Source organism: Microcebus murinus, chromosome 6, assembly GCF_040939455.1.
Source record: "Microcebus murinus isolate Inina chromosome 6, M.murinus_Inina_mat1.0, whole genome shotgun sequence".
In the NCBI taxonomy this organism is placed as follows: Eukaryota; Metazoa; Chordata; class Mammalia; order Primates; family Cheirogaleidae; genus Microcebus; species Microcebus murinus.
The window spans coordinates 62,030,052-62,174,230 of NC_134109.1; the positions used below are offsets into that span (position 1 = coordinate 62,030,052).

Here is a 144,179-nt window from a genome sequence, read left to right on the forward strand (position 1 = left end):
TGTTATTTCTTCCTTATTTAGCAAAATGCTACCTGCAAAACCACAATTACAAATTCAGTTTAATGAATATCAGATTATTTGTATTTTCTATTCTTTTCATGTAAATTTTGGTAGGTTGTACTTTTTGGGGAATTTTTGTTTCACTCAAATTTTCAAATAGATTTACCCTCATAATTACCATTTCTGTTGCTTTTCTTTCTTAACATTTCACCTGGGGATAGTTTTCTTCTAAAAAACCTTCATCATCCCTGACTCCTCCCTCAGCTTTATTGATATATAATTCAGCATTTCATGAATATTTTCAACTTTTCTTGAAAATGCCTTTTATTTTACCTTTATTATTAAAGGCTATTTTTATTAGTTAACTGTACAAAAAGATATTCTACTATTGTTTTTTGGCTTCTATGTTTTGAGTGAGAAAGTAGCCTTTAGTGTAAGTGGGTATACTTTTGAAGGCAATTTTTTCTCTGGTTCCTTTTAAGATTTTTGTCTAGTTTTCAGTTTTATCATTTGTTTAGGTATGGATTTTTTTTTTTTTTTTTTACTTGGGATTGATTCATAGGACTTTTTGAATCAGCTGCTTGACAGTTGTGGAAAGATCTCAGCAATTATCTATTAATATACTGCTTCTGCCCCTCTACTTTTTCTGGGGTGTTCAAATTTATGATAGACCTTTATCTTCCATATTTTCTATTTTTTCAGTTCTTATTCTGTTTTCTTCTGACTAGTCTTTCAGTTCATGAATTCTGTCTTCAGCTAAGTAATCTGCTATAAGCACCATCCATTGAGTTCTTAATTTCAGTTAATATATTTGGCTCTATTAACTCCCATTTGGTACTTTTCTACATTTCCCAGTTACCTGCTAAATTCTTCATAACTTTTATCTCCTTGGACTGAGTAAGCATATTTTAATGTCTGTTGTCTTGAGTTTTAACTGATGTTGTCTCCACACATGCTTTGTTATTTTGTGGTAGACATCAAATTTGCAAAACGGTAGAAATACTTTGAGGCCTTGGGAATCTTGAACTCCAGTTCCTGTTCACCAATACCTGTAGCAAGTTGGGCTTTTCTCCCCCACCTTCTAGCTGTAATTCTCCACCATCTTGTAAGCTAATGACCTTCAAATTCATTTTTTGAAACAATTTTGTCCATTTTTTCAGATGCCCTCAGTTGGTCCAAATCATTCCACATTACTATTAATATAAGTGGAAATCCCTTCTTGTTTTAAGTCATTTTTATTCTGCATATATGGGAACCTGGCTTTCTGTAAGATAAGGTAGTTTGAGAAAGGTCTAGTATCTTGTTACTGAAGTTAAAAAAAACAACAAAAACTTGTATAACCAAGTTTGGCTTCTTTTTATTTTAAATTTCACTTGAGTATTATTATTTTCACATAAAATGCTTGAGGTCACACAGACCAATCTTGGTACAATGAAGTAGGGGACTGACTATGCAAGGAAGCGAATAACAGGAGCTAGGACCACTGGGGTCTATCTCGGAGGCTTGCTCCATTCAGTAAGCAAGTTTGACTTATGACAATCTTTTCACACTCCGTATGTAATAGTACCTTTCTTCAGTATGAAATTCTGATGTACACTGAGTTGTGACTTCTGGGTGAAGGCTTTTCCATGGTCACTGCATTCATATGGCTTTCTGCCAGTGTAAATTCTCTGATGTACAATCAGACCAATTTATAGGTGAAGGCCTTTTCAAATTCAATACATTTATAGGTCTCTCCAGGGTTGAGCATTATGGCATACAGAGAAATATGATCTTTTGGTGACCCTCTGCCTCCACATTTAACATATACACAGATACTCAACTTACCATGGGGCCATGTCCTGATAAAACCACTGTTAAGCTGAAAATAGTGCAAGTCAAAACATTTTAGTTTGAATTACAATATTTTCAATTTAAAATGGGTTTATTCATAAATAACTCTGTTGTAAGTTGAGGGGCATGAATGCATATGATTTTTATACCACTGTAAAGTTGAAAAATCCTAAGTCATGCCATGTCAAGTTGGGGACCACCATACTGAAAGATTTCCCATCTGAATGTTTACAGATATTCACTGAGGTGTGACTTGGAAGAAGTTCCAACAACTACCACGTTTCTCTCCATTTAAAATTCTCTGACCTTCAAGCAAATTTATGCTCTAAATAAAGGCCTGTTCACAATCGGTACATATACAGTTTCCCTACTCCATGAATTCTCCAAAGGTAAGGCCTATGCCTTGAGAGGACATTCATTAATAACTGTCAAATACTTCCACATCCATTCTGGACATGATTTTGATATTTTAGGGTTTTTAAGTATTAATAACATTAATCTATGCACAATTTGAGATAATTACTATGTGGTCATGATTAATGTATAGAATGTGGAGAGCAATTACTGCCTTCAAAACTCTTTAAGTCATCCTTAAGAACAGAAATAAGGCTGTTGAAAATAATTCAGTTCTGATGTGTACAATTGTGTCTCTATTCCTACCTCCAGATGCAGTAGTAATAATACTACAGTAATAATGTAGTAAGATCTTTTAAAAGAACTGTTTCACATAGCTCTCCTTATTACTAAATAAACTGAAAAAGATAATACCTTTGGAAAAAGTTGTCATAGAAATAGAGGATAATTATCATCCTTTGTAAAATTTCACTCCAACCTATATTATTTTGAATTAAGATAGACAGCATAAATTGTTTCACATAGATGAAAATCGGAGGATTTAATTTTACTAACAATTAATGCCAAGGATCAACCAACTGTGGGCCGGCCAAATCTGGTCCACTGCTTGTTTTTTGTAAACCCAACTTTACTGGAACAGTCATGCTCCTTTATTCTATATTGTTTATGGCTACTTGTGCACTATAACAGCAGAGCTGAGAAGTACCACAGAGATCATATGGCCTGCAAAGCCTACAAAATTTACTATCTGTCTTTTCTCAGAAAAAATTTGCTAATTACACAAAAATAACATTAAATTTAAATAGATTCTAAGGTAACACAATAGACATTTATAATTAAGATATTAGATAAAACAGATTTTAGTTTGTATTTTAAAAGTGCATTTTGGTAATGGTTTCTCTCATTTCAAATCCTATAAACCAAAAAACATTCAGCAGCTGTAACTCTAATTGCCAACAAATAAAAAATCTAGAAATGAAATTTCCAAGTAAATCAGAGAATTATCTGAAGACTTGTTCTCTTAGCTAGGTATTTTTTTATCCTTTCTACCTACACATTTAAAAATAACCCACATCCTACAAAAATAATAAAGGTAGGATAGTGTGTATTGCTTCTGATTTTACTTATCTTTTTAGGGAATGGAATATAAGTCTGCTTTTTTGAACACCTAATAGACATTTATTTGAACAAAATTAAATACCAAGAATCTGGAGAGCCCCCAATTTAAAGCTGGTAAAATATTTCAATAACTCAAAGCAAGTACCTAGAAAACATTAAATGATTAGGACAAAACATTCACAGTTCAAGGTCACAAGAAAATGATCTGGTGAGCAAATACAGATACACAATTAAAACGAATCTGGATGAATTAGTGAAGCAAAGAATAAATAGGTCAATTGTTAAACTCAAACCACATATTCAAATAAAATTTAGTATGAAAATAAATCTGAAAAATGTTAAAACACTAAGAAAATCTTAACTAAATATTAGGCAAACTATTAGGATAGGAGGGCCATTACTAAATTGTTCACAATACCTAACCATTTGAAGCAAATAAAATTGGACAGAAAATCTGCACTATGGGAATAAACAAGTACTAAAAGTTGTTTCTCAACTACAAATTCTTGACAGCTACTCACAAAGTACATATACTGCAAGTCTTAGGACTCCTTAGGTAAACATGACTAAACCAGAACTACCAGCACCACATTAATTTCCAAGGTTTATAATTTTATATTTAGTAATAACTAAAATGTTAACTTTATCACTGATTAGCTTTTCAAAATTACTCTATCTGCAAAATTTCCATGAAAGACAAACATCATACAATTTAATTAAGATGTGAACAATATGAGATTCTGTGGAGTTCTCTATCCCTCTTCCCTTGACAAAGAAATAAAACTAGTGAAGGAAAAAAATGGAGTCATGTACATAGGAATGAGACTGAACTTAATAGTTAAAATTCCTGAAGTTCATTAATTAGAAGATTTTAACTGGTTTTAAAAGATCATGGTACTTGGATCACATCAAATGATTGGATGTTGGAACATAAGATATTAATACTTGTACAGTCTTTTTAAGTACACAAACATGCTACTGTAAGAAAACAATTTTCAAGAGTAGTCCCTTCCCTTAGTAAATCTTAGAAAATTTTATTTTCAGATATTTGATAACTTGAAAGGGGTAAGAACTTCAAGAGTTCAAATACAATAAAAAAAATTAAATATGTCCCATATATACTGAAACAAATCAGAAACTGTTTGGCCTAAGAATTAAGTTACTTAATTAAAAATTATTTAATTCGAGATAAACACAAAGATTCAAGTCAAACAAACCTCACCAGATCCATAGAATCTGACAACATACATCCATAAAGTTTGGCTTAATATTCACAAACCATGAAGAGAAAACAGAAATATATTCTTTGATGTTAGCAGCTCTAACTAGAATTGGCTTCAAAATAATGTCTAGCCACAGCTCAAAATTCAGATCCAGGTAACATCTGAGTCTCAGAAATCTGTGCGTTGTTTTTCCTGACCATTTAAAAAATCCAATTTTCATCTATATACACCCAGAATGAATTCTGGATCTTCTTTCATGGTGCAGTGAAAGTTCAATACATCTCCCTAAGAAAATTATCATACTGACATAATTTTTCACATTTTACTTGAAAAAAATTAGCTGATTTTTACCAAAAATATGGTAAAAATAGAGGCAACTATAACTTAAAATTACACAGCTTCTTAATGTTTTATTCATAGCAATTCTTTATACATCAGAAGCTTCACTGATATTTAATTTACTGCAGCATCCTGTGGGTGAAGCACAAAATTACATTAATTATAAACAAAGAAACAAAGCACTTTTGACTTTTCAAAATTATATATATATATTTATATCCAGTTGACAAATTGCATCACAATTATTACTGTATAAAAAACTAAAAATCACCATGGAAGCTAAGGCCTAAGTTCTTATTCCAATTGTTCCCTTTTGTTTATATCTAAAAGATATTAGAAATTAAGATTCCAGTACCTCAAAAAAAAAAAAAAACCCCAAAACAAGTCTATATTATTTACATATGGTATGGAAAATAAAAGCTGCTTTTTGGCTAACTTAAATTGCCGTTACCTACAGTATTTACATTGTAAATGCCAGGGGAAAAAGCACTACTAACAAATACCATTTTGAGCAGAAATATATTATGTCTGGAATTTTGTTCTTAAATTAGCTGTATACCCTAATAAATGTCTGTTGAATAGAATTTGACTTCTAATTAATCTACTTAAAGTTTGAAACAGAGTTATCAGTATGCTTCTTTATATTGCTAATCTAGATCCTGGTAAGTCCAATATTGTAATAACTATAAGCACTAAACCTGAAATGAAACAATGGCAACATGTATAGATGGAATTTTATTTAATATTATAAAATATAATGCCTTGATATTTACCCATAATTATGAGACTACCTGTTCTTTTAATCCTTTAAGAACTCTCATATATGATAGATCCCTAAACAGTGAAACCTTTCAGCAACTTACCAGAAAAAAGGTTAAATTATGTTATTTTGTTCTTAGAATTATTTTTCTAATTTAAAAACGTATTTAAACCCTTTGCAAAAACAAACACAATCAATTCAGTGTAACAGACTGAGCTTTAAACCGTACTTTAATTTTCAATAACTGCAACCTACTGGTCAATTGAACCAAATGTAGAATATTTAAATGGCTAACTATGAAGTGTGTCAAATCAATGATAGAATGCATAAAAAAGTGGAGCTAAATTTTGGGGAAGGTACAAGGTGGTTAATGTGAAAATGGTAAATGCTAATTTTAATAACAAAAATGGTACTAAATGCAGGTGAACATTAAATTAACACAGTATAAAAGAGAATAGCTTAAATAAACTGGGATTCACATATTACAATAGCAAAGTTATGACAGAATGAACTGAAGACACGAACAGTTCTGAAAATTCTCTTTTCAGCCTACTTCCAATAGAAATAGTCAGGCTTTTTTCCTGTACATAGTTTGATGCTTTGTCTATACCATATATAGTAGAAAAATAAATTCTTTAGCAACCTAGAAACAGTTTATAAAACTCTTAAAGTTTAATTTTCTTTGCCAGACATGCCAATGTTAAACTGACAGCTATAAATTAAAGCTATATAGACAATAGGTATAAGTAATATAGAACAAGTTAAGAATACTACATTTACCGGATTTTTTCTTTTAAAAACTACTGTACTTTCTTATTTCCTGTGTGCTTTGCAATAGGAATAATAGGGACTTTGTTTTTTTAGAAAAGATAACATGTAAGAGTATAACACAAATAAGATAATCTATAATATACATGTACTTCAACAGCAGCCTGGTTCATGTCAACATCTCGGTTTGGAAGTTTAAAATTGGAAGTACAATACCTAGAACAGAACAATTGGGAAAGACGATATTTATTTTGGAAAAAAAATGGAGCAAATCAAACTCTTAGGAGCCTTGAATCTCAAAATCATCTATTTACTATAATATACATAACCTTAAAATTGCAGTATGAAGATTACAACATTGACCAAAGAATTTTTTCTTTACTGCACAAAGTATGAGCTAGCAATGAAAAATAAACCATATTTTTCCTTTCCAGAAAAAAAGTGGCATGGTTTGATAATGAAAGAATTTTGAATAAAGCCTAACAAAATTTACCTGTGCCACCTATTCTGAAATTTTTATCCATACATAATTTAGTGTTCTGGTTATATCTTCACTAGTAAAATGTTTACCCCTAAAAGCAGCAGTCATTTATATATCAACTCTGGTACCAACATCAAAGGAAAATATTGGCTTAAAAATGGCGCAAAAGCCATTTTGGACTTTAGTACAACACATCACAGAAAAGAATATGAATACAAGTTTGTAATATACACACTCCAAAGAGTCTGTCAGTACCCAAAGTATTTTTATTGCTATATTAGCAATGGATTTTTGGGATATGTTTTTAAGGGCCACATAAAAATAGATTCAAGGAATAGAATAAATTGAAGTCCTAGATTAAAATGTTTGGTTTAAAGAATTTTCTACAACAAATTTCATGTTTATGTATGAAAAGTTATATAACATTATATGAAAATGTCATGAAGTATTTTCTACACTATACTAAATGTATTCCCCAAGAGGGAAAAAATTAAAATATCTAAAATATATTAGATCAAGATTACAAGACCATCAATGGTCTTGATCTTTTGAACATGCATCTGTTTACAGAATTAACAGTATACAAAATGTTTATTTCATTATGGACCATAAAAAATGAGTTGGTGACAACTATCCTTTGCACAACATTGTCAACTCACTTTAGCCACAAGCATGTCCTTGGTGTGTGTGTGTAAATGAAATAGGTTAATTTGCCCCTCATCAAATCATTCACAGGTTTTACTCAGAAATAAAGATGAAGGTACAAAAATGTGAGCTATGTTAAGTGTATTTTTTTCTTTCAAACAACATCCCAAGCATGGCATAAGTAGCCTAAAATTATAAAATGCTTAACTGGGCTTTTAGTTATCTACAGTGACTGCTAGAATGTAAATTAAGTGGACCAAATTAGCACAATCAAATAACAAAACCAGCCATAAAGCAGGCTGAAAAGCATTAAATGTTTCATATAGGTGAGTTTTTAAATCATTTAATTTCTATAGAAAAATTTTATTCACAATATAATGTGACAGAAAATGCCACAGGAATGATATACTGATTGCAATAAGGTTACATGCAGCAGCAGCTTTGTATTTTTATAGCTATTTTTGTTTATAAAAATTAAACCTCTCCAGTCATGCTTATCACATGGTCTTAGATTTATAATGTAAGTGAATAAGGAATACCATATAGTTCAAAGAGAAAAATGTCATTTTGAATGTGAATTATCTGTATGAAACATGAAGTATACTACTGAACCCTGAAACATGCATGTCTAGATTTGCTTTTTGTCCAATTCCAGGCTGTTTGCAATCACTTTCTACTCATATAATACCAAGAGGATCCGTCTGTAATTGTGGTTGTATCAGCTGAGGTTGCAATGGTGGTGGTAACTGAAGTGGTACCATTGATTCCAACTGTCCTGGGTTTGAAGGTGGAGGAGGAGCCACAATGTTTGTGGTTTCTACTATTTCTCCATTGTAAAAGAAAAACTGACACTGCTGAATGAATGTTTCAACAACAGATTGATGAATCTTAGTGGTAGACAGAAACTCTCGATTTTCGAAATCAGGTCTCATCAAGGTTGGCCAAAAACAGATGGATAAGTTGTCTGCTGTCATTAGGTTGATTTTATTTTGCTGACTAACCCTGAAATTATGAAAGGAAAAAACACTTAGAAATCAAAACTCATTACATCTTTTTTGTTCATTCTACATTTAACTAGACATCCCTTGGTATCTGTGGGGATTGGTTCCAGGATCCCCAAGGAGACCAAAATCCAAGGATGCTCAAAGGCCATATATAAAATGGTGTAGTATTTCCACATGACCAGTGCAATCCTCCTGTGTATTTTAAATCATCTCTGGCTTACTTATAATACCCAACACAAATGCTATGTAAAATACAGTATAACAACTGTCTTTTAAAAATTTTTATTATTTATTTTAATTTTCCCAAATAGCCTCAATCCATGGTTGATTGAATCAGTGGATGTGGAATCCATGGATACAGAGGGCCAACTGTATATTGTAAAACAGGACATAGCAGTAAAAATCCATTTCTTCTGAGAATGGAAGTTGCACCCTGGGGTTTAAAACTTTACATATGAAAGCATATGTAATGCGTATGAAAAAAACTTTCCCTCATGTGACAAATTTTCGTGAGTTTCTGGTGATAGAAACAGGAAATGATAATTACATATCTAACTTCTTCGACTACAGTGAGAGATGAAAAGATTATGGTATGCTATCTTTCTACCAAGCTTTGGAAAAATTACTTTATTGTAACATAAGTAGGAGAATTTTTAACCTTCAAAAAATCAGTTTCTATTATACCATAAACAATCTTTTTAATCTTTAAATATCCTGCTTAACTTCATTTAAAAGACAATACTCAGTTCATAACACATTCTATCTTAAAATTCTTATTTTTAACAATAATTTACAAATGGTCATACATTACTAACAGATTTGTATCCAGTCCTTTAAATATGTGAGAAATAACGTCTACCATCATCTTCCATAACAAATAAGAGGCAAATCTTGAAACAAGATATGAGAATTATTAAATGGGGAGTTTATCCAACCCTCTCATTTCACACATAAAGAAATAATCCAGAAGTATGCAAAGTAAACGGGAACATAAATTTACAGTTCAAAAAAATTTTAACTCCAAACCAAAGGAAAATCCCCAAACACAGAAGTTGCTCATCTGAGATAAAATATATGGCCTGAAAACATGTGTTCTGTGGTAAAAGTAATGACTATTTGTTAAAAAAGACTAAATTAGAATATTCAGAATAAAATAAACCTTTTGTTAAAAAATGTTAAGTAGTTACTAGGGCCAGTTTGGTGTTTCTATGCAGTAGACAAGAGCTTATCTCTGAAAATACCTATAAAAAAGGTGAAGGACATAAGAGCATGGGCATCAGGCCTAACTGAAGAGTCAAAAAACACAAAGGAAAGGTACTAAATCAGTTAGAGATGAGGATGGCCAAGGAACACTTCTTGGAAGAGGTAATGTTTAAGTCAAAGGTAATGGGCATGGGAAGAATGGTGGAATGCAAGGGGAATTCAGTTAAAATAGTGGTTCTATAGTGTGTATCTGAATCCCCTGAAGGGCCTGTAAAACACTGATTAGATTGCTGGGGAGTAACTTTTGGTTAACTGCTGTTAGTTTAATATAGTAGAGCTTACTTGGTGTGCAGGGAAAAAGGAAAGTAAATGTAGCTGAAGAAGTTAGAGCCAGACCACTTAGTGTTAAACAGTTTGGATTTGATCCTAAGGAAATAGGATGCTGTTTAATCAGCAGTAATCTTTACAGAGAGATCTTTTAAAATGATCGTTTTAGCATCAGGATCAAGGGAGGATCAGGAGAAGAGATGGCAGAGAAAGAGCTCAATTACAAAACTAGAGGTCCCTGAATCAGAAATGATAAAGTCTGAACTAAAGCAGTGGCACATGAAAGATAATTGGAAAAATAATTTGGGGAAAAAACTGATTTGACACTCTCTAGATATGGAGAGTAAAAAAATATATATATAACCAAAGAATAACTCCGTAGATTAATTTTTGGAACTGTTGCAATTTGTCAATCACCCATTATACGTTTGTTTTTCTCCTATACTAGAATGTAAGCTCCATGCAATGGGTGACTATTTGGTTCACTGCTGTGTCCCTAGCACTTAGAATACCTGGCATACAGAGAGAGGGCCTTATCCAATTACAGTTGAGTATTCCTTTTAAAATTTAAGTCTGATTATATTATTCCTGGGCTTACTCTCCAGTGGATTCCCATACCACTCAGAGTAAGAGAGTAAATCATGCAATGTTTCTTCCATTAAGTAAGCACCCCCTCCATCCTTCACAAAAAAGAATGTTGCTTGAACTGAACAGTTAGCTTAGCAATATATGATTTATATTCTGAAGCAATCTCCTTATCTTGTAAGTAAGACATTTTGAAGACTAAAGTTAGTCAATAGATCACTCTTAATAATACTGTCCTATGAGATATGGCACAGTCCCTCTTTCCTTTCTGATCTTTCCTTCTTTTTCCCTTTTCATTAGCTATTTATCAACAAGCAACTCTTTTTTACTCTATCTCTTATTATGCCCATCCTTTACTTTGTTCCAATCACATTGCTGTTCCTCAATGCATCAAATATGCTTTTGGCTGTGTTATTTGTTACAGAGCCAAATAGTTCTGGAATGCAGTAAGTATTTAAAATAATTTTGATGGTGGGCCAGCACTGATTCTTTGAACATGTTCAGCCCTCTTAACCCTTTTCTCTACTATCTTTAATGAAGTCCAATTCTGTTTCTTTCAGCCAGACAATAATATGTTCAGAAACTATCCCTATACTCCATATTGGATAAGGTTTCCTTATAGTACCTTGTGCACATCTGTTATCACACTACCAACTACTTGTATGGTATTGTACTTTTCAAAAAAGGAAGCTGCACTAACATACTACAATATTATGTATGCTGCTACTTTAGACTTGAGGGAAGGGTTGTTAAGAAATGTTAATTTTATACTGCATTCATAGCAACAATAACATTTTAAACACTGGTTAATATCTCTTTTAAGACATATAGACTGAAATATACTTGGTTTGGGCCTTGATTTTATTAGTTAAGAAACCAAACTATAGTTCATTAAAATGCCAGTGGAAAAGATTATAAAGAACAGACTTTTGAAAAAATTAATACAAATACTAATAATCCCATTTAGTCCTCAGAACAACTTTGTAAGGTATATTATTCTCATTTTTATAGTTGAGAATATCAAGATTTAACAAGGATGAGTAATTTGCCCCAAGGTCACAGAACTAGCAATATTTCAAACCAAAGCCTGTTTGATTCCATACTTGGAGCTTTTAAGCATTAATATTACTTTTCACTTAACAGATGGTGTTGAGAAGAGTATCTTTTTAGAAAAAAGCATAAACTTGAAGCTTTACTAAGGATTGGTGCCTGAATATGAGATAACAGGATGGATAGTAATACAACATTTTTGATAAAATTTCACTGTGTGGATATCCAAACAAAATAAGGAAGATATACACCATCACCAAAGTGGTAGAAAAAAACAAATTAAACCTCTTTAAGACTTGAAGTCATAAAATGTATCACTTATTAATAAGAAAATATATGTCAGAGAACCAAAACTGAACCATATGTTTGAGTCCCTTTTTTATCTTATAATTATTGAATTTATAAAGTTTACATGTTTAAAATGTATGTTTTCTTTGCAAAAAACCCAACAAAATAAAAATACCTGTTTAGATGTGTTATCACATATCTGAATACATCATAGTTTACAGGATGAAATTTCTTAACAATTTCTTTCAAGGCATGAAGACGTTCTGTTTTATCTGGGATTTCTGTAAAATTAAAATGGTGAAGAATCAGTGTGAAAGTCACACACTTAAAATTATCTGATAATGTTTCCTTCTATGTTTACTACAAGATATTTGAAAATGTATTTGAAGCTTATTAGGATAGGTAAACAAATTTTTAAAAAATGTTCTAAAGAATCTAAATTAAGAAATCACTTCAACTAATATTACGTATTTCTGTAACATCATTTATTAGTATAGACTTTTTACAAGTAAACCTAATTATTGAAGATCAAAGTGACTCAGCACTGATAAAATGGGAAATGGTATATCAGTAATTTACTTATGCAATTTATAATTTATAATTAGATATTCATTTAGAATTAACTACTTATAAATCTGTTAGGCTTTTAAAATTCATCCTAGGGAGAGTAAATATTTCAGGATTTGTGGGTACAACTACTCAACTCTGTTGTAGCACAAAAGCAGTAATAGTATGTAACAAATGAGTATGGCTGGCTATATTCCAATGAAACTTTTGAAATTTGTATTTCATATAATTTTAATGTGTCACGAAATCTTCTTTTCCTTTTTTTTTTTTTTTTTTTTTTGAGACAGAGTCTCGCTTTGTTGCCCAGGCTAGAGTGAGTGCCGTGGCGTCAGCCTAGCTCACAGCAACCTCAAACTCCTGGGCTCGAGTGATCCTTCTGCCTCAGCCTCCCAAGTAGCTGGGACTACAGGCATGCGCCACCATGCCCGGCTAATTTTTTATATATATATCAATTGGCCAATTAATTTCTTTCTATTTATAGTAGAGACGGGTCTCGCTCTTGCTCAGGCTGGTTTTGAACTCCTGACCTTGAGCAATCCGCCCGCCTCGGCCTCCCAAGAGCTAGGATTACAGGCGTGAGCCACAGCGCCCGGCCCTTTTTTCCTTTTGATGTAAACAGTATTCTCAGCTCAAAAACTGATGACAGGCTGAATATTGATGGCCCTTGGGCCATATGTTTATCCCCACTATAATTACTTGTAACGTACTTTATCAAAAATTCTTTACAGGCAGTGTAAGTATTTAACATAGTTACTCCCCAAATCTATGCAACTGTGAAACAGGATAACTGAAATGTGGCTCCTGTGATAAAATGGGATATAAGAGAGTACTTTCCTGCTCTTCCCCTCTCATTTCTAAGCCCAATGTGCATACCATATCATTATGGTAGTACCAACAAATGCTCATTTGTTACATATTACTTCTAAATCAGTCCTCAAAAATTTCCTAAGTAGGGATGTTCTGAGGCTACTTATTTAAGGTCAAGAAATCAGGAATTCTAAGCTATCAATTCAATCATTTCCCCAGTTTACATATGGGAGTATATATAAGGCAACAATACCTTGTGACAATATATTGAAATGTTTTTAATCTAAAAAACTGAGAACTTTAACATAATCGAAACTATAATGAAGCAGTCTCACTTTAAAAAAACCTGCAGACTTATGACCAAAAGGAAATATTAGAAATATTTAAAATACACATTAATCTTTGCCATTGAAAAAAAATGTGAATGAAGAACTAGGTTAACTGAGGGTCAAATAGACCTTAGGTCTCATTTTCCAGGTAAATGAGTATCTGTTTCCCGGAAACATGTGGATGAATGATTCTGAAGTACGAATAAATATTAAGTACCCATGTTCTTGCCTTACTTTTTCCAAATATGACTCACAACATGAGGTCTGCTATGGATTGAAAAGTGTCCCCCAAAGTTCAGGTGTTGAAAACTTAATCCCGAAGGCAACAATGTTTAGAGATGATGGATTAATGCTGTTATTGCAGGAGTGGGTTAGTTATTGCAGAAGTGGGTTCCTGATAAAGGTATGAATTTAGCCCACTTCCTGCCTCCTGCATGTTCTCTTGCCCTTCCACCTTCTGGCATGGGATGATTTAGCAAGAAGGCCCTTGCCAGACGCCGGGCCCTAGACCTTGGGCCTCCCAGCCTCAAGAACTATAAGAAACAAATCACTTTGTAATTTATTTAAAATTACCCAGCCTGTGGTTGTCTGCTATAGCAACACAAAACAGGTATAAAACAAGGCCAAAGTAAATTTCCTTGACTTTAAAAACTTTAAATGGACATGTGTGCACATCACCCATAAGTTAATATTTTACTGAAGTACATTATACATACTTCATTTGAAGGGTTTACTTAATTTTCTTAAAATACCTTTGAGTTTGAATTAAAAGCACAAACCTCGAACATCTAGTATAATGATCTTCAAAGTTTTAGGAGTATTTAAGTCACCTGGGGGCTAGGTAAAACTGAATATTCTCCAAAGCCATCTCCAAAGATTCTGACTTTATTTTAATTTAGAGGAAAATAGCTTTAAGAAAGAATTCCAGAAAGTTGAATTATTATTAGCTACTTATTCTAGTGAATGACAGATTTTAATACTCAACAATCAATATTCAAAAACTGCCATTATTATCCCTCTCATAAAAAAGAGGTTTATACTTACTTGCTGCTTCCAATAGCTCTGGATGAAGAGAATATGGAATTAAGGGATCTGGCAGATCTGCAAAGAAAGCTTTAAGAGCTCCAGCTACAGCATTTACTGTTACTTCCATTGACACTAGATTGATATTATGATCTACAAGACAAAAGTAAAATTTTAATTTATATAAGAAAACTTTAAACATAAATTCAAGTTTTCTCATTGGCTGCTTTTCCTTATACGTTGACAAACTACATAGATATGGGAAAATACAACCAAGCAAGAAGCATTTTATGTGACAAATATGCTGTTAGACTTATTAGTATATTTCAGAATTTTACTAATATCTATCTTTTAAATTTATTATGTTTGCATAAGCCATTTAAAAGGCCACAAGAGCCAGGCACGATGGTATGTGCCTATAGCCCCAGCTACTCAGGAGACTGAGGTGAAAGGATTACTCGAGTCCAAGAGTTTGAGTCCAGCCTGGGCAAAAGAGGGAGATTAGTCTCTAAAAAATTTATTTTAAATAAAAATAAAAGCCATAAGGAAATAGGAAGATAAAAGAAAGGAATTATGCATATAAGTTGAGTATCCCAAATCCCTAAATGTGAAATCTGAAATGCTTCAAAATCTTAAACTTTTTAGTGACAACATGATGCTCAAAGGACACACCCACTGAAGCGTTTCCTATCTGGGATGCTTAACTGATTAAGTATAATGCAAATATTCTAAAATAGGGGAAAAAACCCCCAAACCCCAAAATCCAACACACTCCTGGTCCCCAAGAATTTCAGATAAGGGATACTCCACCTGCATAAATTCTGATTTGAACTTTTTAACTTTACTATTAAAATTTTTATGTAAAATGGCTTAAGTAGTTATCAATGAAGTTCTGATTTAAAAAACAAGAATGAACACACTAAAGGGATAGATATCGTAAAGTTAATGTGATATTAACAAGTTACTTAAATATAAAAATATAGACCTGCAAAAAGAAAAAAAGTATCCCCATCACCTAGAGAGAATCACTGTTTACACTTCAGCATGTTTCCTTTCAGCCTTTGTCTACTCATTTAAAAAAAAAAAAAGCCAAATCATCTGTACATTTTATATTGGATTTCACTTTAAGGAATTATTCAAGGTTATTAAAATTTCACAATCAACTTTTAAGAACATTTTGTTTTTGGCCAGGTCACAATTATTTATAATGTAATTTCAAACTTGCAGAAAAGTTGCAAGAATGGTACTAAGAACTCACATATATCCTTAACCCAGAATCACCAACTGTTAAACATTTTGCCCTAGATAGACAATTTTAACAGCTATATAATATTCCCCTAAGACCAACAGTTTACATAATATTCTATTTCTCAACATTCAGGTTTATTTCATTTAAAAACATCATAAAAATATTACAAAGATGCTATGAGAAACACTTGTATGTATTAAAGCTTGTATGTATTAAAGCTTATTTCCTTGGGCCACATTCCTTGTAATAATAGCTTCCCAATGAACATTTAATATGGTGCCTGGTACAGAAAACTCTTCATATGCATTATCTCATTATTCTCATAGTCACTCCATTTTAGAAATGAAAAAATTGACAATTAGAAAGATCAACTTGCCTGGGGCACAAAGATAATAGCCGAACCAGAAAGCAAAACTAGGAAGTCAAATTCAAGAACCTTGGTATTAACTACAACCCTGCATTCATTCTGGAAGTGAAATTCTACCAGTTTAATATTGTAATGTCTAAACAGTTTCCTTAACATAGTATTTTTAAAAAATGGGATACAGACTACACAATACTCTTTGGCTACAAGGCATGAACATGCACCCCCCCACACTTGACAAGTGACATTCTGCTATTTTAACATAAATCTTCATTATTTTACATTGCTATCTAGTATTCATTTTACTTGTTAGACACATAGGTGGTTCCCCCAATCCTTCTAAAAAAATTACAAACAATATTCCAACATATGCCCGTGTAAGTCTATCTTGGTATGCTTATGCAAAGACTTCTAGCAAAGACACTTGCATTTTAACAGATATCATAAACTGCCCTTCAAAAAGCATGCGCAATCAATAGTGTACAAGATACCTGTTTACTATACCCTACCAACAACTTTTTCATTCTGATAATAAAATAAATATAACCCTTTTTATTTTTATTTCTTTATCGACAGTGGCTGAACATATTTTCATGTATTTATTGGTCGCTCTCTTCTGATATAAATTGCTTAATCTACCATGGTATTCTGTACCCTCCCCAAGATTATAGTTTGTCTCCTGATTTTGTTTATATTTTATCCACACTCTCATACAGAATTTTTACATTTTTAGGTAGTCCAGTCTATCATCTTGCTCATACTTCTAGGTTTCATATCAAGTTTTAGGCTTTTTCATACTCCATGACTATAAAAATATCAATTAATTTTTCTCCCTAGTACTTAGAGTTTTCATTTTTTACATTTAAATCTCTGATTACATATAGAATTTATTTTAATATAAACAGGAAATTCAGCTTTTAAACTCCCAATGGTTCGTTATCCCAACATCATGAAAAAACCTTTTAAATAAGTACTGTCTTTGATATACAAAGATGCTAATCTACTGTAAGCCAATTTATTGCTTTTCTAATTCTGATGATGATTTATATAGATTCAGTCACAATCACAATTATGAGATAGCTTACTGGATTAGGAATATGAAATATGAGAAGACACTGAGAATATATGGGCTATAAAATATCTAATCTCACCTCAAAAATATTTGTTTTATACTATTCCCTGCAGTCTCAGGTAAGAAATATTTTCTCATTATTTCAAAAACAAAATCCACTCTATTGCATTCCATTTCTTTTGGACGTAATAAGGACTTTGTTTCAATACTTAATGCTTGCTTTTTTAGTACCTTCTTTCTTATTCACTGGCGGCTCTTCTGCCTTCACACTTACATTAAAAACATATACAAGACTGTGTTTTCTTGACCCAACTGCCTCTTATTGTTCTTTTCAGTCTTTTTTTTAATTGAAAATGTATTTTAAATGTTTCATATTATCTACTTCCTTTTATAATTCCCTTGTACCTAGCTCCTCAAGTCTAAGGCTCAACATTATTCAATGTCCAGTGTAAAGACAACAGGAGTTTTCCTAACTCTCCTGTACCTTTACTGTGGTATCTATTCAATACTTCTAACCCTACTTCAAAACTCTCCCTTTAACATCCATATCCCTTTGGAAGTTTTCAAATGAAAATCAATCTTCCTACTATGAAATTCTAATAAAGAAAACAACAAAAACAATGATTTTATTTTACATAATTATCTTCTTACCTTGATCAAACTGTTTTTGAATATTGTCTTGATCCGTTTTGTTCCCACTAACACGGTAGAGTCCTTCAGTACATAACCCTAAAAAAGAAATACACATGTCTTTATAAACACATATATATCTATTACAAAGAATGCACAATCTCACACACAACTTACTTACAAAAATATGGTGGCAAAATATTTTTAAGAATAAAATATTTTTGAGCATTTAAAAAAAGTTAATGGATTATTATTTTAAACCATTTAGGACATTCAATTCCAGACAAGATGAGTAGACATATTTCTCCCTATTCTTCCCACTAGATAAAACTAAAAACACTGGACACAATATATAAAAATTAAACACAACAAGTCTTTGAATGATGGAGAGAAGACTGATTGGTAATGACCTTGAAACTTTAAGAACAACATGACAATAAGTTCCTTGGGTTATTTTTGGGTTTTTTTGTTTTTTTTTTTTTGGCTTCTTATATATCCTGACTGGGCAATGGAAGAGCCTGCAATCCAAAAACACCAATGAGCAAATGCAGAAACAAAAACAAAAACAACCCCCCCCACACTAATAAAACAAAAACCAACAAGAAAAGCCTGTTCTCTCTAGTAAAGGACTGGAAAACATGCAGCCTATTAAGATGAAACCTACTGATTTAATGTGAAACTGTATTCTGAGATCCAGTTTCAATGAACTCTTCTCACCTTTTCTTCTTTCACTTCTCTCATTTATATTACCTACATATGCTATTTACAACATGAACTAAATAAATTTGTCCTGATTTTGTGAATATACTCTTTTATAGAATGAATTATTCTTGTTACTCCATGTCTATATAGCCCAGTTAAAACATTTCTTCCTCATTGACACTTTCTCTGCTATCCCCAATTCGAAGCAATTTCTTCTTCCTTTGAACTCCCATAGCACTTTATCTATAGTTCTATTACCACTTAGTACTTTCTATGTTGTACTATAGTGAAATACTCAGCAGCAAACTTCCTAAAAGTCTTAGCAGAGCCTTTCCAACCTCAGGGGTCTTTACACAATACAGTGGTTCTCAGCTGGGGGCATACTGTATTTCAAGGAACACTTGGCAATCCCTGGAGATATCTTTGGTTGGCAAAATTGGAGGAGGGGGAGCTACTGCCATCTTACAGGTAAAGGCCAGGGATGCTGCTAAACCTCCTAGAATACACAGCCTCTAACAACAAAGAATTAAATAGCCCCACATGTCAATAATGCTAAGGTTGAGAAACTCTTATACAGTGAAAAATGTTTTATTTGTTAAATGAAGATTATAAAGTACTTAATTATCCATGCTAAAAATCTTGCCTTTTGCTTGCTAATAACTGAGTGATTTGAAAAAACAGAAACACCAATTATTTAGATGTAAATTACCCACATTTTACTTGGACTTAAATTACCCAAAGTATTTATCCCAGACCTCCAAACAATAAAGGGATTAAACATCTATCTCAATATTCCAAAACTAAACATAAATACATAGATATTTAAAATATTACCTTTTAACTGAGTATCATTTTTTCCTTTCATTAGAAAAGGTCATTAACCATTAAGGGTTAAGCACAGTATTACTGCTATCTGAAGTTTTAAAATGGTCTAAGTTCTATTTGAGTTGCTATAACAGATACAAAACTAGACTTTCACTGCCTGTTTCTTTATACCTTCAGGATGAAATAATTATTTAAGTCATAGAAACCAAAAGGGGTCAGAATCAACTTTTGTACAACTCTGGAATCTAGCTAAAAAACAACCAGAAGCAGTATTGGTGAAGAAAGCAACTTTAAATTACCTATCTACAATTACCTACACCCCAGATTGGTGACAATCATGAGGATAGCAGCCAACAATCTGGATGCAGGATACAAGTGCCAGAGGAAGCAACATGACCTTATTCTCAAAGAACTGTGGTTGTAAATTTCGACCTGTCTAGTGGCTCCCTGAAAGAAGACTTAGAAAGGTATTTTTTTTCCTTTGGTTTCAGGCATTTAGGGAAACTAATAAATCACTAGTTAACCACTGAGATGATGGAACACAGATTTCAGCAGCAACAAATAACAAAGAACACAGACTTTACAAAAATAGTTTGGAGAAGTCATTAAACAAGCAAACAACATAACCAACAAACAGCAAAAACAAACCCAGATGAGGGGAAAGAATCTGATTTCCAGGGTTGCCATATTATAATATTAAAAATGTCTTATTTTCAACAAAAAATTAAGAAGTGTGCAAAGAAACAAGTATGGTTCACTACAGAAAAAAAAATTAAATTAATAGAAACTATCCATGAGGATGCCAGGCTATTGCACTTACTAGACAAAAACTTTAAATCAACTGTTTTAAAAACTCACAAAGAGCTACAGGAAACAATGAACAAAGAACTAAAGAAAACCAGGAGAATGATGACTCAACAAATAGAGAATATCGATAAATATAGCAAAATTATAAAAAAGCCCTAAAGAGAAATTCTAGAACTGAAAAGCATAATAAATGAAATGAAAAATTCATTAGAGAGGTTCAACAGCTGATTTAAACAAGCAAAAGAATCGGTGAACTTAAAAGCTGTCCAGACTATCCAGACTGAAGAACAAAAAGAAGAAAGAATGAAGAAACAAGAAAAGCAACTGTCACATACAAGGAATCTTCAGAAACTATGGAGGTTAGAAGATAGTGGAATGATATATTTGAAGTGTTAAAAGAAAAAAAATCATAAGCCAAAAATTCTGTTATCTGGCAAAATTATTCTTCAAAAATGAAGGAGAAATGAAGACATTCTCAGATAAACGAAAGTTGAGAGAGTTCATCACCAGTAGAAATTCCCTATAAAAAATGATAAAAAGGGAGTTAAGGAAGTTCTCTAAGCTGAAATGAATCAAGGGCACTAGAAAATATCTTAAGCTGTACCAAAAAAAGTAACGAACAAAGGTAAAGGCTGCTAGACAGGTTAAGTATATAAGCCAATAATAGCACTGCATTTTTAATATATACCTCCTTTTTTGTGTTCTGATATGATTTTAAAAGTACATAAAACAATAATTATAAATCTTTGTTAATGGGCAATGTATAAATATAATTTGCGACAATAACATAAAGGGGTATGAGACTGATCCTATATAGGAGCACAGTTATTATATACTTTTGAACTGAAGTTGTTTTTAATTAAAATATGATTGTTATAAAGTTAAGATGTTAACTGTAATCTTCAGGGTAATGACTAAGAAAATAATTTAAGATCTCCTATTAAAAGACAAATTTGTAGAATGGATAAAAAAAGAAAAATATAATCCAACTATATGCAGTTTACAAGACATTCACTAGAGAACTGAAGACACAAATATGATGAATGTAAGAAAATGGAAAAATATATTTCATGCAAATAGTAATTAAAGGGCAGCTCAAATCTATCCTAATATCAGAAAAAAGAGACCTTACAACAAAAATAGACTTTAAGACAGAAGGACATTATACAATAATAACAGGGGAATCCATCAGGAAGATAAAGTAATTATAAACACATATGTACCTAACAAGAGTTAATATAAGGCAAAAACTGATAGAATTGAAAGGAGAAATATACAGTTCAACTGTAAAAGCTGGAGACTATAATAATTTACTACAATAATGAATAGAACTAGACAGAAGATTAAGGAAATGGAAGACTTGAACAACACTATAAACCAACTAGACCAAACAGACATATGGAACACTATGGCACAATATACAATCTCTTCAAATGCACAGGTAACATTCTGTGGGATAGACCATGTTAGGCCACAAAACAAGTGTAAATAAATGTTAAAGGCCTGAAACAATACACAGTATGTTTTCTGATCACAAAGCAATGAAACTGGAAAATAACAACAAAAGGAAAATTCACAAATATGTGAAAATTAAACAACACACTCTTAAACAGCCAATGGATGCAAGAAGAAATTACAAATAAAATTAGCAAATACTCTGAGGTGAATAAAAAGAAAAATACACCAAAACCTACAGGATGCAGCGAAAACAGTGCTCAGAGGGAAATCTGCAGTTATAAAAATCTACATTAAAAAAGATCCCAGGGCGGGCATGGTGGCTCCTGCCTGTAATCCTCGCACTCTGGGAAGCTGAGGAAGGAGGATTGCTTGAGCTCAGGAGTTTGAGACCAGCCTGAGCAAGAGCAAGACCCCATCTCTACTAAAAATAGAAAGAAATTAGCCAAACAACTAAAAATAGAAAAAATTAGCTGGGCATGATGGTGCGTACCTGTAGTCCCAGCTACCTGGGAGGCTGAGGCAGGAGGATCGCTTGAGCTCAGGAGTTTAAGGTTGCTGTGAGCTAGGCTGATGCCATAGCACTCTAGCCCAGGCAACAGAATGAGACTTTGTCTCAAAAAAAAAATATTTCAAAGTTAAGGTTAGGTTAAGAAACTAGAAATAAATAAAAGGCATCCGTATTGGAAAGGAATGAAGTAAAATTATCCCTATTCACAGATGACATGACTTACATATAAAAAATCCACAAAAACACTAGTAAAATACAAGAACTCGTAAAGCTGTAGTATACAAGATCAATACATGCAAGTCAGTTGTATTTTTATACCCTAGCAATGAGCAGTATGAAGATAAAATCAAGAAAACGATTCCATTTACAAACATTCAAAAGTATAAAATACTTAGGAATAAATCTGACCAAGAAGGTGTAAGATTTGTACACTGAAAACTACAAAATAGTGTTGAAAGAAACTAAGGAATATATAAATAAGTAAAAGATATCTTGTGTTTATCAAGTAGAAGACTAAATATTTTTAGTATGACAATACCACCCAAACTGATCTACAGATTAAGTGCAATCTCTATCAAAATCTAATTGACTATTTTTGCAGAAATGGAAAAGTGAATTCTCAAATTCATATTGAATGGGAACCCCACAGCCAAAGGAATCTTGAAAAAGCAGAACAAATTGAAGAACTCCATGTTTTCTGATTTCAAAACCGAATACAAAATTTAAGTACTTGAAACACTGTGGTAGCAGCAAAAGCATAACACATATATATCAATGGAACAGAATTGAGAGTTCAGATATAAACCCATATATCTATGGCCAATTGATTTTCAACAAAGGTGTCAAGACCATTCAATGAGGAAAGGATAGTATTTCAACAAATGGCATTGGGACACCTGAATATCCACATGCAGAAGAATGAATATGGATCCCTATCTTACACTATGTACAAAATTAACTCAAAATGTATTAAAGGCCTACATGTAAGAGCTAATAATATAAACCATAGGAGTAAAGGAGACATAGTGATAAATTTCATTACCTTGGATTTGGCAATGGATTCTTTTTTTTTTTTTTTTGAGACAGAGTCTTGCTTTGTTGCCCAGGCTAGAGTGAGTGCCATGGCGTCAGCCTAGCTCACAGCAACCTCAAACTCCTGGGCTCAAGCAATCCTGCTGCCTCAGCCTCCCAAGTAGCTGGGACTACAGGCATGCACCACCATGTCCGGCTAAGTTTTTCTATATATATGTTAGTTGGCCAATTAATTTCTTTCTATTTATAGTAGAGACAGGGTCTCGCTTGCTCAGGCTGGTTTTAAACTCCTGACCTCAAGCAATCCTCCCGCCTCGGCCTCCCAGAGTGCTAGGATTACAGGCGTGAGCCATCGCGCCCGGCCATGGCAATGGATTCTTATCTACAATAACAACATAAGGAACAACAAAAAAATTGGATTTCATTAAAATTTAAAACTTTTATGCAACAAAGGACATTATCAAGAGATAACCTATAGAATAATGGGATAAAATATTTGCAAATCACTTTGTTGATGAGGGTCTACTACCAACAATATATAAAAAGAATCTTACAACTCACTAAGGAAAAGCATTAAGATAAAGACAACCCAATTTAAAAAGGGCAAAAGACTTGGAAAATTCTCCAAAGATATAGAAATAGCCAATAAGTACACAAAAAGATGCTCCACATCGTTAGTTATCACAGAAATGGAAATGAAAACCACAGTAAGGTATCACTTCACATCCACTAAGGAAGACCATAATTAAAAAATGAAAAACAGCAAGTGTTGGTAAAAATGTGGAGAAATTGGAATCCTCCTACACTGCTGGTAGGAATGTAAAATGGTGCAGCTGCTGTAAAAAACAGTTTGGTGGTTCCTGAAAAGTTAAACATAGAATTATCTTATGATCCAGCAATTCTACTCCTAGACATATACTCTAAAAGAACTCAAAACAGGTACTTAAATAAATACTTCTACATTAATGTTCACACAGCCAAAAAATGGAAACAACCCACATACTCATCAATGGATAAACAAAAGTGGTACTGCCATACAATATAAGTCATGAAAATAATGTACATGCTATATGAGGACAAACCTAAAAACCACTATGCTTAATGAAAGAGCCAGACACAAAAGGTCACATTTTGTGATTTCAGAATATGAAATACCTAGGAAAGGCAAATCCATAGAGATAGAAAGACTGGCAGTTGCCAGGACTCAGAAGAGTGAATGAAGAGTGACTAACTAATGGGTACAGTGTTTTCTTCTGGAGTGATGAAATGTTTGGGAACTAAACAGAGGTGATGGTTGCACAACATTGTGAATGTACTAAATGCCACTGAACTGTATACTTTAAAATAATTCATTTCATGTATGAATTTTACCTCAAAGAGAAATTTAAAAGCCCACATGGGAGAAAAAACACCAAGAATTAGTAGTATATAAGTTTACTGAAGCTAGATCCCACTGAATTGAGTGGATTCTTATTGCTTGATGCGGACCACAGAGCGAGGTACATGAGTAAATGGGAGAAATCCTATTTCAAGAGAACTGCCTGATGCAATATTTACTTAAACATAGTAAAACATAGTCTACATTAATTAATTATCCAAAAATGAACTATTTGATTATTTATTTGGCAATGTAAAATTAAGAAGTAACTAGCACTATGTTGCCTTTGCTATATTCATCAGACTCTCTCTTTTGGAAATTTGGAATTGGGATTCAAAGGTATCTGGTTAGCTTAGTATATGGTTAAAACTTAGACCTAAAATTCTAGGATCCATGAACAGACAAGGTAATCTACAGAGAGAAAAGAATGACAAAGAAATTGATAGAATACTGCCTGGTTTCTAGCCTGCTAGATGAGTTGCTTTTGGCTTCTATAAGAAGGTTTTTTTAAAGGTTTTTAAAGGTTTCTTTTTTTTTTGCATTTTTGCTGCTTTGCAACAAAAATAATTTAGATAAAGAAAGCCTTAATTCCTGGGCTATGAAATTTAGATATTTTCTTTCTAGGTACTCAATATATTTAAATAGGAGAAACATTTGGGAGTGAGGGACAACTGGATTGAAATGAATATAAATGTGGTATTAATAGTATAGATCTTAATGTGGTAGTGACCCTGTAAAACATATATAAGAAAAATATTTCTAAGAATTAGCAATTAATGGAATGTAGGCACAATAGGTGAAAAAAAGTCACGTGAATGAGATACCTGATCCCAGGTAACTGTAAGAATGCAAATGGCATTATGAGAAAAAGGAAAATCAAGAGAAGACAGTGGTTTGGGGCAAGATGAATTGCATTTTAATCTCGTTAAGTCCAAGACATCACATCCAAGTAGAAATGTTCAGTATGCAGTTAGTAATATAAGAAAACCTTGGGGTGTGAGAAACAAAGATCTGGGAGTCATTCTTATAAATGAATGATGGCCCAGGCCCAAAAGCAAATATAAATCAGATATGCATAAATGACATCAACATTAAATAAGATGGCTATAAATTATTGAAACTACTTAAAGATGTATGTAGAGGCAAAAGAAATATGAACATGGGGAGACATATAATGATGTGTTTGGATTTGAAATAGGATTTAATATTCCTTAATTAAATGCCCACTATGTGCTATGTATTAGAACACACATGTAATTTAAGATATAAAACATACTGTCCCTGATACTACATAGTATATAGGTCAACAGGTCAGTTATTTTGAGTTTTGAAACAATGGCTGAAGTATTAATAAATATGCTTATGCTGTTTTTAATGATATATTACTAATGAAACTTCACTTGGGCTAAGTGAAATGACATTTTTCACATGCTAAAAAGCTGGTAGGGATGAAGTAACATCAATGAAATGAGCAGTTTTAGCAGTGGTACTTAACATTTCAGGCACAAAGCCATTACTAGAATAATAAGACTAAATGTAGTATTTTCTTTTCAATTTTTCAAAACCAAGTTTTTAAAAATTCCATAGTGGGGGGTGGATATATTTTATTACAACTTCAGTTTACTGAACTTAAAATGAATCACTACTTTCCTGCCACTAAACCATTAGTAGAGAAATATTAATAAGCAGATTTCCAGTATTTCATTGTTACTTTCATAACATATAATGATTAAAAGTTCACATAGTAAATATTACATGCATCATTTTCATTCCATCTTCAAAATAACAAACAAGAGGCCTTATTAAAGGTAAGGAACCAAGCTGAGAAAAGTGAAGTGACTTCCTCAAGGGCACATGGTGAGCAAGGTAGGGTCATTAGTTTGTTCCATTCAATATATAATAGACATACTTTTGAAATTCCTCCCATTTGTTTTATGTGGGTGGGTGGTTTCTTCTCTCTGCTGGACATAGCAATTTTATGTCTAGATATTTTTCCTAGAAAATAAAAATACAAGTACATAAAGGCATATATAAAGATAACTGCCAAGAATATTGAAATGTTTGGAGACTTATGTTCGGCTATAGGGATGACTGAACAAACTAGAATTTATCAACATGTTAGAATATAACAGGTCAGAACATGTTAAATAAGCCATAAAAAGTAACTCCGAAGATTAGTCTCTTATTACATGGAAAGTCACTCAGATATTAAAAATATTACAAAACAGTAAGTTTAATTTTCTCCTTTTCAAAAAATTAGGTATTTTCAAACATGAATTTTATATATTGTATAAATCTACAGAAAAACATCTCATGATTGTGAAATCACAGGTGACTTTTAGTTATATTACTTAGGGATTTATCTGTACTTTCTTTTCTGCTGTAATGAAATAGGCGGTTGCTTTCTTTAAAAAAAAAAACCTGTGATTGTCAAAAATCACCTGTAAGCAGTAATGGTAAATGGAGCCTGGGCTAGAATTCAATTTGTGTGACTTCATACATGTTAATTTTTCTGAGCCTCAGTTTTTCCTTTTGTAAAATGAAGATAGTAACTTCACATACATCTAAGTGTGAAAATTAAATGAATTAATAAACACTTATTTTATGGCACACTAAAGGTTACTATCAAATAGTAAGCATTCAGTAAAAGATTATTATATTATTAAGTAATTATTTCACTTGGGGGATAAAAAGGATAAGGGCTAATGTGTTTCCTCAGACTTGTACAGCATTCCTTTTCCTACAGGAAAAGGAATTTTAAAAAGTGTTATAGTTGTACATCATCTGGTTGTCAACCACAAAAATAGAAGTTTCATATGGTTCAATCTAACTTAAAAACAAAGCATTTGAGATAGCTTCTGCCTAAGAATGGCCTTTCTTTATTAGCAAACAGCATCTTGCACACTATGTATCACATTCATCACCCATGAATGTTGTTATTAAAATGCATAAAACCACTCAAAACCCATGTTTTTATAATAGAACTTAATGATTAGCACAATGCAAATTATTCAGTCGATATAAATTTAAATAATGGACAAAGCCTTTGTAGCACAAATGCCTCTGTTTTCTGGACTTTTTGCAATGATCATGCATGCTTTATATTTGTAGGAAAAAGCAATGCTAATTCTAATTTGGAAAATGAAGACTAAAAAGAAAAATGTGTGTGTAACTAATATTACAAGGACACTCAGGGCTATTAAAAATTTTGAATTCATTTTTTAAACATTAAGGATTTAATTATGTGCCAGACACCTTTTTAGAAGCCAAAAGTCCCTATTTTCATGAAGATTATAGTTTAATGGCTGTGACATAAAACAAAAAGCTTTTAGTTTGTTACCAGCTACTTCAACAAGACAACATTATCCTTCTAACAGATAAAAAATAGGCCTCAAAGTCAGGAACCACAAAAGGTTACATTAGTATACTACAAAACCTCAAGGAATTTCTGCTAGACACAGGCATACTAAAACAATCTAAAGAAATGCTTCAAGGGCTAATTTATAATGCCTCCACTATATCAAAAATAAATAAGTCACACATGAATCATTAAATTCAGGTGTCAATGATACCATTTTCTGCACTTAGTTGACACTGAGTTAAGGTCATTAGAAGCCTAAAATCACCAAATCAACAGATAATGTCTTTTGGTAACTGACATCATGTGCCTCCTCCTAATGTGATAGATTGAGAAGGATACTTAAGCCCCATGTAGAATTCCAGCCAAAAACGCTTCTCTTGAATTTGATCATGAAGTAGCCAAATAAAATTTAGGAACATTCTGCAAACAACTGACTTAGAATCTTGAAAAAAATATAACTGACATGAACACATACACACAAGGCTAGAAAACTGTTCTAAGGAAGCATTACAAGAAATATAATGCATGATCTTTGAATGGATCCTGAACTGACTGAACAAAAAGTTCTAAGAGAACACTGTTGGGACAATTAAGAGAATTTGAATATAGATAGTATATTTGACAATAGAATTGTACCAATATTAAATTGCCCGAACATGGTACTTACATTGTGGTTTTGTGACGAGAATGTCCTTGTTATTGGGGATATATGCTAAACGATTTAGGAGTGCAGAGTCATGATATTTGTACCTCAATCTCACATTGTTCAGCAACCCCTATCCCCTCAAAAGTTGGAAAAGAAATGTGGCAAAAAGTTAATAATTAGTGGATCTAGGTAAAGGTAAATAGATGCTCACTCATACTATTCTTGCAACATTTCTAAAGATTCAAAAACTTTCAAAAATGTAAGAAGTAAAGAAAATATGATTTTTAAAAAAGAAACAACTCTATGAGAGCAAGAGAACTGACTAGGTGAATGGGAAATATAGGATGATAATTTAAGATGTATGGTCATATATTTAAAATGAAATGCATGATTTATGTTTTTCTATAGCCATGATTCTCTCATTCTGGCTCCAACACAGAGTGTTTAACCAAAGTTGAGGTTTTGTCAAGTGGATAAAATGGTGAGAGTTTAGGAGGCACACAGGGAGTGAACATAAAAATAGATCAAGTAGTATCCAGATAAGGCAGAACAAAACAAACGATGTCTAGTGAAAAAGCATCACAATGATGAAAACAGTGGGAGTTCTTGAAAACAGCAAGTAGGAAAAAGCTGAAGTTTAGGAAAAAGGTCTTAAGAAAGTTATACTACATTAGCAATAAAACAAAGACTCATTCATCTACTCTACCTCAATTATTAATATTTCATCCATTATTAGTGTTTTGAAAGAACACACAATTTTTAAACCAATATATATAGAGAATGCCATTAACATTTGTCCTTTCAACTCACATTTACCAGAAATATAACTGCTATGCTTTAGAGAGTTTCTACTTCTTAATAATTCATTTGTAATTATAGGGCATTCCAGATTAAGTACATCCACATGCAAATAAAAATTTTGGCAAATAAAAGTAATACCTCACCTATCTGGAATTTGGTCATCTGATTATCTAATCTATCATAACTGATAAAAAGGGGACCAAAAAGGACTATGAAAGCCACTAAGATATCACACAGCCTTTCCACTATAATCTATTATTTTGTTTATAGAAGAAACACTTGAGGTTTTTCCAGATTCTACTTAACCTAACCAGAAGCACAATTTATAAACTCTGCCTTGTCTTTCCTGACCCACAGATTAGAAATTGCAAATCAGAACAGCAAAATGAGATTAGCAGCAGCAGGAGGTACACTGACAACAAAGCAGGAAGCTGAAAAACCATAAAACGCAGAAAAAAAAATTAGAAAACATAAATCTCTAACTCAAGAATGCCTCAAGAGAGTCTGAAGATAGTACACTTTTTTTTTAAACTTAATATATACATATTTAATTATGTGTACTTTTAATTCCACAATGATGTTTTACTCTAAATTAAATTTAAAATTCTTTTTTTTTTTTTTTTTTTTTGAGACAGAGTCTCTCTCTGTTGCCCTGGCTGGAATGCAATGGTGTCATCATGCTCACTGCAATCACAAATTCCTGAGCTCAAGCAATCCTCTTGCTCAGCATCCTGAGTAGCTGGGACTACAGGTATACACCATCACACCCAACTATTTTTTTTCTATTTTTTGTAGGGATAGGATCTCACTTTTTTTTTTTTTAATTATTTTTTTTATTTTGGTATATTATGGGGGTACAGATTTTAAGGTTTCAATAAATGCCCATTTCCCCCCCTCCCCCCAAAAGTCTGAGTCTCCATCATGACCATCCCCCAGATGGTGCACATCTACACTTTTAAAACCAGAGAACATTGTCATTAAAATACCACTCTAAAGGAGGAAACACTTCCTAACTCATTATATGAGGTTAATGATGCTAAAGTCAAAGACACCACAAGAAAACAAAACAGATCAATAATACTTGTGAATATAGACATAAAAGTTCTCAACAGGCTGGGCATGGTGGCTCATGCCTGTAATCCCAGCACTCTGGGAGGCTGAGGCAGGAGGATCACTTGATGTCAGGAGTTGGAGACCAGCCTGACCAAGAGCAAGACCCTGTCTCTACTAAAAATAGAAAAAATTAGTGGGGTATGGTGGCACACGCCTATAGTACCAGCTACTAGGGAGGCCGAGGAAGGAGGAATCCTTGAGCCTAGAAATTTGAGGTTGCTGTGAGCTGTAATGATGCCATGCACTCTAGCCTGGACGACAGAGGAAGACTCTGTCTCAAAAAAAAAACCCCACAAAAAGCAAAAAAAAAAAAAAAAGGTCCTCAACAAAATACTAGCAAACTGAATCCAACAGCAGATTAAAAGGATTTTGCTGATGATGAAGAACCCCCCCCTCCCCCAATAAAAGAAAGAAAAAGGATTATACACAGGATGACCAAGTGGGATTATCTCAATAATGCAAGTGTGGTTCAACATAAGAAAAATCAAGCAATGCACATCAATACAGTGGGGAAAAAAATCATACAATTATCTCAGCTGATACAGAAAAATCATTTAACAAAATCCAACATCCTAAAAAAAATTTAAAAAAAAATCCAACATCCTTTGATAATAATTTTTAAAAACCCCACAAACTAGGAATGAAAGGTATTATGGGTTGAACTGTGTCTCTCTCAAAAAGATATATTGAAGTCTTAACCCCAAATACCTCAGCAGATGACCTTATCTGGACTATGGTCTTTGCAGATATAATTAGAAATTGTGGTCATACTGGAGTATAGTAGAGTTCTTAAACCAATATGACTGATGTTTCCCTATGACACACACACACACACACACACACACACACACACACACACACACACACACACACACACACACACTGGGAGAATGGCCAAGGGAAGAGACTACAGTGATACAGCTGCAAGCCAAGGAACGCCAAGGTTTGTATAATTGTTAAAATAAACTGTGGTCATACTGGAGTATAGTGGAGTTCTTTTTTTTTTTTTTTTTTTGAGGATTATAAGGAATGCCATATAGTGGAGTTCTTAAACCAATATGACTGATGTCCCTATGGAAAGACCACACACACACACACACACATACACACACACTGGGAGAATGGCCAAGGAAGAGACTATAGTGATACAGCTGCTAGCCAAGGAACACCAAGGTTTGACAGCCACCACCAGAGGAAAGGAAGAATTCTACCTAGAGTCTCAGCGGAAACATGGCCCTGCTGATACCTTGCCTTCACATTTCTAGCTTTCAGAAATATAAGAGACTAAATTTCTGTTGTTTTAAGCTACCTGGTTTGTAGGACTTTGTATGGATGCCCCAAGAAACTAACACAGAAGGGAACATCCTCAACATGACAAAGAGCATTTATGAAAAACCCACAGCCCCATAGCTAATATCATGCTCAATGGTGAAAGAATAAAACCTTTCCCCCAAGATAAGGAACAAGACAAGGGTGCCTGCTTTCACAACTGCTATCCAACATCATCCTGGAAGTTCAAACCAGAGCAATCAGGCAAGACAAAGAAATAGAAGGCATCCAAATTTGAAAGTAAAGTTATCCCTATTCACAGAGGACAAAAAAATACATATAAAACCCCAAAGAATACACAGAAAAACAGAGCAAGTAAAATAGTTCAGCAAAGTTGCAGGATACAAGATCAACACACAAAAATCAGTTCTATACCCTAGCATAAACATTCCAAAAATAAAATTAGGAAAACTCCATTTACAACAGTGTCCAATAAAACAGGAATAAATTTAACCAAGACAAGACTTGTACACTGAAAACTATAAAACAATATTGAAAGACATTAATGACCTAAATAAATGGAAAGACATCCAGCAATCAAAATAGATTGGAAGACTTAATATTGCTAAAATGGCAATACTGTCAAAGTAATCTACAGATGAAATTCAATTCCTATCAGAAGGGATAAAATGAATAGAATTACACAAACAGAACACAATTGCTGGCAAGGATATGAAGAAATGCTAAACACTGCACATTGTTGTTGGGAATGTAAAATGGTGCATCCATTGTGGAAAACAATTTGACGGCTCCTCAAAAAGTTAAAACATAGAATTACCATATGGCCTAGCATTCCACTCCTAAGTATATACTCCAAAGAAATGAAACAGGTACTTGAGTACTTGTATATGAATGTTCATAGCAGGACTTTTCACAATAACCAAAAGGGGTAAACAACCAGAATCTCTATCAAACGATCAACGAATAAGCAAAATGTGATATCTCCATACAATGGTAACATATCACAATGTAGATGAAGCTCAAAAACAGTGCTAAGTGAAAAGAAGCAGAAAAGGTCATATACTGTATCATTCCATTTATATGAAATATTTAGAATAAGTAAATCCAGAGAGACAGTAAGCAGATTGCTGACTACCACCTGCCCAATACCCTATCACTGTAGTGCCTATGTGTCCACTTAGGTGCTGCTCAGTTAATACCAGTTTGCTGGTGAGTATATGTGGTGCTTGTTTTTCCATTCTTGAGATACTTCACTTAGTAGTATGGGTTCCAGCTCTAACCAGGAAAATATAAGATGTGCTATATCACCGTTGTTTCTTAGAGCTGAATAGTACTCCATGGTATACATATACCACATTATATTAATCCATTCTTGGATTGATGGGCACTTGGGCTGTTTCCACAGCCTTGCAATTAATTATGAACTGTGCTGCTATAAACATTCAAGTGCAGGTGTCTTTTTTGTAGAGTGTCATTGGATTTTTTGGGTAGATGCCCAGTAATGGGATTGCTGGATCAGATGGTAGATCCACTTGTAACCCTTTAAGGTATCTCCATATTGCTTTCCACAGAGGTTGAACTAGTTTGCAGTCCCACCAGCAGTGTAGGAGTGTTCCTCTCTCTCCACATCCACACCAGCATTTGTTGTTTGGGGACTTTTTGATAAAGGCCATTCTCACTGGAGTTAAGTGGTATCTCATTGTGAGGCCTCCTCTTTTGTATATACAACCTGTTTGTATTGTAAACTTTTCTTCACACTCTAGATGTTCACCCTAAATTCCATTAATATATATGACTTACATTAATATCTAGACACTGATAATTACCAAAACAGTATCTAAAGACCAAATCATTTTCCAGGGATCTATAGTCATATATGCAACTGAGTCTTGGGCTTTTATATGGATATGCCACAGGCACCTTGACATATCCAAAATATGATTTCCATTATGAAACTGTTAAATCTGCTTTCTATATTATAACTTCTATTTTCATTAATGGAATACCACCTAAGTCACCCTAATGGGGAAATCTGAGAGGCATTTTTGAGTCTTTTTCAACCCCATATCTATCAGGTTTATCATCATCATCCTAACTCACTAAACAACAAGGCCTACTGTTACTTTTCTTTTCACGCTCTCTCTTCCACACTACCCTTTTTAACCCACTTTCAACTTAAACAATATTTCAAGGGTCATTTCCCAACTGGAACTTATCAGTACAACTTTACTATTATAAAAATAGGGACATCTGCTACCACTAAGAAGGACTAACTGCTATAGAAATTGCTTTCCCACAGTAAACTAAAAACTAGAAAAATTATATGAAACACCAGTTTCACACACTGAATACTGATCATTCAACATTAATCACAAATCAAAACTATGATTCATAAGGGGAAAAGCAATAACTGGGGCAAGCTGTCTGAATGTTTCCAAGTTAGTGCGTGGAGGGATTTTAGATGGTAATAAAGGGAGGTGGAATCCAAACAGACCAAAATGGTCTACCAGAGTTGAGAAAACAGAAAAAGGAGTTCAGAAAGTCTGAGGGAGCTAGAATTTGAGGGATATAAACACCAAAAAGAGGGAGAGATACACAGAGAAAGAGGCTCCAACATGTACAGAGAAGTCCCTGGAGTCTTTGGTTGAATATTGCACATGTATGTGAGAAAACTTCCTGAGGACCAGGACTGAGAATAGTCCAGATTTTACTCTCAAAAGATCTTATAATACATGGGGCATTGGGTCAAATCCTCATGCTTTACTATAGGTCTAAGCAAGTACTACAATAAAAGCTGCTCTGGATCCACCATAACAAACTTATAATCAAGACTAGAGAGGACCAAGCTGACTTAACACCTGAAAAAACAAATTTAACATTCTTTAAAGGCACACTAGAAAATTCATCACCCAACAATGTAAAATTCAGAATGTCTGACACCAAATCAAAACTACCAAAGTAGGAAAATATCTCATACAAGGAGAAAAAAACAGAAAGACACCCAGAAATAATACATGACAGAAATCAGTAAACCAAAGATCTTAAAACAGCTATTATAAATCTTATATACTCAAAGATATACAGGAAAGCATATGATGGGCACAAAAATGAAACACATAAAAAAAGCCTTATATGGGATTTCTAGATTTGACCATACAAAAAAAATTTAGTGAACTTGAAGATATAGCAATAGTCTAATCAAGATGAAACACAAAAAGAAAAAAAAAGTTTTAAACAATTCCAAAAGATTTAACATATACGCAATTGGAGTCCCAAGTAAAAGAGAAAGGGGTGGGAAATGGGAGAACAGAAAAAATTACTTTAAGAAGTAATGGCCTCAAATTTTCCAAATTTGAAAATTATAAACCAAGAGATCCAAGAAGCACCAGAAACAAGCATAAAAGTTTAACACACTGACTGCCATACTAGAAAATTTTTTTTTCCTTGGAGCAACAGTATTTTATTATGAAAATAGAATAACAACTTCTAAAACAAAATGATCCTTTCTAATTTCATGAAAAATTTCTATTTTTTATTGTTTCTGTGCATGAGTTATACGCAACTTGAAAAATAGTTCCTGCTGCTCCCAAGGAAGAGATGTGTGATTTACATATGCTTCATGAGGCCCCAGGCTCAAAACCACCATGAGTTAAATACAACTCACATGGCAGTTAATGTGTTAAAACACATGCACATTTTCTAAGATAAAAATTATTTAATAGTAATTTTATTAAAAATAATAAAATTACTATTAAATAATTTTTAAATAATAATAAAATTAAGTAATTTTATTATTTTTAATAAAATTACTGTAAACCAGGGAAAATAAGCAGCTTTAGGTTGAGGGAGAGAGAACACACCAAATTCAGAAAAACACACATAAGAATGACAGCAGACTTCTCATGAGATATCATGATACATCATAACAACAAGCAGTCTTTTAAGAGATGAACAAAAAGAAAAAACAACAATAAGCCATCAGCCTAGAATTCTATACCCAGAAGAATAAAGTTGAAAAACTCATAATTCTTGATTTCAAAACTTACTACAAAACTGCAGTAATAAAAACAGAGTAGTAATGGCATACATGAATAGGCATAGAACAACAGAATAGAAGTGAGAGTCCAGAAATAAATTTTCGCATTTATGGTCAACTGATTTTCAACAAGGGCACCAAGGCAATTCAACAGAATAGTCTTTTCAATAAATGGTACCTGTACAATGGATATCCACATGCATACAAATCAAATTGGAGCTACTCCTCAAACCATACACAAAACTAACTCAAAATGGATCATGGACGTAAATGTAAGAGCCAAAACTATAAAACTCTTAGAATATATAGAGAATAAAATCTTTGTGACCTTGGATTAGGCAAAATCATCTTAGATATGAGACCACGCACTCTGTGACAAAATTTTAAAAAACTGATAAAATACACTTCATAAAAATTTAAAACTGTGCTTCAAAGGATATCATCGAGAAATTGTAAAAGACAACTCACAGGGTGAAGAAAATTTTTTTGCAAATCGTATTTGAAAGCAATCTGCATTCAGAATACATAAAACAGCTCTAAAATTCAAAAGACAAACAATTCAATTAGAAAGTAGGCAAAACAGCTGAATAGATATGTCTCCAAAGAAGATATATGAAAAGCCAATGAGCACTTAAAAAGATCCTCAACCTCATTGGTTATCAGGGAAATGCAAATCAAAACCATATGAAATACCATTTCATATCTCCACTGGGATGGCTATAATCAAAAAAGAGAAAAATAAACAGTGGCAAAAAATATGGCCAAACTGGAACTCTTATATATTGCTGGTAGGAATGTCAAAATATTGCAGCCACATTGAAAAAACAATCTGGCAGTTCCTCAAAAGGCTAAACACAGAGTTGCCACATGATCTAGCAATTCTACTCCTAGGTATATACCCAATAGATGTGAAAACATACGACCACACAAAAACTATGACAGAAATGTTTATAGCAGCACTCTTCACAATAGTCAAAAAGTGGAAACAAACCAAGTGTCCATCAATGGAAAACTATTCAGCAATAAAAAGGAATGAAGGTAATCTGTCACGGACTAGTCTAAAAAAAAGGGGGGTGGGGGAAGGAATGCTCACACCTATAATCCTAGCACTGTGGGAGGATCATTTGAAGCCAGCAGTTCGAGACCAGCCTGGGCAATAGCAAGACCCTATGTCAACAAAAAATAAAAAAATTAGCCAGGCATGGTGGTGCACACCTATAGTCCCAGCTACTTGGGAGGCTGAGCCTGGAGGATTGCTTGAGCCCAAGAGTTTGAGGTTGCAGTGAGCCATGATCATGCCAATGCACTCTAGCCTGGGTGACAGAGCAAGTGGGGCGCCCGGCCCCACTGTACACTTTAAATGAGTGACTTGTATAGTATGTGAATTATATCTCAATAAAGCTTTTACATAATTATAATCCTAAGAAAATATCTTTCAATAACAAGAAAAATTTCCTGTTTGAAGCAGAAATTATATACATGTATTATAATATTTAAAACAAAATTAGGCCGGGCGCAGTGGCTCACGCCTGTAATCCTAGCACTCTGGGAGGCCGAGGCGGGCGGATTGCTCAAGGTCGGGAGTTCGATACCAGCCTGAGCGAGACCCCGTCTCTACTAAAAAAATAGAAAGAAATTAATTGACCAACTAAAAGTATATATACAAAAAATTAGCCGGGCATGGTGGTGCATGCCTGTAGTCCCAGCTACTCGGGAGGCTGAGGCAGGAGGATCGCTTGAGCCCAGGAGTTTGAGGTTGCTGTGAGCTAGGCTGACGCCACGGCACTCACTCTAGCCTGGGCAACAAAAAGTGAGACTCTGTCTCAAAAAAAAATAAAATAAAATAAAATAAAACAAAATTAAAATATATAACATAGAATAAGGGATAGTGCAAAGTATACTATTACAAGGTTCTTTTTTTTGGAAGAGATGGGGTCTCACTATGTTGCCCAGGCTGGAATGCAGTAGTTGCTATTCACAGGTGTCATCATGGCATAGAGCAGCCTTGAACTCCTGGCCTAAAGCAATCTTCATGCCTCAGACTCCCAAGAATCTAGTATACAGGCCTGTGGCATAGCACCCAGCACAAGATTCTTGTATTGTACATTATGATGATATATTATTTGAGGGTAAACTATAATTAAAGATGTACATTGCAAACTCAAGCGCCACTAAAAAAATCCTAAGAGACAGATACAACTAATAACCTGAAATTACAAACAAAATAGAATTAAAAATATTCAATCAATCTAAAACAAAGTAGGAAAAGAAAAAGGAATAATGATCACATGGTATATAAATAGCAAACAAAAATATGATGGTAGATTTTTACAAATTACACTAATAACATTAAAAGCCAATGATCTAAACACTCCAATGAAAAATAAGTAGATTGCCAGACCCAATGATATGTTGAAATCCATTTTAGAAATATAAATTAAAAACAAAAGTACAGAAAAAGATATACCACAAACACGACTCAAGTGAAAACATCATTGGCTATATTAGTATCAGGCAAAGTAGACTCCTGAACAAAGAATACTACCGAACATAAAGAAAATACTTCATAATGGAGGTCAGTTCATAAGGAAGAATCTCAAAACACATGAAGCAAAATCTAACAGAAGTGAAAGGAGAAACAGAGACAAATCTACAATCATGATTGCAGATTTCAACAGTACTCTTTAAGTAATTAAAAAAACAAAAGTAAACACAAAAATTAGTCAGGATAAACAAGACTTGACCAATACTCTCAAGGAATTTGACTTAACTGACATTTATAGAATCCTTCACACAACCGTATAATAAACATTCGGTTCAAGGTCCCATCAAACATTCTTCAAAATAAACTATATTTTGGGCTATAAAAAATGTCAATAAACTTAAACAGAAATCAAACTTTTTTCCCAACTGCAACAGAATGAAAACAGAAATGAACAACAAAGATTTGGAAAATTATCAAACATTTAGAAATCTAATAACCAATGAATTAAATAGGTTTCTATTTTTAGAAATTACAGAAAAACAAAAAGGAGAAAGAAATAAAAAGTAAAATTCAATGAATTTAGAAATGGACCCTTGAAAGATAATCAGTCCTTAAAAAAAAAAAAAAAAAAAAAAAAAAGAAATGGACCAAAAAAGGAAAATCAACAAAAGTAAAAGCTGGTTCTTTGAAATGATCAATAAAATTGATAAACCTCTAACAACAGTAACAAAAAAAGACACAATTTAGTAGTATCAGGAAATAAAGACATCACTACAGATGCTACTAGGCATTAAAAGGATAATGAGGAATTGTATAAACACCTTATTGCCAACTTACATGAAATGGACAAATTTCTCAAAAGACAGAAACAAACAACTCTTACTCCAGAAGAAATAAAAAATAATTTGAGTAGCCCTGTATCTATTAAAGGAATTAAATTCACAGTTAAAAACATCCTCACAAAATTCTAGGTCCAAATAGTTTCAGTGGTGACGTCTACCAAAACTTAAGAAATATTACTATCCTACACAAATTCTTCCAGAAAAGAATCTCAATCTATGATGCCATTTTTACTCCAATGCCAAACAAAGACACTGCAAGAAAACTACAGACCAATCAATATCCTTCAGAATGCAGAAATCTTTAAAATTTTAGAAAACTGAAATTAGCAATATATAAAAAGGATAAAACATTATGACCAAGCAGCGTTTATTCCAGGGATACAAGGTTTAACATGTGAAAGTCGATTAATATAATTCATCATATAAACAGTAAAAAAAAAAAAATATGAACATCTCAACAGAGGCAGAAAAACCACGACAAAACCAAAACCCATTTTGCATAAAAACTCTCAAACTAAGAATATTAGAATACTTTCTCAATCTGTTAAAGAGTATCTACAAAAACTCAATAGCTAACATTATAGTTAATGATGAAAGATAAGATACTTTTTGGGGTGATGAAAATATTCTGTATCTTGATTATGGTGGTGGACACATGACTATAGAGGTATTAAAATTCATAAAGTAGAATTAAAATTGGCAAGTTTTATTGTATGTAAATTATATCAATAAAGCTGATATTTACAACTAGCATATTTTCTTCATGGTTGTTCAAAAAAGTTTAGCCTTTTGTTTTCTTTTTCATTTTTTTGAGACAGGGTCTCTCTGTTGCCCTGTCTAGAGTGCAGTGGTATTCCCATAGTTCTCTGCAACCTTAAACTCCTGGGCTCAAGTGATCCTCCTGGCTTGGCCTCCCAAGTAACTGAGACTACAGGCATGTGCCACCATGCCTGTCTAATTTTTCTATTTTTTGTAGAGATGCAGTCTCACTCTTGCTCAGGCTGGTCTTAAACTCCTGACTTCAAGCAATCCTCCCACAATTCTAGGATTACAGGCATGAGCCACTGTACCAGGTCTTTTATACAAGAGAGCTAATTACAATAACACAAAAGTACCGATCATTTATATCAATGTATCTAAGGATCTATAAACAAAATACAATTTTAATAACTACCACGATGCATTTACATTAGTACAAGTTGAACTTTAAATATAGTATGGCTGTGCTACAGTCCATACTGAGGATTATAAATTGAACTCTTAAGCAATTGGGAATTTCTGCTAAAACTGATTAGTTTTAAAATCTGTAATAAACTCAAGCAATATACTACAATGACGGCAACAAAAGAACTAGCTTTAATGTTTTATTCTACTATGCAATCTATTGGTACCTTTCTACCAAAGCATTTATATAAATTACCTGTGAGTTGACCTAAACCAATTCAACGTTGTGTTAAGAACTGCATTTTTATCTTACACTTGGAATTCATTCATTTTCCTCTAACCAAATCTCGTTACTATGAAAATATTCACAAAATGAAAAATTCTTAATTATAATAATAAATGTACAAAATGCTAACTTATCATTATTTCAGTATTACTTATCAATCCCCAAAGGAAAATATTTTCTAATTGCTGAGTCATATCCATAAGGCCTAATTATATTACTAGAGAAAATGAGAACTATTTAAATCCAAAGCAGGAAGCTAATATTACAAGAACCTTGACATTTCTATGTTAAGGATGAACAAAAATATAGACTAGAAATTTGTCTAATAATGCTTCTCAAGTACTAGTTGAAGGAAACAATAAATGATTAAGAGCAAATACAAATGTAGGCTCTATAAATTAAAAATTACTAACTGAAGGGGAAAGATACATGCTATTTCAACTATAATACTTGTGAATAATGGAATTTCCCCACATTCCACTCTCTTATTAAAAATGAGAGTCAGCATGCCTCACCAAATAGACAACCCAATATAAACAGAACTTAGCTGATAATCAAATTAAAGGATAAAATGTACATCTGGGTAAAAATCAGCGGGATATTTTAGATATGACATAGGTATCCTACAATGCAATCTTCTGCCTCTATTACGTACCTCTGATATGCCCACCACTCACTTTTTTTAGTTTTAACAGTTTACATTAGGCAAAATAAACATAAGAGCAGGCTTGTTTTTAAAAGAGCAAGCTATCTACACACTCCTTAAAAATACAACTCAAACCATATATCAAATCAAGCTGGAACTGCTGGATAAGTATTAATAGCACAAATAGAATGAGCTGCCTTTTATACATCTGAACTACTGTTAAAAGTTTTAAAAAGAAAATCCATGTGTAAAATGGGTCATGACAAATAGAAATTATACTTAAAAATACTGAAAACATTCAAATTATTGATTCAAACTATGACTATCTCTTGATTAAATGGCATAATAATCAAGCTATTCTAAATTCCAGAATAAGGTAATTTTAACATTTTAGCATTCAACTTAGCCATTTATTAGGTTCAAGAGAAGTCCAAAAAAAGCACTACTGGTCAACAACAAAACTTCTTTCAAATATCAGATGGTTACCTAAGAAGTGAATACTCAAGACAATCAATCGTAATAATTTAAAACTATACAGGAGTCTTTCAAAATTTAGCTTTAACAAATCACAAACATTTGACAAACTGTTGGTGCAGCAAAAGTGAAAGTTTAAATCAAATCTCTTGCAATGATACTTCTATCTTACCCGTATCTTCAATAAATTCCACACATTTTTCAACAAAGAGTGGTATGGGTTTCTCGGCTGTAACCAGATCCTGGAGGGGCATCCCAAAGTAATTACTTTCCCAATTTCTACGTGTTGGTGGATTGAAGTTCTTAGTTTTCTTTTTCTGCTACAAGAAAACATATTCAAGTTAAAATTATTAATTTCATTCAGAATATTAGTATTAAGCAAAGTAAACACACAATTTGGATCAAAAGAAATATTTAAAAGCCACATGCAACCTAAATGTCGATCAACACGGCACTCATTAAATAAATTTTGGCAGAAAGCAGCAACTTGAGCAATGAGAGAGATAAAAGTGAACAGAAAAAAAAGTGACTGACTAGAAGAAAATGTTCTCTTTTGAAAAATAACAGAAGACTAGATAGGTAGAAAGAGATTAGAAAAGATCATTTTTCAATGCCAACACAAGGGCAAACTAGGAGTAAGCAATGCCTGGTTCAGTGTATGTGATATGTCAGTTTTATTTGGTCTTTGAGGCAGGTCAAAGTGAAGTTTTTGTGTTTACCTATATTTGTAAGAATATAGTTTTAATTATTGATTATATAATGAGGCTATGTAATTTCATGAATTTTTAGTCCCATCATTTGTCCCTTCTTCCTATCTACTGACACTTATTTAATATTAAGATAATTTTCAGAAGTAATGTACAGAACATTTTCACAATAGTTAAAAATGAAATTAAATAAGGAATTTCAGAGTATTAACTTCAATCTAGCATTGGAAAGAAAATGATTCTTAACCAGAGAGTGAATATCTCAAAAACCTAAGGAAGTACTCTCTGGAATCAAACGGAGGGGATTCTGATTCAGTCTTTCTGAAGTAGGATATGGCAAGCATTCCTACAGATGATTCTATTGTACAAACTGCACTGATAATCTCTGAAGTATAGGAAGAAAAAAAGTTTCCAGAAATTCAAAAAGGATCTAAGAGCACTTTCATAGACAGTCCTGGCTCCTTTCTAAGTCTAATTTTATCTACAAGTTTTTATTTTCTTTGGTATAAATAAAAAATCCATTTATATTTGTCTTAATTATCATTACTGGCTTACAAATAAGATAAAAACATTATCATTTCTAATCAGAAAGGTGTGGATGGGGAGGTAGAAGAGGGAGCACGGGTATGGTTTTCAATGCCTGAAACAACAGTCCTCATCTTAGTTTCCCATTCTTCCCAGGAGAGTCTTTTCTTTGATGAATCCCTCATTGCATTCTTCCAAGTCTCTGGATACTTTCAATACTTAACTAAATCCTTTCAATTTCAGGTCACCTCACCCAGCAAACTTTTCATTAAATTTAAATTTTCATATACTATTACTCTCCAGTGATACAGATTACATGCAACTCTGGTATATACCGACTACACACAACATAATCAAATGTGTCTAGTCAACAGGGCATCACAGTGTGCGTTTGACCTGGTTCAAGATCTAACCCAAAAAACCAAGTGGTGTGGATCTTTACTCGTTAAATGATCCTTCCACTGCCACCACCACCAAAAGAGAAGGATGTGCAAGGAAGGGAACACGGAGAGTCTATAACCTAAAAGCTGAAGTGGGGTACAGTGGCTGGGTCTTCTTTGTCAGGAGCAATAAGGCGCTCTGCAGCCTGCCCACTACTAGCTACATTATCCTTTGATTAGAAAAGTGAAAACTGAAGCAAAGATGTTTTTTGTTTGGAGAGATAACAGGGGTGAAATAGATTACACTTAGGTAGATTAATGAAAATAACAATGCCTAAACAATGGCAAGAGCAAGAGGAACGAAGAGATAAAGAGATTTTAATAGTCTGCAAAGCCACTTGAGGAACACAAAAGTTGTAAGACAAGCCAGGTAGATAGTCCTATTTGCTCCAATCAGCCCTTAAGAAATCCTCTTTTTAATACTGGCCACTAGGAGCCCATCTAAACTCTCAGATAACTATGAAATCATTCCATCCCTACCCTTGGGGTCATGAGAAAGAGGAAAAAGTGAAGTCTAAACTTTATCCAGGTAGCCCTGAATACTTAAATTGGGGGCTTGAGACAAGAAAGCAAACTAAGGTAGATTCTCTGGCTTATGCTCAGTAAATATATCCCATGTATGGTCCATAAAGTTATAAGGGCAAGTTATTTAATTTCTGCAGTTACACCAATATTCAGAGCTACTAATCTAAGGTAATGAAAGGTTAAGTAGCTTATAGTAAGGAATTTCTGGCCAACTCTAAAGGGATACTTTACTAACACAGAACTGCTCTGACAGTCAAGTTTTAATCCATATATACTGGGGGTAAGCCTATGTGACTTTATTCTATTATACTACTAATAATTAATGATACTGCTACAAAAGAAAATTCTATGCAGAAAATAAACAGCTATGAATTAGACACACCTGTATCAGCTTTTGTGAAGAATAAAAATGTATACATACACAATTTCTTTTTTCTGTGATAGTACTTAACCATTATAATCAATTCAAGGAATTCTTTTAAAACATGTGACTTCTGAAAAACTCTCCACATAATTCTGATATGTACCCCTTGGTTAAGAGTTACTGATCTATAGCTACAAACTTATACCAACTCAAAATGATTTATATAATTTAAAACCTAGTTAATAAATGAAACTATCAAAGCCTAGATTACAACTGCTATAAAATGCCATCAAGGTTCTCCAAAATGCAAGAGAAAAATTAGTGTGGTATTTTGTTATTTTTATCTATAGTTTTGACAAACATTTAGTCAGAAATGACACCTCCATGTAATTGTGCCAGTGGAAAACAAATTCTGATCTATGATATTCAATTTTTGATTCATTACTACATTCATATCTTGATTTCTGCTTAAATGCAAATGCCCGCAGCCTTTTTTCTAGCCACTTAACCAAATTTCATGTCTGCAAAAGCATACCGCAATAGCATGAACATTCCATTCACAATAAATGTAAACAATGTTATCAATTAAGTGTCCAGCAGATATTAAAAGGTCTTATTTGTATAAGTAAACAGGACCAGGAAGAGAAAAAAATAGCTCTTTCCAGAAACTGTTTCTCCTGCTTCAGTATAATCAGCAATACAGTAAGGAGTCATCTAAGCAACATCCTCAAATAAATACTATAATCAGTAACATAAAAAAAAAACACAAACACCTCAACTGCTTCACTGGTAACCACCAACAAACGGACAAAACTTAAGTGTCAAAAAAAAGTTGACTAGGCTTTCAATGAACCAATCCAGCAAATAAGAAAATCTGGACCTCTATTCTTTTAGATGTGATTCTTAAAGTTAAAAAAAATCAAAGAAATGAGACAACAGAAGATGAAATATAAAGAAACAGAAAGAAAAATGCCACCGCAAAAACAAAACGCTCTTGAGAAGCAGCAAGTAAAAGACTTAATATGATTGAAAAGATCAGAATAAAATGGAAAAGACCTTCAGAGTTCCCTCTTCCTGCTATGTTATTATACACACCAAAAAAACGCTGTGTTTTGCTTCTATCTATCTAATCTATTTAGAGACAAGGTCTTGTTCTATTGCCCAGGTTGGAACAGCCTGACCATAGCTCATTGTAATACTGAACTCCTAGGCTTAAGCAAGCCTCCCACCTTAGCCTCCCTAGTACCTAGGCCTACAGGTGCGTGCCACTATGCCCAGCTGAGGTTTTGGTTTTTTTTTTTTTTTTTTTTAGAAAAGGGGTCTTGCTATGTTGCTCACGATGGTCTTGAACTCCTAGCCTGAAGAGATCCTCCCTCCTGCCTCAGCCTCCCAAAGCACTGGAATTACAGGAGAAAAGCACCACACAGGCCCTTGCTCCTATTTAAAAAAGAAGTCTCAATCTTACTCCTCTTGGTAGTTACTGCTCCAAGATGCTACTCCCTTTTGCAGACAAACTATGTGGAAGTCATCTATACTAGCTGTTGCCAATGTCTCTCCTCCTTCTAATCACTCTTAAGTGCAAATTAGTCTATTACCCTCATCACTCTACTAAATCTGCTCTTATTACCATCACCAATGATTGTTTTCCAATACCTAGTTATCTTAGTTTTTCAGCAGTCGCTTTCTTCACTGGACTTCTAGCAAACCAACCCTGTTACCTTACTCATTCTCCCACTCTCAGTCTCCTTTGCTGGTCCCTCCTCACCAACACTGTAATATTGTGAATACCCAACACAATTCAGTCCTTGATTGTCTTCTTCTCTCTAACTATGCTCACCCTTTTAGTAATGTTATCCATATGCTGATAACCTAACTTAATCCTTTCTGCTCAGCTCTTTCACTTACTCTAAACTAATGAAAAATAAACTACCTGACATCTTCACTTGACTGTCTAAGAGATTTTTTTTTTTAACATGTCCCAAACTCCAGATGCTTTCCTTAAAATGTACTCTATCTTCAGCCTTTTTCATCTCAGTTGTAGGCAAGTCCATCCTTTCAATTGTTCAGGATAAAGATCTTGGAGTCATCCTTGAGTCTGTCTTCTTTTTCTCTCATATACTACTTCCAATTGTTAAGCAGATGTATAAAATGGAAGCTAACTATGTCTCACCATCTTCATTGTTAACTCCCTCGTCCATAAAGCTTGAATCACCATCTCACAGATCTGTATTACTGCACTGACTGCTTAATTAATGCCACCTGTTTCTACCACAATTCTCTACAGGCCATTCTCTACAGAGCAGACAGAATGAAGGTGGCTCCCCAAATAATGGCCTAAAATGCCATATACAACCTGCATGCCTTAGACTCTGCTCCTTAATATTCTGACCTCATTTTCCTTTAGTTTCCTCATCATTCATTCCCTTCCTTAAACCACATGGCTTCCTTGCTATTTTAATGTCTGGAATGCTCCTGCCTTAGGACTTTTGTACTGGCTGTTCCCTTTACCTTCTCTACACTGACCACCATATTAAAAACTGCAATCCTACTTCCTGTCTTCCCAGCAGCCTCCCAGTACTCCCAAATCCTCTTTGCTTTTTCTCTCCACAATACTATATAATTAACTCATCTATTATTATTATTGGTCTCCCTTGCTACAATTTAAGCTCAACACAAGGGAAGGTTTTTTTTTTTTGAGACAGAGTCTCGCTTTCTTGCCTAGGCTAGAGTGAGTGCCGTGGCGTCAGCCTAGCTCACAGCAACCTCAAACTCCTGGGCTCAAGCGATCCTCCTGTCTCAGCCTCCCGAGTAGCTGGGACTACAGGCACGAGCCACCATGCCCGGCCGATTTTTTTAATATATATATTAGTTGGCCAATTAATTTCTTTCTATTTTTATGGTAGAGACGGGGTCTCGCTCAGGCTGGTTTTGAACTCCTGACCTTGAGCAATCCGCCGGCCTCACAGAGTGCTAGGATTACAGGCGTGAGCCACCGCGCCCAGCCAGGAATTTTTATCTGTTTTGTTCATCAACATACCCCAAAGACATGGAACACTGTGAAAGAAATCAGTCCAAGTAGTCCAGAAAGATATGTGAGGTGTCTTTTAAAATAATGAGCTTAATTTGTAGAATTAATGACCTTACTATGTATTAGGAAAGATAAACAATAAATAAAAGGGAATCATCAAGTTAGAGACATATTATACTGAACTAAGTAAGCTTTAGAGAATCTTAAAAGCAGTCAAGCTAAAAAAGCAAATCACCAACAGTTGTGGGAAGATACCAGGCTAGCCTCAGAGTGATCAGTAAAACTAGAAGTCAGAAGAATCACTTATAGGAATCTTCATGGGAAAAGAGTATGTTGAGAATGCTTTACTTAGCCAATATGTCATTCAGGTATATAAAACCAGTAACTAAAATTTTTAAAAAGTTCTCAAATAGATAATGATTATATTTAAATTATAGCACTCTCAAAGTCATTCTGAAAAATCAAACACATTAAAAAAGAACTTATGCTGAAGAATTTGTGTTATGAAAAACATTAACAGTGAACAATATACTTAGCTGAACATAAAACTAATTCCAAGTAGCAGTGGTATGGCTATTAAATAAAATATAATTTATAATTTTGTAGGTAAAGCTATAAAATGTAAAAATAATTTGATAATAGGCCAGTACCAAAAGCCCCAACCTATCCTAAGAGGGGGAAATGGGATATAAGAGATAATGCAATTATACTAGTGCACAACAGGTATGATGACTTATTATTTGTAGGATGAAGGATGAAAAACTGAAATGGAGCTTAATGTAATATTTAAAGATAAAAATAAGCAGCACATAGTTCCTTTTTATATTTTTTGCTAATGATGACTAAACAGAAAACAAAACAAAAAAACCCCAAACAAACATATAACCCAACTAACCACATGCCATTTAAACAAAGAAACTCCAAAGAGGTGAAAGTAAAAGGATGAGTGAAAGTAATGATGTTTGGTTTTTAAAAGAACAATGTTAACACTGGAGTTGTCTTCAAGGCAAAAAAGCCTTTAACTATACAAAGAGACTCTCTTGACAATTATCCAGAATTCAAACCACCAAGTAGCAACAACAAATTACAGCAGAAATAAGTAAACATCTATGGAAACAGAGTAACAGTTGGAAATTTTAGATGATCTCGTCTAATCTATCAGCTCAAGTATGTCAAAATTAATGATAATAAAGATTTGAATTAAGGTTAATTTTAATAGACTCACACACACATTAGGTAAATTTTAAGAATAGTATAAACAGTATAATCCCATTTCTGTAAAAATAAATCATTCATGTTAAATATAGCCAAAATTAAAACCAAATATCAAACTATGATAATAATCCCCTGGCTTTGGAATGAGGGCATAGTGGGAAAAAGAAAAGTGGAGGAAATTATACAGAATTTTTAATTTAAGATATATTTTCTTTTGTAAAGGAAATTATTTTTAAAGTATCAAAATTACTTGTGTAACCAGAAAAAATGGTTAAGGTTTTAAAAATTTTATCTATCATATATAAATTTTAATCCTTCTTCTTCCAAAAAGGAAAAAGATCAGAAATCATATTTTTCCCTAATGGCTTCCAATCTGAGTTTTCTCTGGTCCCCAAATACTCTGTTTCACACTCAAGAGAGTCTCAACATATCCCAGCATATTCTGCAATTAAAGAAACCCATGTAGTACACGTACTACCTACCCTCTCCCTTTCTAATGTCCTCAAATCACACTTCGTTGCAAGGTAGAAAAAATGGGAACGCCCTCATATTACCACCATGACCAACCTAACTATAACTCCACCCTGTTCCATCTTTTCCTTCCTATAATAACTGAAGTTCAGTTGTATAAGCCACTATCCCCCACTCTTATGTCTAAATACTTAATACCTTTTCCTCTCTTCTCTCCTGTTACTCCTATTTCCCATCCCTTTTCTCCCACAGTATGTTTGTCCTCTCCTGGGTCATTCTTATAAATATATACTCTCTGATCTCTCTTACCTTTAAAAACACACAAAAACGCTTCGTTGATTCTACATTGCCTTCTAGTTACTGCCCCAATTCTTGCTCCTTTTCATAGCAAAATTTCTTGAAAATGTCATCTGCATCCACTGTCTCTACTTTTCACATCCCATTCACTCTTCAACCCACTTCCAGCTGGCTTTCCCTAGCATTCCACTAAACTACTTGTCATGATCAGATACTATCAAATAAAAAAGAAATTTTCTTCATCCTTCTTGAGCTCTCAGCAACATTCTTTCTTGAACTTCTTCCTTAAACACTTGCTCTATGGCTCCTATATCACTACTCAACTAAGTTTTTCTCTTTTCTCACCGAGGATTCCTATTTCAGTTTTATCTTCCAACAACACTTCTACCCCAAATCAGATCTGAGCTTTTCTTTCTCTAGCTGTAATCTGACCTTATGTGAATTTAACTAATCCCACAAGTTTAAATCCTTTTACATCCTGATAACTCTTCCCTGAGTACCAGATTCATACACCTAATTTTTAGACTATGGCATTTCCACTTGGATGTCCACATACTGTGTTTCCCTGAAAATAAGACCTACCCATAAAATAAGCCCTAGCAGGATTTCTAAGCATTTGTGCAATATAAACCCTACCCTGAAAATAAGACCTAGTGATGGGTGTGGCTACGCAGCGCATCTGCACAACCCAGGCATTTCGTCCCTGAGCGGTAAAGACGACCAGCAGCCCTTCTCATCTGCCCCATGAGAGCTCTATTGCTCCACATGAGAGATTGGGGCCAATGGTTCTAAAAGGAAATAGAGTCCCAAGAAATTCAGGATGGAATTCGGGGTTTGGAGAGTTATGATGATGTTCCAGAAGACGACTTACCTATATTTGAATAAATGTAGATTGTTGTGCCTACTTAAAAAAAATAACACATCCCCTGAAAATAAGCCCTAGGGTGTCTTCTTGAGGAAAAATAATTATAAGACCCTGTCTTATTTTCGGGGAAACATGGTAGATATTTTAAACGTAACATAAAAATCACAAACATGTCTTTATTCCTTCTGGTCTGAAACATTTCAATTTGAGTCTTTTCTATCTTAGCAAATACATCTAGTTGCTCAAACCTTAAATCTAGGAGACAATCTTGACTTTCCACTTTCCTTTACTCTTCAGTGAACATATCATTAGTCCTGTTATTACTTCCAAAACACTATCTAGAACTGGTCACTTTTCCCTTTTTTGGTACCTGTACCTGGCACAATATCTAGCACAGGGTAGACACACAGTAAACATTGACAGAAGAAAACAAAACCATAAATAGGCAAAAGAAAGCCTTCATTACACAAGATTTCTGTTAAAATACAAAGTACTGCTAGTTTATTTACCAGTTTACAGAATCAGTTTCATTTACCTAATTCTTTATTCCTATGGGAGTCACTTAGATAGGCATGTCAAAGAGTAAGCATCCTAACCTAGTCAAGATTCATACAAAATAATGATTATTTGTCATAAAGTTACAGGAAGACTTAACTAGCCAACTCTATATGAATTCATCTGGACATAAGGTGATGTATACTTTCAACAGTGTGTAAGAATTAAGAAATCACTATAACATGCTAGGTTACTATGAAGGATACAAAAACCAGTGGAACTTAATGCCCTTAAGAAACACATAATCTATTATGATGAAAAAATAGCTCACTACCAGTTATTTTATTACTAGCGCATACAAAATAGTATGTGATTAAGTGTCAAAATAAATAGATGACCTAAACCCAGACTTCAAAAGGTAAACCTTTTGATATGAGAAGGGATGAGGTGAGAGACATTTTAGGATTTGAGAAAGGATCTCGTCTATAAGTCATTTATTCATCTAAATATTTGAGTGATTACTGTAAGTCAGGACAAGGACTCAGAAATCACTAGAAACTGCCATTTATTTACTATATATTAGGCACTTAATTCTATGTGCCTAATCTTAAATCTTCACAACACCTCTGAGATAGCTACTATTATCTTCCATCTATTTTGACATACCTGGAATTAAGAATATATGTGGGAGTGAATAAAGAGGGTAGAAAGGTAGGCAAGGGCCACACACTGCGTACACCTAACCTCAGGTGGCTAACTGAAGAATTTTAACTTTATACAGAGGTTATAAATATATTTTTCAGGGAGTGGGATCAGGCACTTTATTATAGCGCTGTGCTATCCCTCAGAAAGCAACATAAAGAACAGCTTGAAGTAATGGTGAATGGAGGAGAGAAACTTCATTTAAAAAGTTATTGCACCATAAATACTGGTGAAAATGTGGAGGAACTAGACATATCATACATTGCTGGTGGGGATTTAAAATGGTACACCCATTCTGGAAATCAGTTTGGCAGTTTCTTAAAAGACTAAACATGAAATTACTATACAACCAAGCAATTGTACTCTTGGGCTTTTATCCCAGAGACACAAAAACTTACGTTCATATAAAAACCTGTACTTGAATGTCCACAGCAGCTTTACTCAAGATAGCCAAAAACTGGAAACAACCCTGTATCTTCCTTCAACAGGTTAAAAAACGGATATACTCATAACCATGGAATATTACTCAGAAATAAAAAGGAAATGTTCATACATGCAACAACTTAACTGAATTTCAAGGGAATTATACTAAATAAAAAAAGTCAATTCCAAAATAAAAAAAAAAAGTCAATTCCAGAAAGTTATATACTGTATGATCCCATTTATATTCTTGGAATGACAAAATTATAGAAACAAAAATCAGATTAGTGGGGGGGAGGAGTTAAGGATGGAGGAGGGGGTGAAAAGGAGAAGGGTGTGGTTATAAAAGACCACCACAAGGAATCTGTTGGTGATGGAACTGTTTTGCATCATGACTGTCGTGGGGGATACACAAATTATATATCTGAAAAATTGAAAAGAACTAAATACACATACAAACGAGTGCAAGTAAAACTGGGGACAAACCCTCTCAACCAGGGTCAATTTTGCCCTACAGGAAGCATATGGCAATGTCTAGAGAGACATTTTTGGTTGTTGCTGGGGGGATGCTACTGGCTTCTTTCTAGTGGGTAGAAATCAGGAGTGCTGCTAAACATTCCAGAATTCACAGACCGCTTCCACAACAAAAGATTATGCAGCCCAAAATATCAGTAATGCTAAGTTAAGAAACCTGGTATAACAGAATGTTATCTTTAAGGAAATTCCTGTGAGGTTCTAGAAGTCAGTCATACAAGGCATGTTTATACCTGTTCAATAGGTTTTTCCTTATAGGTAATAGCTTTTACTTCCCTATCCTCACCATGACTGGATAAGATCTTCAGGAATCCGTTACAGTAGGTCAGAACTATATGCTACTGCTGTTTATCGTACTTGGCTTGTTTATATCATACTTTATTTCACTGAAAATGTGTTGCTTTCACTTCATTTTCGCAATCTTAAGGCTGTCATTACTTCTTACCTTATTACACTGAGCTTTTTAAAAACTAAACATTTTGAGATAAGTGTAAATTTGCTTTTACATGCTATTGTAAAAAAAAAAAAAAAATGAACACAGATCCCATGTACTCTTTGCCCAGTTTCCCATAATGGTAGTATCTTATAAAACTATAGTACAGTATCACAACAGGGTACTGAAATTAATATGATCCACAGATCTTATTTAGATTTTCCCAGTTTTACTTGTACTCATTTGTGTATGTTAAGTCTTTGTAATTTCTCACATGTGTAGGTTTTTTTATTCTCTACCAGTCAAGACACAAAATAATTCTCCTAACCCCTGGTGACCACTAAAACTGTTTTTCATTTCATTGTGCTAGGCTACTAAACACAAAGACCAAGAACTCAAGTTTGGCTACTGATATATTCCTGAAAAGTCTGAGAATGTTAACTTTAAAAAAGGTCCACACGTGACTCAAGACTGAGAAACACTATTATAGGTTATACAAAGATGAACAATAATCACAATTGCCCTCAAAAAGCTTATAAACATCAAAAAACAAATATTATTAAACTACAATATAAAGTGATTACTTTAGTAGGAAGTAGTAGTATTATGTTTTCGTATAACATAACAATGTGAGAAAAAAGCCTTTAGTGGAAAGCCAGGACTCTATGAAGGTTTAACATATTACCTGCCACATGAGTTGTATTTAACTCACACTAGTTTTGAGCCTGGGGCTTTGTGAAGCATATGTAACGCACATAACTCTTCACCTTAGGAGCTGCAAGAACTATTTTTCAAGCTGCATATAACTCACACACATAAAACAAAACAAAACAAAACAACAAATTTTTTCATTAGATTATAAAGGATTGTTTTATTTTTGAAGTTTTTGTTCTATTTTTGTAATAAAACACTGTGGCCCCAAGAAATTTGTTTTCTAGTGTAGCAGTCAATGTGTCAATCCCCCCCTCTTTCAGGCTTATAAAAGCTGAAGGTACTGGCTGAAAGTCCAAACATATTTCAGAAAGCAGCCGTTGTGAAGGCTGTCTCATACTTTTTACTCTAACACCAGGTTTAATGAGGGAAGAAAAAATAACTAAGTGCAAATAAATTCAGTCTAGGTTTTTGTACATACTAATCAGGCAAAATGGTTCTAACCTTAATTCAGGAAACTATATTCTCTTAAGATAGTATCTTCCTGAAAAAGCACTTCAACATATATTATCTATCTGGGAGCTGCTTTATTTATGCCATTAATCAACTTAAATAAAAAATAAGCCTAGAGTCACCTGTAGAGAGTTGTAGCAAAATATCTAGGTACTCAAGTGAATGGGGAGATTTCTACCTGGCTTCCCCAAATATACATTATGAAGTATATTCAAATAAAAGTAAGTTTTTCATTAAATTTAGCATCTCGTTCTTAGAAACACTGCTGCTCTCTTTGCTTCCCTCCTATCCGTTAGGTACTTTCTGTTACTCTAAGGTTTGCCAATCAGAGCATTAGTAAAGAATAAAGAAAAATTTCAGTGTCTTCTTCTTTCCTCACATCTCATAATAGGGTTCTTAAACTGGGGTCCACAGGTCTTCAAGATGTGAAACCCTTAAAGCTCCAGTAAGATTCTGTGCATGTGCATTTTCCCAGGGAAATTAACTAAACCTTTCCTTAGATGTTCAAAGGCTAAGAACAATTTCCCAAAAGTTCAAAACAATTACTTTATACAAAGTCTACAAGGTGTACTTTTTATTTGGACAAAGTTGGGTACAATCACAAGATCATACAATTTCCTTTGTCACACACCCTTATAGTATAAGGATTGGAAACACCAAAAACTACTACTTTAAAAAAGCAATCCTGGCCGGGTGCGGTGGCTCACGCCTGTAATCCTAGCACTCTGGGAGGCCGAGGTGGGCGGATTGCTCGAGGTCAGGAGTTCAAAACCAGCCTGAGCAAAAGCAAGACCCCGTCTCTACCATAAATAGAAAGAAATTAATTGGCCAACTAATATATATATATAGAAAAATTAGCCGGGCATGGTGGCACATGCCTGTAGTCCCAGCTACGTGGGAGGCTGAGGCAGGAGGATCGCTTGAGCCCAGGAGTTTGAGGTTGCTGTGAGCTAGACTGACACCACGGTACTCATTCTAGCATGGGCAACAGAGTGAGACTCTGTCTCAAAAAAAAAAAACCAAAAAACAAAAAACAACCGCAATCCTTTTATCCTCTGGGGTTTGTCTTCTTTAAAAGTCACAGATCAACTGAGATTACATGGAAATACTACAGAACTAGAAATCATAAAACTGTATCTACTGTAAAACATTTCTTCTAGGATTGAAACAATTTGTAGTATACCAAATTTTGGAGTACATAAAATTGGCAATCCTATAAATTCACCTATAATCTTCCAGTAGTAACAATGTCTGTTAGTAAGACAATTATTTTATGTTACAAGAGTTAAGTACCTCCTTGACACATGTTAACCAAATATATTTTAATAATTACAATCAATATGCTTCAGAAGTGAGTAACTTTAATAATTATTACTACGCCAGTTTTTTACTAACCATTCAATATGCTGCTATAAACACTAAGAAAATGTATCAATAAAGCCACACGGAAGAAATTTGTTTGCCAAATTACTTTTAAAGCACTGAAGATCAAGTATGCCACTGAATTAAGTCTCATTAAAACATGCAAATCAGAAATATACTTTAAAAATTAACCAACTAGGTCGGGCATGGTGGTTCACGCCTGTAATCCTAGCTCTCTGGGAGGCTGAGGTGGGAGGATAGCTCAAAGTCAGGAGTTGGAAACCAGCCTGAGCAAGAGTGAGACCCCGTCTCTACTAAAAATAGAAAGAAATTAATTGGCCAACTAAAAATATATAGAAAAATTAGCCAGGCATGGTGACGTCTGCCTGTAGTCCTAGCTACTCAGTAGGCTCAGGAAGAGGATTGCTTGAGCCCAGGAGTTTGAAGTTGCTGTGAGCTAGGCTGACTCCACAGCACTCACTCTAGCCTGGGAAACAGAGTGAGACTCTGTCTCAAAAAAAAAAAAAAAAAATTAACCAACTAATTATACTTCAATATGAATTTGAAAAGCAATAAATCATGGTCAAATGGACAACAGGAAAACAAATTCAAAGAAACAGCAAATAGTAAAATATAGGCAGAAATACCTGTGCTATATAAATCCACATTTATATATTATCATAAATTGGTGCAGCCAGCACCAAAAATGCTGAAGAAACAGCTTTTAACTTTATGAGAAATTACAGAAATACCATAGATCTAGTTAATCTATCACAGGTAGACCAACTTAGCCAATAAAAGAAATGCAATAGAAATGGTTACTAAAGAAAACCTAAGTAGGAGGCCAAGGTGGGAGGCTCACTTGAGCCCCAGAGTTCAATGCTACAGTGAGTTATGATCATGCCACTGCCCTCTAGCCCAAGCAACAGAGTGAGACCCTCAGGGAGGGAAAGAAGGCAAAACAGAGGGAAGAAAGATGGGAAGGAAGGAGGGAGGGCGGGCAGGCAGGTAGGCAAAGTAAATGTTTTCCAGATAAGACAAGATATGAGAAAGAACCAGTTTTGCTAAACCTTGTTGAAAATATAAAACATTTAATTTTCAACAAAATGAACTTTGCTAGACTAAATTCCTCTAAAGCAGAGCCAATGACCAAGTTAGGCCTATATCGGTTTCTAACAGTGTTCTGGCATAGCAGGCATTTAATAAAATGCCTGTTGAATAAAATGAGTTTGAGTCAAAATAAATTGTTAATTACTTAACACATAAACAGTTATTTTATTACTGCCACAAAAACAAGGCCATATATTTATACTGACTTACTTTAAATGATCACAGTACAACATGTCTTCAGTTTCACAGAAGACAACATTTCAGGTCTAGTACTGTACTAGACCTGAAATCAACTATAAACAAGATATAAATCTTGCCTATAGACATTGTGGTTTTCATCTTTAGAAATTACTTCAATTTGGGGGAAAGCCAATTTCACCCAGAGCTCTCATGATAAAGGCTCAGATCTAAATTCAGAAGGGTAATTCTACTCCCCTGGCCAGAGTATATTGATTAGAAGTGGATGCAGGATCCAACTCAAGACAAAGAGACTAGAAAAGGGCCTGGGAAAGAAACTTTCTCCCTTTTCTAAACATACTTCCTGTAAAAAGGGGACCTCACCTTCTCCCCTAAGGGGCTGCCCATAAGGTAATAATGGAGTAATCTAACCAAGATAACTCCCTGAAAATAAGTAAAAATAGAAAATCTGAAACTTTCAAGCACTTCAAGACTTTGCTAAATAAAGAATCCTTGGCAAAGTGCAAGCCTAACCTATTGGATCTGTAAGCACTATTGTTTTTATAGTAAGCTTTTTAACGAATTTTTATTTAGCCTTCATTAAAATTCCTTTAAGAACCTGATTTCTCTCAGATGTGAACAGTGACAGTTAATCTAACAATTAAGGTTAAGTGATACACACTAAAAACAAAAACCATGCTTACCCTATAATCCAGCAGTCCACCAACCTTTTTGGTACCAGGGACCAGTTTCACAGAAGACAATTTTTCCACAGTGGAGGATGTGGGGGGGGGGGGAGCTCAGGGAAGTGATGTAAGTGATGGGTAATGGCTGCAGCTCAGTTCCTAAGAGGCCAAGGACTGGTACCATAGTACCAGTCCTTGGCCCAGGGGTTGGGGACTGCAAGTATAATCTATGCATTTTAATGTAATTCAACAGAAAACATTTTTACTGATTTCATTACTTTTATACCTAGAATGAACAATTTACAGATCAAATGAGGTTCTAGAAGTCAGAAGTCAACTCTAAATCTAACATTCACAACAATCTAAAGATCTACCATATTAATGACATGGTTATCAACTTACTATTTGCAAATATAAAATAAACATCTTGTGACTCTCTGTATATTCATCTCTCTTCAGGTTTTTTTAAATACCTACATTGGTATTCTCCCAAACAGGCTCCAAACCCCACTATGATGGCTAAAACAGCACAATCATTAAGACACTACCTGATAGTGGATTTAGATAAGAAGGGAACAGTAAAATACAGAGAAAAGAACATGGACTGGAAGGAACATCTGAGAATAAATTAGGAGCCAGTAATTGCTCATATAAACAAGATAAAAAGATTCAGGACTTGGAAGTAAGATACACAAACAATTTTAAAAGAAGTTAAAAATGAAAAATCAGAATATCAGCTTACACTAATGTACCACAAATGTCACCAAGTATTTTACTATTTAACTCCATCTGAATCAAGCCAATAGAACTGAAATAGATAAAGAAGAAAAAAACAAAGGTATACTTCATTGAATTTATGTGTTAAAAACTGGCATTTCAGCCTGAGTAAGAGCAAGACCCCATTCCTACAAAAAAAAAAAAAATTAGCTGGGCTTGGTGACACCTGTCTGTACTCCCAGCTATTTGGGAGGCTGAGGCAGAAGGATCACTTGAGCCCAGGAGTTTGAGGTTGCAGTGAACTAAGATGCCACCACCACTGCACTCTAGCCCAAGTGACAGAGCAATACCCTTTCTCAAAAAACAAAACAAAAACTGGCATTTTTTAAACACGACTCATATTTTCTCATTCAGTTTCATTCTCTTAAAGCACTGTGTTTCAAACACTAGTAGATACGAAATCAATTCAGTAGATCACAACCAGTACTTCTGCACTTTATTAGACCAGAAAAATCAAAATAACATATACAGTTGTCCCACAGTATCCTGCAGAGGATTACTTTTAGGACCTCCACAAATACCAAATTCTGAGGATGCTCAAGTCCCTTATATAAAATGGTATAGTATTTGTATATAACTTATGGTCATCTTCCTGTGTACTTTAAATCATCTCTAAATTACTTATAATACCCAAAATTATGTAAATGCTATTAAATAGTTGTTATACTATATTGTTTTCAAATTTGTGTTACTTATTGTTGTATTTTTTGTTTTTTTCCCCTGAATATTTTTGATCCACAGTTTATTGAATCTGAGTACACAAAACCCATGGATACAGAGGGCCCACTGTACAAAAATGTTTAAGTATTGTTTTATGAAGATGCATTTCAGTTATATAGAAATATCTGTGTATATAATGGGTCATGATTTTCTTAAAAAAATAATTCTCATTGCTGGTTGCAATAAAAAATGTCTTACAGGTTTTGTTCCTATAACTAACACTAAACTTAGTTTGGAATACAAAGCAAAAGGCAGCCAACCATAAAGCTGTCTCTGGCAGGAACGACAACTAAGCTGACTTAAGAGAAATGTATCTCTGAGCCTTCCTTAAATCCACTGATGCCTAAAAGTTATGTTTTTCAGGTTTCAAGGAACAGCTCCCTTTCTGGAATCAAAGAATGGAGGTAAACACAATGACCCTTTCTCTTGTAGAAAAAAAGCAAACTGGTGCATAAACTCAGAAAGAAAAATTATAGGAGTATTTAATTTAAAAACTGAGTCAGAAAACTAATCACACAAATGAGACAAAGGATTGTTCTGAAATACAGGCCGTGTATATCTGGAATATATTTCAGGGCTCATGCACACTATGGTATCATTTATTTAGCACTACTATATGCCAAGCACTTGAAACACAGATATCCAATTTCTACTACAACTCCAAGAGAAATATTACAATTCATAATTTATAGGTGAGGGAACCAGCTAAGAAAAGGTAAATGGTTTATTCTTACTCTCTGCCTACTGTTCTTAAGGATCATCTCTGCTATTTGACCATTCAATATTGGCAGTTCCTCAATACAGTTAGGCAATCCTCTATATTCATTTCCTATGGGATTTCATGTTGCCATCTCTATTTCATCATCTTCTAAATATGTACCTCCAACTCAGACCTCTGCTGAGGACCCATAACTGCCTACTTGACATTTCTACTTCAACTCAAAAACTAAAGTTATAATTGTTACCCCCCAACTCCAAACCTAATTTCTAATGCTTTATCTCTCATGAACAGCATCATCACTGATGAAGCTAAATAAGCTAGAATTCTAGGAGGTATCTTTCCTATCTAATTCATTATCTTCACCTCCCATATGCAGCATATCATCAAATCCTATGGATTTTAAGTATGTCTCAAATCCAACCCATTCTCCATTTCCACCATTCTCCCTCCTTACTCCAAATGCTCCAAGCTTTCATCATGGTTCACTTAAGACTACTGTAATATACTAACTGGTCTTCCATATCCTCTCTAGCCTTCACTCAACCCATTTTCCATACTGTAGCCAAGTGATCTCAATAAACAAAGCCACTCACTTTCTAGTTGCAAATTATTCTTAGGCTAAATTCCTAACGTTGCTAACAGGTCTCAGAGTCTGGTCCCTACTTTAAGTCTCTCTTTACACTACTCTCTCCTGTAGAAAGCTAGCCATTTACATGGCTGCTGGAAAAATTCAGCCTGCCATATTTTTGAAAATAGTTTTATTAGAACACATCCATGCTTGTTAGCTTACATATTGTCCATGGCTGCTTTCACACTACAACAGATTTGACCAGCTACAACAGATACTGTATGTATAAAGCCTAAAATATTTTCTATCTAGCCCTTTACAGAAAGTTTGCCAATGCCTGCCCTAGATCAATGGTCAAACACACTGACTTCCTTTAAGAATATACTATGTTTCTTCCCACCACACGCACATGCTATTTATTCAGCATTACTCTCCATTTCACCCCACCAGTCTCCTAGTTAACTCATATTTACCTATCAGATCTAACTACAAATGACACTTTTCAAGAATGCCTTTCCTTATCATTTAGACCAGCACATCCCAATTCAGCCTGGTTACATTATAAGTGTTAAACAGCCTCAAGTAGCTGTTGTGTTGGAAAGACAGTCCTAAACCAGAGGTCTATTTCTGGACTCTCTATCCTATTTGCCAATGTGCCTATCTCTGTAGCAGTATAACACTGTCTTAAAAAATACTCAAGTTTTACTTTATATGATAGAACAAGCACACATACCGCCACCATCACCATTGTACCCTGACTTTCTTCTTCACAAGTATCTAGGATATTCTAAGTCCTCTACTCTTCCATATAAATCAGAATCATGGTGTGAAATTTCTGGAACTCTCTTGAAGACTTCTAATGAAACAATACTGAAACTAGAGCTCAGCCTGAAGAATACTGGCTTCTCTATGATATGCCATATTCATGGACAGAAAGGCAGTAACTCTGACATTTATTTAGGTCTTTTTAATGTCTTTCAATGAAGTTTTTTATACTTTTCCACATGGAGGTTTTACATGTTATGATTATTTTTAATGACTTGATAATCTGCAATGCTTTTGTAAATGATGTCTTCTCTAATTATTTTTTCTTATTTGTTGCTGATGTATAGAGAGATGAAATTGAATTTTGATTACTGATTTTATATTAAGCTACTCTGCTAATCCTATTAATACTAATAATTTACCTATAGCTCTTTTTTGGCTTTTATACTGATAATCATATGAGCCAGAAATAACAATTTTGTTTCCTCCTTTCCAATACTTATACTTTTCTTTTTCTTATCTTATTGCTTTAACTAGGATCTCCATGTAACACTGACTAGAAGTGGTGATAAGTGGTGAGTTGTTCCTGATTGAAAAGAGAATGTACTTCCCCATTTAGGATGACAGGTGACTTTTATAAATTTTGTTTGTAGATATCTTTTTTCCACATTAAGAAAGTTCTTATCTGTTCCTAATTTATTAGTTTTCCCATTTATTTGTTAAATTTATTAAGTGCTTTTTCTGCATCTATTGCCACTGTAATATTTTTTCTCCTTTAGTCTGTTTATTGAGTAAACTATATGTATAGATTTTCTATTAAGCCATCCTTTGCACATGTGGTATAAATCCAATGTGGACATAGTTTTCCTTTTATATACTGTTGAGATTTTTTTATATTAAAGGTCCAAAATCCCTCATGTAAAACTCTTGGAGCAAGATATGTTTCAGAATTCAAACTTTTTAGTCACTAGCAGCAATGTACGGCACACAAAGTATATTATGTAACAACCTCAGCACCTAGTACTCAACCACATTACTATTTTCACACTGAACTGCATGGATATTCACTTTAAATAACAATGGTTATAAGCAGACTGTCATCTGTTCAAGTCAGGATTTGCCACCAATGAGAACAGGTCGAATCAGGTTGTGTTGCCAAGTTCTGAAACTTTTGGTTTTCAGAGGTTAATGAATTTCAAAATAGCAGTTAAGAGTCTGCTCGGTGGACCTGTAATTCATTTAAGATTTTTGCATGTATCCTCATGAGTAAAATGGGAGTATAATTTTCCTTTCTTACACCATCCTTGTCTGGTTCTAGAATTAAGGATAGAATAAACTGAAGAATGTACTTCTTTGCTTTCTATTCTCTGGAACAATTTATACAACACTGGAATGACTTCTTCCTTGAAAAGTCTCCTGTAAAATTATCCCAGCCTAGTATTTCCTTGGTTGGAAAATTTACTACTTCACATTTAATAATTACAGGATTATTCAAAGCTTTCTTGTGTAGGTAAATTATTTTTCTAGAAGTTTGTTCATTTTGTTTAAGCTTTCAAATTTGTTGGGATAAAATTGTTGACAGTATTCTCTACTATCTTTTTAATCTGACCTATCTGCAACTATGTCCTCCTTTTCATTCATAGTACTTATTTTTGCCTTCTCTTTTCTCACCAATGTTGCCAGAGGTTTGTCTATTCTATTTTTCTAGTCTTTTCAAAAAAAGCACTTGGCTGATTTCTCTTGTGGTCTCTATACCTCCATCACTTTACAACCAAATGCCTACATTTGCCTCTTGACTAAAAGTATAAAATTATACCAAGAGTATAATTTTAAAGACTATGCACCAATATGAAATATATGTACTACCATCAAAGAGAATGCTTCTGTTCTTAAGGAATACACAATGAAATATTTAATGACAAAGAGTATAAGGTCTCCAACTTAATCTCGAAGGGCTTAAAAAAACCCCACACATACACAAACTGCTCATACAGGTGAAGCAAAATGTAAACAATTGGTAAATCTATACAGGTGTTCCTTTTACTATTCCTGTAACTATTATCTACATTGAAAGTATTTCAAAATAAAAAGTGAGCCATTAGGCTTGTGAACAAAAAACAGAAAAATAACATACTCAAAAATAAAAGCAATGTAATCCTACCTCTGTGGGAGGCTGAGGCAGGCGGATTGCTCGAGGTCAGGAGATGGAAACCAGCCTGAGCAAGAGCGAGACCCCGTCTCTACTATAAATAGAAAGAAATTAATTGGCCAAGTAATATATATAGAAAAAATTAGCCGGGGACGGTGGCGCATGCCTGTAGTCCCAGCTACTCGGGAGGCTGAGGCAGGAGGATCGCTTGAGCCCAGGAGTTGGAGGCTGCTGTGAGCTAGGCTGATGCCATGGCACTTAATCTAGCCTGGGCAACAAAGTGAGACTCTGTCTCAAAAAAATAAATAAAATAATATAATATAAAATAAAAAAATAAAAGCAATTTAAAAATGGAAAGACTGTGATGTTTTAATATAAACAAATTAAGAGAAAAATATTGAGGTCTTCTGGCAGTGATAAAATGTATAGATGGGACTAGTGATAAAAGGATGAATATAAAGAGATGCCAGAGATATTCATTGCTGGTAGTATGTGCTTTAAGTTAAGAGTATGTGCTATAAGTCTAGGTGAGTCTTATTTAAAAAGTTTACATGCCTAGTCTAGAAATAGTTAATGATAAAATAGACTAAGGATAAAATAAGAAAATACTAAAACTTAGAAAATAAAACGGAGTCTATCCAACTATAATGGGCAGACAGTTACTATATGTAGAAAAACTACCTAGAATAAGCTTATTCAAAATATCCCTATCTGCAATTGGGGCTGATAAACAGCAGTCAGCTATAGAAAATATGTATTTATAATTCATAAGACTATGGACTTAAATAATTAAGAAATCACCAATATACTAGAATAAAAGCTCATTTAATGCTATCTTAAGACAAAAAAAAAATCCAGGAATAAAATTTTGTGTGCAATCTAGTGTCAGATGGTACTAGAAGTGAAGCTGCTAAAAACTGTGAAAAGATCTAATAAAAATGAAAATTATTAAGTACAACTTTAACAGCATATGTATTTAGGTTTCTAATGCTTAATACCATTAGATGAATTAATATCTACTGAAAATGTATAAGATGAAAGCATGCCAGTTAGTCAGAATTCTACAATTCAAATTTCAGAAACTACTCTGTATTCCTTCAGGCAGTATACCACAATCCACAAAGAAGCTGCCTAGAAATGTTAATAAATATCCAAGACTGTAAATTGTTAGTTTTATTGCATTATCAATTCCCTGAGTGAGATAGGTATAACAAATTAATGCAAAACTGGTAGATCAGAAGGGGAAAACAGATATATAGGATGATTGCAAATAGAAAAATTAACGAAACCACTTCATAATCTCGGTTATCTGTAAAAAGAATAAACATTCACCTGGAATTATGCTGAAGAATATGAAATTAAATTTCTACCCCAAATAAAGCACAAATTTATCTCCACAAAATATTCAATTTAAAAAGAGCCACTAATTATATTTACTGAATAAGTCTAAGTTCTCACTGATGTCAAATCTGTATGTATATTCTATAGTAATATACATATTTTAAAAAATAAAAGCAAGCGAGTTAGTACACATCACAGACCATAAATCAAACTTACCTTTTTATCTTCTTTCACTTTATGGGTTTTCTTCTTCATCTTCTTATCATCTAACTCCTGGTCAGAAGTGATTGCAGGATTATCAATACCACCTTTCCAAGTTTCAACAGGAGAAAGAAGTGGGTCTTCTTCACTTCCACGATGTCTTCCTTTTCTTTTTGTTTTAGAAGTGGTGAAAGCCTCATCATCACTTGCATCTGAATGTGTTCTTCTATAGTATGACTTGGCTTTACTAAACAAGGTTTTAGATTTATATTTGTATTTTGAAGGCCTCCGTTCCCCATGACTTTTTGAGGTTCTATCAGAAAATCCGTTTTCTTCATCTCCTTGGGTGTTATTTACAAATGAATTTCGAATTTTAATGCGATTCTGACTATCATCTGGGGCAACATAAATCTCCTCAGAATAGCCCTTCTGTTTGTAAAGTGTGTCAATGGGTTCCACATAGTTATCTGAAGGATCCATATCTTCAGGATGGGCCAAAGGCACCCGTGAAGTCTGTTTTCTTGGATTTTTACCAATACCAGCTTCAATTGTTTTTAAAAGGTTTGGATCCAGTTTTTTCACATTTGTCTTAGGTACAACCGGTTTAGGTTTAATGGGTGGAGGCACTTTATGGTTGCGTTCATGGTCATGACAGTTTGGAGTACTATGAACAGGATATTCATTTCCTTCCAAATCTAACCTATATCTGGAACGGTCACTGGGTGTTGGAAGCAACTGTACATCATCTCCAATTGGACTATAAGGAGGTGGTGCTTCTGTGTCATCATCTGAATCAGGGTAGTTGTTATAGGGAAAACAGTCTCTGGGAGATGGTAGAAAAACATCTTCACTTTGATGGGTTGATTCCCTTGTATTATCAGACAAATAGGAATTTTCTATCATATTTTTTTTCTCTAGAACATCACTGAAAAACAGAGTAAAGACCTCAGTTTGCCGATGGTACTGAGATAAAGAATACAATGCTGTAAATTTAGCAGTTATCTCAGTTGCAATGTGTTCTCCTTCAGTCATTAACTCCTTAATAGCTTCATTTTCAAAAAAATCTGCTTGGCTGTCAGTAACTGCCACCAGTTGTACAGGAATGGTGTCTTGAACTTCTGATAGAAATGCTCGAAGCATTCCCATTGATGCTTTCCGTTTGGCAGAGTAAACTAATATATACCCATGAACCAGTTCATCTTTCCTTACTCCAATTGAAGAATGGTAAGATAATACTGTGATCTGTATCCGTCTCCTTTTTTCACCAATGATTTTATCAAGCATTAGGGAATTATTCTGTCCAGCTTGAGCAGCACTGCAAGAATGAGAATCAAGGAAGGGTGAAAGAATAAGATCCACACTAAATGGATCACCACACATCGCACACATGACAATTCTCAAGTCAGCTTCTGATACATCCTTATTGGTGGGAACTGGGCTCATCACATCCAAATTGTGTTTAACTGATTCCAATACTCCCCTTAGAGCTTGCTTTATCTGGGTTTCATTAAATTTACGAGGATATGTACCAGTAGGTACATCTACAAAAGGACACTGTAACTTATTTGCCAACTGCTGCCCTTGGTGCCTGAGAATTGGTAGATTCTTACTAATGGAATCTCTCTGATTAGCCAGAATTAATGTAAATGGAAGATTGGCCATGTATTTATCTTTTCTGATCTGCGAAGCTTCAGTTCTTATTTTTCCAATAAATTCCCCAATAAAATTCAGTGACTCAATAGAATTAAATACACAGAAGCACCCATGTGGTTTAAAGGCGGCAGTCCATAATTGACTCAAAAAGTAAGGCGATTTGGCATCAACCGGCCGAAGATCAAGTTCATAAATTTTTCCATCTAAGGCATACTCATCATCAGTGGATTGTGTCCTTATCTCATTTGCTAGTTCTTGGGCAAGGCCATCCTTCCCTAAAATGAAAAGGTTAACTTTATCTATATTGGTACTATCATGATACAACCGTAAGCGGCCATGATCCAACTGCAAAAGACTACTGGCAAGTAACTGCTCCACTTTAATATCTGTACAGTTTTGGCCACTAAGACATGTTTCTTTAGTTGGATGATAAACAAATCCTATATGTTTAAGTAGAAGAGATTCCCTATCAGGTGCAAGTTTCTGTAAAGCTTTATATCTAGGTTCTTCACTCAGAACTGTATGAATTTCACTCATTTTGTCTGAACTAGGTGTTGCATTAAGATCTAAATCATAAAAAAGTTCAGAATGCTCAAAAAGCATTTCCTGAAACTCTTCTTTGGCTTTTTCAACTATTTCTCGCTGATGCCTACCATATACCTCTTTACTATCAGCTTCAGTGATATATTTGAAGGCTTCATCCTCCATAACAAAGCACATAACTTCCTCCCATGGCTGCCCGGGTGAAATGAACTGAATTTTTTCCAAAGTCTTTTTGAATTTTTCCTTCATTTCTACCCTCCTCTTCTCCGATATTAGATGTTGTACATGGTTCTGATAGACTTTTTCAGCTTCTAAAGTGCTCAGGAGGTCAAATGGGATCCGTCTATCATTAATTTTATCTATATGGTCAGTTTCATCCCAAGGTGTTTTTTCTAGCACCACAAAACATAACTGGAAATCTGCTCTCTTTTCCATTAACTTCAAAGCTTCTGACCAATTCAAATGTTCAATCTCTTCTAGATTTGGCAAAAGAGTGTTAAAAGCTCTTGGTAAAGTATTTATATATTCTTCTCTCCTTTTTCTTATATGTTCCTGTTTAAGTTGTTCTATATGTTTGGAGAATGTATTTCTGGCCTTTCTTGTTCCCTCTAAGTTGATGTATTCTTCATAATCAGGATGATTTTTTAATTTATTACTAACAGTTTTCCAAGTTGCATGATAATCTCTCACAGTCTGCACAAGTTTTTCAAACTTATCTGTTGCTGTGACAACAAGTTGTCTCTGTGTTTTATAAGCATCCAGATAGGGAATAATTTTAGGCTTGCCACGAGTTTTATCCAACATTTGTACCAGTGCAGTGAAACATGTCTCAATGTTGACATTAAATCGAGCTGATGTTTCCACTACAAGAAGGTTCTTTTTGTTTGAAGCAAATGCCTGAACTTCTCTAAGATAATGATCCACACATTCATCACATTTAGTTGCTGCTATTATTACAGGTTTTTTTGATTTTGATAGCTGGACAAAAAGGTTATTCACAAATTTAAGTTGATCATCAAACTTCCTATTGCATCCCTGACTTACATCAATGCACAATAAAAATCCATCTACGTTGAGCTTCCCTTCAGGCATTTGCTTCTGTTCAAAGTCTTGCTCCAAGCCTAGCTGATCAGTGCAAATGTACATTAGTTTTTCTGCTGACTGCAATTTAGACGCAGCTGCACGTTTTATATATGGTTGCAAATTCGTACTCCGATGAGGCAAGAAAGTCTGGTCATCAATGAACTCTGTTTGTTCAATGACATGAATTTTGCATTCTACTCCATCTTCACCATTTTGTGTTATGTCACCCCAGTACAAAAAGTGATCATTGTTTACTACTCGTCCTCCAAAGTCAATGGTGCTAAGCACAGAAGTATGCTCTGGATAATATTCATCTGCTTTTGAGCGTACAAATCTATTGCACAAACAAGACTTTCCAACTCCACAGTTACCTTTGTCTTTTTCAGTCCCAGAGAGTCCAACTACACTGATAGTATAGGATGGGGGACGAGGTTCTTTGTTTTTTGCCATCATAACTCTCTTCTCCTGTCTCTACATTCATAAAGGTAACCAGACATACTTCTCATTCTGAAAATAAAATCATCTCAAAATACAGATCCCAAATTTCAGAACTGTATTTGGTTCTTTGTATTTCCCTCATTTCTGTGCAGAAAGGTCTTCAAGATCATATGGATCATCTTCCTAGAAAAAGGAGAAAGGACAAATCTTAATCATGAATTACACGTATTAAACATGTTCATAACAAATCACCATACAAGTTAATAACAATGTTAATAATAGTATTACATATACTTTAAGAAATTATCATAGTTTATGACTTACTGTTATAAATACATGACTTCAAAAAATTTAAGGCAAATCTAACAATTAAAATAATTCAATACAAAATCTAATGTATTAAATACAAAATCTAATGTAATGTCTCACAAACTTTAATATAAACCTCTATTAACCAAATGTGCATTTTGCCTCTCTAATTACTCCTTCTTATGAAGTTTGAGGAAAAAACTGGTCCTTCCCACTCCCTTAATTTTCCTGTCCTCTGTGATTGAAGGCTATGTTGGTGATAACTAATTTACTTGTAGCCTTAGAAACTTCCTCACAACTTTAAAAAATACAAAACAACCTGCTTTCTATTACAGGGTTCCTCAAAACTTATTCCCTAAAACAGAATTTCGTATGAATTTAACAAAGTTTTAGAATTAAAAAATTTTTTCAATAAGTTTTAACACACTCTTGTGAAATCTATCACATTTTATGTCCTGTAACAACAAAGAACATTCAAATACTTAAACAGGGAAACAAAAGTAAGTGAACAGTTATATGAATACTGACAAGATTAAATTAGATCAAGGCTTCTCAAACTATCTAAGGTGAATGAGCAATTTTCATTTCAAATCTGTAAGAACTGAAATAAAGCGTAATTTTATACATGAACTTTTATGATATAAAATGAAATTTTTATAAAATATAAACAAAACTTTTAAAAAAGCAAAGCCTCAATTTTTAATTACAGTCAAAAGACATAAAATTATTGCCAAATTATTTCTAAATGCTCTTAATTTCTGGATTTATTTCCTCCCAGAGTAGTTACAAAGAGCTCAAAGATCACCTTTTGAGTGGTGCCAAGCTAAAGCATTTTAAGATTATATATCTGAGACAATCTTTTAGAATTATTTCATATACTAGCAACATTACATAACTTCTAAAAATTATAAGAAATTTAATTTTGATTATATTCAATGAATAGACAATGAATCAGTCTGTTTAAAAAGTTTTATTTGTAGTCTTCACATTCTTTTGAGGCTGAATTAAAAGCAATAAATCACTTCTACTACCTTAAAATTTTACAAGATAGGAAAAAATCCAGCAATGCATATCAACACATATAAAATTTATCTTCAATCCATACAAAATAAGGAATATAAAGAACAAGAAAAAGAAATCTAAGAAAAGACCACCTCTGCTCACACTCTCCTTGCCCCTGCCCCAAATACCTGGCTTGTCCACTGACCTCCACTGCAAGTAAACATCTATTTCAACTATACTACATATGTATTACTCTAACTAATGCTGAAGACAAATTATTCTTATAATTAAAATTTTGACTAATATTTCTTGTAAAATTGTAATATGTAATTTTTGAAAATAAAATTTCAGATTTATTCTTGTACACTAGAATTTTCTTCTATCAGCCTCAACTAAATATTAACTTTATCAGCCATCTGATATATGTAGCAGGTTCATTTCTGTAATAAAAATATTACCATACTGAAGCAGCAACACAAGAAGTATAAACTACAAGTAAATGGAATTGATTTCAAAATCTGACCCATCATTTACTAAGTGATGACAGCAGTAAAGCCCTAAACTTCTTAGACATGGTTCTCTCATCTATAAAATGGGACTGGATACCTATACAAATTTAAGAACTAAATCATTTTTTTAAAATGTGAAGTGCCTAACAAAAGGGGCTTGATAAATATTAGTTCCATTTCTTAATTTGATTCTTGGAACCATGGGAAACTATTATGAAAAGTGATGCAATCAGAATTATTACTTACAAATGATATGTAGCAGCATATCATGGTGTATATATATGGTAACACATAGCAAAAAAAAAAATTACAGAAATCTCATCCAATCCTATTAACTTTTTTAAATTAAGTACAATTCTTAAAAATCTTTATCCGGCCAAACTGAAAATTTGTACCTAGTGACAAGTTTAACATTCTTTATCTAAACGGTGTAAAAGAACAGTATAAAAGAACAATCAGACTGATTTATGGATATTTACAGAAAAGAAAACATATTAACTGGATAACAAACATATACATAGTGATAAAAAGGAAAATTAATATGTGAAAATAGCACAATGATTCCATAGCTCACAATTATAGGAAAAACTGAAAATATAAGATCTATTGCTTTTTAATAGAAAAGCAAAATCTTCAGATGATATACTTTATACATCAAAAGAAAACTTATTTAATGATTAATTTGGGAATTTTTACTTTAAGCAGTACAAACACTAAAATACATATGAACTATAACTCTTTATTAAAAAAACATCTATTCTGAAAACTACAAGTAATTCAAAGATGTCTAAGACTACTATCCCTTGCCTTCCAGTTTCAGAGACGTAGATTGGTTAATAGAAAAGTAACACAATATAGTAAGGACCTAAGTACTGTAGAAAATTTTCAACTACAAATCTAATCCTTACCATAACAGTCACACCTTTATTAATATTTCTTACATGTTTATCCAAACAATATAATGCTGGATAATATTACTCATTGAAAGTTAAGACTCACTTCTGCTCTTCTACAGCATAAACTCCAAATTACTGAGATATACTCTATACCTTTAGAAAGGTAGAAGTGAAAACATCCTATCATAAAATATATTTTTAAAGTTCCAGAAAGAAACGGGTCTTAAAATAAATGAAGAGAGAACGCATTAAATCATCACCCCTTTTACTGGTCACTGAAACTGGAAAGCTTTTTATCTAAGAAATAAAACTATTATATTGAGGTTAAATTTTGATATTAAGGTTTCAACACTTCCTAATTAATTTGGTAGTGGCAGTCTGAGTCACAAATATTAAAGTTTAAATTAAAATAAGGTAGTTTTGTGTGACTTTTATGGTTTCACAGTAATTCACAGTAAACTACCAATTTGATAAAATGAGGAACATCCATGTCCTTCTAACAATTCTAGTAGACTACCTACTGGTAGTCTGAAGTTGGCTACAAAACTTATATTAGTCACCCACCATTTGGTGATTTTCAGTCTGTGCTAGAAAAATTCTTCCACTTAGAGATGGAAAGAGGATTTTGGACAAATAGTTGCCCTCTCCTCCTAACTTTCTCACTAGAGCACTATCTTCTTTATCTGACTTATAGATTTCTTTTAACTTAGAAGCTTTAGTTTTAAAAAAGTGTTTTCAAATTAAAAAAATAAAAGCCTGACAAACCCTAGACTAGAAAAAAATTGCTGTCATTTTACCCTCAAAAAGATTTCACTATTTCAATGACTGGTATCACCACCTCAAGGGAGAAAGAGCTCATGAAGTTGCTTAACAGGTTGTAAGACAATTTCATTTGAAACACTGGGATAGATTATATAGACACAAATTATCCACTGGCCCCTAAAAAACCAGCTCAAAAAAACCCTCCATTACCTAACTGAGGCAGTTTGTTTCCCGTGCTAATAACAAAAAAAACCCTCTGTTTTTCATGCTCCCACTAATAAACTTACGGCCAATATCTTCAACTACATATAGGCTGCTTAATTTGAAAATTCCTTTTAAACATGGTTCATAGTAATACCTATTTGTGTCAATCATGCATATCTTTTCTACTTTTCATATACCTTACTTTCATATAACTTGTTCTCATACCATCTAGCATTACATTTTTACTGACAAAGGAACCAAGACAAAAGTAGCAACCTACTCAAAGTTATTAGGTTAGGATGACAGTCTCCTTATGCCCAATCTTTTACTTTCTTAAGCAACAGTCCTGCTTTTAATGGTCTCTCACTTTTGCCATTAAAATTATCTTATAAATTTTTATTTTGTATCAGCGAAATACTTTACAGAATATATTAAGGTAAAACTGTCCTACAATTTTCTGTCAAAATTAAGCTATCTCTCCAACTAAGTTCTCTAAGATATTTTACTAGACCAAACATTACATGCTTCTTTTAATAGAGTTTTAGTAACATAAAGTGGTTTTCTGCGAAATTTAAAAAAAAAAGTTCTAAAACGAATCCAGAAAAATGAAAAAAATAGATTCTTAGTAATTCAAGATTTAAACTAAAACTTCTGTACCTTTTCACAAAACTGTCACATGCACTAATAAAAGGTATAATTTCTAAAACATTGTTTTTAAATTATTAATATTGTACTGTCAGGAAATTCCTATTGGCCCTATCTTCAAACTATAGTAATAATTTACCAGTTTTCTCTACCTGCACTATTATAACACTGATCCCATCCATCGACATCTCTGACCCAACATTACTCCAAGGTCTTCTAAACTAACTTCCCTGCTTCCCTTTTCCCCATCTAATTCATATCAGATCAGCCAGAGTATTCCTTTTTAAACATAAACCTGAGCCATGCCTGGTGGCTCACGCCTGTAATCCTAGCACTCTGGGAGACCAAGGTAGGAGCATAGCTTGAGCTCAGGAGTTCAAGACCTGCCTAAGCAAGAGTGAGACCCTGTCTCTACTAAAAATGGAAAAATTAGCTGGGCACAGTACTGCATGGCTGTAGTCTCAGCTATTTGGGAGGCTGAGGCAAGAGGATCACCTGAACCCTGGAGTTTGAGGTTGCTGTTAGTTAGGCTGACGCCATGGCACCCTAGCCCAAGCAACAGTGTGAGATTCTGTCTCAAAAAAAAAAAAAAAAAAAAATGAAGCCATCAGAATGAAGGCTATTTATGATCTATGAGGGCTATTAATGATCTATAACAATGTATTCAGCCCGAATAAAAATCTAATTTTTATTTATAAAACTGAAAAAAATCAATTTTCAAAATGAAGGTGAGTATAATCCCAAACATAACTGATTCAAAATATCTGGCTGCTTAAAGACTTAAAAATCATAAATATTTATTATAGGAAATTACATTCCCAACATCTAATTACACAGATGGAGCTTTGTAATTACGTGCTCTATCTTCTTTAAATCAAATAAATACAATATCTCTTACATAAACAAATATTCAAAAGAGAGCCAAACCCAAAGGTTATATATATTCCACAACCTTAGGCAAATTTGTCTGAAATAGTTACAACTTGTCTGAAATAGTTAAGAACAAAATCAACTGCAGACTATAAAATGAAGAGTGTGCTATATTACTTTTCTTAATGTTTTCTATGCTAATTCTCAATGACAAATTTATCAATGCTGTGAAGAGGAAATGAAAAAGTCATTACATAAGATAGCTAAGTAATTTAACAATGTAATACCTATAGGAGGGTCACTCATATGCCATATTTTATTTTACCTTTAAACCAAGGTTTCTACCATATAAGCACACAATCTTTAGGTTGAAAGGAGCCCTAAAAAAAAAATAATTCCTACAAATTAATTTTAAGACTATAATCAAATGAATGAAAAGAGAACCTATCAAAACATTTCAACAATTTATATAGTAAACACCCATTTTTATCTTTTAATATTTCAAGTTATAGTTTTTTAAAGAAGTTTCACTGATGAAAAATATTTGAAAACCAATAACCAAAACTATTCCCCAAACAGGCTAACCACCTACCTTACTATTTAATCTACACCCTCCTCTGATAACGTTATTTCCCTGAGGCCTTGCTGTGAAAGTTATTCCAACTCTTTGTAGTCCATTTCCTTATTCTGTGGTGAAAACAGAAGAACCAAAGGTCATCTCATTTATATCAACCTATGTAAACAATCCATAAGTAATTACTGTGCTTAGCTACTATCTGTTTAGCTTTGTGTCAGAGGTTCTGAAGGTACAAAGGTACATATAGGGAAGTCCACTCAGCCAGTACCACGAATATGTTCGCCTCCCTTCCATTGCCGTTTCTCTCCACTTTGGAGAATCAAGAAGGGGGGGGGGAGATAATTTGACATTTACTATTATAAAGATATACAGGAGAGGAACAATCATTTTTATTATACAAACATCAGATAAAGTTTAACAATATTCTTAATGATGAGAAAGCTTGGTAATGGGAACATTAAGAAGCTCAATAAGAATCTAAGAAAGGGGTATAGACTTAAAAGGAATCACGGATTAAAAAAAGGTCTGAAAGGCACTTTCCACACTGTATTTTTAAGAAGCTTTTTGGTACCATAGTTGAGGAGATAAATGCAATGTGCTATACCATGCTTCTGATAAATGAAATAGGAATTCAAAGAAATGAGATTGAAATAGATCAGGGTTTATAAACTTTTTCTACAAAAGGTAGCAAATATTTTAGAATTTGCATGCTGTACAGTTATCTGTCACACTAGTTAACTCTGCATTGGTAGCACAAAAGCAGTCTTAGACAACAAATTACCATGGCTGTGTTACAATAAAATTTTATTTAGGGACACTGAAATTTGTCCATATAATTTTCACATATCACACAATATTATTCTTTTAATTTTTCCCCAACCATTTCAAAATGTAGAAAATCTTTATAAAAAATAGCCAGCCAGCCAGATTTGGCCCAGAGTCCATAGTTTGCAGACTCCTGAAATGGATTAACAGTTTCAGTTAAGAGGATGGATTAGAATGAAACTTTAAAAATAGAAGAGATTTTGATTTAAAGAGAAGTCATTCCAGGTATGTGATCAGGGTGGAATAGTTGAGCACAGTAGCCATGGTGGAAAGTGGAGAAATATGGTTGAACATATAAGATATGACTACAGGTCTTCAAGGGCAAACAGGTGTTATACTTTGTAATAGGCAATAGGGAGCCGCTACAGATTCGTCTAGAAGTGGAATACAAGATTGGAGTTCGTGGAGCACAAAGCCCAAGAGATACACAAGTACTGCAGCCTCAAAGCATCTGAACTACTATAACAGAATTGAAAAGGGCAATTCAAGACAGAGAGCTTGGTGACTGGCTACTAGATTAAAGAAATAAAAGACAACTGAGTGTTTGTTAATGAAAAACTAATCAGTTTTAGCAACAGATGGTAGTATCACCTGAGTTTCAGGTGTTATTTCCAAAGATAAATGAAACTTCAGTAATGAAATGAGGCAAGGTCAAGCTTAGTAATTTAAATTTCAAGGTAACAAACTTTAGAAAATTATCTGAAAGACCATTTGATTTAATACTCTTATTTTATAAAGAAACATCTGAAGAATTACATACTTGGCTAACAAAAAGGAATAAAAATTTGGTCTTTCAATTCCCCAATCATATGAATGTTAATTTTTGACCAGTTCCTTACAAAGAAGAGGTATTAGCTTGGCTCTGAAAAGTATATAAAGAAACACACAATTTTGAATCAGAGGACATAATCAACAGAAAGAAACTGAACTAACTATACCATATCAGATGGCAAGGCAAGAATTTTTCCAAGGTTGTTTGACAATGCCAAATACAGCAACTAGGACAGATAACTATGCCAATCTATGTGTTTATTTCTCCATCACCCTATTACTCCTGTGTAAACACTTTCCCAAATCTTTCACTCTGGTTCATAAGGTACAAACTGATTATATTATATTTTCTCCTCACCTGTCAATCTGTCCTTCTCTTCCCTATGCTTTTGGCCCACACAGTCATTAACTTAGCCAAATGTCTTTTTCCTCCTTAGTATCCCAATCCTACGCTTCTTACAAGTAGCATCTCCTTTATCTAAATTCCTTTATATCAATTTTTAAATCAATATGTATTGCCCTGTATATAGCCCAAATTCCTACATTGTCATGCTCTCTCTTCACGAAAGTAATAGCTCTATTAAGGGAGCAATATTTTATATTTTTTGTATCGCTCACAATGTCTAGCTGCTCAATAAAATATTGGTCAGGGTTAATAAATAAGTTAAATCTAATCTGAAGCTAGAAAAATGAAAACTCACTTTTACCATCAAATCTTCATGATGAAAAGCTTGAGAATTTAACCAAGTGACATATGCTAGTCATATTTTAACCACATAATGACAAAGTTATGCATAAATCCTTTTCACAAGTAATAGCTCTAATTCTAAGAAGTAAAATACACATATAAGCAAACATTAACAATCTTTTTCACTGCAAACCTAAGGCATGTAGACAGTCAGCTTCTAAAATATGGTGGGGGAAAAAAAGACTATCCTTTTTTGTTTCTCTTACATTCAAAACCCTAGTCACAGTTAAAACTCAAATTAAAATGTCTCTTCTGTGAATAATTCTCAAAAGAGGCCTTGACAAAAATAGGTGTTCTCTTTTCTGCATCTCTTAGTACTTTTAACTATTTACTCCTTTATAGTTACTACCTCTCCAACTAAAGCCTGAGCTACACTATCTCTAATTTTCCTGGGTATTCCCAGGGTCAGTCATATAGTAAGTTCTGCATAAAAGTAATCTGAATTAATGAATAACAAATGAGGCTTTAACATTTTTTTAATGAAGATGAACTTTTTTTTTTCTTAAAAGGAATTCTTATATTTAAGTGCAAGACATTTAACAGACAAAAATAGAAGCTGCCCTTGTTTGGGAGGGTGGGTTCTCAGAGGAAGTCTCAAGGAATCTAGGAGAAAAAACCCATAGGAATCCAAGGAACAGAGTTTGAAAACCAATTAAAGTTCATACTTAAAATTCTTAGTGTTGAACTACTTTTCTTAATTTCTAATATGGTTTTTCCTAGTTTGATAAAATGATCAACAAAAGCCTGCACTTAAGCAAGTAAGAGCTTGATTACTCAAATTACCAAATAATGCATCACTTTGTATAAAAGTTTCTTTGTAGTTCTTTTAGAAATCAAATTCTCCTGGTGTACTCTAAAAGTACATTACAAACATCTTTTAGGAACACAGGCATAACTAAAACATAACACTGTACAATGCTTCTTGAGTCAGTTATACTATTCCATAACTTCTTGATGCGCAAAGAAAAAAACTATAGCTTTTACAGTCCAAATAGTTCTTAAAATAGTATCTATGGAAACTACAGTTGTGTCAAAACTTACTGTGTAGCTACCAAGAAAATCTCTATAATGCCATTTCATATTTAAGAAATGAATACTAAAGGCCAAAACTTACTTTACGTCCTGTTAATGATGAAAAAATTTAGTACAGTCTTCACAAGACATTAACTTTTTCTTCAATTAAAAAAGTGAGTTAGGCCGGGCGCTGTGGCTCACGCCTGTAATCCTAGCTCTTGGGAGGCCGAGGCGGGCGGATTGCTCAAGGTCAGGAGTTCAAAACCAGCCTGAGCAAGAGTGAGACCCCGTCTCTACTATAAACAGAAAGAAATTAATTGGCCAACTGATATATATATATATAAAAAATTAGCTGGGCATAGTGGCACATGCCTGTAGTCCCAGCTACTCGGGAGGCTGAGGCAGAAGGATCACTCGAGCCCAGGAGTTTGAGGTTGCTGTGAGCTAGGCTGACGCCACGGCACTCACTCTAGCCTGGACAACAAAGTGAGACTCTGTCTCAAAAAAAAAAAAAAAAAAAAGTGAGTTACAAGGCTATTATTTTAAGCTATATCATAACCTCAAATCCAAAAAAGGAATGCAAATACAATATTTTATTCCCTAAAGAAAATCTTAACCTTCAAGGTCAAAATAATTCATTTTCTCCAAAACAATCACTGTACTAAATCTCCCATTCAAACAAAAAAAGGAAGGGAAAATGATTTTCAAAACATTTAGGATAAGAACACGTGGAGGAACTCAAATATTAATTTTGCAATACATTTTTAAAATTGCTGAAGTACTTTAAATGGGGGAACATTAAAAAGTTGATAAAAATAACAGAATTCTGTGACAATTCTTATATCAAAGTGTAACACCTCACTCCCCAATGCTCTTAACAACAATTAATGTACAAAGAATGGTAAAATAAGACATGCTGACATGGTTAAAAAATGTAGCCTACACAAGACAACCAAATCGATAGTTATCTAATCATCTGTACCGTCTGATTCTGCTTTAAGTCAATCAGATCAATAGTGCTATTTCTTGAAAGTTAAAAGCACAGGTATGCCCAGCCTTTCATTGCACTGTTTAGTCATAATTTGCCTTTCCAAGTTTTTGGTGACCCACGATTATCCACTCTCTTCCTCGGCTTTATGCACCACAGGTACAAGAAATGGGGTCAATTACAAAGTATTTGAAAGAGAATGAGAAAGGAATTTAAATTGAAAACAAAACCTTATTCTGTTAACTGCCCAGATTACCTACACAGTATATTTATCTAAAAATACTGAAAGATTACCATTTTATATTAAAGTACAAATAAACTGGAATTGACAGTAAACATTTCCAAATACATTTTATTAATATATATTTAAACCAAATGTTATTCCGAATTTCAGACAGTTCCACCTAGATTAGTTTTTGTTAGAACCATTTCAAATTGTGATTTAAAGAAATATTCCATGAAGTGAATAAGATACTCATTACAGATAAAAATCCTCTAACATTCTGTTCAAAGTGAATGTTGGTTTTGGATTTAAGTGGAACTGGCAACACTCCCCTCCCCCACAACACCTGTAGAAAGCAGCATAAGGGAGGACTAGTAAATACAGCGACTCATTTCACTATTTTACACCTGAACATTTTTTATTAATAAAATGTTGTCCTCGTTTCCTACCTATCACAAAGGAAAACGCAAATTATTGATGGGAATGTAAACTTAAAAACGCGTGCACAAACCCATCTGTATGCCTCTCTCGGTCAGCTTTAAAACATTTAAATTCCAATTTACTAAACATTGGCAAAGCCGGAATGCTATTATGCGGTAAAAGTACAAGCGTCTCCCCTACAACTTTCTTGGCATTTACTAGACGTCCTAATACTTTGCCCTTACTTCCGAGCACCTTTCAGCCTCAGCTACACCCTGAGCCTCCACTTCACTTGCATTTCTAACGCTGTAGAGGGAGGGTGTGAGGGAGTGAGTGTATTTATGTGTGGATAAGTGCGCGCGCGCTCCCGCGCGGTTCCCCACCCCCACCCCGATACTTTTCTTTAGTGGAAACAGAGGAAGAATCTAGAGGTTATTCTAGCGAAAACTCACTATCAAAGCCTCAACTCAGTCGCAGTCAACCGGTAGGACTCTGTATTTTGGTTGCGCAGTGCAACTTCTCATACCTCACCCCAAGCTTTAGCAGCAGATGGAAAATTGGTGAAGAGAACCCAGGGAGGAGTCTGGGAGATAAGGAAAAAGTGAAAAGGGCCGATCCCCCTTGAAAAGCGTTTAAGTTTGCAAACGAGATTATGTTTCCCAGAATCCGCGCCCGCCCTCTCCCCCCGTTCCAGGTGGAACTCGTTAGCAGCAGCAACCCGGCCAAGAGACACCGCCACCTTCCTTCCCACGTACCACCCGAGACCCGGGCAAGTCAGGGCGGCGAGCGAGAGCGGAAGCCTGGCGCGGCCGGCGCGATCCCTGGCCACCACCAGGCCTCCGCCGACCCCGGCCCCGTCACCTGTGGAGAAAGCACCCCTCCCCCGGCCTCTCTGCCCTTCACGCCGACCGTATCCCGCCGCAGCAGCTGCTCCCCGCCCGGCCTGCGAGGACGGAGCGCGGCGCCAGGCTCCCCTCGGTGGCCGCGGGGCCCCAGACCCTTCAACTGGTTACAACCGGCGGCGGCGACCGAGAGGGGCAGCGGGCGGCGGGAGGGTCCCTGTCCGGGCGGGGAGGGGGCGGGCGGGCCCGGAGGAGCAGGGGGCCGCAAGGTCCTACCTAACAACGTCGGTCTCCTCCGTCTCCTCCTCAACGGCAGTGGCCCCGGCGGTGGCGGCGGCAGCGACATTCCTGGGGAGCGCTCCCGCCGCCGCCACCTCCTCCTCCACTCTCTGCTCGCCTCTCTTCCCCGGCGCGCTCACCGAGCGCCGCGTCCCTTCAGCCACCTCCCCCTACCCCCCCGCAACTCACACGCCCCAAAACCCTAGCCCTACAGCTCCCGCTGCCTGGTAACCCACCCACCCTCCCTCCCCGCCACCAGCGGCGGCCCCGTCCCTCCCCCCTTCCCCTGCGCCTGCTGCCGTGCCGGGCTCAGTAATGGCGGCCACTCCGGCTCCCTCTCGCTGACGGATCTCTCCCTCTCTCCCGAACTTTACCTCAGCATCTCTCTCGGCGCGCACCGCCGGAACGCACGCGCGCGCGCGTAGCCACACACCCGGCCGGGGGCGGAGCGGCGGCGCAGCCTTGACTGGTCGCGCGCGCGCACTCGCGCGCCCGCGCCGCCAGCCCCACAATCCCCCGCCCCCGCCGCTCTCACCTCGCGACGCCTCCCGTGCCGCGCGCCCGGCACGGCCCCGCCCCTGCCCTCGTCTCCCGGGAGCCTGGGAAGGCGCGAGCGATCCAGCCAGAGGGAGGGGAGCGAGCGCGCGAGGCCGCGTCCTCGCTCGCGTCCCCGCTCCCTCCTTTCCCTCGCTCCCCCATTGGCTTCTGCCCCTCCCCCTTCTTCCTCCGCCTCTCCCAGCCATTGGTTCCCTCTCCTACTCCATTCCTTCTCACCTTTTCCCTTTTACCCATTGGCGTGAGTATTTTTCTTCAGTTTTCCCCTTTCTCCGTGTTCTGCTCCTCCTCCACCCCATCCTCTACGCCTTAGAAGCTGCAGCCGTGCAGTCCAGAGCACCGTCGTCCCCGAACTTCCTCTGCTTTCTAACCCTTTCCTTGTGTTCCGGTTTGTGGTCGTAACTCACAGCATACCACAATACTGCAAAGAAACCTTCTATGTTAGCCGATGCAAAACATGGCATGGGCACTGAATGCTTCTCGATAAATCCGCCTATGGGCTCTGAGCATTAAAGAATGAAAGGGAGGAAAATATGCTCTCAAGCTCGTTCGCAGGGACATGCTTGTTTGTATGCATGCTCTTCTGTGTGCAGCCAGTTTTCTGGCGGGGATCACTCGCCAACTACAGACATCACCTTGCTCAATACCTGGTGCCACACTCACCCATAAGGCAAAACTCCATGGAAGCAAGAAGAGGAGTCCATTTCTCCCTTGACATGGCACAGGGACGCAGGCTCTTCAGTCCGTTCTTCAGTGGAAGTTGAGCAAGATGTCAAGACTTGGGGTGGGGTTTAGAATGGTACAAAAGCCCCCTGCTGACACCACTATCAGCCCAACTTTAGGAACTATCAGCCACCTGCTTTTATTATACTGCCTTAAATATATTCAATTTTTTTTGAGACTTCTAGAAATTGCACACGTTTGGGGGCACAGTACACTGGGCTTTCGATGTATTTCTCATCAGGGTATTGACAGTCAATAGTGAAGCAAAAAAGATGGTAGAAACCATTGATTTTGCTTCTACCATTGAAGAAACTCAAGTCCTGTGACTTTCCCAAGGTCATCAGAATCTGCCTTACACAGAAGTCTAAAAACAGTTGCCAGCAGATAAAAGAATGAGCAAAAACACAAATCTACCCCAAATTGTTAAGTCTAAAAGGAAGAAATAATTGGTGGTGAATTTCTCTTTGGGCAAAGATTTATTTCCTGCATTGAAAATAGTTTATCATCAGTAAAGTTAACACATACAAAGTCTTTTAAATTCAAGATATTCTTTATTTCTTGTGCTACATAAGGTACTGAAGTTAGCCAAGGTTGCTTTTTAGTGTTATAATGATGCAGCTGCTGCCAACCAGAAGTATATTTATGGTCTGTCAGTAAAGAAAACAAAAAGTGCCTGTTGGTAAAAATCTGTTAGAAAATATTTGTCAGTAAATCTGTCACAATATTCCAGCAGAAGTTCTGTTCATTTGTTCCATTCCCCTGGCCCTCTACTCTCTATATTTCTCAAAGGTAAACTTAATAGATAAAGGCAGGACAGACATTTCTAATTTTTCTATGTATCTTATTCCCTAATTTAAAAAAGGCATGACTAGAATTCCTTACTCCAGTCACTCTCTTGAATCAGAATGCTACCTACTGAATAGGTTAAATAAGAGTAGGTTAAGTAACGTCTGTAGGTACTTAATTCTTTCAGTCACAAACTTTAGGCTAGGAAGAGGGACTCTGAAGAAAACTTGCAATGAAAGTAAACAGAAGAGGAAAAGAAGAAAAAGAGGAGAGAAGGAAATTGGGGAGAGGAGGTCCAACAACCAAAATGAGGTACTAATGCTATAAGGATCTGCACCACTTAAATAGGTGGGAAGGTTCATGCATTTAAATGTATTTTTGATCTTTGTAAAAAAAGTGCTTAAAAATACATGAAGCCAATTCAAAAGTATAACCTGAGTAAAATGTTAAGTACTATAGGGTGTCCACGCTAAAGATACCTTTAAAATCATTTCCTAAATAACCAGAAATTTTAGTAATTATGGACATGTATCTACATAAACCAAAATCAAATAAATTGAAGCTGTTAAAGGAAACATTAACATTAAAAAGGCCAGGCATGGTGGCTCACACCTGTAATCCTAACACTCTGGGAGGCCAAGGCAGGAGGATCTTTGGAGCTCAGGAATTCCAGACCAGCCTGAGCAAGAGTGAGACCCATTTCTACTAAAAAAAAAAAATAGAAATTAGCTAGAAACTAAAAAAATATTTAGAAAAAATTAGACAAGCATGATGATGCATGCCTGTAGTCCCAGCTACTTGGAAGGCTGAGGCAGAAGGATGGCTTAAGCCCAGGAGTTTGAGGTTGCTAAGAGCTAGGCTGAAGCCACAGCACTCTAGCCTGGGCAAGAGAGTGAGACTCTGTCTCAAAAAAAAAAAAAAAAAAAAAGATGGGAAGATGGATTATAAAGCCATCAGCTGGTTCCCCTCATTAAATTGTAAGTGGGGGGAGGGCAGGGGCCATGTCTGTCTTCCTCAGCATCATATCTCCAGTCTGAGTATAGGAGAGAGAACAGGAGAAGCAGGAGTGAGGTGGGAAACTGCTTTACAATGGGGTGAGGGTGTAGAGACAATGAATCTGGATTTTTCTTTGTAAAAGCGGAACAAGAAAAGGAAGGTGTGAGAAAGAAGGTGGCTGGCAGGTTTTGGGAGAAAATAAATTGATGTCGAAAAATGAAATGGATTTGTACTAGTTCATTTCAGCACTCTCAGGGATTCTTCTAGATTTGACACAGAGAGGTTTCTGTTGCAACCTCCCCTTACATTTTACCACAACACAGGGCCCTTGAAAGATCTGATTGGATTGCAGACTGCAGTTGCTGCCTGGTGGGCAGAGGCAGAGTTGTCTATCTAACTGTAGGTTTGCAGCTGTAATATCAGTGCTGCTCTACAACCCCCCACTCTATGTGTTGAAGGGGTGGTGGTGGTAGGAGGGAGTGGGATTATTTAAGTGAATAATCTAAGTAACTATTAATACTTGCCCCTTAGGCTGGGCACGGTGGCTCATGCCTGTAATCTTAGCACTCTGGGACGCTGAGGCAAGAGGATCTCTTGAGGTCAGGAGTTCAAGACCAGCCTGAGCAAGAGTGAGACCCTGTCTCTACTAAAATAGAAAAAAATAGCTGGGCAACTAAAAATAGAAAAAAATTAGCTGGCATAGTGTCATGTGTCTGCAGTCCCAGCAGTCCCAGCTACTTGGGAGGCTGAGGCAGGAGGAGGATCCCTTGAGCCTAGGAGTCTGAGGTTGCTGTGAGCTAGGCTGACACCACAGCACTCTAGCACAGGTAACAAAGTGAGACTCTGTCCAGCCCCACTCCCTCAGAAAAAAACTTGTACCTTTGTCTAAGGTAAATGGTTATAATATCTTTTGATTTTTCACACTGGAGGTATTTTTCAACCTTTTATTTATTTAGAGCATATCCTCCCTCTCTACTCCAATACTACCCATTTCCCATCTCAGCCCCTCAGCACCCCCACCAAAATACAGATATATAAAGGAAAGGGTGTAAGAGTTTTACTCCAAAGAAAAAGTGAGGAGAGGGCTTTTTGAACAATGTCTCACAATTTATATTTTACAAGTCCCAATTGGAAAGACTGCTTTTGTAGACGATATTTGACAACATGAATAGCAAATCATGACAGCCACACTGGGGTCTCAGTCAGAATGTTTCTGTTTTATTTGTTATTAACTGGTAGATTAGGTCACCAGAGATACTGTAATTCTGGGATCAGCATGTAATTCGTAAGTAGAGTTAACAATGGAATTATAAAAGGAGCAGCTTAGAAATTATCCAGATCCTAAACCAGCCCCCTTACTTTACACACAAAGACGTTAACACTCAAAGAGTCTAATCTGTGTGCCCAAGTTAGTACATCGAGCCAAGGTAGACTCTCACTGAGTCCCTATCTGCACTCTCTCACTGACAGACAGACACTACAGATGACAGGACATAGTACACATTACCTGACTACTTCCAGAGTTGCTCCTATCTCTCCATGGTTGCCCAAGGTATAGGACGGCAGTAACTATGTCAAGTGAGTCATGTCTGGACAATAAAGTTACTTATCTAATGATTAAGTCATAGCAGACAAAGAAGAGAGATTCTCTAGTCAGAAGTTTTCTGTAACCCAGAAGGCATTTCTACATTGTTTCTTCATGCTGGAACCCTGGTCTCTCCTTTTTTTAGAATACTGATGGGACACCTGACATCAGGGTGTCTGATGTCTCACCAGGACTTACTGACAACCCCAGGACCTGTCAAGCATTCCTTTAGAACCTGACCATATAATGTGTGCCTTGTATGTTTAGTTAATCCTCTTGACTACTGATCCCAGTCCTTTCCCACTTGTGTAACTTCCTCTGAACAGCTTCCCTCAGCTGCCCTGGCCCCCAGGGACCCTGTTCTCTCCTGTAATCTCCCATGGGTGCTACTCCTGGGGCACTTGTACCCAGGCCAACTGTCAGAAGGGCCTCTGGGCCACCAGGCAGTCTTGGTCAGCTTTCTCCTGTTCTCTCAGCAGTAAGTTCATACTTTTACCTTAAACTCCTCCCCACTACCTCACCTTCCCTCCCTCTTGGAGGAAGACCCCGCCCCCTACTTCAGCAAGAAGCTATTGATCTTAGGGTGAGAACACCTCAGAGTCTTGGCTGTCCCATGCCTGCCTATGGCCATTTTGTACCCACCATTTCATCCTTCCTCAAGGGGAAAGTGCCCCTTCCCTACCTGCAGTTAATTCGCCCCCTACTAAAAATATAGAAAGAAATTAGCTGGACAACTAAAAACATAGAGAAAAGATTAGCCAGCCATGGTGGCACATGCCTGTAGTCCCAGCTAGTTGGGAGGCTGAGGCAGTAGAATTGCTTTAGCCCAGGAGTTTGAGGTTGCTGTGAGCTAGGCTGACGCCGTGGCACTCTAGCCCCGGGAATAGAGTGAAACTCTGTCTCAAACAAACAAACAAAAAGAACATTAAAAAGGTGTGATTTTAAGTTACAGGACAGGATGAGGGGGAGGACTTGAAATTGCATTTTCTCACAATGAAAACACTAGAAAATGTAAAAAAGTTGCGATTTTCAAACAATTTTTATAACTGACATTATTTTTAGCCCTACATCATCCATCTTGATTTAAGGAGCCTAGAAATGTAGGATTTTACTTCTTATTAATACTAATAGTCTAAAGCTGCTTACCTGTACAAATAAGTTATCACTTTTATTGTTTTTAATTATTTGCTCTTCTCAGGAAAGAAAACTGTTTTTTATACCAATAAAAATCTGAAAATAAGAATTGGGGGTCAAAATTCTGTGGTTGATAATGTTTATGTATTGTAAATAAAAGGCATTAAAAAGCAGGGGGAAAAACAAAGGATAAGATGGCATCTTTTAAAATTGATCAGGAGTCATCCCTTCAGAGAAAAAGCTGTAAAAACTCACCCCACCCAAAAGAAGAGATTTTGAAAAGATAATGAATTTATTCTTTTTACACACATGGGCAAATATGGGGGCAAAATGGAATCAATATTACCAAGCCCTCTCAGATTGACTACTCTTCTTATCTAGGATAAAAAATTTAAGCACGTGTTCTGCTGTAATGTGTAATTAAAATCACCCAAAGCTTGTTCATCGTTTACTTTGAAAAAATTAGCAGAATAAGATTTGTCAGGCATTTTAGGTTTTTAATTTAAATTTTCTTCACAAATTTCTAGTTCTTCAACACATTCTAATAAAGTATTAATATGCATGGTCTTTTTTAGATCAAAAGACATGACAGTCATAAAAAAAAATGGTATCATAATTCCAGCTTCTCCCATCAGTGGTATCACTGCAGTATTCAAATGTTCCATGTGACATAGCTTCAAAAGAACTTACCCTATAGAAGCGGCTACACCCTCTGCTGGAAATCTTTGATCATAACAACTTTGGCTCCTGTACCCTCAACCAAGAACATATAAAAAGCCAAATAAAGGGCCTTTCCACTAACAACAAAATTGACCAATACTTTTGTCTCTTTGATACAAGACAGGCTTTTGGAGAATAAACTACCTCAGAATATCACCTTGATTACAGACAAAATACACAAAGAGGTTGGAGAATAATGATGCAATTAACTAAATAACCAAAGTCCAGGTAAGACTATTTGTTTAATTTTCTATAGCATTTCGCAACTCATTGCTACCCCCTACCTTACCCCCACCTCCTGCCTAGACTTCCATTTTTCTCCCTGTCTCATACAGTTAGGACTACTGGAGGACAGGGGGATGGCAGGATAAGATGGTATGTTATTCCTACAGGTAGGCAAATCATGGTATTCCAATCCACTGTAGCCATTTGCTGAGTTAAGGTGCTTAAGTGCTTTCCCCAAATTTGTTTTATGGCTACCAATGATATTTTCAACATGAAGAAAAGGTGCTAATTATGTCTTGGCTGTAACTGTAGGAAATATTTTGACAAGAGTTAAGGTAATTGTGAGCGTGGGACTGGAACAGGAGGAAAGTAATGCATTGACCTTCCTGGCATTTTGTTCCATAGAGCCTTGTTCTGTTGATTGTCCAGAATAGTATTTTCAGACTAAAATCCCAAAGATGGTATCAGAGTCTAGCTTGAAAATGTCATCCTCATGCCACTGTGGTTCTAGGACATCACTGAAATTGTGAAAGTGGCAATCTATTTTTAAATAATTAGTATTTTATAAAGATTATTTGTAATGCAGACTCCTTTTAAAGGAATAACAATTCACTCAGGTCCCACCAGCACAAATACTTTAATTAGACAAAAGTCTTCAAATTATTTTCTCTCACAAAAGGAGGTATTGTTGGGCCATCTGGACCCTCCATTGAGTTTTTATGAAAGATCGCAGCTTGAATTTAATCAACCCGAATAAGGTTAACCCCATAAAGCTAAAAAATAATTGTAAGGGTTGCTAACTGAAGGATTTGAATTCTGTCTTTGAGATTGTTACCACTGTCATTTGTAAATCATTACAATGGGAAACAGGAACTTGTATTGCTTGACTACTTAACTACATGAACATAATTTTTGTGAATTTCCCACTCACTCTAGACCAAATTTAGATTGTGAGCCCCTCTAGGTAGGAATAACAAATGAACGTTTGGCTCTATACAATAACTGGAAGATCATTAGTAGAGAGCTCAATAAATGTTTGATGATAATAATATGAAACACTCTAGGTTTTATGGATTTCTGTGGATTTATTGCTAACAGAAGGCTTTAGATTATATTTTGAAGTGCCAGCCGAGATAATCACTCTGGAAAATACAAATCTTTTAAAGAAATTGCTGAATTAGCCTGTGAAAGTCGAGTTAGATGTCTTTCCCCAAGTCAACCCACACGTCTCCACATAACATCTCTCGAATAGGTAAATGTGAGTTACTAGCAACAAATAACAATGGGTCTGAAACATCAGAAAATATTCTAAAAAACTGGTGCAGAAGAAGAGTTTCTGAAATCAACAATAAGGTGGCTAATCACTTTACAATTAAGTTTCTGTCAGTTTTCCCTATTATTATAAAATACAATGGATGGTAAATACCTATTCTGTCAATCCATGCTTCTGTATTTTCTTCAAAAAACCAAAAATATTATGGCTATTTTTCTAGTTCAATAAATGTATACATACTTCTAAATATAGATGATCACTGACTTACAATGGTTCATTCAACTTAATGATTTTTGGCTTTTTGAAGAATAATGTGAAAGTAGAAATTGAACTTTGAGCATCTGTAACCTCAACCATTCTGTTTTTCACTTTCAGTACAGTGTTCAATACATTACATGAGATATTCAACACTTTCTTATAAAATAGGCTTTATGTTAGATGATTTTGCCCAACCATAGACTAATGTAAGTGTGCTGAGCATGTTTAAGGTAGGCTACCCTAAGCTATAATGTTCAGTAGGTCAGATGTATTAAACACATTTTCAACTTTATGATATTTCCAACTTATGATGTGTTTATTGAGACATAACCCCTTGTAAGTCAGAAGCATCTGTATATTTCTCAAATTACAATGTGATTTTTCTGATGGACACATAGCTTCTTTTATATATATTTATTTTATAGTGAGGAATAATAATACTAATCATCTTTCCCCAACTCGACTTCACACCCTTCTTCAGCACAGCCCAGGACAGGGCTATACCACATACTTCATTTGTTTCTCATTCTAGTTCTTATAGGAATAGACATTAAGTAAGTATTTTTTATTTTTGCTACAAAAGTATTTACATTAGGAATTCTCAGATTTTACAAACATGATAAAGTAAAACTGATGTGGCAAAAATTGATAAAGAGCTCTATGCATCCTATAAATCAAATTATAAAATTAAATTTAAATGGAGGCTATTATTTATGTTTTTATTTTTTATGATCTCTACTTTTTAATGTGGAAGAAAGTTATCCATAACAGTGCTATAGTTATTATTTTCACTCATTAACCATGTGATATGCCTTAAACATATAGAAAGGATACTGTTAGAAAAACAGACAGAAATGGACATAAACAGAATAGTTGTAAGACTATTTAGCATATCTTAGTTGTTGACAGAGCAAACAATGAATAAACAATAAAATGGATATGAATAAAATTAATTACTTATAGATAAGAGATGCATTTACTATAGTCTGTATCCTCTATCTTTTTGTACAACTTTTTATCAAAATAAAAGATTATAACAAAATTAAAAGTACACCAAAAATAAGGCTATAATTATATTTTTTAAAAAACTAAAACTTACTAATGAAAACATACAAAGGTCAAATGAGAGCACCAAAAATAATAAGAAACAATGCAATCATATAAGAATTTTAAAAATAATTGGGAGAAAATATATGATTACAGAAGATTTGGAGGCAATTATTTAAAATTATATTTTAGAAGCATGTATTTATTGAGGTGTTAAAATAGCCATAATATTTTTAAAAAGTCAGGTTACAGAGTGATAAAGGCAGTATGATTTTTTTCTTTTATGTACTACTAGGCTAGCAAACAGCAAGGGAAGTCTTATTTTTGTAAAAAGAAAATAAATGTCTGAAAACAAGATGACTATATTATTGCCCAACATGGAAATAGAGATTTAATCTAGATGGTGGGATTATAGCTAATGTTTATTTTCTTCTTTTTGCCTTTCTGTATTTTCTAATTTGTATAATGAGCATATTATTTCTTATACAATAAAAATTTGAATTATAATATGGTTGAAAATTTTGAAAGACAGAGACAATATGTAAAGCAAGATAAGGTAGATTGTCTTGAAGCAACTAACCTGCCTATCGCATATATCTCTTTATTTTCTTTTTTGTTCTTTCCTTTTCTTTTTTCCCCTCTTATTCCTACTTTAGTGGTTTCTTCCTTCTTCCTTTCTTTTTCTTTTTGATTCTCTATCTTCTTTTCCTTCCCTCTTAATTATCTCTTGGGCCTCTTGCAGGTCACATTGGGCATTGCCTGGTTCTGTTTGCAGCAACCTCCGATGTAAGGAATGAAATGAGCTAGGCAAACATATCACTGCCACCATTGGATTTGATTGTCTTTAATGACTTTTTTTTTTTTTTTTTTTTTTGAGACAGAGTCTCACTTTCTTGCCTAGGCTAGAGTGAGTGCCGTGGCGTCAGCCTAGCTCACAGCAACCTCAAACTCCTGGGCTCAAGCGATCCTCCTGCCTCAGCCTCCCGAGTAGCTGAGACTACAGGCATGCGCCACCATGCCCGGCTGATTTTTATATTATATATATTAGTTGGCCAATTAATTTCTTTCTATTTTTATGGTAGAGACGGGGTCTCACTCAGGCTGGTTTTGAACTCCTGACCTTGAGCAATCCGCCCGCCTCGGCCTCCCAGAGTGCTGGGATTACAGGCGTGAGCCACCGTGCCCGGCCTTTAATGACTTTTTTATAAGTTTATTCAGACAAAAACATATAGAGCTAAGGACATACATTTTATTATATTTGATGATTCTCCTTTTATTTTTAATTATGTAAATGTGCCAATCAATAGCATTGCCTACATTGCAGATGGTCTCAATCAAGGAACAGACTGTATTTTTAAAATTCTGTTTCTATACTATGACTCTGTGTTCAAAAGCTATTAGATATAGACAATAGATGGTTTTCCCTAATACTGATGAAGCTTAGCTAATCTTTCCACATGCTCTGGTCTTTCCCTTTTGGACCACAAGGTCTATGATGAAATGTGTTCCATTTGGATAATTTCTTATCTGCATTTGCTGACACTTGGGTTACCTTTGGATTCTACCACACCAGGTAACTGAGGGCTGCTTTTCCAAGTTCGGGCATTTCTCTCAGACAGCTCCTCCTCCACTATATCTTCCTCAGCACAGCACAATCAATACAAGTTTAAAGAAAAGGTAAAAATAGTCTTACTACAATGCAAAGGAATCATCACGTACAAATTAGCCTGTAGTAAAAAGACCACCAAACAAGGGAGTCAGGAGACCTGAATCTTATCTCAGGTTCTGCTACTGTGTGATCTTTGGAAGTCATTGACTCTCCCTGAGCTGGTTTCCTCACCCATAAGATGATCTCTTTGCCACTCTAACATTGTTTAGTTTGAAGTTAACTTTACAAGGTTAGCCTGCAGACCAGGTGACTACAACTAACCTTCTCCTTGGTGTCTAATTCATTTTAAGTTAGTAAGTGTCTTTGAAAGTGGGTTAACTCTTTTAAGCCAAGAGAGTACAATTTTAGAGTAGTTCAAAGTGATCTTTTCATTTGATACCTCAAAATATTGCAAGGCCTTTTAATATTTTGTAGTTCAAGGCAACTTCTTGGCCGCTAAGAAATCATGTGCCACAGTGATTTAGGGATTAGAAAGAAAAGAGGTTACTGCAGTTTGGATACTCACTTCTGATTTACTATGTGTACATCCGCAGTGTGGCCTGCGGGTTCAAGTTACTGTGATAAGCATCCCAAGTGTCATCCTAATTCTAATAAAAGAGTTCTGGCTTTGACAGTGTTCTGTATGTTTGCTTTGTAATGGAGCAGGCTGCTGACAATTCTTTGCATTTACCTGAGGGTAAGACTCTTCCCCTCCTCAATCACCTCATCGGTTAACCCAGTGTAATTGATGGCCACAGCCCACCATTCCAATAAGCATTTTTAGCTAAATCATTACACTAATAGGTCTCTGCAAAGGTATTTTCTGGTCAGATGCTATTATGTACACCTGTAGCTTACAGAGAACTCTTGCCTATCATACTCTTCTAAGACATAGAGAATAAATACTCTGTTTGAGTTACTAAAAGGAAATGTCCTCCTTTGAAAATGGAGTCTTCATACAAACTAGAGACACTTTAGGAATGCTGACAGTTTAGAGATCCAGGAATTCTCCTGAGTCCCTCTAGTTCTATTAATTTGATCTATATCATATTTTGTTTTAGTTTTTAGTTTAATTTTGTTGAGAACTCATTGTTTAAAAGTGATATGTATTAGGTATAAGCTGGTTATAGGGTAATTATTTTTAGTTTACTCTGGATTATTTTATATTATATTTTATTTTATTTATTTTATAATATGAGATCTACTTGGGTCTTAATATACTCTGGAAGTTCAATAAGATCCCAAATTTGTACAAATATTTTAAAAAATGAATAGTTTAATAGCCTGGAAGGAAATATATCAAAATATTAATAGTGGCTCTCTCTGGTTAATTTTCTAAAAACTATATTCATCTTATATACTTTCTTATATATTATCTTATATTTTTATATATGCTTTCTTACATACATTTATATTTGCTTAGAATTTTAAAAAGAGGATTTTTTTAATTGCTAATTATATCTTCTCATTTAAAATATTCCTTAACATTACAGTAATTGGTAGACTGCAATCAACACAAGTTTTAAATCTTATACTTTCTGTTTGGAGTACTGCTTTTAAGACAATTTCTCATGCAACAATTATTAGTTTGCGCCGACTAAGTGCCAAAGACTGCTCAAGTTAGATACATAAGGCTAGATACATGAAAGGCATGATTCCTACCTGCAACAAGCTCATCTTCATGTCCTAGGATTGGAGCTTAACTGAAAAGTAGGCCCATAGATTACATCTTTTAGTGAAGAGCAAATAAGTCTTTCAATTTCTGTTACACTATAATAGCTTCATCATTTACAATTTCTGGTTTTAAACATTATAAGCATGATTTAAAAAGATAGGTAGATAGATAAGTAGATATAGATAGATGATGGATGATAGAGTCTTTTGGTAAGTGACAAATTTGAATGGGCAATAATTTCTCCTTTATCAAACTGACCAAATAACTTGCCCAAATCTCTTATATGATATGGGTGTTTTCAAAACTCACATTGTGAATGTTTACAGGCACTTTGAATCAACTCTGTTTTTCTTCTCTTCTACTGTCGGATTTGTAGTCTCGTGGTTTTATTTTTTGCGATCTTTAGGTTAGCCACATGCCACCAAATGACATAGAGGCCATTCTCAGCTGAGTGAAGTCTTGTTTTAACTGGCATATAACTGTTTTTATTTGGGTTTCTGTGGAATTTGAATGTCTGCAAAACATCCAAAATAAGGGCATTCCACAAATTCCATTTCATAAAAGCCATCCCTCCTTCATATACTGTTTCCATTTCCTTCAATGTAATTAAACTTTTAGCAGAACATTCCAAGAAAGGTGATAAAGGGAGGTGTTTCAAGAAAAGCAAAATGCAGATTTCTTATACAATAAGTCCTCCTGGTGATATTAATAGTACAGTAGCAGCAGAAGAATCATTAATAATAGTAGTATAAAAAATAAAAATAATAAACACATAAAACATCAACCCTTTTAAATGAATTTAGAAAATTCCAGAATTAAAAATGTTAACATTTGTACATGTATTAGTTGTCCAATAAAAATAATATTCATAATTCTTTAGTAATGTGTGCTATTTCTCAAACTGTTTAAACAAAAACTAGGTTTTTCTGGGTAGCCAAATTTTTAGCCTAAAAATATTAGTTTTTCTTTTAAATGCAAAGGGAAACTGAGGGACAGATTCTGCTATGGAGAGAAGGCCCTAAGGAAGACCTTGGCTATATTTTCATGGAATGTTATTCCTGTGGCATTTTGTTTCCTGAGAAATACAGTTAATGGCAGCTCCTTACATACAGTGGTCAGTCTCTTTTGATGTGCTTGTAAAAGTGATGAAAGTTAATGGGAATGAGGCACATACATCAAGGCTAGTGTGGAAGCCACAGAATATAACAGCAGAGGAGAAACTGAGAACATTCTGATTGTGAATGTCCAGTTGGTTTGTTGAATGGTAATAAGGATTTTATCCTGGGTCCTTGTTTCATCTTGGAAAGCCTTGGCATGTTTTTTCAAGCCTGCCTTTGTGCAGACTCATGGCAGAATGTTTTGTTTTAGTGACTGATATATGCAGCTCACTGTCTCTTCACTGAGCACAACTTAATACCAATACTTCTGAGTACACTAATTTATGGGAAATATGCTCCATAGAAGCTGAAGTAACTTGGATTCTTTTGCTTGAGAAAAGGAAAACTATTTTCAAGCATATAAAGTATGTAATGAAGAATGAACAAAAGGAAGTGAGCTTATATAACCATAAAGTTAAAAAGAAGGAACAATGTCCTGACAGCACTGAGGTAAAAATTAAATTCTATAAGGTTTTGCAGCCTTCTCTAGAGGTGTTTAAAACCCAGAGAGAGTCAGGTGTGGTGCTGGTAAGTCAGGATAAGAGACTAGGTGTATGTGCCTAAGATACTTCTCTTGTCAAGTGAAAAGTGCCATTAAAATATGTATCTTAACATGTCTATAAATCAAAGAGATTACCTTTCACTCCATATAAGCTCATGCTAAGTAGTGCTCCAGTGGCACATTGTACATACTAATATCAACGTAACTATCATGTTTCTTCATTAGATTACTTGTCTGAATCTTGGTCTCAGACTTCTCTTTGCATCAGTACCACTGGTCCTCTGTTCCCATAGTTAATAATAATAATAGTTATTATTATAAATAAGAATAATGATGGATTAAATCATTATCCCTTTTTAATATTTGTGACATTTTGAATCATCCAAAGTTTTAATAAATAGAAGAATGGATATTATGCCATGGTTCCCAAACTTTTCATATTCACTTCAAGAAATTTCGATAATTTCCACATGATATTTTGTATCATGACAAAATATGGGACAAATACAAAATGATTTTAAAAACCCATGACTTTCTTATCATTTTAAAATGAGTGGATTTTGTTAATCCCAGTGGCATTTATGTAAATTTGAAAAATAGAACCTGTAGGACACTATATGTTAAGCCTCCAGACAATGCTTGGTGTGCATATTTGCTTGGTTCCTAGCAAAAGTCAGCCCTCCCAGGGATCTGTACCAACAGGTTGGAAATACCAACTGGATTGAGGAGATCTGGCTTTGTAGTAACTCCTTGAACACATAAGAAAATATCTTCTCTCTTTCTGAACATTAATTTTGTCATCTATAAAATAAGAAGATTGAACTAGGTTCTCTTTTAGAATCCTTTGAGCTCTAAAAATTCTTTGATTACATCATGTCCTTTATCAACCATACACAATTGGATTTAAATGTCATATGTGGATGTAAATATCAATGTGTGGCAATATTAATGTTTTTCATGCTAGGGAAGTTCTTATAAAAAATTTATCAACATCCTTATATATTTATGTTTAGTGAATCCATTATAAATATTCAGTATGACTATTCTTAAACAATGCTTTATCGTTTATATTTCAGTTAGTCAATGTCTTAGTCCATTTGGGCTGCTATAACAAAAATACTATAGACTGGGTAATTTATAAACATAAGAATCACATCACCCACAGTTTTTTTTTTTTTGAGACAGAGTCTCACTGTCACCCTGGGTAGAGGGCAGTAGCATCAGCATAGCTCACTAAAGTCTCCAATTCCTAGGCTCAAGGGATCCTCCTGCCTCAGCCTCTCCACGCACCACAGTGCCCAGCTAATTCTTCTATTTTTAGTAGAGATGGAGTTTCACTGTTGCTCAGGCTGGTCTACAACTCTTGAGATCAAGCAATCCTCCTGCCTCGGCCTCCCAGAGTGCTAGGATTATAGGTGTGAGCCACAACATTTGGTCTGTCCACAGTTCTTGAGGCTGGAACGTCCAAGATGAAGGCATTGGAAGATTCTATGTCTGGTGAGGGCTTATTCCTCATCGGTGGTGCTTTCTTACTGTGTCCTCACATAGTGGAAGATGAAAATAAGCTCCCTTGGGCCTCTTTTTTAAGAGAATTAATCCTGTTCATGACAGTTCCACCCTTATAATCTAATCACCTTCAAAAAGACTCAATTCTTAATTTTATCATATTGGGGATTAAGTTTCAACATATGAATTTTGGGAGGACACAAATATTCAGACCATAACAGTCAATATATCTTAAAAATTAGGTTTCAGCATTTGTATCCTTATATTATAAGATGGAAACACTGAAGTCTGTCCAAAGGATCACATAGTAAATCAGTGACAGAGATCAGAACATCACTCTCATTAGGAGATGATTTCTGCAAAGAATGCCAAAAGAAGTTGTTTATGTTCTCTTCATAGTAATGAGTAAGTTATTGAAATAATAACTGTAGGTGATTTTCTTCTTCAAAATTATCATTTTCCTAATTACCGATGACAGTTAACTCAGTATTTTTCTAGTTTATGCTATTTCTAGTCTATGCTATTTGATTGTAGTTGAATAAAGGATTGTAATGCTGCTGTATCAGAGTTTGTGTATGTTTTTTAAATGTTGAAGGTATAGTATACCTTATTTATGTAAATAGCATTTGCAAGAAAATTTTGAGAGTAAACGAGTTAGTGAAATTCTAATAAGTAGTTCTTAGAAATTTTAATAAATTGTTATATTCTTTAATTTAAAAATATCAAGTCACATTTTCATTTTAGTATATATTGACCTATTTGTTATGTTTACTTTTCTTCAGTAATATGATTTTAGAGTTCTCATTAGCATTTATTTTACTCTTCTGACCATGTTTTTCCTAAAAGTAAAATTTTATACACAAACACACATATTAATATCTAAATGCCCTGCACATATCTCTTCCTTTTCTTGACCATTTTGAACTCTCACTGGATATTTTAGGTATCCATAGGAATAGCTTTTATTCTTAACTATGCCCTATACCACCATTTGTAAAGCCCAATCATAGGAAAACATTTTTGTTTTAAAATATCGGGAGTCTGGCCGGGCGTGGTGGCTCACGCTTGTAATCCTAGCACTCTGGGAGGCCGAGGCGGGCGGATTGCTCAAGGTCAGGAGTTCAAAACCAGCCTGAGCGAGACGTGTCTCTACTATAAAAATAGAAAGAAATCAATTGGCCAACTAATATATATATATAAAAAATTAGCCAGGCATGGTGGCTCGTGCCTGTAGTCCCAGCAACTCGGGAGGCTGAGGCAGCAGGATTGCTTGAGCCCAGGAGTTTGAGGTTGCTGTGAGCTAGGCTGACGCCACGGCACTCACTCTAGCCTAGGCAAGAAAGCGAGACTCTGTCTCAAAAAAAAAAAAAAAAAAAAATATCGGGAGTCTAGAAATGAAGAGATAGCCAAGAAATTTGAGGTGGACAATGTTTTAAGACCAACCGAACACCCAACGTACCAGGAAGAAGAGTATCTTTCAGTTTGGACCAATAGAACTACTGCTCAGAATAAACCAGTACCAGTTTAACAAGGGCTTAGTATGTTAACATTTTATGTAGATATAAAAAATTACATTAAGAATCTAAGGAGTCATGTCAAGATAAGATAAGCATAATAAAGGTCCAGAAGTTTAGCTGGCAGTGAAAGGGAGAAAAATAGAAACCAGGACATGAAGAATTTAAACTCAGAAAACTTCCATAGAGTTAGGAGTACGGCATTGAGACTTCTGTCATCTCAGTCCTTCCTTCTTATCTTATCTGTCTCATTCCTGAATGAAATAGGAAGACTAGACCCACTTGAGGCCCCTTTAAGGGGTTAGCCCCCTTCACAGTTACTCTGCTGTGTGGAAATAGATGCATTTATGGAAACTGACTCTCCAAACCAAAGGAGCAGGTTTTGCATACTGATTAAGCACTTGCAGATTCAAGGCTGCTAAGCAGTCTCTTCAAGAAGCTTTCCCAGGATTGCCTGGCGGAGTCAGCAGAGGAGGATCTTCAAAAATATACTGAGTAGGGGATGGTTCAGATACAAACTAGAAAGTGCTGCATGAGATAATTAGGGTCAGAAGCTCACAAGGGTATAAATAGGCCCTGATTGGCCACTGCATGATCAAGAGAACACCAAATGGGATTCTAGACACAAACACAAATAAGTTGAGAATCACAACTATAGTTTTCAAAGCTAAAAGAAAAAAGTTCAGAAATTAATTTCAGCTTTATATAATCACACAGGAAGCAATTAAATGAAACAAGACAACCTGCTTGTTCAGAAATTAATTTCTATGCTAATCTTGAACCTTAAATTTTTGCTAATCATGTTTCAGTTTAATCACTTTTATAAAAGCACATACACTTAGCCATGTTTTCCAACTGCCACTGTTTAGCAATTTTCACAGTATATTTAGTTCCGATACTGGTCTTATCATGCTTATACTCATCCTAGTAAATAAAAAGGGTAATTAAACCTAAACACAATCACATACAAATTTTGGTATGCTTTTTGGTACAAATGCCCTAGAAAAATTCAAATTCTTTTTTTTTTTTTTTTTTTTTGAGACAGAGTCTCACTTTGTTGTCCAGGCTAGAGTGAGTGCCGTGGCGTCAGCCTAGCTCACAGCAACCTCAAACTCCTGGGCTCAAGCGATCCTCCTGCCTCAGCCTCCCGAGTAGCTGGGACTACAGGCATGCGCCACCATGCCCGGCTAATTTTTTATATATATATATCAGTTGGCCAATTAATTTCTTTCTATTTATAGTAGAGACGGGGTCTCGCTCTTGCTCAGGCTGGTTTTGAACTCCTGACCTTGAGCAATCCGCCCGCCTCGGCCTCCCAAGAGCTAGGATTACAGGCGTGAGCCACAGCGCCCGGCCTCAAATTCTTATACATAAGTTTGGCCCAGTCCAATTGATCAAAGAACCCTGCAGCAAACCTCTGGAATCACTTCTGTAGATTAAGTGAGAATCCAGCAAATTACCAAATGATGGATGGACACTTGCTGTTATGATGCCTTTTGGCACATTGACAACCACTAAATCATGTAGTAGGCATTTTCTACATTAATGGTTATTCTTCCTACACGAAGACTTTAAGAAGTATAAGTAAAATAACTGTACCTTTAATATGGACTCAGAAAGTATACAGTGACCTCTAAACCATCCTTCTTCCTCTAGACTGAAATGCACTTATGACATCAATGAATTAATTGTTTGTCCAGTTGGTTTATTCAGCCAATTGGCCATTCATTTGACCAACATTTTATGAATGCTGGATGTTGTGCTTGGTGCTGGAGATATGAAGATAAAGACAAATCCCTATCCTCATTGTTGAATGTGAGAGACAAACAGGAAGAACAATATCAAACTGTAGTGATAATCATGACAGAACACTCTCCATGGGGAATGAAGGTGTACTTAGGAAGGGTTCTTCGAGAGGTGATGACTAACTGTAGTTTGCAGGAATAAAAGAGCTCTCATGAACAGAGTAGGGAAGGGTCAAGGAATATGCACTTGTACATAGGTGTGGAAAGGGGGAGTTTTAAGTTTTGATTTGATTTAGTTTCATTCTGTTCTCATTATCCATTGTTTTCTTAAATGGAAAAAAAGGTAAAAGAAAGAAACTCAGTAGAAATCATTTGGAAAGACAGATGAACTGTGATTACACTAGATTACAGCTCATAGCTTTGTTGTTTCAGACCAGAGAAAGGAGTAAATTGTCCCTAAGGATTTCTTTTCCACTTTAAAATTTTCTGGTTTTTGAAGCTACAGCATAGACTTAACAATAAAAGTGATAAAGAAGGTCAACTCTCATTTGTGACCATAGCAGATAGGATAGGTAGGGGAAGGTGCAGGGAGAATACAGAAGTTCAGGAGCCATGGCCCAGTGACCCATAATTTAAGCCACTATCCATTATTTTTGCAAAACTCTATAGCCCTGGTTCCTCAATCCTCTTTAAACATTATTTATAATTTCTCATGTGAGAATTTGTGATATATCCCCATTAGAACTCTCCGTGACCTTTTAAAAACACAATTCAAAATATGCCCCATATAGTTGCAGCCTAAAGTCCTCATTTTTCAATGCTTAAAAATTCATAATTATTAGATGCCTCACTTTCTCTAATAGAAAGGAAATAATGGGAGCATTTGTTTAAAAAAAACCCAGAAAATGTACATTAAATTTAGCAGCAATCATTTTGTGGGGCTTCAGTATAACTGGATTACAATTGTCTAATCTACTAAGAAGTACTTCATTCCATTTTTGCCTGTGCCTCGAAATCTATGCTGTGGAATAATTTTTTTTAAGGGACTACTCCATTTAAAGAGTTAAACTCTTCTTGGATGTGGTACAAAATAGAATAAATATAAAACCTAAACTGAACTCAACTTTAAAACAAATCTTGTTATTATAAAAACCCAAATATTAAGACATCATTAAAACTTCCTGATTAAATTAACAAAAGTACACAATCTTTCCTTTGTCCCCCTTCTGTTTGAGAAGCTAAAGCTTCTTTATGATGACATCTCAAAGTATTTCAAGGATCCGTTAAACCAGAACAGAATTCCAACCTCACATAAAATAGTGAAGAATAACAAAACAAAGAGCTATTATAAGTGTCACAATTGATTATTTAAGAGGTACTCAAAAATGGTATGTCTTTTAACACAGCAATTACACTTCTAAGACTCTATCCTGTAGAAAGGTAAATACACAAGAATATCCATTGATGTACTGTTTATACTAGTGAAAAAAAGGGAAAACAAACTTATTTACTTAAAAAAGGAATAGTTAAATAGGTTATGTTAGAACTGGTATGGAATACTATGCAACTATTAAAATGAATGAAGTCTATTTATATAACATGAAAAGATCTCCAAGACATATTAAGTGAAAAAGCATATCGCTTAGGAAAAGGTTTGGAAATATGCAAACCTATGGAGGAAAGTGGATGGAGTACAAGGGAAAGGGGGTAAGGAAACGGTGAAAGGGAATGTTTTACTTCTTATGCTTTTATGCTGTTTAAGTGTTTATGATTAAAACTTTTTTAAATTAACAAAAACAAAGCCAGTATGCATCAATTGTTAACCATGAGAAAATAACAATGCACCAAAAAGCCTAAAATAAAGTTACGATCCATAGCACACTTTATGGAAAGGGTACTAGAATTCTATTTGAAAAAGCTAAAAACTATCTTGTTATCACCTTTTTGTTCTTTTCTTGACATCACATAGGGCATTTCCAAACACTGAATTATGTAACCCAAATGTATAACATCTTTGCTTGGTATGCATTGCAACTTTATACCATACAGATTGTACCATTTTGTAATATGTGTCAAGCATGTCACTAAAAAGGCATAAAACAGATGCATTTTACTTGTGATAAATCACCTTGACTATGTCACAGAACAAGTAGATTGCATACTGCAGTTTTCTAAGTGCCATATAAGAGCCCTGAAACATGATGACATTCCTCTCATTTTGCTGACATAAATGACACACACCATCAAAATCACAGCCCCATTTCACATTTGTTATATTTTTGACAAGTGATTTTCATTCAGTAATGCTCGTTCATATACATATCAGGCTTTTTTAATTCAAAACTATGAAGGGCTGGTGATTTCTTAGAATTATTATAATTAATATGATAAAACATAAATAATTAAAATATAATAACCTGTATAATTTTTGTTCCACGGTACTCAATTTTATCTAGTACTTAATTCCCTCCTTTCCTTTATCTCTCCCCCCTTTTTTCTTGCCTTTTTTCCTCCTATCCTTTCTGCCTGCCTGTCTGCCTTCCATAAATATGTATTAAACATCTCCCATGCATCAAACATAAGTGTGCTGGGTGCTAGGAATCCAAAGACGAGTATGACATAATCCCTGCCTTGGATGAGCTCACATGGTAGTGGGGTAGACCAATTTCTAAACAGGTGAATCTGAATAAAACATGGTGTCATAAACAAAATCCTGATGAGAAAGAGGATAACATTTATTGAGCATTAACATTAACTACCTGCCAAGCACCATGTTGTTAGATGTTTCATGGACATTATTCATTTAACCTTCATATTTAACCTTCATATCTTCACAAAGGTATGTTTACCTTCTTTTTGCAAATGAAGAACTCGAATTGCAAAAAAAATTCAAGTGTTAAAAAATTTCAAAGCATCTAAGAAATAATCAGCAGTGCCTTTAGGATGGAAATTATAAACTTGGCTGGATTAATTGACTTGTCAATACTTGTTCCTGAACTAGAACCCCGGAATCTTGCTACCCACTGCCAAAGCTCACTTTTAGACAAACAGAAAGAAAGGAGCTGCTGTGTTCATGACAATGAGACAGTGTTTATTTTTAATAATTAAGTTTTGAATTTCAAGTATAAGAAGACAACAGTATCATTTTATTAACAATCAATGCAGAATAGAAATGAATTGACAATTGGGTAACTGAATTTTCCTGAAAACAAAAGCATTGGCACTGTGTACAGAATATGGAGGATTCTAGAAATGCTATTAAATGGCTTATCTGATCTCTATATAACCAATATTCCTTATTTTCATGGTTTATATGCAAATCAAAACCACAATGAGATATCACTTAACTCCAGTGAGAATGGCCTTCATCACAAAGTCCCCAAACAATAAATGTTGGGGTGGATGTGGAGAGATAGGAACACTCCTACACTGCTGGTGGGACTGCAAACTAGTTCAACCTCTGTGGAAAGCAATATGGAAATACCTCAAAGCGATACAAGCAGATCTACCATTTGATCCAGCAATTCCACTACTGGGCATTTACCCAAAAGATCAAAAGTCACTTTATGAAAAAGACACCTGCACTCCAATGTTTATAGCAGCACAGTTCAAAATTGCAAAGCTGTGGAAACAACCCAAGTGCCTATCAATTCATGAGTGGATTAATAAAATGTGGTATATGTCTACCATGGAGTACTACTCAGCTTTAAGAAACAATGGTGATATAGCACCTCTTGTATATTCCTAGATAGAGCTGGAACCCATTCTACTAAGTGAAGTATCTCAAGAATGGAAAAACAAGCACCACATGCATTCATCAGCAAATTGGTATGAACAGATCAACACCTAAGTGGACATAGAGGAATAACATTTATCAGGTGTTGGGCAGGTGGGGGGGATGGATATATACAAACACAACGAGTAAGAGGTGCAATGTTTGGGGGATGGACATGCTTGAAGCTCTGACTTGAGGGGGTGGGGGGCATGGGAAATATACGTAACCTTAACACTTGTACCCCCATAATTCGCTAAAAGAAAAAAAAAACCCAACTCTGTCAGATAAGAACTAATATTGTCTCCATCTTATAAACAAAAGCAATAAGGCTAACAGAGGTTAAGTACTTGCCGAAGGTCACACATCCAGAAAGTGTCATTGCTAGGTGTGTTTGCATTTTAATTACCACAGATGTTGCTGTAATAGAGTTATAAACAAAGAGCCAGAAAGGCCTAAAAGGGAGTGATTGACTTGGCTTCAGGCAGTCCAGAGATGTTTTATAGAGGAGATTACATTTTAGCTTTACCTTGAAAGAAGAAATAGTAAATATTCAATGGTGGGAGAAGAGTAGAAGAGTATTCCAGGCTGACAAAAAATATATGCAACGGCATAGAGGTATAAAAGAGCACGGCAAGGTTGAAGAAACTGTTCAGGATCAGCAAGAAGTCAACAGACCTAAAGCTAGATGAGGAAGATTTGCATGCTTCAATAAGGATCTGAGGCTTTATCTTATAGGCTGCAGAAAACTAAGATACGAGTAGAATAAAAGGTGTGTGTGTGTGTGTGTGTGTGTGTGTGTGTGTGTATGTGTGTGTGTGTATAAGATAATGCTTGAGGCGATGTAGAGAGCAGACTGGCATACAAAGTCTACCTGTAGCTGCAAGTTCTGAGGATGTCAAGGTATTCAGATAGCCTATACGGTGCAGGATGCTGAGTGGGTAAATAAGATCAGGTAATGAGGGAAGCAATTATGTTCACACCTTATATGTGCCGTGTTATTGTGCATTACTGAATGCCCTTGATACCATTTGTACATGTATTATTTCAGTTTATCCTCACAACAATCCCGAATAGTTATTTCTTTCTCTATTTTGCAATGGAGGAATCTGATTATTAACAAAGTCAACTACGGTCACACATATGATCACTTGCAGAGCTGGAATCCAAACTACCCAAGTCTGTCTTCTCCCAAAGTCCATAGCCTTTTTACAGAGGACATGTTGAAGAACAATACAATTTAATGGTTCCATTCATTCTGGTTTGCCTTCACTGAATTTAAATAAAGTGACTTCAAGAGCCAAAGTGTTAAAGCAGCAGACAGACATGATAAAATAAGAGTCACATAGCAGACCTATAAAATGCAGGACTAGTTAGGGCACTTTTAAAAAATATGCTCTATACTTCCCCTTTGTTGGCATACTGCCATTCTCCTAAGAAGGAAATTTCTAGAGATGCATATGTCATTTGCATTAATGGTTTTGGAAACTTCCCAGAAAACTATGATGTGAATAAAAAGATATGGTATTAAGGCAAAAATTCCCTTAGCTTTATCTAGCAACTCAACTGCCAGAATCAAGGTTATTACCAAAATGATTTTGAATAGGCCTTGTGCATTTATATGCACACACACACACACACACAAGTATGTGCATGCACACACATACGCTCAGTGTCTATTTAGGGAAACCACGCTAGCCTGCTACCCTTAGGATCTGTTTATAAGATCGCATTTCTTTGACTGAATGCCCTTGATACCATATTATATCAAGCTCCACACTGCGATGGCAAAGTGCCATTATACTTTTATTATCATTCATTAAGTTTTACAAATGGATTGGAAAAGATAATCCACATGGTTTAAGTGCTATAAAATGTTAGTTGCTGCTGTTCCTGTTTTTGTTATTCTTCATCATTATTGTTATCATTATTTTTCAAATCCAACAAGTTACCAGCATTAATACTATCAGGGGTAGACTCTGAGACCTTACTTGGAGGGTCTAGCAGTAGCAGGAAACTCATATATATGCCTTTGACCAAAGAAGTACTTTCTTTTATGTGAAAAAGGCATTCTCTTCAGACAATCAGATTGGCTTAACCAAGCCAATTATCATTCCATGGTTTAATTTCCCTCTTTTGTTTTTTCCCTCTTCTTCTTTTCTTTCAACAAACAGCTTTTAACCATGAGGTTTAATCCATCCATTTATTCAACAAATATTTATTGAGTGTCTTCTCCATGCCAGACCCAGTCCTAGGTGCAGTGAATAAAGCTGACAAAAAGATCTGCCCTCATGAAGCTGCCATTCTACTGGACTGGACAGGCCACACATCTCTACCAGATTGTCAGTCAACCCGAGGACCCATGTCAGACACCCTGTCAGGCCCCAAGACTGGCAACAGGTGGAGTGGGGAGGAGAAAAGACCAGAGCTCCAGACAGCCACCACCCCCAACCTGCACCCTCCTGCCAGAGTCTGGCTACACACTACAGAGGTTAAGAAACATTTTCCCTCTTGCGACACTCACCTTTGTGTGATCCCTTGGGTTGTTACTGCCTCTGGAGTCTCCCAGTTCTCCTAGTTGCAGTGCAGCTCTCCTTCTTTCCAACCAGCAGCTGCCTAATGCCAAATACCTGGGATACAAAGCTTTACAGGAGGAAAAATCTGAAGATCTGAAGGAACTGAGGGTTTTACATGAAAATCCAAGACTTCTGACTGTGATGCCTGTGCCTGTGCAGGCACCTTTTCATTAGGTTAGAGCTCTGCAATCTAGGAATCTATCCACACACAGTCCACCTCTACTGAGCTAGAAACCCATGTCAGCAATGCCTGAAGGGCATGACCAAAGAGACTCCATTTGACCTACTTCATACTCGGGCTCCTTCTCTGTAGGATCCTAATGAGTTTTATTTAGCCCAATCTTCTCAGTTCCCCTAAAAATTAAGGAAGGAAACATGATTCAAAATGATTTATTTAGAAATATCATTTCCTCATGTAATGTTGGTTAAAATCACTCTTTTAAATGAGTGCATTTCAAGTAGATGACTACCACTTGCTCATTATAAAAGCAGGAACAGGAATTATCTAAAAAATAGTATATTAATCTCTCAGAAAACTCAAAAATGTTATTTTGGCCAGTGGTTCAGCCTCTATCTCTCAAAGCAAAGCTTTTACTAAAAGTAATAACATATGAGGAAAATGGATATTTTGAATTGCATTTCTATGTTTCCTTTCCTCCTTCTGGTGGAGGTGGCTAATGAACAGTGAAATGGCCAGGAGGTAGGCAGGAAGCCATAGAGGAGAGGAGGAGGAGGAGCAAAGGACAGGAATAATCTACAAATGGTAGCTCGGTCTGAAACAATGTAGAATTCAGTGTATTTCTACTTTACAAGGTAAGGGAAGAGGCATGGAAAATAATAGTTATATTAGCTTAAGTAATGACAGTAATTAATAGTTACATTCCTTCCTTAAGCCAGGCTCAGTGCCTAAAACGTATTTTTCCATCCATTATCTTTCAGCAATCCTGCAAGGGTAGCATTATTGTTACTTTAAAGAAGGAAAAATTGGAGGCTCAGAGAGTGCAGTAACTTGCCCAAGCCCACATCACAAGGTGGTGGAGCCAGGATTGGAACCCAAACTCAATGTCCTTCCCTTTTATCACAGATCTCTTCTGCCCTACTTTTTAGAATCTACTACTAAACATCACACACTCCTCAAATGGGACTATGTTATGTTATTACATCCATTTAAAACATATTAAATAACATTCTAGTGAAACATGTAGGATATCATTGGCCTTTGGAATACAAACTTTAGCATACATGAAAATTACCTAGAGAGCTTTTTTAAGTTGCATATTCCTGGGTCCCGCTCCTGGAGATTGGTATTCAATGGGTTTGGGGAAAAAAATATAGGAATCTACCTTTTTAATAGGCATCCAAGTGATTAATGGAGATGATCATCAGATCACACTTTGAGCAACAATGTCATAGACCTTATCTAAAATTGCAGATTCTCAATTATCATTCCCTTGACTCAATTCATTTCAATCTGAGATATATGGAGCTTTGCCAGGGAGATAGTCTGGGGTAGCCAGAAAAAAATACAAGACTGGTGGGAAGAGGCCTGGGTTCTAGGTAAAACTCTGTTGCTAACAAGTTGGGAAAACTCAACTAATTCCTGTATATTTTGTGGGCCTTTGTTTCCTCACACGTAAAATGCAGAGATTCACATACCTATGCTTTTATTTGGCTAAAGAAAGACAAATTTTTAAATGATAATTATCTATAGAGCCTAAATATCTCAATGGTGAAATGTAAGACACAGAGTCTAGTTTCTTTACAAATTTATAACATCAACACAGAACCTTCATATATCATGGGTTTGGGTGAAAGAAATGGAAATTCAAAGATGGAAGCAGGTATAACTTAAGTTATATCATTAAGGCATTAAGTTGTTTGCTTAGTGACTGATTTTATCAATCAGGTAGTTGCACTGTAACTAAGAATGCTTCAAGTATATAGTATTTCAAATCTTAGAAATCAAGGTATTGTATAATCATTCATTCTAATTTTTTTTTTTTTTTTTTTTGAGACAGAGTCTCACTCTGTTGCCCAGGCTAGAGTGAGTGCCGTGACATCAGTCTAGCTCACAGCAACCTCAAACTCCTGGGCTCAGGCAATCCTGCTGCCTCAGCCTCCCGAGTAGCTGGGACTACAGGCATGCGCCACCATGCCCGATTAATTTTTTCTATATATATTAGTTGGCCAATTAATTTCTTTCTATTTATAGTAGAGACAGGGTCTCGCTCTTGCTCAGGCTGGTTTCGAACTCCTGACCTCGAGCAATCCGCCCACCTCGGCCTCCCAGAGTGCTGGGATTACAGGCGTGAGCCACCGCGCCCGGCCCATTCTAATTTTTAATAGCACCTCAAGTCCAAAGCTATTTTGAATTTGTTTTTAAAAAACTAAAGATACCCCTTGATTTATATTAACATGCTCCTGGATATTAAAAATACAGGTAAGAATTGCTGATTTATATCTTGGATAAAAATGCCCACAGAATGGCATATTGGATGGTTAGTGTCCATGGAGACAAGCTTAGTGAGTGAAATGAGTCACATAAATGAAGTCACAAGTCACTAAAGAGAAAGGAGGCTACTGGTGCAAGAGTTAGGTAGTTCTAATGCAATAAGGAAAATCATGAAGCAAACTTGTTGCACCTTCAGAAAATTGTGTATATGTTTATCCCTCTTGAAATATTCCTCTTTGCTCTGTGACTTATTAACACCTTCCCAGGAGGCACTAATTTGCTTGTTCAAACACAATAATCCAGCAGCAGAATTTGGTTGCAGAAAGAGACAATGAAAAGATATATTATTACATGAGAAATCTGAATCACCAGAAACAAAAGAAACAATTCCTTCAATTATGAACTAAGTTGAGATGCACCACTTATCGCAATGTTGAGGGAGACATTAATTTCACATTTAGATGGTATATAATATTTCCTTCAACATTTTGCAGTACAATTTAACAGCTCTTATTTAAAAAGGAACTTTTCAACTCAATTGATGCTAGTTTTATCTCCAAAGCTTTCAATTATACCACATTCCCCAAAGCATCCTATTAAGTAAACTCAATGCTTTCATAATCTTGCACAGCTTATATAACTTGGTAGAGTCACTTAGGGAAGTGTACTGAGATTATTTTGCATTTATCATAAGGATAAATATACTTTTTCTATGTATTTTCTAGCTATTTCCTTAGCAAGATCGTGGAGAATTCATAAATTGACTTTGACTTCTTCAGTTTATGATTTTGCAGCATCCAAGAATGATGAAATGTTTTCTGCTGCAGGTAAAGAGTATAATACCGCTAGAGTCTATTTACTTGTATTATAAGGTAAGCTCAGAAGTTAAAATGAAAAGGCTTACTTCTTTAGGTCAAGAATTCTAAGAAAAATAATTTTAAAAAGATTTTATACTAATCTTTAATAACATCCATGGATGCTATGACCTAAAAAGCAAAAGTAACTGTGTGTTTTTTCTACTTAAAAAAAAATTTCAGCCAATAACCTCTAAGCCATATATCACCCAAAATACAAACTTCAGAGCCAAACCACAAGCCACCAAAGACCAGCCAGGCACCAGGCTATCTAGGTGCTTAAGCACCTTCTCCCTTCACATTTGCCTGTATCTTTTAAAGTGAGAAAACAGTTCTGAGAACCTGAAAGGGGTTGGTGGAACTATAGAGCTCTCTCTACCAACCCAAAGAGATAAGTGTGCCCCAGTGCACCAGGGACTTTATAATCATGACTTTCAGAAATCACTGGAATGCAACTTGGCCCTCCAAATTTGCATTTAATTATCCAATTTCTTAGAGGCTCTGGCCCACTTAAACAACTTTGGGTAATTATTGTCTAAGGATAGTCTATCAATTCTGAGGAAAACACAGATATAGGACTTTGTTGGAAAAATATCTATTTTGTACCTAACAGGGAAATTGGTAGACTACATAATTCTGAATAATAATAACTCTAAATAATTCTGGTGTCTGAAATGCCAGAATAAGGACTATCAAAGTAGATAAAAGGAATTAATTATAATGGCAACTAAAATTTATCAAATGTTTGACATGAATGATCTTTGTTAACCCTCATGGTAATCCTTGAGGTAGATATATATTCTGTTTTACAGAGAAGGAAACTGAGGCCCTAAGAAGTTAAGCAACTTGTCTAAGGATTCATAGCTGGTAATGTCAGATTCAGAATTTAACTCAGTCAGCTGAGTTCCAGATCTGACATGTTTAAAAAGTATGATGTACTACCTTCCAGAAGTAAAGAATAGAAACTAAATTTTCCTTTTGTTTCCACAAGTCCAGCTCTGCAACAGTCAGCTTATCTCTGCCTACCTGTCATTAGTTGCCAAGGAAATGAGACAATCTCTAAGGTAAGTGCATAAAATGTTCAAATGAGACTTAAATAAGGAACTTATATTTTTATTTATGCTACACCGTACTGCACTAAAGATAATTTATTTCATGCAGTACCTCAGAAGCCATTCTATTAATATTGGAATGTGATACTAACATAGAAGATTTGCTCTATTCAATATATTTTCAATAGGAATTTCTCTGGCATTGAGGATACAAAACTTAGGGGCATGGAAACATGGCCTTTGTGAATACATCCCAAGATGTAAAGCTCCTTGCAAGGGGGTAGGGAAGATGGGACAACTCTCTACTTAGAATTTTGGGGAATGAGCATAAGACAGATAGATTTCTCATCTATATAACTCTGGGAAAAAACCTCAGACACTTGCTGCTAACTCTGACTACACAGTTTGAGATGTCTGCTCCCCAGCAGTGGGACTCTTATAGTTCCCCCTCACCTTTTAGAGGTGAATGAATTTCTCAGCCCCAGTAGAGATACTGAGGAATCCCAGGAACCCTGTGCAGTTCCCAACATCTGAGGAGCACAGCAAAATAGTGCACATCATTTTCCCTACTCGTCCATTCTGATCTGTGGGGTTCTGTGTTATCTGCACTCACGCAGATCTCATGCCTTTGGAAAGTGACAATGACCCAGTTCTCTCATTATCAATTCATTTAAAGCTTGAGGTCAAAGTAGACAAAGAAATTACTGGAAAAGGCTGGAAAGGTTAAGAAAGTTTTCGTAAATTAAATTGCCTAAAAGTACAAGTGCCTTTTCATAAGACAGCATCCTCGTTTGTAATTATATTCATATTGTCTAGACACAAATTCATCCTATATTTCACGAAACATTTTATTATTTCCTTATCTGGTAATGGTTATTCTTGAACCTGTGGTCAAATTAGAAGGTTGGGCAGATGGTACTTTCAATTTAAATGTAATATTTGCTCTGCCTAAGAAGAGTATTGACTATAAAAGTCACAGGCTACAGACCATTTCCTGTGGGGTTTTTCCACTATCCTTCCAATTAGTCAGTCAAAGTGATGTTTCTCTAAACATGATCATTTATTTTTCTCTGGAGTCTTGCCTTCTATCCTGTTCAAGAAAGATGATCCTGGAAAATAAAGAAAGCTTTCTACACCCCCAACTCCTCGTGCAATATTTATGATTAATTGCAGCCCCTCTCCATGAATGACAAAATGAAAAAAAGCATTCAGTGTCCTTGTTCTCACATAAAAAAGCATTTGTTGCAGTTTGAGTCCCAGCCAACTTCTATTGTTTAGGCAATAATTAGTCAAATTATACTAATCACTAACAATCATAACAGAAATTATATAATTGTAATTTAGACCAATGACCTTGGACTTATGAAAATAGAATGTGGGGTACTTAATTGCATGATGTAGCACTACAATTCTATACCTACAAACTTGAGGGTTTTGTATTTATTGATTAACTTACAATACCTTGGACCTAAACATTTCTGAAAGTGACAAAACTATGTAAGTTTCACCAAATAATCCGAATAGCATCTTATTTCAAACAAACTGATCCATATTAAAAGTAAAATAAGACTCTCATATACATAATGACTTCAGATATTTCAGAAATGAGGAAGGACTTTGCAGCAAAACTTTAAAATTGAACTGTTTCAGGAAATTGAGTCCAGTTTAAATTATTGAATGATTAAAACAAATGAACATCTTTTCTCATCAGAGAAATGCTGAATCTGTTCAATACACACTGTCAATAAAGTTCACCTTAAAAAACAGAATGGGTTATGCATACAAAAACAAACCTCAAGTTGGATGCTTCACATCAACCGAATGATGAATAAAAGACTCTTCTAGCACAGTAGGCAAATTTTCCCCTTTAATAAGCAGCCAGGAAAAAGCAATATTTCAATGTTTGCTTTGCTTCCTCTGAGGGAGAAGGTTTCACTATGACTTATTTTACTTCCTTTTGATTCTGTCCTATTTTCTTGGCTCTCACAGACAGCTCCAGTAGCAACATGACAATACCACTTTGCACTTGCCGAAAGCGCCTTTTCTCTAAAACTCTCAGCTGTGGTCTATGCGAGGAGAGTATAAAACAGGGGAATGATGCAAACACTGAGGTTCATCCTCTCGTACAAACATTTCGAGAGACCCAGAATCATCTTAACCCCAGGCTGGGAATGAGGGACACCTTCCAAAAACAAAACAAACAAAAAAATTCCTTCAAAAGTTCACGCTCAGTATCCTTGAGGCCTCTGGCAAGATTTACCATTATCTCAAGCTCCGTCTTATGTATAAAATAAAGCAATGCCATTTTCCTTATGAGGATATAAGAGTAACTGGATTGCATTTTCTAAAGTAAAACTTGGGGGGGAGGTGGATTCTTAGAATTCTAAAAATAACTAATGTGGGTACCTAGAAAGAATCAATCTTGAATGCACATTTCTGGAGTAGGGAAGGCTCATGTTCCCTTTTTTTTTTTTTTTTTTTTTTTTTTAATGAAAACACTTTCTTGTCCAGGAAAGAAATACCCCAAATAAAAAATGCTTCAAAATAAAACTTAACAAAAGATTGCTGATGCTCTCTCTCCATACATATGCATACATATATGTATATCTGCATCTACATCTATCTACACATTTTTTTTCAATGGGAGAAAGAAAACTTTCTTTACAAATATCGGAGCTCTCTAATTCACATTTAAGGTTATTAATTAACGTTATCATCATAAGACAGAGATTTTGGACTCCTTAGACATCTGATGAATGCCTGGATTTCAAAGATCTATGCTCATTCCTCTGCTCTTAGCATTTACAATGACCTTCCAAATTTAAAGCAGTTTCCTCTACACATTTTGTCAAAGATGCAAATCATTCTTTTCAGAGTTTATCAGCTAATTAGAAGAGTTGGTTTACTGTGGGCTGGAAATTTTTCATCCCAGTTTTTTAATTTAACGAACCTGAAACAAAATATGCATAATAACTACTCTTCTACCACAAGAAAACATAGGAAAAAAAATAAATCTATTTAACTATTTGGAAAGAGCTTTTCTTCTAAACATGCATTTTTTTCTAGATTTCAAACAGAGATTACAAATCAGTATATATAGTACCATTGGTGTCGTTTTTTAAAAAAAATACACATATACACAAGCAAATCAAATACAACAACATATAGAAGGATAATATGTCATTGCTAAGTAGAAATTTATCCTGGGAATGCAAGGCTGGTTTAGCATTGAAAAATCAATCAATCAATGTAATCTACCATATCAACAGACTAAAGAAGAAAAATCACATGATCATCTTAGTATATACACAAAAGCATTTGAGAAAATTCCACATCCATTCATGATACTCTCAGCTAATTAAAAAATAAAGGGAAACTGCTTAACCTTTATTGCTTAATAAAGGGCGTGTATAAAAAACCTATAGCTAACATCATATTGATCATGAAAGCATGAATGCTTTCCTCTCCAGAACAGAAACAAGGTAAGGATGTCTGTTCTCATCACCACTATTCAATATTATACTGAGGTCCTAGCTAATACAATAAGAAAAAGAAATAAACACATACAGATTGTAAATAAGAAATAAAATTTTCTCTACTTAAGGATAAATGAACACATCTAAAGATGCTCAACAACAATAGTTACTGAGGAAATGCAAATTAAAACTACCATGATACACAACTACATACTGATCATACCAAGTGCTGGTCAGGGGATGGAACTGAAACCCTATTCTTGCTGGTAGGACTATAAGATGGTACAGCTACTCCAGAAAAAAGTTTGACATTTTCTTATAAAGTTAATCATATACTTATCATATGATTCAGTAATTCCATTCCTAGATATTTACCCAAGAGAAATGAAAACTTATTTCCACACCCTGGAAATAAAACCTTTATTTGATTGCTAAAGACTGGAGACAACTCAAATGTCCTTCAATTGGTAAATGGAAACAAACTGTGGTACATGTATAACATAAAATATTACTTGTCAATAAAAAGAAATTACTCATGTGCAACAACATGGATTAATCTCAAATAAATACCTTATGCTAAGTGAAAGAAGCTAGACTCAAAATGCTACATCCTATATGATTCTACTTATGTAATATCCCAGAAAAGGCAAAGTTACAGGGACAGAAAACAGATTAATGGTCATAAGGGGCTGAGGATAGGAATTGACTATAAGGAAACAAAAGGAATTTTTTGAGGGTGCTGGAACTGTTCTGTATCTTGACTATACTGGTAGTTACATAGCAGTGTTTATGTATTTGTTACAGCTCATCGTTTTGACAGCACCCTGAAAGTATGAATTTTATTGAAGGTAAATAAAGTAAACTTGAAAAGTGAATTAGCACACACAGGTACAAACATAAAAACCTGGGAGGATATATACCAAAATACTGATGGTGATTATCGCTTAGATATGGTATTATCAATGATTTTAATTTTCCTCCTGGACCTTTTCTGAAATTTTTAAATGATCCCCAATCAATATGTATTACTTTTGTTTCTACAGGGGAAATAAAGTTGCATTTCTTTCATCTGTTGGGTGTGAGCCTCCAGACCTAGTTAAGACTGCAACTGCCATGAGTGTTGTAGGGGGGAAACGGCACGCCTCAAATCATGGTTTGGGTGTGGCAAATTCATAACATGTAACCAAAATGTTTTTATCCCCATAATATCCTGAAAAAAAAAGACTGTAACTGCCTCTTGAAGGCCTTCTGGATTCCAGCTTCTCTCCCCTTTTCCCCTTCTGTTCTTTATCCTTTATAACAGTTTCAACACATCAATGCTCAGTTCAAGAAGCTGCAATCGTTGTCTAATGCCTAGTCAAACAAGCCCCGATTTTTTTGCTGGCTTTTCAGTCTATTTCAGCCTTAATGATAAGATTAGGCAAAGATTTATTGAGCCCTTACTATGTGCCAGGCACTGCTAGGTGTTCTACATGCAGTATCTTATGTAACCCTAACCCAGCAACCTAAAATGATGTCTTTTTTCTGTCCTCAATCTACAGATGCCCATGGTCACCCACTAATAGAGACAGAAGTTGGATAAATCCAGAGTTCAAATTCGCAACCTGTGCAGTGGAGTGAGTGGTTAAGGAGCACGGCCTCTGAAGGAATGCCATCAGGTTCTAAAGGTTGGCACACTTTATAGCTGTGTGACCTTGGGAGAAATTACTTAACTTCTCTGAGTCTTTTCCCTGAGAATAAAATAAGGATAACAGTAGTAACTACTTCATCAGTTGGTTGTGAAAATTACATTCTATTATACATGTGAAGTGCATGGTACATAACATTGTCATTCCCTCCATCCTCTACCCCACAAGTCTTCTTTCCTCTTCAGCTACAGCAAGAACCTTCAGCTCCCATCAAGGTGATCTCTTAACTCTTCAGTAACAGTACCAGGCGCTCTTGCCTCTGGGTGGATGGTTTATTATTCCTCAGCCCAGAAGATCTTCCCCTCTCTTTTCCACCTTCTATCTTACCTTAGCCTACAAGGCTCACCTCAAGTTCCTCTCCATCCAAAACAACAGTACTTTATATACCTCCTTATGGGTGGTCACTAACAGTTTCAGGGACATTACTTTTGTTTTTAATTAAAATGGCCATCCAATAAGGCAGCCACTAGCCTCATGTAGTTATTTAAACTTAAATTGATTAAACTGAAATAAAATTAAAAATTTAGTTTCTCAGTTACACTAGCCACATTTCATGTGCTCAAGTGGCTGGTATCAACTGTATTGGATAGCACCAACATAGAGCATTAGCTTCACAGTACAGAATTCTGTTGAAGAGTGCTAATCTAAAATGTAAACTCTTGGAGAGCAAGGACTACAGCTAAGGTTCTGGAAACCTTGCAGTGCATAATGTAGTGATTACATAGGAAGAATTCAGTTGAGTATCTGTCATTTGTTTTATTGATTCTCCAAGGAGATACACATTTGATGGGAATCCTAATATGGGTATAATCTTTTGACTTAGGCTACAGAATACTGATTGATTACATTATTTATACAATTTTAACTTTAGCTTTGAAGGACCAATTTTCAAAGAGCCAAGCCCATCCTTCCCTTTTTAGGGAAACAAAATAATTATTCTGACACTGATTCTTTCAGTTAGGAGCTGATATCCTCTATGACACATACAATTTATACAGCATCTTAGATGTGAAGCTGCCTATGTTAAATCATCTTTTGCAAAACCTTACCTAATATAGTTTTTTTTCTTAATGAAAAGATTTCCATGTGCTTGGCAAATATTTCCCTGATCACTTGCAGCATTTTAATAAAAGTAAAATGCATAATATTCATCTTATTTTAAAGGTGAAGAATCAAGGTCAAATGATTTACCCAAGGTCACATTTCAGTTCTACTACTGGCTCCAGTTCCCTCAACACCTGAGTCCCTATCTTCTTTATTCACTGACTCCCAGAGTTCTAAATCACTCCCCTACCCTTCTGGCATTTTATGCCCACTAATGATACCACTTACTCTGAGTGCCTAAAATTTGTAAGCTCTCTGCAAAAGTAGCAAAAGCAGCAAAAGCTGAGGCTAATGCAAACCCCCTCCTCATCATATAAACATCTTGGCTCTATCCCAGCTGAGTCACTATCACAGCACACAGAACTCACAAAAAATCAGACCAAGTTTCAACCACTCCTCTAAAGCTGCTGCAGATAAGTAGGTCATTAAGAAATAAAACATAAAATTAGCAAAACAGCATTTTCCCCCCACCATATGTTAAGAGGTTTCTCCAAATAATAACACACACACACAAATCCATACATCAGACAGGAGGTGAATTGAGAAAGTGGCTTCATGGATGCATTGATTGAGATACTCAAGCAAGATGAATTGCTTTTTGATAATTAGATTTGAAGAAATATTTTTTTTTGTCTTCTGTGATTCCACTGTTTTATGTATTGCTAAAAGACTTAAAATTCCAAGGAGATAAAGGTCTTTCTCCACATGCTTCATCTCTTTGTGCTTATATCAAGATACCACAATGAGAATTTTTATAAAATTTCTCTTAGGCTTATTTGCCAAATATTTTCAATGTTAAAATGGTTCAGTTTTTCAGCCAAACTATAATTAAGACTTGAAGAAGAAAGTTATTCCAGGGCACATCATCATTAACATTCAAAAGAATAAAAGGGGGATAGATGTGAGTTTCAACAAACGAAATTAGCAAAATGAACCTGATTTTATATTTTAGGCATTCCCTTAGAGCTCCTGGAATCATAGCATAAATAATGGCCCCAATTATTAAAACTGAGAAATTTAACAAGGCACAAGATCAAAGTGCACACACACTGGGTTAACTTCACACTCATTCAGTCACAATTACTAAAAAATGCTTTCAGCTGGGCTTGCACTTTGAATTTGAGAGGATTTCTTAACTGACAGCAAATTTACAGCCTTTCCTTATTGCAGCAAATTTGCCTGACTTTTGGTCTTTATGCTGACATTTTGATAAACTAGTACTCCAGTTCCATCGAGAAATAGCATGATAATAATCTATAGCAAACACTTGCAAATTAAAAAAAAAAAAAGGAGCAGATAGCTAGATAACATAGAACTCTCCAGCATCAGAAAAAATAATCAACGGTACCAACAAAAACTAACTGGCAGCCGCTTTGCTTTGTCCTTATTGAAACCCACTCCTCCCCTCATCCCCTGGGAGGTATGCTGAATCTTTTCATTAAATAGACTGGGATAGGGAGGGAGAAATAGACTCAGAGGGACATAGACTGTGATGAAGAGATACAGACAGAGGAAGCAACAGAGTTAGTAGGGAGAGAGAGAGAAGCAGAGACAGCCCAAGACATATGACACGGAGAGAGAATTAAAACCATTAAATTGGAGCTATTTGGTGTTAGATTAGGAGTATAATAATCTGTTGCAAAATCCAATAAAAAGTGAAACAAAGGTGAACGTACTCAGCTGAAATTGACTTGTTCGGCGGTCCAGTCATATTTCCCGTGACCTCTCCAGCACACTGTACCCTCAGTTTATGCTCAGGGGCTCTCTTCTGAGCATCATCCAGTCTTGGAGTTTTCACTCACACTGTTCCAGGCAGGTCAGTCTCCAAGGAGTGAAAAATACTAATTTATAACCTCCCAGGTGTTTGGATCAGGAAGTTATTTTTCATTTGAAACTCAACTGTCTGAGCTACTCATCCTCTGATACCATTGTACAGCATGGCTGCCCAGGCTGCTCTCAGATCCTGGCATTTCATTCATTACTACAAGAGATGATGACCTCTGACACTTGCATTAGTCAAAGCCTCCTCTTCACCAGTGAAACAGGGGGTAGAGTTTGCAGGATTGACTGATTCCGGGGGAATTAACAATATGAAGCAAGATTTCATGTGATCTGCTCTATATCTGGTGACACTGGCAATATTTGTTCTACACACCAGAATAGACTGAGTATTTTGGTGAAGTTTGTTTTAAAATGTAGTCCAATAATATTCACTATGCCAGTGGCTATCAAACTTTAGCATGCATCAGAGTCATCCAGACTGGAGGACTTGTTAGAATACACATTGCTGGGCCCTCTCCCCAGGGTTTCTGACTCAATAGCTCTGGTGATCCATTTTGAGAATCACTGATTTAAGCAATCCCCGGCCATTTAAGAGAAGGTTGTGGGGAAAACTGAAAAATTCATACATGCAAAGAGGGAGGAAGATGCCTCCTCTAGACCAGTACTTTTTAAATTTGAATGTGCCTATGAATGCAGATTCTGATTGACAGGCCTGGGGTGAGTCCTGAAATTCTACATTGCTAACAAATTCTCAGGTAATGTTGATATTGATGCTGCTGACCCAGGAACCATACTGAATTTTCAAGGTTCCATTTTAACCAAGGGAGTGTTTCTCAAAGTCTATGCTGAGCACTGTTTATATGAAAACCACAGGGTTGTTTGCAGAGTGAGGGAGATTGTCATTAGTGCAGATTCCTAGGTCCACCCATAGATATGCTGTATCAGGAACTGTATAGGTGGGGCCCAGGAATCTGCTTGTCAAACATGAGTTTCTGAGATTTTTATACAGATTGAGAACAATGGTTTTGGGGCCAGGGCATCGAGAGGTGGGTATTCAGGGATCAGTATTTCCAGGCACTGACTACTTGGTCTCCTAGTTATTTTCTGTTTGTTCTTCATCCTACTATCTATTTTTTGTTGGCTGTAGAGAGGATCCTGAAAGAAGAGGTGAATTTTCTAATTATCTGTTTTATTCTACATTAGCAAAATATTTGTAGGAGAAAAAAACAGAAACTATAGGCCATATTTAAAAATTTTCCATAAACTTAATTATTTCTGTCTTACCTATCCTCTGTTTCTATAGACAACCCCAAATTGCTGTCTAGACTTCTTTTGTTAGTACTAAGTGAAAAATGTTTTTGTAATGATTATTTAATATGTTGCTAAATCTAGAAGACACAAACTGTCTGCCAGCAAGTGCCATATTGAAGTTTCCTAAACACTACAGAAAATAGAAATTATTTACAGTTAGCACTCAACATTGGCAAACAAGTTGTGCTATTAAAGATGTATTTGCATATGTTATATTAAAAGGCATACAAATGTATTGTGCAAAACTACAGATAATTGGGCATAACTAATCATTCCTACCAATGATGACTACCCCATTTCCCAATCTTGCTGTCCAATCCTCCCTGTCTTTTGAGTATAGACATGTGTGTTTCTAACCTCCTGGAATGCCAGCATTATGTGCAATTCTCCTCCCTCCACCCCCAGCTTGTGTACTATGCCTACATTTAAAGGACTAAACCATTGCAAAATAATTCAGCGTTCTTGTGCAAAGACCAAGAAAATTAAGTTTGAACGGCAGTAAAGATGGACAGTTGTTTCTAATCCTTATTCTTTTGTTAGGACCATCTAGGAAGCTTTCTAAAAGTTCAGATTTCTGAACCATATCAAAATTCAGATTCAGTGAGTCTGGAGTGAGCTAGGAAATTTATAACATCCCATGTGATTCAGATGGCCAGCTAGGTTTGGGCAGTACTGGCATATATAAAAGAGCATTGGACAGAATCAGGAAGCTTCAATGATATTGTAGTTATTTTTGTTGTTAATAATAATATTTGTTAATATTGATTTTCTCCATACATGTCAGACATTTTACTAAACCCTACTTATTACAGAATTATCAAAATAACCAACCACGCAAGGAAACTAAGACTTGGAGAGGTTAAGTAAATTTGCCTAAAGCCACAGAGATAGTAAATGGCAAAAGCAGGAATTTGGTTTTATCACTGAGTAGTGTGTGAGCCATTTAAGTAGTTAGATGAGTCATTTATGTTGTGAAGTTTTCTCATTTGGAGATGAGGGTGTTGGACTAGACACTAGATCACATCTAGGCTTTTTTTTACAGTTCTAATGTTTACCTGTGGAATTGAACTAGAAGACATGATTTTTTTTATTTAGCCTTTTAGCTCAAGATGCACTGAAACGTCCTCACCCTCCTTCCCATTTTAGGTTTAAAGCACCACTGCACCTATGGCTCTTCATTTTCCACAAGGAGAAAACTTCTTCAAGATCAGCCCTAATTTCTTTCTTGAGCTTCTTCAACCAGTGCATCAGGGCAGACCTCCAACCCTCTAGCCCACACAGGTGGACCCAGCTCCAGTGATCTTTCCATCTAATGCTCTGCTACTCTTGGTTGCTTGATGGAATAGTCCTGCTTGCCCTTCGGAGCCAACCCACATATCAACTCCTCTGTGAAAACATCTCTCTCTTCTTGGTCAGAATTAATTTGTTCTTTCCAGATTTTCTTTTGTCTTGTGTTATAAAGTGAACTTAAGTCCTAGCTTTCTGGCAACCTCAGTTTCAAATATTCTGTCAGCTCATCCACACAAGCATGCCAGTACTTGGCAGTCTTGATTTAGACAACATGGCAACTGCAGTTATGGCATATATCCCATGAGTGGTGTGAGTTATTTTCCTTTCAGTCATATTCTAGAGCACAGAGGCACCTGCCTTACCTGTTTGACCCCTTATAAAAGGGGTTTTTGTGCACTTGGACACCAAGATAGCAACATGCATAAAGGGGTATTTTTAGTTGATTCTGAATCACCTTTTCACAAGTCATTGTTGCTTAGCAACTTGTGGCAGCTTTCACTGACTTCCTAAGGTCTTCTTAAGCACTTCTCCCCTGAGCTCCCAGACCTCCCCCCATTTACTACCATACTGTGGTTTCCTATGATTTTATCCATCACTCACACTAAACGGAAAGCTCTATGAGGATAAGGTATAATTCACTTGGGTGTTCCCAAGGCCTAGTAGAGACATGGCAGGTACTCAATATATGTTTGATGAATTAATGAAGGGGAAAGTTAGCCACCTGTAACTATCCCAGGCAGTTACTTTAGTTTCTTTTAATGACCAAAGGGGACTTCTAGAGTGGGAGGTGTTCTGTTTGTGTCACCCTGATGAGAAAGTAGGTTGTCTCAGACTAGAAGTAGGTTTTTGACCCTGGGGAACTCTAAGCTTGGTGGCGATGAGGTAGAAAGGATCAAAGTGTGGGAGGCTGAGTTGGACTAAATTCTCTCTAAAACAGAGAACCAGACCTCTACTGTCCCGGTCACTGCTAGAAAGCAGTTCTAATTCTGAATTTATTTTAGTGGGATAGATGAATGTTTCCTTTGCAAGGGTGTTCCCTCTTCTTTCTGACTTGGGCAACTATCCAAAGATTTTTGTAGGGGTAGCAAATGGCCTTCTCCTTGTTCCAGATGAGATCTATAGCTTTACCATTTACTTCCTGTTAATCAAGGCCTGAGACTCCTGAATCAATAATTTCAAAGACCAAATGAGATATAGTTTGCTTTATAATGTGTTTTTCTATCTCACTATCCATACACCCTGCCATTTTCTTTTTGCAATCATCTGCAATTAAGTTTTCTGTTATGCTCTATTTAGAACAGGGGATTCATTTCCCTTGATCATCTACTTGAATATTGTATAATTACTCTGTTTGATGAAACCTAGGTTATTAAAAAATGGTTGGGCACAGATTACCATATTTTCTTATAAGGAGGCAGGAAACTAGTTTTTGAGACTTGCGTTAGGGGGTAGTGGCAAGTCTTAAAAATGTTGGCTTTCAACATTCTCCCAGCAAAGCCTCCGACACATTCTAAGTCACTTTTACCATGTCTGAGTCAGAAATCAAAAGTATGATTCCTGCCTCAATTTTATTAGATAAGATACTGTATTAAAAAAACACACATGGTGTATAGTTAATACATTGACTCTCTTGCTTCTTTTTTAGTTCTCATTCCTTTCCCTAATGCATACATTCCTAAAGAATATGACCCAGCCAAAATGTTAATCAGTGGAAGTGGAAGAAAAAATAATAATGATATGTGTGTTTGTGTGTGTGTGTGTGTGTGTGTGTGATGTTTTCATTGTGGTGTGGAGATTTTACATAAACTATAACTCTCAAGTTCCTTTTGGTTGGGAAGTTTTAAAATCAGGTTAGATCTAGATTGAGTTTTAAGAGGAGTATTTCAGGACTAAAAAATAGCAAAGCATTTATGAAAGCTTTATCTATATACAAATAGTTTATACCTTCAAAGGATATTTTGTTCTTTCTAACATTCAAAAATCCTGACCACTTCAATAGGCCATATGCAGAAAGTATAATCCTCCTTTCCCTATTTTATTATTTCTCATGGTGATATCACAGACCAAAGGATCATCAAAATTGGGCCCTGGAGTTTTTGTCTTCTTCAAAGGAAGACGTCAAGATAAAGTATATGCTTTTTAAAACAGCTTATCACTGACAAGTCACTCCTTAGACTATGAAAGTTGCAAGAACTTCCACAAACATCATTTAATTTTTTATGGAAAAAAATTTAATTGTTATGGTAAGAAGAGAATAATAATGTAAGTCTTTTGAGAATTGTTGAGAGGAATAATTTACAAGACATTATGCAGTACTTTGCAATACCATCACCTCTCAATCATTCGAGTTTCAATTCTCCACCATGTGTGAGTGAAATCTTTTGCTGCTGCTTGTCTTATTAGAGCCAGAAGGTCCTTTCTCCAGACTATCTGGTTCATTGTTTCTCAGACTGGTGTTTTGAAGAGTACTAACCTTCAGAATGGTGCAAGAGACAATAGATCAGAGTGGTTGAGACCATATTGGCTATCAGGCATGAGTTTTAGGTGGATCAGTGACAACCTATGTGATGGATCTAGGGTACCAATTAATCCAATTTGGTGAAATACAGATGTCAAAAACTTTTAAGCAGACTTTAGTATAGATATAGTTCTGGCTCTGGCATTTCTACCTCTGTGATTTTAAATAAGGTATCCTCTCTAATCTAATCCTCAGTCTCATTATTTATAAAATGGGCATGATAAAAATAGTTCCTGTCTTATTAGTTGTTGTGAGAATAATATCATGCATGCCAAGCTTTTTGTTCATGTATTTGTTTACTTGTTTATTGTCTGTCTTCCCTCTTCTTCACCCCCAAGGTAAAAATCAAGGAGTTTGTCTTTTTCTTGGAGGTATCCCCAGTGCCAAGAACAATGTGGTGCACATAGCAGAGCTCAACAAATATTTTTTAATAAATAAATGAATAAAAGAATACATGAAACATTCTTAGCATGACGCCTGGCAAATAGTAAGTGCTCAATAAATATAAGCATAAAAAAACCTAGTTCTGTGAGATGTTTCTCATATAAAGGATTTTGCGCAGTATGTATTATAAAGACTAAGATATCCTTCAGGGAATAAATCTGTATAACTTTTTTTAACTCCATTTACTGATTTTTTTTTTTTTTTTTTTTTTTTTGAGACAGAGTCTCACTTTGTTGCCCGGGCTAGAGTGAGTGCCGTGGCGTCAGCCTAGCTCACAGCAACCTCAAACTCCTGGGCTCGAGTGATCCTTCTGCCTCAGCCTCCCGGGTAGCTGGGACTACAGGCATGCGCCACCATGCCCGGCTAATTTTTTATATATATATCAGTTGGCCAATTAATTTCTTTCTATTTATAGTAGAGACGGGGTCTCGCTCAGGCTGGTTTTGAACTCCTGACCTTGAGCAATCCGCCCGCCTCGGCCTCCCAAGAGCTAGGATTACAGGCGTGAGCCACAGCGCCCGGCCCATTTACTGATTTTATTTGGTCACAAAACTCCTTCTTCCCAGATATACCCATCAATTAACATTCAGCAACATTACCATTAACATACTTTGGGACCATTGAACATACTTTGGGAAATAATGAATTAGTCCAATATCCCTATTTTAGAGGTAAGGACACTGAGGCCCAGATATTAAATGGTTTGCCTAAGTCAAGTAGCCAGCAGCAGCAATTCCAGAACTAGAGCAAATGTCCCCTCTCCCAGGCCTGCGTCTTTGCCCCAGGCCAGATGAGCAATGGGGTGTGGGCAGTGACACTGCACTTCAGCATTAGAAGGTCCTGGATTTAAATCCCACCTGCATTTTCTAGCACTGAGGTCAGTGTCACACACTACCAGTGTCCCACCTCACAGCCTCTCCTTCCTTAATGGTGCCTCTTTGACACCCAAGCATGACAGACCTACTGGAATTGGCCTTCACGAATGTGCAACCTAGAAGTGTGGGGGTCTTGACATCCCACAGGGCAACCTTTGGCCAATAAGGATGAAAGCTAATGGGTAAATGCTTTCTCCTTTCTATCTCTCAGGCAGATAACTCTGAGGTGCATCCCATCTGTCGCCACTGAGGGTCCTGGTGGGGTCAATCCCAGTTGCCCACATCAGTGACATAGGCCACAGCTAGGTAGCAGGAGAGGCAAACTCCCCAAATTCCTAGCTTTTCTCCTTTCCAGTCATGCTGCCTTTTCCCAGGTGTGTTACTCTTTTGCTTACTATTGAAAACAGCTGTGTCATCTCTCGTGGGCCCATTAAACAGGTGCTGTGTTTCACACCAAAGGTGCTGCGATTCGGCAGGCAGGGGTATAAAATAGGAAATAGCATCTAAATATAAGTTGGACTGGAATGGGGCTTCTAACAGATGAGAGGTGCTACTAGGCTCAATGCTCTGACGTTTTTTTCCTCCTGAGTTTTCAAGGATTTGGGAAAGGCGTGAGAACAATGTGTTTACAAACACACTCTGTGTTTATGACACCTTCTGGTTTTTCTGTTATGTGGAATAAAAAGAGAGAGCTACTCTTGGTGTGGGAAAACAGTGCAATCTGAGATAGTTTCCACAGTCTTTCAGCGACTCATTGGGTAATCTACCAGAGCACCAGAGGATGGAGTTTTAAGCCTGTTGTACCACTCTTAGCCCCCAAGGCAAGAAAGGCAGGTAGTACGGCTGTATTAGACTGTGGAAACAAATAGACCCCCAAATCTCAGTTTATTTCTTGCTCAAGTAATAATATAATACAGGTGCTCCTGCTTGGCAGTCTTCCTCCAAGCTATGACTCAGGGACATGGGCTTTTTCCACAATGTGGTTCTGTTGTTCCCTGGAGCCTTGTGGTCATCGGCACGCACCTGGCAGAAAAGGAAGTTACGGAGAAGCTTTCTCGGCGCACAGGGGATGCTCAAAACCAAAGCTCGTGTTTCACTGCCACAAACTAGTCACATGGATCCCCCAAGGGCTCTAATTGTGGGACAATAGTCCTGAGCACTCAGGAGCACCTGCCAGGAGGGGTGTCACATTGGCTGCCCCCCACCCCACGGGGCTCAGCTCCCTGCTGGCTCAGCATCTTGCTCTTCTGCTAGTTCTGCCTGGCCTCTCTGCTTCTCAGCACCTCCTGGTTTCTTCTTATGGCATAAAGAGTTTTTCTCTATGTGTATCTTGGTTTCTTTACCATTGTGTTTTCTGTGAGTCTCTGTTTATGTCTTATGCTCAGACACCTTGAAAAGATCTGACTGCTAGATAGACTTTATCCAATAAAGGGCCTGCATCATTGGCCAGAACCCAAAGCCAGTCCATCCAGGATTTCCCTGGCTGCTTTTCTGCCCAGTGTGAACCTCTGACTCAATCAACTGTGCCGATGGTAGTGGGGATACAGCATACAAACATGGTGACCTGGTGTAAGAAAATGCTTCCTGTGTCCTTTTCAGAGGGAACAGTGGTTGCAGCTGGAACTCAGGATGTAAGTAATAGGGTAAATCTTTAAAAATTTCACTGGTGAAAATCTTCAAATTGATTATCTGCCTTCAATTTGCTATAGATTCGCTTGGTTTCCTAAATCTTCTTATGAAAGAAGGCTTAAAAGTGAAGTATCATGGTCGTTGTCACTTAACTGCTATCCCTGGCTAAAGTTTGTCTGCATCTACACATTCTCTATACTTCCATAAGAGTTCTTGTCCCCATATACATTTGATTATTTTACTTTCTTGATTAAAAATCTAAATTGGTTCCCTTCTACCTATGAGATAAAACCCAGACTTCTTAGCCTGCTGCTGCCTTAAGTGATTTCCACCTATTTCTCTACCACCCTTCCAGCAGTGTCCCACCACACTGGATTGTCACTATTCTCTTTCACACACATATGCTGTTCTCTGGTTGGAATGCCAATCCCTACCCATCACCGCCTGGTAAAGGTCCATTTATTCTTCAAGGCCCAACTCAATTGATACCTTTTCTCAGAAGCTTTCCCTGGATCTGTCAGTCTCTGCCTCTTCCCCCAGCCCCCACCACTCTCCTATTCCTGGGTGAAATCACCTGTCCCTTTACCAACTTCCCATATCATATAAACATACTTTCTTGGTGTTTCTTTTTATCATTTTATGTCCTAGTAATCTAAGAGTCAGTCTCTCAGGCACAGCTGTGGGCCTCAAAGGCAGAGGACATATACATCTTTTACATTGTCAGGGCCCAAGAGAGCAACTGTCTCATTTAGCACCCCATGCCTGTATGTTGACTTTTATTGGAATTCAAAACCCTGACACCACAGAGGAATCTAGAACATGAAAACAAAATCTACTCATTCTCCTGTGTGTGTTTACTATGCAGGATCTTTACTTCTGAGGACTCATTTTATCGTGAACCACACTTAATCTATTCTATACAGCAGGCATCCTCATTCACATGCAGCCCGCTGAGGACATTCATCCGGCCCGCCTGGTGTTTTTGCCACCACTGCCTGTCCTGCTTAGCAGCTGACTCATCCTAGGCCCACAGTGCACATGTGTGGAATGTATGCCACACTCTCCAATGGCCCTCCAACAGTCAGAGGGACAGTGAACTGGACCCCTGTTTAAAAAGTTAGAGGACCCCTGCTATACAGTATGAAAGAGAAACAAGTCTACATTTTCTAAAAAGTAACATGATGAAAGGTTTAATTCTCAAGGTCTAGGAAAAGTGCATGATTTTTTATAAGCCATGTGATTCTCAAACATCTTATGATTTTTCTGATAATATATGTCATCATGTAGGAAGCAATGACATTGTCAAGGCATGTTAACTCGAAATGTAGGCTGGAGTGTTTGAAGGTACATTTTCCACATACAGATCCTCTTTGGGCTTTTGAAAACTAACCTCTTATTACCAACCCTCCTTTCTCCAGAGGGACACTACCAGTTTGGACTCTTTCAGAGAAGTTGGCATGTGAAAATGTGTGTGGGCTAGTATGGTTGTCATAGTGATTAGGGAGTGCTTCTGGGGCATTTAGTGGGTGGGAGCCAAGGATGCTTGCAATGCAGGGGACAGTCATACAGACCCAATACTGTCACACTGAATGAAAATAATTTCCTAGTTGAGAACCATTGAGTTAAGGTATACATTAAGCCCCCAGGTGAAAACTACTGAGACAACAGCTATGCTTAACTTCCTTCCTTCCTTCCTTCCTCCCTTCCTTCCTTCCTTCCTTTCCTTCCTTCCTTCCTTCCTTCCTTCCTTCCTTCCTTCCTTTCTTCCTTCCTTCCTTCCTTTCCTTCCTTCCTTGAGTTAAGGTATACATTAAGCCCCCAGGTGAAAACTTCTGAGGCAACAGCTATGCTTAACTAACTAACTTCCTTCCTTCCTTCCTTCCTTCCTTCCTTCCTTCCTTCCTTCCTTCCTTCCTTCCTTCCTTCCTTCCTTCCTTCCTTCCTTCCTTCCTTCCCTCCTTCCCTTTTCTAGAGCAAACCATAGGAATCCAAAAGAAAGCTCCTGCCTCAGTTTAAGGACCTTTGATTCAAAGAAATTCATCATTTTCTCTCATATCAAATTCCCTGGAAACAGGAAACTCTTAAAAGAAGCAACAAGAGAAAGCACTTAGCGTGCCATCTTGCTAGAGAATATAAGATAGAATAGCAGAATAAAATGGTCCTTCCTTTGAATTGCATTTAATTTAATAAAATACCAAATTAAAGGTAGGACAGTCTCATCCCTATTACAAAATAACCTGCAGAGTGAAAACTGAGACACAAACAATTTCATTAACCTTCCATTCATAAAGCATAATGTAGGGAAAATGCCATTTTAACATCCAACTGAACAGGCTATTTCTTTCCATGCCTTGAAAGAGTTTCACATATTAGCATTATTTGTCAGTGTGGATACAGGAAATTGTGGAGAAAAAAAATACCAGTCACACAAAGCATTTATCCTTTTAATTGTCCATCTTTTGAATGAAGATATTTTCCTTTTCATTTAGTGTTTTATCTTTGTTAATATGCTTAGCAATATATGGAAAAGCATGTCGGTTTGCGACTTAGTGATACTTACAAAATTTGAAGATTTTGTTAAATCCTGATGCAGGGTATGTAGAATCATTGAACTTTAGAACTTCAGAACTTCAAAGGCCCTAGAGATTACAGGCTTCAGAGATCACAGAGTCCAGTTCCCTATTTTATAGATAAGAAAACTGAGGCTCAGGAATATTAGGGACAGTGGAAGTGACAGTTCTCCAGGGCTAGGGAGAGAAAACAGAGCTACCGTGTTTCCCGGAAAATAAGACAAGGTCTTATGTTTATTTTTCCTCAAGAAGATACCCTAGGGCTTATTTTCAGGAGATGTGTTATTTTCCCCTTAAACCCTCAGCTTGTAGCACACACAGGATGGCCGAGACCTGACAGGGGGAGCCGACCTTGTTGGTGGGGCTGCCTGCACTTTTCCGGTCACCTCTGGGATAGTAGCTGTCATGATGGGGCAGATGAAAAGGGCTGCTCATCTTCTATACTGCTCCGCAACGAAATGAATGGGTTGTGCAGATCCGCTGCATAACCTGCCCATCACTAGGTCTTATTTTCGGGGTAGGGCTTATATTGTGCAAATGCTTAGAAATCCTGCTAGGGCTTATTTTATGGGTAGGTCTTATTTTCGGGGAAACACGGTAGGTAAGTTTGCTTTGTAAGCTCTCACTCTTTCAATTTCAGCCTGTCTTCAGTGTACCTTTAATTATTCTCTGCATAGATAATGGCAACTCAAAATCCTGCTCATTTTATAGCATTTTTTAGCTGTTAGTACTAATACAATGAGCTTTCAACCAAAAAAAGAAAGAAAGAAAGAAAGAAAGAAAGAAAGAAAGAAAGAAAGAAAGAAAGAAAGAAAGAAAGAAAGAAAGAAAGAAAGAAAGAAAAATTGGGGCAAAATCAAACAGCCACGCAGTTTATAAAATTGCAAAACATAACCACCCAACATTTGAAAAACATGTCATATTTTATTAAGATACTGTGTTGCATTCAAATACAGTCTTTGCAAAAGGATGTAGCATCATTTACCATACCTGGCTCTAATGTGTTGGAACAAGCCAAGCACATCCTTTGTGTACCCATCTCTTCCTCCCTCTCCTCACATGTCATTTGCAAATGAATTGTACACCTAACATTTGCTTTGTGCGAGTAAATTTTAAATCCAGGAAATAACACAGAATATTTCAGTATATTATAGCAATAGGCTTCAAGTTTAATGAGCTTTGGATCTAATGTAGCAATTTGGAAGTCTCTTCAAGCTTATAAAAATGAGATTCTACCCAGGTTTATAAGCAGGTACAATAACACGTGGAATGTAAACCGTGTCACATACCCGATAGGCTTTTTTTTTTTTTTTTTTTTTTAGTGTATGTAAAGCAAATTGCCTATGTAATATTCCTCTTTCCTTCCCAGAATTCTATTCAGTTTCTATGACCACTGGCACGTATTGTAGCATTTCGGTAATTATCTTAAAATACAGTTGATTTGTCCTCCTGCTGCTTTCCCTTCCGCAACCAGTGTCTGAAAGCCTGTTTTAAAGCCATTCAACAAGCAGGAAGAATCACACCTGTTGCATGTGATTTCCTTCCCATTAAATCAGGATGAATAATTTAATAAGGACTGCTTATGCACAGATACTAAAGTGACTGGATGGAAGATAAGGCTGTGAGGCTGCTGGCATTTTTGCTATTTCCCGACTGGTTTTGAGCGGAAGCTTGGCTTTTCTCTCAATGGTGGTAAGCCAAATAGCCCAGTGACCTCAGACTTTCACCTAAGCCCTTAGGGCACCAGGATCTTTCCCCAGTAACAAAGGCCATTGTTTCTTTTGTCACAGTGGTGGGTGGTAGATGCTGTTGGTTGGCTACTCAACTGACCTTCACAGCCCGCTTTTTCCCTTGAGGTTGAAACAGGCAGTTACTTGTATCCTCCGCCTCCCTCACAGCCACAGCGGTCATGTGACCCAGGTGTAACCAATGAAGCAGAAGGTAGAGTCTGCTGAGGGGCTTCTGGGAAACCTCTTCTTCCCTAATGGAGAGGTAGTTTGGCACCATAAGGGCTCTGAAGCCAAACCGCCAGAGCTTAAGTGCCAGCTCTACCATTTCTTGTCTGAGCAATGCTGAGAAAGTCAAACCAAAGTTCTTTCTGCTTTCCTAGTCCACTGTAGAATGAAGTGAATTTATACATACAAAGGGCTTAGATAGTACGTGACATATGGTAAATGCTAAAAAAAACAAAAAACCCCAAAACAAAAAAACTGTTAGTTACTATTATAATTAATAAAAGAAGGCAGGCATGTGATGAGCATTCCTGCTTCCTGCCTTTGGAAGTGGCTTTGTGAGGGCAGGATGCCTGGAGTTATGGCAATGGTTTTGTCACCAAGAGGGGAGGATCAAAAGAACTGCAAATAGTCTGACTCAGTGTCCTTGCATTGTGGAGATGCTAGCTCAATCCTGGGACTGCCTAACTCAAGATTTTCTTAAGTGAAAAAGGATATTCTTATAGTGGATTTTCTGTTACCAGCTGCTAACATCCAATATTGTCATTATTAAACCAGAGTTTAAGCCCTGCCATCTCGGGCTCCAGCCGCTCTGTTGGCTTTCTTCACCATGTACTGCTTCCTCCTCTGGTAGAGATGAGATGCTTTCTCCCAACAGTCTGAGACTGACTTTCTTTAACCTGCTCTGAGAACTCTCTTGAATAGACTGGGGTAGCCTTTTGTGTAGGAATCAGGGTTTAATGAAGAAGGGTGTGTTATTAACCCCTCATCCTACTTCATCTGGGCAGGATCTAGCTGCAAAAGAAGCAGGCCTTCCTGGCTCCTATAGGGCTGGATATATCTTAATGGGCAGCAGGGGTCCCAATCTGGCAACCCAGAGGCCAGGTCTGAGGCGGCTGTAGGAGTCTCTCCAACCTCCAAGTGCTGTAGCACACGGGCCCTGCTGGGAATCCAAGGCCACCACTTGTGTGGCTGTGGAGGGGAGGACTGAGTGGCCCCTACAGATCCCAAGTGCTTCTTTGACAAGATGACTGCAGAGCTATCCCACCTCTGCTCCCCAGTGCACTTGTTTCTTCTTGCAAAGTTTGTTTTCCTCACTTGTATGTTTTCCAGATCACTCCTGGGCAGACTGCTCTGAAAAATGTTGAAGACAATGATCTTTTATAATGACAGAGGAAGGAAGAATTACAAAAGTAGAAACTCTGGGATTCACTCTTCTGTAGACAATTGGCTTCTTGCTGGGTGCCTTACATTTCTGCCTTTGTATCCATCTTTGATGATAAGCCCCCAAGGATTTCTGTCAATCTGTTCTTCACGGAAACTACTGCAAAATTATAGTAAAAACAAGGATATTGAAAAGAGGATTACTTCATAGCCTACTTTGGAATTAAACCCAGCTCAGGTCAGGAATGAGCTGTGAGTCCCAGTTGTTGTCACCTATCACCAGACCGCAATGCAATTATTTTCAATTCCAGTGTACTTGTAGATGGCTTTTCTATCATATAAAATTTAGAATGAGAAGGAAGTTTATTTAGAGAAGTTTGGAAGAGAGAAAGGCATGTTCATCTACTGCCTGAATCTGTTTTCATTTTTAAAGTATATCAGTGTATTTATTATTTACCTAAAAACCTACCAGGTTTCACATGTAAGGATAAACGCATTGCCAGGGGTTACATTATCAGAAGAGACTGGACCCTTCTGGATGCTGACATAAATGATTTAGGTCATGGTGTTGGTTAATGAATTGCCCCAGTAATTCAGTCCCTTTGTCCTGCTAACTCCTGGGACGTGCTTCCTGGGGGCAAGAATTTAACTCAATGTGCATAATAGATATACCACCATGCACATTGCTAGGACATGACTCAGGGTTGGACAAGGACCTGGGTTTATGAACTGCCAGAAACAGCAATGGAAGCTCCTTCATGGCTTTTCCAGCCCACAGCATCAAACTTGCCTAAGCCCTCTCTCCAGCTAAACAAGCTGTTTTCACCCCCATGCTTCCTGAGTCCTTAATCCTTTTACTGAGAAACCAGAAAAAGAGGTCAGTGCAAACGAGTGTTGAACAAAAAAATCCTGGGTCTCCTTTAACCAAGAAAAGCAGAGCATTTCTGAATTCTGGCTCTGACACAGAAAAGCCCTGTCTCTAAGCCCCTGTTCATGATGACTGCCTGGGGACTTGTTGGAAAAGTATTCTGGCTGATATTAACTGCCATGATAATATATCCCAGGAGAAACACTTTAAGAGTACCCGGAACCGGTATTTTAGAAGCAAGTAGGCCAAGCTGTCTACTATACATTAAGTTTAAATGAGAAAATAGGAAGCTTTTAAGATCTGTAGTCTTAGATGTGGGCCTAGTACTGTATGCCAAGCCCCATCACTGAATGTAGAAGATTCAGAAGATGGGCTTCCTATCCCCCAAGAACTTAGATTCCAGGAGAAAGATAGAAACAATATATGCGAAATAATTAAACAATTAAGTGCTAGACACTGTGGTAGTAAGTAGAGTTATGCCAGGTGGCCATGAGAGATCACTAGGACTGAAGTTGTCAAGGAACACTTGGTGGAGAAGCCATGACCCCAGTGGCTGGTGCCCTATCAGGGAAATCACAAATTAGAAAGGACTGAGATGGGGCACCTTGTTTTATTCACAAAGAATATCTGTGTGGGTCTGGAATGTAATCAGACAACTTGTGTTAGTTTGACTTAAACTTTGTACTTAGTTCAAGGTATGTTTTATAGCTTCAAACACTTTTACCTACAAACAAAGATACTGCAAAATGATTTAAGTATTTAAAATAAAATAGTTGAGAGCTAGTTTTACTATAGCACATGACTACGTAAGAACTAATATGTTTGAAGCTCTTTCTCACAATGAAGATGACAAGTCAGGACTTTAGTTTCCAGGAAACATTCATAGCTTTGGTCACCTCCTTGCTAGAGAAACAATAGGAGGAGGGACTGAATTAATTCCATCCATGTACTTCACTTTGTCTTGATTTCTAAAGTAATGAGTGAGTTTTAAGCAGCAGTTGCTCAATTCTTCTTTGCTTTGTCCTGACATGGAGACAATTCAAGAGAAAAATCAAGTCAGGGAAGTATAATATTTAGAGTAGAGTGCTGATGCCTGCAGTTTGCTTTGAAATGGATAAAAAAAGATGGATTATTGGGTAGACAACGTAATGGATAGATATGTAGACATATGATAAGGAAACTAGAATAAAATGTTAATAAAAAATCTAGGTGATAGGTGTAATGGTGTTCATGTAAAATTATTTTAACTTTCAACTTTACTATAAAAAATTTTCATAATTATATGGTGGGAAAAAACTGAATCAGGGATTTTTTTTTTGTCTTGCCCTTTCTTCTAATAGTTAAAGATCATTATCTGAAAGGACATAGAAATAAAACAGCTTGGACTAAGTCCTAGACATAAGTGAAAAGTAGTAATTGTAAATGAGGTTTATTTTAAGGAACCCTCAAATCTATCTCTACTAGTCAACTGTTGATGCCAGAAATGCTACTATTAGAAACATGGTCTTTTGAGTTAAGGGGTTATTGTGTAAAAACCTCTTGGGGCTCTTGGAGAACTACTAGATTAAATTCCATTAGTCATTAATACCTAACTGAAAATCAATGTAAGAGACCACTTCCACATAACATGTAGCTAAAAGGGCTGGAATGAAGGAGAGGGAAAAGAGAACAGAATCACTGACGTCTTAGGGGAGAGGAGTGGGAGATGCTGAAAGACTAATGCAGGGCCATTAAAGATCAACCTCCTTTCTTTACAAGGTTACCCTGGGCCAACCCAAATCCTGATAATAGGGATTGCTGCTCTTGAATTCCGTATAAAGAATTTCTGAGACTCCATTGGAGGTGTCCTGTGGCAATTTAAAAAGGCTTTTAAACTGCCCTTCTGTGGCTCTTGCTACTTGATACTGAGGACTCAAGCTCCAATCTTATCTCCCCAGGGGACAGTGAGTACCACGTGCTGCTCATCTACAGTTAGGTTGAAACTTTTACTTATTTTCCCTTTATGGAGGGGAATATTTTCATTTTTTGTACATTTCTCTGTTTTTCTTTCTTCAGAGATACTCTTTTCTTAGCTGGTTTCTTCATAAAGCAGAGTCTGTCTGAGGCAGGGTTTATGTGCCATTATTTTGTTAGAGAGTGTACATTAGAGACCAGGAGGGAAAGACAAGGCAAGTGAGACAGAAAAAGAGATAAAACCAATCCAGGTCCAAAGAAGTATGAGGTGACTAAGCACAACTCATTGTTTGATATCACAGGATTATCTTCAGTGAGGCCATGTAAACAATGTCACAGGAATGTTTCTCTAGGTGAGAAAAATGTATTCCCTGCTTCCTTGTCCACAAGTGAGGGTTGCTGTGAATTTCTACATCTCAGTATCAAGCAGAGAAGCCCTAGAGGAACAGGTGAGAGACCGTACAGGGTAGGGGTGAGGTGAAGTGCTGTCTGGTTGTGCCTTCAGGAAGCTGCTTGCTGCAGTGACAGCTGGAACAACAGACAAGTGAAGCTGAGAGATCTAAAGTGGTGAACAAGGACAGTCTAAGGAAGCCCACGCCTCACACCACACAGTCCGCCTGTGCCCTCCATCATCTGGCTCACTTGGTACACTCTGGAGCCCCTATTTTTCTGTGAACAAGATGCCCTCATTTTCCCTTTGAAAGGGGTGGTGTGAGTCTAATCAGTCACAGAGCCTCCCTCAAGATGGTTGGCAGATGAATTTCCAAAAAGATCCAAGGCAAGAGGATTAGGGAAATAAGATGCAGTCCCACAGTTGCAGCTGGTCCTAAGGCCATACTTGACATTTACCATCCCTGTCTTCTACGTCTCATTTTAGATTTCTGTCACCCTTGGCCAGCACTTTGTCACTGATCCTCATTGCTTGCCAAGTGGTATGATGAAGATATATACCACCAAGGGGCCTGAGGTCTGTGTTGCTTTGCCCTCCATCTGTGATTGCTACAATTACCTGTTTTCTCTGGATGCACCAGAACACATCCTTGTGAATGCTGTGGATTGCAGACATACTCTCTCCTGTTCACGTTGTGCAGTGCAGTCATAGCTGCTCAAGGTGTTCAGCACGGTAACTTTCTTTGCTTGCTGATCCTCCAGCATGAGAAGCCAAAAGTGAGCTGGTAGCAGTTACAGTTTCAAATTCAGTTAGAAACCTTTCTGACTTGGGCCTCTAAACCTGGAAAATTCTAAGTTTGTCAGAATGGCAAACACAAACCCCACAAGAAGGTCATTGGGATAATGGTGAGCAAGGCCATGCCTATTTCCCAGACCTATGTATTCTAACTACTGGGTCCATATATTTGTTAGCTCAACACACAAACTGCATGCCCAAAGGAGAGTGCTCCAACTTTGCTGAGAATGTTCCCTGAGCTGGTGTCTTAGCTGAGCCTTTAACAGCCCATTCCACCATTCTGTTAGACTGGCTGCTTCTGGGTGGTGATGTCCAAGGTAGATCCTACAGTTACTGTCTGTAGTTACTGTGTGTCTGTAGTTACTGTCACACTTCTCATGCTGTTGCTGTAAAATGGGTCTCCTGGTCATAGGTAATGCTGTGAGGGTTACCACACCTCTATTTGTCAGGCATTGTGAAAGGCCAGATGATTATGCTGGTGGAGGCAGTGTGGGGAAGGAAAAAAACCACCCCTATGCAGAGTAGGTATCATTCCAGTAAAGATAAATTACTGCCCCATTAGGGTAGCAGGGGTCCAACATAACTTCTCTACCATGAAACTCTCATTAAAGAATGATGTCGTATCAAGGAACCAAGATTAGTTTCCTCTTCTAGCTGTGACAGTAGTTAGAACAGCTCTGATAAGAGGGACGCCATAGTTTGGGGCCCGTGCGTAGGCGCCAGCCTTGCTACCTTGGTCACTCTGTTTATGGGATCGCTGTGCAAACACTGAGGTGGCCGACAAGAGACATTGACTCATATTCATAGGATCAGCCATCTGTTACCCTGACTGTTCAAATCCAGGCAGAGCTGGTAATTGTTACAGCAATTGGAACAAGACAAGTGAAGCTAAGAATATCTGAAGTGAAACATAAGTATTGGATATATCTCTCCAAGGCACATTTCCACAGAAGTGTGACCCAACTGTCTCTAGGCTATAGGAAATAATGACAAAATTTGGTCCTTTTTTTTTTTTTTTTGAGACAGAATCTCTGTCTGTCACCCAGCTAGAGTGCAGTGGCATCATCATAACTCACTACAACCTCAAACTCCTGGGCTCGAGCAATCCTCTGCCTCAGTCTCACGAGAGCTGGGACTACAGGTGTGTGCCACTATGCCCGGCTAATTTTTCTATTTTTTGTAGAGACAGCGTCTCACTCTTATTCAGGTGGTCTTTAACTCCCAGCCTCAAGCGATCTTCCTGCCTCAGCCTCCCAAAGTGCTAGGATTACAGGTGTGAGCCACCACATGCAGCCTCAGTTTGGTCCCTAATATGGAGTTTTATAGGCTCATAGGACTCCATCTGTATTACTCCCTCTCCACAGCCCCTCACCCCATAGGTATTCTTGGGAGTCTTGGGAGGTGTCTTAAATGTATTTGAGATTCTTTCTGGGCCTGAGCTCATTGTGACAGTGCCTCTGTATGCATCCTGTTGCCAACACTGCCAGCCTCTGCCCCTCCAGGCTGATACCCAGCTACTGCTGATGCTTTAGGGGCAGAGCCTTGCCAAGTGCCTCAGTCACCTGGCAAACTGCTACAAAGAAAGGAAAGGGTGTTCTACCTTGTAGTATGCTCTCTTGGGGGAGAAGTCTTGTCTGGCAGCGGAGTCATGTGGGCTGCACGGTATTATAGAGCTGGTGACACAGCTTCGCCACTTTTATTTATTCTTCTATCTAGGGTTGCCATACAACACCAAGATGATTGGGCCAGGGTGGGTTCAAATAACAGCCTTCATGCTGAACCAAGGGTCATTACTCCTTTTGATCCTTCAATCCTATTGCTAAGCCCAGCTTGAGCCAGAATTTTCTGTCCCCTAAGGATACATTTTCTCCCAGGGATTGTACAGCTCTTGCGATTTAGTATTTGATACATCTTTTCCCCTCAAATCTCCTCCAGTCTGCCAGAAGACTCAGTACAAATTCTTTATCCAGAAGGTTCCTGAGGACTGTCGCAAACGAGGACTGCCAAGAGCTAAGGAGCTGCTGCCTTAATTTCTCCAATCATATCTGACCCTGCTCTGGCCTAACCCTTAGGTCTCCTCAAATCCTTAAGAAAGGAGAACAGAGAAAACATTTTTTACACACACACGTCCCCTTTACATTTCCATTGTCTCCTGGACAAAGGAAATGGAATTTTATGCCAGCCATGATTCAAGTAAATCAATACAAACCTGGTTGACACAGTATTGAAGAAAGCATTTTATATGATGCTGCAGGTAGGCACACCCTGGGCTAGCTGCTTTCAGCTGAAATACTCATGTAAATGCTCACTTCAACATGAATGTGTAGGGCAGATTCTGGGACAGATTCCAAGACGCTGCCAATATTGTTTTATTAGGCTTTCATTTTGTAGTGGTTTTTTAAGTGCAGTGATCTTGTTGCCATCTTCCTCTGAATAGCACCGGGCACACAGTTGGTATTAAGCATGATTATTAAATAACTAGATGAAAGAATTAATTGTAGAAATCATCTATTGAATCAGATGCCATGATCTGGGGATCTGTCCATTTGTTTAAATGATAGAGCAATTTTCATTGCAGGAAACTTTTGCAAGAGAATTGATATACAACCCATTCAAATATTTGTCTAAACACTGATAAACATGGACTAACACAATCCCAATGTGCAAAAATAGGGAAAGAGTATAGCTATGCCGTATTTGATACTTCATTTGGATGTACTTCTGTACTTTAATAAGTTAAAATATCAGAGCTGGAGATCTGCCAGATACAAAAACTGAGGTCCAAAGAAATGAAGTGACTTGCCCAAGGTCACATATTAGTAAGTGGCAGATTTTGGACTAGAGCCCAGATGTCCAAACTTCCATTAGGCATTTCCCCTTCTATTCCTTGCTCAGTAATGAGGCTTTTTCCTGAGCTGTTTTTTGCTACCATGTCACATGAATATCTCCCCCTTTAATTTTGATGACCACTGTCCCAGAGGCGAGCCAGTCTCACTCCTTGAGAAAGGCTGCTGAAAGCAGGATTTAAATCACCACATTGTAGCCCTTCTCTGGCTTAATGACATCTTTGATGAACTGGTAGAAATGCCGCTGTCTGAAATATTTCCAAGTCACCAGCCACCTCTTCATTTCACTGGCTATGCTAATTTTAAGAAGGGCAACATTATTGTGGAATCAATTTGATTTGAGATCCCATGAGTTTCTCTTCTCTTCTTACCTTCTCCTTTCTCTCTCTCATCATACACATAAACACTGCTCCCACACACACTCCAATTATTTCCTGCATTCAAAGGGCTGAACAGGAGCCTGAGAAGTTATCCAGATTGTTGTGCTGAGACATGACCACAACTGTACATCCCAGACCCAAACACATTTGGCAGTTTGTACAGAGGACTCCTCCTTCAGAGGTGCCCTTTAGTTTCTGATAGTCTCACTAAGAGGGAACCCCACATGAATGCACACCACACATGGGCACAGTGTGGGATGCCAAGGGAACCAGAGAACCCCCACTGCCCCTGGAGGCCCACTAAAGGCAGTGCAGATGGAGAAGGGCAAAAAGGTAACTCACAGCTACATTTTCTACACACACTTTTCTGAGCTCTTTACCAGGGAGCTTTTCCTGGTGGGCATGCCTGAGTAGTCAAACCCTCCTAAATGGACACATCTGAGGTGTGGCTGGAAGCTTGTATCTGGTCGAAGATTCTCTGGATTCATCATACCATCTTCTTAATTAAGAAATCTTTCCTACCCTAAACCGTCATAGTAAAGGCCCTTCCTATCACTTCTCACTGCCCACTGTGAAGATGTAGAAGAGTGGCTACCTTTGTATCACTCTTTTTTTTTTTTTTTTTTGAGACAGAGTCTCGATTTGTTGCCCAGGCTAGAGTGAGTGCCGTGGCGTCAGCCTAGCTCACAGCAACCTCAAACTCCTGGGCTCGAGCGATCCTTCTGTCTCAGCCTCCCGAGTAGCTGGGACTACAGGCATGCGCCACCATGCCCGGCTAATTTTTTATATATATATCAGTTGGCCAATTAGTTTCTTTCTATTTATAGTAGAGACGGGGTCTCGCTCTTGCTCAGGCTGGTTTCGAACTCCTGACCTCGAGCAATCCGCCCGCCTCGGCCTCCCAGAGAGCTAGGATTACAGGCGTGAGCCACCGCGCCCGGCCTGTATCACTCTTGACTCTTAGCTTTCTCTAGGGTAATCATCTTCCCAAGAGAGGCACATTAGTCTCTTCCCATGATCTAGCAGCTGCTGATACGAAATCAATTAAATTTATTGAGAACATCTATGTGCTGAGATCTTAATAAATGAGGATAAATAACTGAACCCTGCACTTGAGAGGTGGGAAAGATAATGTTGATCAAATGGGAAAGATGATATATTGATGACAATGGTAATAATGATTAGTATATGCCAGGCCCTTTACTAACTCATTTAATCTCCACATCAACCCTATTAAATATTATTAGTGAGGAAGCTGAGGCTCAGAGAGGTTAAGTGACTTGCCCAAGGTCACATGGCTAATTAGTGACAAAGCCATACTGCCTTTCTCCAAAGACCATGGTGTCAACCACTGTGAAAAAGTAGACAATTTCAGAAAGTGGTAAGAAATGTAAAGTAGTGTGTACAAAATACCTCAGGAGACAGACAAGCCATCTAACAGTCTGAGGAGTTACAAAAGGCTTCCTGAAGAAGATGTTCTTTGAGCAGCTTCGAACCGCTAATCTCTACTCCAGGGGCAGAGTCACTAATGCAGTCACAAAGGTTGGTCACTGCCTCCACCTCCACCTCCATGGAGGCCTGGTGAGTCTCCATCCACCTTCCCCTCCTCCATAGCTTGGCTGGACATGACCTGACCAGATTGCTGTCGGTCCTGGTACCAGACTCTTATTCACAGGGAGTTTACCCTCTTTATTCTTCTGCCTCCCTCGCCCCCCAACTTGGGCTGCTCAATTCCTGCACAGTCTACAGCAAGTGAAGGAATTGGTAGCCTTGGTTGCTGCCTCCCTTTCACCATGAAGTGAACCCGGGCGGTAAGGGAGGAGAACCAATGCATTGAATCCGAATATCTCTGGGATGGAGGGACACCACGGCAAACTCACTGTGTCACACTTGAACAATATAAGGATTCTTTCCTCTTATTGAGCCCACAGCTGCAATATTTCTATGCTGCTTTGTAGTCTCTCATCGTAGTTTTAATGAAGTGTAGTTGGTTTGAAGTAAAATCTCTCAGTTCTCATGAAAAGAATTAAATTTTGATCTTGCACTGCATATTCAGCTTTCAAACAGGACTCAGGGCTCATTATTCAGAAAACAGTGATTTGTTTTCATGCCCAAGTATTAATCGTGCTGCTGTATTTTCACCTGATAGTATGATGAGCTCATTATTGAGAAGGGTTTGCCCATAGGAAACGATTGATTACAATTATTTAGAAACTGGTTGCTCAGAGAGAATTTGAACGGGCCAGATACTGCAATGCTGAAGGGGCCGTTGGCTGGAAAAAGGAAACTAATTACCATACAATCCTAGTGACATTCCAAGGCAAACCAGTATGGCCATTAGGATGTTTGCAATATTTGCAAAAAGTCTCTGGCTGCACTTTTTTGTAGCAATAATCAGTGATTATCAACATAGGTCTGGGGAATGAAACAAGGTCTTCTAGTCCATTCCCTAATATTCAATTAAGCTTATATGTTGGATGGGTAAAATTATCTCTTTCTCTGCTTATAGATTACCAATAGTTTTAATCTCAGGGGCCTGGCACACAAGTAGTTGCTCAATAAATATTTGTTGAATGAATACACAAATCTGAAAGTCTGTTTTGGCTTTCCTGGCTCTCACAGAGTGATTTTCAGCCAGACATTCTATTGTAGAGTCCAAGAGACAATCTAATTTTTCCAACCATGGCTCTAGAAGGTGCAGAGAATATGGTTTATAAGGGAGAAAGAGAGAGAATGAGAGGGAAGAAGGAAGGAAATGGAAAAGAAAGGAAGGAAAGAAAGAAAGGAGGGAGGGAGGGAGGAAGGAAAAGAAGTACTACTAGGAAAGGATGAGGGACAGAGGAAAGTTCAGGGGGTTTAGAGAGTCAGGAGGGACAGAAGAGCATATAGGAGGAGAGAAAGGTAGTGGGGTGGCCAGGCTGAAGTGAAGAGGAGGGTGACTTGGGAGAGCAGGCATCTAGTAAAGCAGTTAATGGCCTAATAGCAGCTTTAAATAGCTCTGGGTTAATCGAAAACAAGTGATATGACCTGGTAGTCTCAATAAATGGAAAGCAGAAATAGCCCCATGGGAAGAATCTGTGTCTCTGGTGGCTTAACAGACTGAATAAAAAGGTTTAAAAAAAAGAAAGAAAGACAGAAAGAAAACAAAGAAACAAAATCCTCTCAGCTTAAAAAAATGTATAGTCTTCCTAGAACTGTAGGTGAATTCACTTTCACAGTGATGAGAAAGGCTTTAGCTTCCAAAAGGGACTTTTCTAGGAAGAGACCCTAAAATAATTGCCACATCTACAGGTGAGAGTGCTGGTTTTGAGGAAATGAAGCCTACTTAGGCTGGAAAACAGACCTAACTTATTCAGATAATACAGGCTCTGCTCTCTCCTTCTACAAAATTTGGCTGGTATCATTGCTTTCTATACTGGCCAAATCAAGATTATGGTTTTGCCTGCCCTTCTTACAACTTAAAATGCTCATAATCAACAAGTTATTCATTAGGTCTAACTTAAATCTCTCTTGCTTTAATACAAGTTCCTTTGTTCCTCTCTTTCCAGCCTCAACAGATTAATTACTGCCTATCTTCTGTACAGAACACTCCTTCACACTCTTTACTTTTGGTTGTTCATTAGCCATCTCCCCCCCACAGAAAGCTTTGAAAAATAACTAAATACATAATGAGACCTGTTCCCGCTGCCTTTTTCTAACACATCCTAGTACACAGCATCATGGACCTGCCATGGGGAAGAGAATTACAATAAAAAAAAATTCAGATTAGGAATTAACCGCTCATTTCTTTAGCATTTAGCATAGAGTATCACTCCAACTTGAACCACATAATTTTCCAAACATTTTTTATAAGACTGATACATGCAGGAATTATCACCTCCACATGAGGGAAGAAAATAGGACATGCCTTTCCCCTGCAGGTTATCAATGCAGCTAGAAAAAGCCTCCGGTGTCTGAACTTGAACTTTCTTGCCCTGTATACAGCCCAAAACACCCTTAAGAAAGAAGGATTCTCTTTCAAAATAAGCATGTCTTCAAGTTAAAAGTTCAGAAAAATCTCAAGGAAATCTGAGAGCCACAGCCACGGTGGAGAGCTTGCTCACGGCCTCTCACCATTCTAATGTTTCCCTGGGCCTCCAGGTTCATCCTCCTGCCACGTCAGCCTTCTCACCCTGAAATTCGATTTCTCCACAAAAGAGCCTTGCAGGAAATACTCCAGCCATGGAATTGGTTCATAACAACAACTTTCTTAAAATTTTCCATCAGGCATCAGCTGCTCTTTAAGTTAAACTCACAAGAAAGGTCATCATGTTTCTTGCTGCTTAGACTAGAGCATGACTCAGAAGAACAAACAGGGAAGAGATGGCGGTAATCCCCACATTACTTTTTAATATCACACGTGGTACTGCAGGCCCCACACAAGACCCAGGACTAAAGAAAGTCTCTCTCTCTCTCCGTATGTAACTGTTTACCTTTGCAGACTCCTTAATCTCCCAGGACATGCAGGTGCCTACAGAAAAGGCACTCCATTCCTTTCCTTTCATGCTAGACAGAAACCTACCAGGCAAGATTGGCTTCCTCTGGGTCAAGGAAGCAGACGACTAACTCCATGTCAGAACAGAAAGTGTGGAGTGAGTGCGGGAGTGTGCGCAGACCGTCCCCTAGTCAGAGAAGGCAGTGAGCACTGAGAGGAGATGAAAAGCCCCGTCCTCAACCAACACTCCCTCACGGGTTCAACAGCATCTGTGAAATTCCAGCATTAGAGATTCCTTACTTTCCATCTTCTGGGAGAAGACAACAAACCACATAGTGGATCATTAACAAGCCAGTGGGAATTTGTTCATCAGATCACTCCTTCTGGAAGTGGGGCTGGAGGCAGCAGGTGCTTCCAGGTGCCCAGGCTGCTGGGAGCCGGAAAGGAAAGCAGGAAGGGGCAGGCAGACTCTTAGGTCAGCAGTGCTGCCCCTGCCCCATCGAGGAGGATGTGAATGGAGCTGCAGAAGGAATGGGAGCAGGCGTTCAGGTCTCCTCCTTGGTAGGGCCAGTCAGTGGTTTTTTAAGACTCCATGACTACTTTCACCTCAATGGCCTGCTGGGTTGGAACTCCACTTACACACACACACACACACACACACACACACACAGGCACGC

General features: G+C 36.3%; 1 protein-coding gene across 5 annotated transcripts; it reads right to left on the reverse strand.

The window, feature by feature from the left end:
• Positions 1-7,125: 7,125 nt before the first annotated feature.
• ARHGAP5 (Rho GTPase activating protein 5) lies at positions 7,126-81,032 on the reverse strand. 5 transcript variants are annotated; one of them, XM_076004112.1, is made up of 8 exons: positions 80,235-80,406; positions 74,143-74,237; positions 64,652-68,536; positions 42,047-42,194; positions 18,042-18,119; positions 14,727-14,858; positions 12,155-12,260; positions 7,126-8,524 (listed from the first exon to the last, which is right to left on the reverse strand). In XM_076004112.1, the coding sequence occupies exons 3-8, from the start codon at positions 68,366-68,368 to the stop codon at positions 8,200-8,202; spliced, it is 4,506 nt and encodes a 1,501-aa protein (XP_075860227.1). In that variant the 5' UTR covers positions 68,369-68,536; positions 74,143-74,237; positions 80,235-80,406; the 3' UTR covers positions 7,126-8,199. The 5 variants fall into 5 exon arrangements, with proteins under 5 accessions (XP_075860227.1, XP_075860228.1, XP_075860229.1 ...); XM_076004113.1 differs by lacking the exons at positions 74,143-74,237; positions 80,235-80,406 and adding an exon at positions 81,012-81,032; XM_076004114.1 differs by lacking the exons at positions 74,143-74,237; positions 80,235-80,406 and adding an exon at positions 80,612-80,744 and having other exon boundaries at positions 42,047-42,191.
• Between the last annotated feature and the right edge of the window lie 63,147 nt (positions 81,033-144,179).

Coding starts and splice junctions, on each gene's coding strand:
- ARHGAP5 (XM_076004113.1), bottom strand. CDS start 68,368: ATGATGGCAAAAAACAAAGAACCTCGTCCCCCATCCTATACTATCAGT. Junction 12,261..14,726: donor AGAGCTATTGGAAGCAGCAA/GTAAGTATAAAC, acceptor TTAATTTTACAG/AAATCCCAGATAAAACAGAA. Junction 8,525..12,154: donor GTGATAACACATCTAAACAG/GTATTTTTATTT, acceptor TCATAATTTCAG/GGTTAGTCAGCAAAATAAAA.